Source organism: Sturnira hondurensis, unplaced genomic scaffold (genome assembly GCF_014824575.4).
Source record: "Sturnira hondurensis isolate 20B ecotype Veracruz unplaced genomic scaffold, ASM1482457v3 Scaffold0015596, whole genome shotgun sequence".
Lineage (NCBI taxonomy): Eukaryota > Metazoa > Chordata > Mammalia > Chiroptera > Phyllostomidae > Sturnira > Sturnira hondurensis.
In genome coordinates, this window is record NW_028088227.1 from 12,394,175 (window position 1) to 12,509,304 (window position 115,130).

Below are 115,130 nucleotides of genomic sequence, written 5' to 3' on the forward strand. Positions count from 1 at the left end.
TACTTATGTTATTAAACATTCTACCACATTTTTGCTTCAATTTCTTTTCCTATTACCCTCCTCTAAAACCTAGGTACATCTTACGGTCTGAAAAATACAGTATTTAATTCATTTATTTGAAATAGGTATTTGAAAATTATTCATAGGGGTAAATGTCTAATCTGGCAAATAGAAATGAAAAAGATTATTTGAACAATTGAGAACCTGAATTTTCTGCTTACTATGTTTTTAAAAAGTAAAAAGGACCAGCACTACCGAAACACATGTAACCACCCCAGGAAAGAGACTCTGGCCCTCAGACCACCACTTACCAACTGGCAGTAAAGAAATATTCACTTAATCTTTGAGATAATATATTTAGGGGGAAAAAAGAATTGACAGCAAAGGCAAGTCTGTGCTTGAGAAATCAGGTTCGAAGTCAGAAGAGACAGCAATGGGGACTCAGACTCTGCTCTCTGCCTAGTTCATAGGAGCAGAAGGAGATTTAAGGCTCCTATGAAAAGGACATTGAGTTGCAGCTCTTGATAGCCTCCTCCTAAACCCAGTGAGAGAATTTGGTGTGTCTCAGTTCCCAGAGACTAGGGTCAGTGGTTTTTATAAAACCCCAGCATGGCCTCTGCAAAGGCTGAGGAGGGGTGACTGAAATCTACAAGGTGGACAGAACGTTATCACCAGGTGAACAGGGTGAACATGAAAGAGATGAATTCAAGTCAAATGTAAGGTCCTACTTTCAACAGTAGGCTGCAAACTTAAGAATCTCATCAACCCCATCAAAATGGAAAATTTGTGTAACTTCCTTTCTAGGTTGATGAATTCATGGATTATTGACACATAATGAATTTTAGAGAAAAGTGAGGTACGCGGAGGATCATCTTCCAAATCCAAGTGAAGGCAGATGAGCATCCCCACTCTGTCAGACGCCAACGGGCAAAGAGCCTGGGTCTGGGCAGAGGAAGGCTGACTCCTCGTCCACCCTCGCATTAACCCATTAACGTGTCCCGGCCATGTGGCGGGCGCCAGGCTGCCTGAACCACAGAGGCAATGACCACGCCTGCCTCAAGCAGGCAACAGCCTGGTGGGAGACGGCGCCCGTAAAACGATAGACGTACTCCATTCTGTAAATATTTCCTCGTGTTCTTGATGAGGTTTTGCAGCCTATTTCCACCTTGTATTTACCCAGCTGAGAGTATAACAGCTACTTGCATTGAAAATGTCTTTCTTCAGGAATAGCTGAGGTTTGGATAAATCTTTGTAACTGTGAAAAAGCCTGAAATCCTTTAGTTCCAGCTCTTTGAGGAGGCTGTACCAGAACCGCACGACACTGCTGTCACTGCCGCTGACCTCAAACCCGGGCCAGTGGAGATGGATCTCGAAGATGAGCTGTCCAATCTGCTCAAGGACATCTTCCAGAATAAGATTTTCCAAAACTTTCCATTCTGCACTTTCCAGATCTGCTTTGAGAACATCAATCTGTAAAACAGTGATAGAATGAGATTAGCAGATTCAGTAACCATTGTTTAAAATGCCATCTGGGTACCAGGAGCATTGCTGTTTAACCACCACCCTGGAAAGCAGAGTTTTTCTTTTCCTTTCTTTCTTTTTTTCTAGATACTGATTTTTTAGAGAGAGAGAGAAGGAGAGAAACATTGATTCACTGTTCCACTTATTTAGGCATTCATTGGTTGATTCTTGTATGCGCCCTGACAAGAGATCAAACCCACAACCTTGGCATATGGGGACAACCCTGTAGCTAACTGACCTACCTGGGCAGGGCCAGCAGAATTTTTTGAATTTTATATTTAGAGGTCTTTATCAAGTGGCCACTTATGAATTTCCCACCTCACTCTGTACTGAATATTAATACACAAATGATGAAGTGCCAGTCAGTCGTAGTGGACCCTCTTTCTCTCTGCCCACTGGGAATGGATGCCCAAGAAGGAAATGCTGGAGTGTATCACAAAGCTCCACGTCCACAGCCCCCTGCCCCCCCTGGGAACCTACATGCTGCGCAGGGGAACCCGAGTGTGTCCAGACAGAATGGTGGTCTGCAGACAGGGACTGACAGAGGATCACTGCCTACAGGGACCGCCTCACTAACCATACCTGCTCCAACTTCACCAGGACCAGAAGCCAGGGAAAGAGTTCTCAGGTATCTGAATATTGGACTTGAAAAAAGATTATTATTCCATGATTTCTTTAAAAAGTATGTACAAGTACAACATTCTAAAATTAAAAAGGCAAAAATACCACTCTCTGTTCATTTAATGAATACAAGTTCACATTCTGGGTGAGACAGAATATAGAAAAAAGAGTAGGATGGGAAAGAGTTTAATTAAGTTATGAGAATCAGCTCCTTTTTGCTGGCTTTGTACAAAACCCATTAGAATAAAAGAACTCCAAATACCCCCAGAAAGCAATGAAAGCTAATTACTCACCAAGAGCCAATATGCACCTGGCATTATGCTAAGCATTTCATCTTGCAATATCCATTTACTCCCTTTAACAGTTCTGCAAGAGTGATTCCCTTAGCACCCCTCTTCAGAGTTTAGGAAACCAGCTCACGGTGCCCCATCCCACCACACTGCTGGAGAGGCAGTGGCAAAATGGGAACCGGGTCTGTGTACAGGCCCAGGTTCTCAACCACTACACGATGCTGACCCCTCATAAACCACAAAAGGAAAAACAGTAACTCAGAGTCCCTAAAAGGCTATTGGTTTGGAAAATAAGGTCTATTGGAGAGAGAATGGGGGTCTGTGAGTAGAAGTATTATTATTGGCATTACCATTTTACATTTCAGAGCACTTTCCAGCCCTAAACCATAATAATCTTAGTGAAACAGCCCTATCGGCAGACAAGGATTTGATAAAGATGACTTTCTGTTCCTAGGAATGGAGGGACAGTGGGAGTGGATAAGTAGACCACAGTGAGGCAGGTGACAGCACTCAGACCAAACTGGAATAATGAGCATGGAGGAAATTGCTGCGATAGAGCAAAGGCCAGCATCCCAAGACGTGACGGTGCACACAGCCCTAACCAGCTCCGCAGGAAGCAGCAGACCAAAGTCTCTGGTGTCCTTTCCATGCCAGTAAAACATCTCTGTCTGTGCAGAAGGATGAATAAGGAATCAGACCAACTCCGCCCCAGCCTCTCCTCCCCCAGCACATCTCTGTTGGGTAAGTTTCTCGGAGACAGCTGAGTCACGAGGCCCTCAGAGCAGTGATAACATTTCTTGTGGGATTTCACAGTGGGATGGAGAAGAGGCATTGAGTTTAGACATAATTGCTCCAAGAAAATGGTCTCTGCCCAGCGTCCTGAGGTCCTGAGGGACCCGCTTTCATTCTCTCGTCTTGGATGGCACCTGCTGGTCCATCAGGAGTAGAGTGACAATGATAACAGTCCTGAGGTTACAAAGAGGCTTAGAAAAGGCTAGATCTCTACAAACCAGCTGGTTGATGCAATGGCTCCGAAGTCAAAGGGGAAAACGTAAAACAAACACAAACAACTTTCATATCTGAAAGGAACAGAGCAAAGGCAGATTCCATGGGAACATACACAAGACTAAAATAATTCTTCTCAATTGGACACAACAGAACTAATTCACCCTTTTTTCATCTCTGCAGTTCTGACACTTACTTGGCTTTGTTTAATTTTTGAAATCTTAAGCAAAATATTCCTGAGCTAGGATAACTGAGCTGCCAAAAGAGATAATCAAAACTTCGCACCATTTTTCTAATTGGTATAGAAACTATCCAAAACCTAAAATCAACATTCGTGGGGACGGTTCACATTGCCAAGAATTTCTTGGGTTCCTTATAGATTTATTTTTTACTGTGGTTTTCTGTGAGTTTGCATAGTTGTATGATCAATAAAACATTAAAGGGACAGGTTAAAGTGAATCAGCCTAAAATTGTCCTAAAAACTATAACTATGAAGTGTACAAGAATATACTTAACATATTTTTCCAAACATTTGTTTTAAATAAGCTGTTAGTCAGAAGTTATGAGCAACTGGAAAAGTACTAAATTATTAGGCTAAATCGTAGCAAATGTATGCTTGCTTTGGAAATCCAATTTTCATCCACAAAATGCTAACCCATTCTAAAGAGCAAAAAGTACAGTCGAACACGACAACATCCCCACCGCCTTTCAACTTCAGTGATTGACAGTCCTCCCCGTCAGTCAGAACTGCACAGGCTGGTCCAAGTCCAACGCATGCAGCCCCAGCATCGCGTGGTACCGGGGAGTGCAGGCAGCCGAAGTGCCGCGAATGAGGCATGGTTTCCCCTTACAGTGTGTTTTTCTATTTCTTACATCTCAGAATATTCTATTACTGCTATTTTGCAAATGTAATTTCCATTATTATTGCATTATGCACCCAATATTATTATTATTATAGGCACTAAACATCTCTGAATAAGATATGCCAATTTTAATACTGTAGTAACTGTTTTCAACGATTACGGCACTAAAAATCATACAAATGACCATATTAGAACAGTCGAGTGCCAGTCCTAATACAGTTGGTTAAACCGAGGTTACTGAAAAAAGGAAACAGCTAAGTGTTAACCCTCTGTGAAGTCTGAAATGAAGACCTTCTTACATAGGAGGGTCTCAGAGAAGTTAAATGAAATGGCTTTTTAGTGTCATTATAGAGGCATTAGAAGCATCCTCCTGGCAAAAATTATCTCCTTTTCCTTATGCCTGAAATCCATATAAATCACCTTTCACAGACTTTATGAGAAGAAGGGAAATTTAATTTTAACTGGATTAAGTTGCAAGGCCATCAGGCAGTTTCCTCACTATGGGCACAAGTTTACCCCTGTGTTCATCCACCTGGATTCGAGAGCTGAGAGGAAAGAGGGTGTAGAGAAGGGGCACCAACACTTGTATTAGTTTGCTAGGGCTGCTGTGTAACAAAGTATCCCAAACTGTGTGGCTGCAACAACAGAAATGTAATGTCTGGGTTCTAGAAACTAGACATCTGGAACCAAAGTGTGGGCTTCTCTGGGGACTGTGAGGGAGGGTCTGCATCATGCCGCCTCCCAGCTCCTGGTGGTTTGCGGGCAAGCTTCAACATCCCCTGGCTTCTGCACGACTCTGATCTCTGTCTTCATGTCCACACTGTGTTATCCCTCTGTGTCCGTGTCCAAATTCACCCTTTTTAAAGGATACCAGTTATACTGGATTAGGGGTCCACTTTACACTAGGATGGCATCATTAACTAATTATACCACATTGATCCTCCAGTTAAGGTTACCTTCTGTGGTACTAAGGGTTAGGACTTCAACACAGGAATTTGGGGGGCACACATGACAGCCCACAACAGTGTCTGAGGCAGCTATCACTATTGAGCTTTGGCAAGACAGTATGAGTTTGGGAGCCAATTCCCCAGGGCAGTGCCTAGGGAAAGTGTGCTGAGCCAGAGAGCCGAGGGGCAGCAACCATGGGAAGCAGTTACGGACAACTTCCTGCCAGCTTCTACACCAGCCAACACTGAAAGCTCCAACCTTGCTAAGTGTCAAACCCAGAGTAGGTCAGCAAGCCACCAAGGCCAATTAAAGCCACCATCATGAAACCCCTGTGGTTCCATCTAGGCCACACAGCCAGGCCCAGCAAGTGCACCTTGTCTTTGGCACCTTCCATTCCTAGCTGCACCCCTCTCCCTCCTTCTGGAACTCCTTCAGGCACTCAGCAGCCTCGTGCCCACAGCTCCCCACCTGAGCCTGTTCCCCTTCAAGGGGGCTGTCATGCAGGATAGGAGACTTGTTACATGCCGGCTGGCTCTCAGGAGAGTAAAATGGAAGTGGCAACACCTGTAAAGGACTAGGTTAGGACTCACCAGCATCACTTCCATGGCATTCTATTGGAAAGCAAACCACAGGGCCAACCCAGATTCAAGGGGAGGTGAAACAGATTCTAGCCCTTGAGGGCAGGAATGATGAACACAGAAGAGATGAGATGAATTGTTCATAGCCATGTGTGCAGTTCATTGACCCCATGGGTTAAAAGCAATGTTAATTTACATACAAATCCATGAGTGAACTAAAGTTATTACAGTAGACATGAACCTTTACTGGACATAAGCAACAGTCCAGGAAAAATAAATAATAAAGCCTTTATTCATCAGAATATTATTAAAGAAGGGACATTAATTAAAACGTGGCATTCACTATTAGATCTGTCTTTTCTTGAAAGTTGAAAGAGAACCTAGATATCCAATGGACTAAGGATAACTAATAAAAAAATACTGAAAAGGACAAGTAAATATGTATGAGTCTTAGATAGTGTATTAGTCTACTAGGGATGCTGTAACAAAATGCCGCAAGTGGGTGACTTAAACAATGGAAATTTAGTTTCTCACAGTTTGGGAGGGTAAAAGCTCAAGATCGAGGTCTCAGTAGGTTTGGTTTCTCCCGAGGCCTCTCTTTGGCTCACTGATGGCTGCTTCCTCCCCGTGTCCTCACATGGCCTTTCTCCTGCATGTGACCACTCTTCACATGTCTTGTTCTTATGAGAACACCAGTCCTATTGGACTAGGTTCCCACTCCCATGACTTCATAACTTTAATTATATTGCTAAAGGCCCTGTCACCAAACCCAGTCACATTGGAGGGTTAGTGCTTCAACCTATGCATTTCAGAGGGGACATAATTCAGTCCATAACAGATATAAAACAGGTAGGTAGTCTTGCTATACTCTAACGAGAGACAACCAGTATCTCCCCACAGAGAGTTTTGAAATGCATGCCGGTTACTGTTACGGCAGCCTCGCTTCCCGAGGGCCAGCGCTTCCTCCTCTGCACTGAATGGCTAACTCTAGTTCTGGGTGGTAGAAAGTGTGAGCCGCCTCATTCACTGAAGGTGAGTCATAGAGCCTGTGGCAGATTTTATTTTTCCAAGGACAGCCTCACCATTAGCTCCCATCTCACAATATGGCCCTGACACACGTCCCATCAAGAGATGGGGCCGGTGTCCCCACCCTCAGAGATGGCTTCATAGGTGTGACCTGTGTAATCACACCAGGCCCTGCATTTAGAAGGCAACTTGATTTAATGCTCTGTTGTCCTTGACTTGAAATTCTTAATACATTTTGAAAAAGGGACCCTGCACTTCCATTATTCACTGGGCCCCACAAATTATTCATCTTGTCTGTGACCCTCCCTGAGTCTTGATGGGCTTGTGACTATTGACTGACTGAGTGTGAGAGCCGTGCCTCTAAGTAACATCCAAGTCTGGGCATAAGGGTGGTGCAGCTTTTGTTTTGTTCGTTGGCACACTCATTCTGGAAACATCAGCCGCCATGCAAGGTGCCTGCCTGTCTGCCCTGAGACCACCACACTGCAGGAGGTCTGAATGGGCCTTTGCAGGGAGACCGTGTAAAGACTCCCAGAATCAGTCTGAAGCGGGAGATGCCCAGACAACCCAGCTGCAGCCGACATTGTCTGACTGCAGTTGCGTGACAACATCTGAGCCAGACCGCCCGGCACATCCTGTCCCAGACACTGACCCCAGAAACTGAGACACGATAAAATGATCGGTTGTCGTTGTTTCCAGAAACTTAAGTTTTGGGAGTGAGTCGTTATGGAGTCATAGATAACTAGAACAGGCACCAAGTACTGTCTATGCAGATATTCTTTTTAAAAGCTAAGTTACTTGTACAGTATCACAGGCCATATATTTCAAAGCTGTGATTTCCAGAAATTAATATACAGGGTCCCGCAGAAGTAACACCATTGAGTGTGGTCAGTCGAGTAGATGAATGTCTCATGTGAGACGGACGGCAATTTGAACATTTCACCTAAAATGTCATCAATAAATATACACACTTGTGATTATACACATTTGTTTTTCTTTACTTATTAAATAATTATTAAATATTACACACATTTATTAGGGGTGTTATTTGTGCCAGGCCCTGTATATTTGACCAGAAGTATTTTCTTATTGAAAAGACAATACATGGTCATCATTTAAAAGTTAAACCTACAGACAGACAAGCAAAAAGAAAACGAATTAAAGTACCCATGATCTAGAGTGGAAAAACAGTTAATTCTTGAACACCTGGTATGCAAACTTTGTTTTTCTTTGCTGTAAACACACACAACACACACTGCAGCATGCACGGGCATCATTCAACACGCGTGCTGTTCGTATGATCAGAGTGTCACTGTGTTTTCAAGCCTGCTATTTATTTACTTTTTAAAGACAGGAGAAGGGAGGGAGAAAGAGAGGGAGAGAAACATCAGTGTGCAAGAGATACACTGATGAGTTGCCTCTTGCACTCCCCCAACTGGGGACTGGGCCCACAACTCAGGTATGTGCCCTGACTGGGAATCGAACCAGAGACTTTTTGGTTTGCAGGCCAGCATTCAATCCACTGAGCCACACCAGCCAGGGCCAAATCTGCTTTTTAAAGTAACAGATGTGAACATCTTTCCAGGCCAGTACATTTTCATATAATGTGTTCTCTCAAACATTGTTCCTCCAAACTCTCTCAAAAGACAAGACTCGCATCCCACAGGAGTGAGGGTCATGGGGATGAGGCCCCAGAGCGCTGCCTCCATCCAACAGGACAAACTTCACTTTTCTCTCTTTTTATATTTGGAATCTCTTGCAAGTTTTTGCTTGAAAAAGAACTTTCCTGCTTAACAAAGTTTGAAGGCCTCCACCTATAACCTGTTTTTTAAGACTACTTTTATCTTTTAAAATTAACTAATTAATTTATCCTCACCTGAGGATATGTTTATCGATTTTACAGACAGAGGAAGGTGAGAGAGAGAGAAGGAGAGAGAGGAGAAACCTTGGTGTGAGAGAGACATCAACCAGCTGCCACCTGTTCCCACCCCAACCGAGGATCGAACTCGCAACCTTTTGGTGCAGGGGGTGATGCTCCCTGGCCACCTGAGCCACCTGGCCAGGGCAGTAACTTTCATATTGCTAAAATTTACTTAACCCACCCCCCTTCTGATGGACACACAGTCTCTCTTCAATTGGATATTACAAACTGATAGGATCAGTAACTTGTAGCTAAATATTTAAGTGTGTTCTATTATTTTCTTAAAATAAGAAAGAATACCCCCAGAAGTGGAGGAGCAGGTTCAAAGGATAAGCATGGTTTACAACTTTTAATAATTTTACTAGCCTGCAACCCCTTCTTGTCCCTGCTCTTGCAAAACAAGACAAACAGGTTGTCCTAAGGGTGGCAGCCCTGTGCAGGTGCACAACAAGAGACTCCTACCCTGGCCGGTGCAGGTCAGTGGATTGGGCACCAGACTGTGAACCAAAAAGGTCACCGGTTCAATTCCCAGTCAGAGGAAATGTTTGGGTTGCAGGCCAGGTCCCCAATTGGGGGTGTGTAAGAGGCAACCAATTAATGTTTCTCTCCCTCTCTTTCTTTCTCCCTCCCCTCTCTCTAAAAATATATAAATACAATCTTCAAAAGAAAAAAAGACTCCTCTCATCATCAGCCCAGTCAGTACCCACTCGTCTGCTCACCCCAAAGGCATGTGACACTCTGGAACATCCCTAAACACGCCTGTGCCTTTATGTCTCAACAATTCACTAGACGAGACAAAATCCGAGTGCCACTTAAAGAGAAAACAAGACAAATCAATTTTAACTAACTACATGTTAAATCATCTTTCTATAACTTTTCATTTAAGACATTTTAATAAAAAGTGCTTTATCTATTGTTTTAAATTAAATCTATTGTTTTAAAGGGTATAGATTCTTTTCCACTCAGGAAATACATATTAAAACTTAAAACTGGCCATTACCATCTATTGTAACCATTATATTAATTTTAAAAACCCTGGCTAAGAGCCAAAGCTACACGAATTACACCAATAAAACGTCAGCATTCACCACCCAGCCTTTCTCTCCACTGACCTGCAAACACAGCTGCTCGCCCCTACAGCAGCTGTCTGTGTGCGGGCCAGAGTCAGGCCCTGCAGGGCATGTACAGACACAGCCCACGTTCTGTAAAAGATGGGTTCCTGAAAGGAGTGTGGAAATTGAGTTTCGTACTTGGGCTCATATTTCAGAAATTTTTATTTATTGAGCACTCGTCTAGTCATTTATGAACAGTTTTAAAAATTGTATTATGATCCGTTACTCCCAAAACATCAAGCTATATTCATTCTCCATATTCATTACAGCCTGGATCAACATTCAGTCATAATTTTAGACTTTCTGTTTTTTAGATTATGAAAAGTTTTTAATGATTAAAGTAAATCCAAGCTTTACATGTTAAATCTACTTAATGCAAGATATGTATATCTGCACCTATAAAACTAAAGCTGAACACATTAGGAAGAGGATCATGTTTTTGTAGAAAAAGAGAAGAAATTAATCTGTCTTAAATGAACAAGAGGATTAAAAGTCTCTTTAAGAGCCTTAGACTTTAAACACATTCAATGGGGCTCAATTATCACTGTTGGCAGCCAGAACTGTAACATGACAAGGTTTCTGCTACCACCAGGCAAAGGGAGATAAGACTCACCCTGCACATTATGAGAAATATTAAAGGCCACTCTAAGCTAATATATGACCAATTCTAAACTTAAAATAAAAGAAAACAAGTTTTATGAAGTGATCAGCTCTCAGAAATAACCCCTGCAGGGGAGCAACATTGGGCAAATGAATTAAAAAAAAAAACATTTCCAAAGACTTTTTTTTTTGCCAGATCTCCAGCTTGTTCCAAAGAATGCAACCTGAAGCTGCTGAGCACGACTCCTCTGGGGGTACGGGGGTCAGGGACAGGTAATTGGTAAGCTGGTGACAAGTCAAGAAGCCAGATGCCAGCAAGGCTGTGGATGATACACAACAGCAAGGAACCAAGTACTGCAAATTCAGGCAGGATTGAAGTGGCAGCAAGGGATGTGGCCAAGGGCAGAGGTGGCAGGACCAAGGACAGCGCCAGGCAATGGCTTCAATCTATTTATTTCTACCCTGCTTCCCTGGGCAGCTGAAAACAGCATGCTAGTCTCTGACTTCAGCTCGCAATCCTGTGCCTTAAAGCTATAGTACCTGGTTAATTTATTTTTCTGACCTAACTATATTCACGCAAGCATTTTCAAGTATTTACAGAAAGATGAGACACAAAACACAAACCTATATAAAGTATTTCTAAACAAATGGATGTGTAAACAAATATATGACCATGTAATCGCCCAAATAAAATGTTCTTCAGACAGAGATGTTCTTGAAGGTTTAATAGCAGGCCTTAGAAGTGGGACCAGGTCCATCCTGGAGCATGGCGAGGCCAGCGACATGGCTTCAGCTACTTAAAACATGATCCAAGTGCAACAAGCAAGCACTAATTTAGAGGGACACAAAATAAACCCACTGAGTTATGTCTGATTCCCTCTCCGCACTGGGCTAGGAATTCTTCCAGGGCAGGACCTAAGTCTTCCTGAGTATCAAGTTTCTATGAGAGTTCCTGCCAGGTACTCTGTGTAATAGCCTATCAGATCACAAGTCCTGTGCTATCAGCCTCTGCAACACCTTATACCTGGCCCCTTCGCCACCGTGATCACCTTACCTGAGACCCCACAGATTGAAAGGGAGGAGGAAGGAATCAAAGGTTGGAAGTCAGGAATGAGGGCAGCCATGGATTCCATCATTCCATTCAGCACAAACGGTGTCAGGGTCTTATCGACACTTTATGAACCCTACACTTTAGCCCAAGGCAATTCTTTGCTGTTCCTGAAAATGCCACGAAATGTTCTGCTTTGTTCATGCCACTTTCTCCATGTGGAACACCAAACAAAAGTTTCTGCTCATCCTCACCTCTCCCCTCCACCAGGGCCCCAGGGCTGTCCTTCAAGGGCAGGCTGAATATCATGTTCTTTAAGAAACTTCAGTTGGGGTTATTTAAAAAATCCTTCCCCTCTGGCTCTAGAGCAGAAACAATGACCTAAGGAGCTGTTAACCATAATTCTGAAAAGACTTGGAAATATATACAAATTGTCTTTCTCTTCTGGAATATTTCACTGGCATTGAACTGCAAGGCTCCCATCCCAAACATTTTCTACTTAAATGATCCCAACCCTGGGATGAGAAAATAGAGAACAGCAATACATAATTCTATATGTGGCGTTCATTCTTTTTGGTTGTGTTATGTTGTGGTTAATGCAGCAAATGGTCCAGATGTGAATGCACGAGAATGTTTAGGAATGCTATGGGGCAGAGCTGTGTTATCCTGCACAATAGCCACTCACCATGTGTGGCCATGTAAGTTTTACATTCATTAAAATCAAATAAAATTCAAACTTCACTTCCTCTGCCAAATTTCAAGTGCTGAATAGTCTTCTGTGCTAGTGTCTGCCATGCTGGACATCACAGCCAACAGACATTCCATCATCCCACAAAGTCCTACTGGACGGTGCTGCTCAGGGTGTCCCATGCACCAGCATCACCTGGAGGGCTCGTGAATATGCAGCTGCCAACTCGGTAGATCTGGAACGGGGCCTGAATATTTGCATTTCTACCAGAAGCCCAGATGGTGGTGAGGCTGCTGGTCCAAGGACCGCACTTCGAGAACCACTGGACTTGGCTGACACTCTGGTTGAGCTTTTCACGGTGTGTGTGCACGGGAGTCTCGGCCTCAGCACAGGCCAGGTTTTCCCCCTCATGAGCAGATGCAGAACGCATCTACACCCTGGTAATCTCAGGGAAGGTATACGATAGTTTTCCAGCACCAGCTGTTTTTTTTTAATGAGGATACAGTTAGGTCAGACTTCCCTAAATAAGCACCAAGGTGTCAGTGAGGCACATACTCCTTGGAACTGTAAGCAAAAACGTGTTTGTGGCTATGAGCACTTTTCTAAGAATATTGAAGTTACTGTGACCTTGGCTCTGAGACTGATGCCTCAACTGGGGCAGGCTGTTTAGTCTCTCAGGGACTTAGGAAAACAACAGGGCTATTCAAGATACCAAGGGCTACCTTGAGGTTAAAGGAGAAATGCACAGAAAGCACCAGGCACAGCATTTAAAACACTGTATGTGCCCCATCCTTGTTAGCTGTTACCCTTTTCACAAATTCACAGTGAGGTTCATAGCCACCCTTCCCAATTAAGATTGCCTTGTTTTAGCTAATAGTGAAATGTGCCTTCTTTGCACCATAGCAGCTGTGTTTTGGGAGGTGATTCAGGGGAAGAATTAAAACTTGGTTCAGGAAATATATAGAGGTATTTCAAACACAATAGCCGAGAACCATTTCTGTACGACACATTGGCAGGTGAAATAAAAAACAGAGCCTCCCCAACTGCATTTCCATCTGACACGAGAGGTACATTCCTTGTGTCCCAGGCTGGACTTAAGATCCATGAATGTTAATCAGTTATTTGTTTTTGAATCCTCAGCTTCTAGCACACTGCCAGGCACTATCAAAAAATAGTTGACAGCCCTGGATGGTGTGACTCAGCTGTTTGGGCATTGTCCCACAAACTGAAAGGTTGCCAGAGAGATTCCCAGTTAGAGCACATACCTGGGTTGTAGGTTTGGTCCCCAAGTGGGTCACATATAGGAGGCAACTGATCTCTTACATGGATATTTCTCTCCCCCTCTTTCTCCCTCCCTTACCCTCTCCCTAAAAAAAAAGTTGAGACTCCCATCGAGGTGGCAGCATCAGCAGACATGGATCACTACTTCACACAACCACATCAAAATTGCAAACAAAATATACACCAACCATCACTAAGAACCATCAGAAATCGAACTGAATGGAAGTCTGACAACTATGGAATTAATGAAAACACATCCATCCACACTTGTAGGAGAGGCGCAGGCAAGAAAGGGGCAGCTGGACCCTGTGTGGTGGATAAAAACTCAGGAAAGATATCTCAGCAGCAAGGAGTCCCGGCCCCACACCAGGCCCCCCCCACCCCACACCAGGCCCCCCAGCCCACCAGGGTTCCAGTGCCAGGAAGATAAATCCCCACAATTTGGGGGTACAAAAACCAATGGGGATTGAGTCAGTGGAAGAAACTTCTGGATCCCCAAGCAGTTTCTCTTAAAGAACCCACACATGGACTCATCTACTCAGACTCACTCCCTCTGAGCTCCAGGCCCCTGGATAGCAGTTTGAAAGGCAGCAGTGGCGTACAGGGAGAAACTTAAGGCAAGGCATCAAGGCAAGCAGAGGCCATTGTTCCTTTTCAATACCCTGCCCACACAGAACTGACAAGTTTGTGCCATATCTGAGACTCCAGCAACATTGTTAACACTGATTGACCTGCACTGGAGATCCCTAGAGACTCCACCCCGCCATTACCAGCCTACCCAGGAAGCTTGTCCATAAGAATGGCTACTCTTAGCTCATGCTTCACAACTTCCTAAATCCTCTCAAACCGCAACAGCTGGCTTCAGTGAGCCCCAGGCCCAGCACTAGCAGCAGCCAGCCCAGATTCACAGCCTGGCTTGCCCTGGAAATCTCCAAGCCCAAGACAAGTAGCAGCCATTTCAGGTTGCTTTCCAGCTTAGGGTGGCCCCAGCCAAAACACAGGTGGGGGCTGACCTTGGCCTGCACCACCTAGGAAACCCCAGGGGTTAGCACACCCAGTGGACAGCTATAGACCACATCAGAGCACCACCGCGCTGCCCCTGCACAGCTGATCCTCCACAGAGAGCAGAAGTTATTGGCAAATGGTCATAGCCAGTTCTTGCAGTTGACTGGCCTGGGTCAATCCCTCCCATTGATCTGCCAACAACAATCAAGGCTCAATTACAAGAGGAGGGTGTACCCCGCCCACACTAAAGGCACACCTCAAGAAGGACACATCTTGAGTACCCAGCTTGGATAACAGGGAGGACTGTGCCACTAGACCCTACAGGACACCTGCTATATTAGGCCATGCTGCCAAGGAAGGGAGTCACAGCAACTCTACTTAGTACATAGGAACAAACACAGGAAGGCTGCTGAAATGAGGAGACAAAGAAACATGGCCCAAATGAAAGAACAGATCAAAACTCCAGAAAAAGAACTAAACAAAATGGAGATAGGCAATCTATCAGGTGCATAGTTCAAAATATTGCTTATAAAGATGCTCAAAGAAATTAGTGAGGACCTCAGCAGCATAGAAAAGATTCAATCAGAATCAAAGGATACACTAATTGAAATAAATAACAATTTACAGGGAAACAACAGTAGAGTGGATGAAGCTGAGAATCAAATCAAAGATTTGAAACATAAGAAGCAAAAAAAACCCCACCAATCATAACAACAAGAAGAAAAAAGAATCCAGAAAAAAAATGAGGATAGTGTAAGCAGTCTCTGGGACAATTTCAAGATGTCCAACATTTGCATCATTGGGGCGCCAGAAAAAGAAGAGAAAGAACAAGAAATTGGAAATCTATTTGAAAAAATAGTGAAAGAAAACATCTCTAATTTGGTGAAGGAAATAGACACACAAGTCCAAGAAGCAGAGAGTCCCAAACAAGATGGATGCAAAGAGGCCTACTCCAAGACACATCATAATTAAAATGCCAAAGTTAAAAATAAAAAGAGAATCTTAAGAGCACCAAGAGAAAAGAAGTTATTTACCTACAAGTGAATTCCCATAAGACTTCCAGCTGATTTCTCAAAAGAAACTTTGAAGGCTAGAAGAGATTGGCAAGAAATATTCAGTCATGAATAGCAAGGACCTACAGCCAAGATTTCTTGACCCAGCAAAGCCATCATTTAGAATCGAAGGGCAGAAAAGAGCTCCCCAGACAACAAAAAATCAAAGGAGTTCATCACCAAACCATTGTTATATGAAATGTTAAAGGGATTTATTTAAGGAAAAGACCAAAACTATGAACAATAAAATGGTAATAAATATATATTTATCAACAACCGAATCTAATAAACAAACCAAGCAAAGAAGAAGAATAGAGACAGAATTTTGGATACAGAGAGCATTTTGATGGTTGCCAGATGGGACGGGGGTGGGAGAGGAATGGGTGAAGAGGTGAGGGGATTAAGAAATACAAATAGGTAGTTACTAAATAGCCATGGGGACGTAAAGTGCAGTACAGGAAATGGAGCAGCCAAAGAACTTATATGCATGACCCATGGGCATGAGCAATGGTGTGGGGATGGCCTGAGGGAGTGGGGAGTGCTGGGTGGAGGAGGGCAAGGTGGAAAAATTGGGATGACTATAATAGTATAATCAATAAAATACAAAATATAAATAAACAAACTCTTTTAGTGATTGACCTAAGGTTTACAATATACATTTTGCCCATTTTTAAAAATTGAGTTGTCCTATTAAATTATAAGGATTTTATCCATGCTAAATAAAAACTCTTTATAAAAAATAGTTGAGAGATGAATGGGTGGATGGACTGATAATGAGTGCTACCCCTATTGTAAAGTTAGTCAGAGCTTCGCCGTCTGTGAAGAGGCAGTTAGCGGCAGGGCAACAGACCAGCCATGTATTGGAAGTCACAGTCCCCACTTAGAAGCTTCCTGTTCCTACTCAGCACTTCCTGAGATGGTAAGCAACTTTCAAGTTCTGGGATTGCTACCCTTCCTCTGGACTCCCCACATACTTCCCTCTTGCCTCCTCTTTTTTGTTCGAGAACCTGGGCGATTCTTCTGCCAGAATTCTCGTGACCCCCTCGTTGCACTCTCCCTTTCTCTCTGAGCCCAGAAATTTACAAGGCATGCACCAAGTGGGTCCGCAAAATCATCTAGTTCCTTATTCTGAAAAAGGTAGGTTTAGGGCATCATGTTCGTGAAGTTGGCTCTCTTCTTCATCTATTGGATACATTTGAAATTCTAGTACATGCTTAAGAAGCCAGATATTGACATTATTTTCACCACTCAATGAATTCTACCTATCTGGGTATTTTTATTGAAAGCAAAGATGCTTTTTCTTGAAGACACAAGTCAAAACTCGGTCAGGCCTGAGGTGGGACAAGAAAATAAAGCTATCTTTAGTGTCATAATGCTCCCATAATAACAATTTTAAGTCGAATGTGTCACCTGAAAAAGAAATGTACTCTAACTGAGGCAGCTCCTGGCTTGGTGAAGCCTGAAGTGTGTTAAATTTGAGGGACTGCCTTAGAAAAAAGAATACAAAATTATAAAATACAGGATTAGGTAAAATTACTTCTGCTTACAATCAAGGCATACACATGTGCAGGTCCCGACCCAAGAGTAAAGAGAGGGTTAAGGAAAAGCCAGCTATAAACAGATGTATGGCTAAAAGCCAGAGAATAAGGAAAAAATAAATAAAATGAGATTTTTAAAAACCTACAAGAAAAAAATATAAGCAGTACCAGTTTTGAGCCTTTAAGTTTATATAGCCATGAAAATGAGAGGAGAAAGAAACTTTACACACAGAGAGATCAGTATTGATACCATGTATGGCTATCACCCATGCAATACTCAGAGAAATATGCAAAATATTCAGATAAGGTTATATCTAAAAACTTAAATCTTAGGGAATGTGCTAAGACAATGACTTATAGAAATCAGTATTCATTGGCTCTATCTATCACATAAAAGCCCCTAACATTGGCTTTAGATGTGCCATCGCTCAGAATATCTACCCTTTTTTTAATATTGTATCAACTGGTAGTTTAAAAACACTAGTAGCCAACTTTAATCTGGCACTCGCTGTGTGCCCAGCCAAGCAGCATGCTAAGCACTCTACATGCAATGCCCCAAGCCATCCCCAACAAACAAAGGAAATAAATCTTTCATTATCCTCATTTTTCAGATGGAGACACTCAGGCCAATGTAGGTCACACAGCTTGTGAGAGGTGAAGCCAAAACCAAATCCAAACAGTTTCCACAGAAACCTGAGATTGAGAAGTTAACCAACCAGCCCAGGTCATAGAGCTAGTGAGTGGTAAAATCAGGATTCTAATGGGGTCTGACTTCAAAACAGAACTTCTTAACACCATATTCTTAAACTCTCACAATATTAATGGATCCAAACACAAAATACGACATTGTCAAGGGTTTCTGGGTTTACAGTTCCTTTTGTAAAAATGATGGACCAGAGAAGAGTAAATGTGGAGTATTTATTCATTTAATAAGCTCTTTGTAATTTTATTTTTCAATTACAGTTTACATTCAATATTATTTTGTATTAGTTTCAGGGGTACCACATGGTGGTTAGAGCCGTAGATTCAGGGAATAGACTCATGGTTGCCAGAGAGACGGGGGCTGGGGGGCGGGCTGAGAAACACCGGGAGGGTTTAGTGAGCCTTTGCTGGGCTCCCCGCAGGTGGGAGGCCCACTTGCCGCCATCCTGGGAGCGAAAGACAGCATCAGGTCTGCCTTCAGACCAGGCATGCGCATTGTAGCAGCAGCAGCTTATTTTTTCCCATCACAACTAGTGCCCTCTCCCCTTTATTTCAGGTACTTTTTCTAGAATATTCATTTCATAGCTTCCCTATGACCAAAAGGCATAATTTGGGGCTGGGACATTTTCTTTGTCACTTCATGTTTTATCAAGTTACACACAAATTAATAAGAATGCATAAAACAAGAAAACCACCATTTGCATCTGTGTGGGCTAAAATAACTGCCACATACCCGCCCCCCCCCCCCACCGCCCCGTTCCTGCTCAAGAGTGGTTTCCGCCCACAGACTCTTCCCCGCCCCCACCCTATGAACCAAAAACGGGTTATGTATTCTGTTCAATTCCTAATTCCAGATTCAGGCCCAGCTGGGAGGGATCTGGTCTACAGCCAACACCATACCTCACGTTAAATTGTCAAAAGGAAAAAATATTTGAGACCTCAACAGCCCACCCCACCCCACCCCAGGCCTCTCCATTCTGTACAGGATGACAGCAGTTTGGAATGCTGTTTGTTTATTTCTGTTTATAAAAACAAGACTCAGAACTATGAAAAAAACGGGAAAGTACAAAAAAAGATACACAAAAGAAGGAAAAAATGTTCAAAATCAGTCCCAAGAGGACATGACTACTAACATTTTGGTTATATTCCTTTCAGAATTTTCTCCACCTTTAAAAATTACTAAGATCAAATGCTGCTGTATAGTTCTGAAATCCCTTCCTAGTGGGGTTTGTTGTTGCCATTGTTGTTTCGCTTTAAAAGGCCATCTGCTTAATACGCATGCACAGCTCCCTGACTGTTTAGGCAAAGATAATTGCAACATCTTGACTTGAGCATTCTACAGAAGTCTGCAAACAGCCCAGGCTTCTTTTAGGTGTAATTCAGTAGGCTGTCCTGGGACTTTTTAACCCCATGGTGTTGAGCATGTGTCCACTCAGTTTACCCTACATACAGCTACATGGCAAGATGACAGCTGACCTTCCTGAAAAATATGACCTCTCATTGTGCTTTCATGCTAATACGAATTTAGTGGTAAGTTTGTATTTTTTCATATTTTACAAGATCTACTGATTTACACCTGGCAATGTCTGAATTGCACAAGCAGGTGTGATTGCAAATCAGAAAAGAAAGGAAGGATGGAAGGAAGGGAGGGAGGAAAGAGAGAGAGAAAGAGAAAAAAGGGAAGGAAAGAAAGAAAAGGAAAGAGGAGAAAGAAAAGGAAAGGAAAAAAGAAAAGGGAGGAAGGAAGGAGCACAGCACATACGAAGGAGTGGAGGAGTCATTTAAACTTTATTGAGATAAAAGAGCCTCATTCATTTGAGGAGGAGGAGGAGGAGGGGAAGACCAGACTCAGCTTGTCCTCCGACGCTGCGCCCTCTGGAGGACTTCTGGTTGAGAAATCGCCTCTGCACCTGCCCTAACACCACCTTTCTTACTCCTCAGTCCCACAACAGGACCAGTCAAATGGCTGCCCAAAGCACCCGTCCTACTTGGTTTGATGTGAACCGACATAAGGGCGATCTGACAGATGATTATCTCTGAAAATCATTAAAATCCATGTACTTCTAAGTGAGTCAGAGAGATCAATACATATAATGGATTTTTTTAAGTCTCTGTGTTGGCCCAGAACAGAGATAGTGGAGGTAATCATGAAAATTTTATGGACTGTCAACCAGGGACTTCATCATCTTGCTTGATTTCGGTGGTGGGTGTTTTCGTAGTTTTTAAATTTCAATTCCCAGGATTTTCTGTCTTCCTCTTTAAAAGAATTGCTAGTGCCTGGGAGGCTGCCACCATGGGGACATTCAGTTTTACTGGAGCTGGAGGAGTTTTCCAGATGGCATTTTTTTTTCAGTTGAAATGATGGGTAGAAGGCAGTGTCCCCAACAGAGTGTTGTTAACCGATCACATGAACACCTTCCCTTGAGTGGGTGCTCCGTATCTGGGGAGTGGGCGGCTGCAGACAGACATCTGTCAGGCACCAAGGAAAGCTCTGAGTCCTGGGGCAGAATGAGAATCGTTATCTCACAGCCTATCTGTTTCTTCCCTGAAATGGAATAACATTTGAACTTCCTGGAAAGCCACACCTCTTACAAAACATCACTGTGGCAAGTTCAAGTTCCTTTGTTTATGAATGGTCCTCACATTGGTGTTTTTCATAAATGACTAAATGGAGAAAAACGTATTCTACTTATCTTATTTCTGATGAGGGGTGGAAAATTTGCAGCGTCTTGGTTCTTCTGAGGTGAGCTGCCAAATTGGATTGAGCTCCTCAGTAATAGGAGGTTTAACTAATGAATTCCTGTTGAAAACAGCTCTTAAAAGTGTATCTTCAGAGAAGAGCACACATTTCCAATGTGCTGTTTCCGTAGATCAGAATGTGAGGAACTAGACGATTTCAACTGTGAGCATCTTGATGCATGCTGGAAGCTGTCATCCAGACGCACATTTGAACTTGAAAAAATAGTGTACAGGGAGGGACCAACAAAAGAAGAGTCCATATTCCACGTAAAACATTTGGAAAGTCTGTTTTTTAAGTCAATTCTCAGTTACCATTGGGGTAATTGCCAAATCCACATTTATAAGCAGTTGTAAGTGTACAGTTCATAGCTAAGTATCAAATATTTATTTTGAGTTATCTACAATTTGGATTAACTAGATCCCTGGAGGAAAATAATAAATTGCTGATAGTGCAAAAACAGCTTTCCTCATTTGTGGAGAATGTGGCATATTTCTGGTTTTTTTCATAGACAAAAATCCCAGGTCAAATTTGTTTATAGCAAGCCCCAGAGGAACTTTAAAAGGTTTTAGTAATAAATATTTCCTTTCAAAATGAATTATTAAATAGAGCTTTAAAATGTGTTGTACTACAGCTTTAATTTTATTGCACTGGGATTTGACTTTCTTTCAAAAGTAAGTTTTATTAAAAAGTTGGTTATAAAAATGCAACTGAGAAAGAAATGTATAAAGCAAAGTATAGAAGTCTCCTATTCCTGCCCACATTGTTAAATTTCTGGCAGGGCTTAATAGCCATGATAGTTATTGCTAAAACACCGAGGCTGACTAATGCTGCCCTTGCCAATACCGGTTCTAACTGATCTTGTTAACACTCGCCCACTCAGTTTTTCATGAACCATGTCCGCTCTCAACAGATCTTAGCCTTAAATTGTCCACCTTCCACAATGTCCCCAGAATTATCTACTGCCGCCGCCCGCGGCAGCAAGGTGTTCATGAGGTGAGGCGATGGACTTAACTTAATTAAAAGAATGGAGAGGTCCAAGTGCTCTTACTGGCAAATGGTGAGTTTATTCAAGGAACTGCTGGCTTATATGCAGAACTACAGTGGCCTGAGAACAATGCTGTTTTACAAAAGTTTGTACATTCCCGAAGGCTATCAAGAGGGCAAGATGTTCTCACATCCTGAGAACATTAGCCCACAGATAACAGTGTCCTCAAGATTATCACTTCCTTGGAACATGACGCACATGCCAAGACCTTGTTCTTTCCTTCAAGGCTGAGAAGGAGAAGGTCCGGAAGATGTCAAGATACCCGCCGGCTCCAGGGACCAGAAACCAAGTCCCGCCACCGTTTTCACAGTGGGGGCTCTGTCCTTGGTTCCCTGCGGCCTGGTGGGCTCCCACAATCTACCCTATTTAAAACCTAGTTAGTTAAGGCCCTTGTTTCAGGGCCTCTGCAGGTGCAACTATGAAGTGAAATGCAAACCCCTTGACAGAGCTCCCCAGGCCCCTCACCACCTGGGCCCAACCCCCCTTAGTGCCCACCAAAATGCGGACCTGTTCTGGAATTTATAATTCACCTTCTCACCTCTATGCCCTTGCCTTTACTAGTCCCCTCCCTTCTGTCTCTGATAAACTCCCATTCAACTTTCAAAAGATGAAATGTCATCTCTTCTGTGCCACCTCCCTGACCACCCAAGAAAAAAGAGCTACTCCTCTCCTGTGTCTCCGTAAGGTTGCACTTAGTGCCTTACTGCAGAATTTCTGTACAAATGTTTGTCTCCCCCTATAGACCACGATGTCTGTGAGGGCAAGGGCCACATCATTCCTTCCTTGTCACTGGCAGAGTTCTGTTGAGTGAATACCTACAGCATCCAGCAAAACTAAACAACAAACAATAAAAATCCAGTCTCTCTTCATCTATAGCATGGACTATGGAACATTTGAGAGTAGTGTGTCCAGACCAAGTGTTAACACCCTGGGGCTGACCCACCGAAGGAGAGCACCCCGTGAACCTCTGTGGGTAGCCCCTCCATAGCCTCATCCCAATAGCAAAGAAGGTAGACCAGTGTTTCTCCTTCCTACCTGCCTTCTGTCTTCCACTTCCTGTGACTTCACACCCTCAGCATCCACTCTCAGACGCACTCTGGCTGGCCAAAGCTCTTTATTCTACCACTTAAACTGAGCCATACACAAAAATTTTCTCTTTTACCACCTCAACCAAATTCCTTTCCATCTGCCCATTATCACGTAACACCTGCTCAAAAAACAGCTAAGATTATATGATATATGCTCAGGCAAGAATAAGCTCAATCTTCCAGAGAGAACTATCTTTTTAAAAGATTAGATAATTAACTCAAGTGAACCCAACTGGCAGAATATACTGAAAAGTTATTATTTATTGGAAGGCCTCCAGAAGTCCCTTGGACTTTCTGGGTCAGCAGAGACCACTAGGCCCAAGATGGAAGAAGTGGTGTCAGCCACCAGAACCCCATTTTCTGAAAGGTTTCAGGAATTCCCCATTGTGCCTTCCTCAGAGAGTCAGTGCCCAGAAGATCACAATGTCTCAGGCTCTCCACTTTTGGCCTTGTGGAAAGAAATCATTAAAAAACACACACACAAGTAGAATCAGGACAAGGGGAGCAAGGAGAAAAAGGGAGAGAAAAGATGTGCCGATGTTGGGGGGACCACGGAGGGGATACAGTGCCTACATAGATGGCACTCGTCCCAAAAGCCAAATGGAAGAATCAGAAATGCACCCATACCAGTATTTTTTTCTTTTTAAAATGCTTTCCCACTAAAGAAGCTGTGTCCTATATTTTGTAAAAAAGAAAGAAAAAGAAAAAGAAAGAAAATTACAAAAGATTGAGTGAGTCGGAAAGCCCCAGAGCACTTTTCTTCCTGAAATTATGAAAGCCACTGAATCACTGAAAATGTCTCTGCACTTCCCTCGCTTCTGGTGATATTTGTTTCTATCTCCAATTTGATCTTATTTCCCAGCCAGCCATTCCTCTTATTGCTCCACATGCTGAGATGAAAGGATGAAGAGGCTGTTAACATGAGAGACTAATGTTACAGAGAGGAGAGTCGGAAAGGGCTCAGACCTCGTCATAGAAAAAAAATTCGAGGGACAAAAACCATTTTCAGAGGAAGCCAAAACCAAAAATAGTAGCAACTTTAAACTTCAATTTAGGAGCTTGAGGAATGTTGTACTCCTCCAGGAGGTTGCCTTAGGAATGGGATTCATTTATCCTATGCTATCCAATAATTTCTTGGAAATTGCAATTCTATATTATATCTATGATTGTTAAATTCTCCAAATTGAAAATCACCTCCAAAATTCGCTGTAAATGGGAAATCCCCTCAAACAGTGCAGTTTAGGGGGCAGGGGGGAAAACAGGGAAAAGAAGGGGAAGGGGGAAGCCAAGAACATGAAGGGAGGACTCCTGGGCTCAGACAGCAGGGTGGGGATTGACTGGGTCGGGGTGGAGGGTGGGGCAAGGGAGAGCAAGGAGGGAATGGGTGAAACAACTGTAACTAAACAACAATAGAAACGAGCACAGTTTAAGTTACAGTTGTGGCATCTTTGTCAGGAAAATGTCATAGAAAGCTAAAGCTCCTTTAGTATCTCTTGCTTTCCCAAACATCAGCATCCTTCCCCTTCAACGGGAGATTTTCTTATCCATAATATCTTAGGCTTCACTTTGATTACTGAACCGTGGAGTCTTCTTACCCCTAAGCATAAATAAAAGAGTATCTTTGATTACAAATGTGTAAGAAGCAAGAAGCATGATTTTTGGCCCTGGCTGGGTGGCCCAGTTAGAGCATCACCCTCTACACCAAAAGGTTGCAGGCTTGATCCTCAGGGCACATGACTAGGTTGCGGGTTCCATCCCCAGTTGGGGTGCTTGCAGGAGGCAACCAACAGATGGTTCTCTCTCACATCAATGTTTCTCTCTCTGCCCCCCCCCCTCCTCTCTCTCTAAAATCAATAACATCCTTGGGCCAGAATTTTTTTTAAAGAATGATTTTTGGCTCTCTGTACATAATAAATTTTCTTAGGTTCTTGCCTAATACAGGCCCAATCACGAGGATGAAGTTTGAGTAACTGTCACAGGGAGGCTCAGTGCAAGTGCCATCCGTGATGCTAGCACATTTCTTGTATAGAAAAGCAACACTGCTGGCCAGGTTCCTGTCCTTTCCACTTCCTGTAATTCTATCAGGCCAAAGTGATGACTTCACTGAAGGTGCTGAGTCTTCCGTTTTGGGTTCCCTTGTGTTGTCAGATGAATAAAGGGCATTCTGAGAGAGAGCTAACTCTCCAGTGGGTAGAATATTCCTTCTGCTTACGTTCCTTGCTAATGCTTTTGGCTTCTGTATGCATTAGCACTTTTCACAAGGGTCCTTGGCGAGGCTAAACTCTCCCTCTTCACTCTCCTCTTCGAAACAGCTTTTGTTTACATCTAGATCCGGGAAAGAAACAGACCAATGGCCGCAGAGGGTGTAATCATGTGATTTGGTGAGTTCAGTTTTCCATAAAATTTTAAAATCCTGGATATCCTGTGCCGAGATCAGAGACTCTGTAACTGGAACACGCGTCCTCTCGTAGAACCATCTATGAAATAATAGCTATCAGCCAAATAGCAAGATCTCAACCAACTGGGATTTAATCACAGGAGAAATATTCCTATAGTCAGAAGGCCCTGTCCTGGGCACTGTGCGGCTTAAAAATATGTCCCAATAATTTTTTTCTGCAGCTCAGTTTTAAAAGAGTTGAATGATAACAGAATAGATTCATATAAAAATTCTTATTTTAAAATAATTTAAAAATTTCTAGGAAAGTCCTAACATAAGTCCATACCCAGTTCGATCTTCTACAACTGCACCAACAGAATGAAGTTCGGAATGACTCTACAGGATTGCCAGTCTCCCACTTTGTCCCTGTCTCCTAATGAGGGACTGTCAGTGACTGTTTGGGGCTCCCGTGGAACACTGCATAGAGGTGTTTGAACACTGAAGTGCTGAAGTAGATTAAAGTTAAAAGCAAAGTCAACCAACATATTCTTATCAATTTCAGCTTTTAAATTAGTAATGTACATTTGTTACTTTATTCAAGAATGTACAATTCTGCTATAGAAAATGAGAAATCAAATGGAATAGGTGAAGCTTGTAAGATGTGATAAGTAACTTATGAGACCTTAGGCCTAAATAAAATAAGTAGTACAGACATGTGCTGAATAGAGGAATAGAACACAGAATTGTCACCCAACCCTAAGTATTCATGAGGTACAAAAGTCACTCAATATTTATGAGACCTTAAAAGGGCCACCCACTGGTTACCCCCATGCTGGTCCCACGGATCCTCTGCCACATAGACTCTGTGGCTCCTCAGAGACAAACTGGTGAGCTCACAGTTGTGGCCAGACCCACTCGTCCCTGTGTCCCTCCAACTGAGCCTTCTTGCTCCAAATCTCAGCTCTGCTCCTCTTAAACACACCACAAAGAGGGAAGGCTGACGAGAGAGCAGGAAGAGGGGGAAGAAGGAGAAGAAAAAGGAGTGGGGCAAACTGGGGGGAGGCGTAGGAGGGAGGGGGATGGAGACCGACCAGGACTCACCGTGCGTGTGGTCCTCCCACCTCACTTGTACCCCCCCTAAGTGCATAAACCTATTCTATCTCTTTCCCCTTGTTTCTCACTGTGTGTTTTAAATGGATTCAATAAACCATGTAATTCAAACATCTTAATTTGGGAATAGCCTGCCTGGTAGTTTAAATTGGGAGGCTACATTGCATCAAGGTAATTTCCCACATGACAAAACTCATCAGTGTTTCTTAGGCCTTCACACTATCTGCTAATTGTCTGCCACCAAGGGCCAACGGAAAAAAACTAAATGAAAAGTGGCAACTAGTTATTAAGGGAGAAACTGCAGTAGTCAATCCTGCTTAGTCCTGTAGCTTGGTCACATCTGATCTTTGTTGTGATTTTATATTATATACATATAAGTAGTCATGTTTCCTCCTAGTAAAATTATCTTTAAATCAAATCATTAAATTATAGATATTGGTATTTCATAATGTTCCCCAAAGAGTATAATGTCTATAAGGAGAGGTACGACCTCAAGATGCTCAGCCAGCTGAACAAGTTTCACCCCCATCATTTAGAAAGATGCTACCAACTACCTCACTCATTTCACTGCACCTGCATTTATTTACTACACATTTCAGATGGGCCAGGCACTGTGCTGTATGCTGTAGTGGAGAAAAGGTAATACATATTCCACTATTTTGGGAATTTCAGAGCGTACCATAGTGATCGTACACAGTATATTACAAAGATACACTAAGTACCCAGGTAATTGCAATACAGGGAGCTAGCTGCATTCCATAAAGATGCAGACAAGCCTTTATGGAAATTCAAAAACAGTCAGCAATCACATTTACTGAAAGAATCCCAGTTAAGCAAAATGATATAAACTCTCTTGAGGGTAATTTAGCAATGTGCATGAAAAGACTTAAGACTGCACATTTATGGTAGTCAAAAACTGGAAATAATCTACATGTCTAACACTTTGGGAGTGTTTACCTCCATTCACTAGGATATATGCAGCTCTTAAAAAGTACATTGTAGACAGTTATTTCATAAGATGTTATGGGAAAAGTATAAAATACACACAGTTAAAAAAAGTATTCAAAACCTTCAAAAGGACAATGAAATATTTCTCTCCCACGATGGGATCCCCAGTACCTTTACCCATAGATACCATTGTTTAAAAGTGCACACACCTCTATTTTTAGTCAAATAACCTCAATTTTTATTCAAATAACAGATATCATACTATATCTATCCACTGTTGGGCACTTTGGGGCCCTTACCAATTCATTTTGGTACTTTTTCCATATTAACAAAATATAGGTCTACAGCATCTTCTTACACAGTCAGGAAGTATGCAAGTGTATGGGTTTTTATTCAGTGCCCTATTAAAGAACAATTCTATTGTTTACAGAGTTTTGTTATGACAAACAATGTTGCAATGACTCTACATAAAGTGGTATCAATAATACATTAAAATGTTCAAGATATTTTAAATTTAAAAAAGGGCAGATGAACATCTGCTTTCCAATACCACACATAAGGAACTGAGAAGTTGCTACTCCATTCTCCAAGTAAAAAGTTAAACAGACTGAAAAATCAGCAATTCATCTTGGATCCGTATGAGGGGAGAGGACAGGGGTCACACTGCTGCCCCCAGGACCAGAAAGACAGGAAGCAGAGTCTGGCAGGGGAAACCCCCACCCTGGAAATGGCACTGGGGCAGGAAAACCAGGACTATCCTTGACAAATTGCTGGAGACACAATGTGGTCAAGTCCGAGAGTGAAAAGCTCCAGGGGGACCCAGTCATGGGGTATCCTCACAATACCGTGAGATGTACCTCAAGGAATTTGGCCATATTCCCACAGCAAATATCAGAAAAATCCCTCAGGCTCCCTGCAGAGAGAAGGGTAAAGGATGCATTTTGAAATATGCCATTGTACTCCGATTTTCCTAACAAGGCTTGCACGCCAGAGAAACTAGCCAACTGGGCCTAATCGGTTGGGGTACACTACAGCCTACCTGACCCAAGGGGAGGGAAGCATCCAACTCCAGCCTGCACTAGGGTTCCCGTTCCACTTGAAGAAGGCAGAAAAACCTATGAAACTTTTGTGACGTTTTCAGAGGTACAGGCTCACTAAAAATATGAGTCCTAACCATAGCGTTTCGGGACAGGGACCAGCCCAGTGTAGGTCTGCCTCAGGCCTGCCTTGGTGTATGGGTTCTTGACTTGGTGCAAGAAAAATCTCACAACATGAGTTCAGGTCATTTTAAGAGTATGTTTATTAAGGCTGGAGACAGTGAAACAAAGGAAGGACTCAGGGCAGGAGTGCAGGGGAGAGCCTAGGCGGTGCTCTGCTCTGGCTCCTAGAAATGTGATAGGAAGGACTGGGCCCAGGCAAGGCTGCTGTTAGCTCACTGGGGAGTCAGAGGAAAAGGGGCCGTGGGCACAGAACCAGGAGGTAAGCCCGGGATGAGCTGCCACTGCCCATTGCTCCACCTGGTTGCGAGGCTCAGGGACCCTTAGAGTCTGGGAGGAGATGAAAGGTCCAGGCCCGGGAAGGCACATGGGCAAGCTGTAGAGAGAGCCAGTGCTGAGTCTTTGTCCTGCAGGTGAAAATCTCAGGGGAGGGTTTCAGGACAATATTCATTAGCTCTCTAAATGCATTTTTAATATGCTGATGCATCAAAATGAGTGTATAGGGGAGTTTGGGATGATTCTTTGGTCTGCTTTACTGTTTTGATTTTATCTTGGGTCTGTTTGGCTCTAATTGGATTTTTGTTATTTGTTCCCCTAACTTTATCTGTCCTTGGGTTTAGCTGGCACAAATGGCATTAATTGGGTCTCGATTCTCTCTTTTCCCTGACTAGGGTGACTTAAGATATGTATTTTCTGGTTAGGGAGGACAGGTAAACCATTTGCTCTCAAGAGTCTTTGGTTAGGGGAGATAAGGTCTTGTGATTCACTAACTGGATGTAAGTTGTTTGAATTGTTTGGCCTTGTTTAATTTCCTTGTCTCAGTTTCCCTATTCCCCTTGCCCAGGACCTTCCCAGATTCTCACTATCCTGTCACAATAGGACTACAGAACACGGCCCGCCCCTACCCCGGCCACCTCCACCTTACTAGAGGTCTATTTACACCCCATTCCTTTTATGTGGTATACCAGGTCTGGTCTAGTCTGACCAGGTCTGAGAAAAATTACAAGGCAAAAAACACAATCTGAAGAGACGGACCAAGCATCAGAATTAAACATGGCAGGGATGTTGGAATTATCAGGCGGGGAATTTAAAACAACTATGATTAACAGGCCAAGGGCTCTAATGTGTAAAGTAGAGAGCATGCAAGAACAGATGGCAATGTCAACAGAGAGATGGAAATCCTGCGAAAGAACCAAAAAAGACGCTAGAGATCAAAAACACTGAAACTGAAATGAAGAATGCCCTTAATGGACTTAGGAGATTGGACACAGAGGAGAAAGACTGTCTGGGCTGGAGGAAATCTCAATAGAAACATCCAAATCTGAAAATCAAAGAAAACAAAGGCTGGGGCCAGGGGGAAGAACCAGAATCAAATATCAAAAAATTGCAGGGCAACTGCAAAAGGTATAATATATACATAATGGGAAAACCAGAAGAAGGAGAGAGAAAGAAATAGAAGAGGTATTTGAAATAATAATGACTGAGAATTTGTCCCAAATTAATGTTAGACAGAAAGCCACAGACAGGAGAGGCCTAGAAAACATCAGGCAGGATAAAAATAAAACAAACAAACAAATCTATCCCTAGGCATATCATTTTCAAACTATTAAAAATTAAAGATACAGAAAAAAATCCTGCAGAAGCCAGAGGACAAAAACACCTTCACTAAAGAGGAAGAAGGGTAAAAACTATATTCTTACCTTCAAACACCACGCAAGGAAGAAGAGAGTGGAGTGAAACATCCAACATGTTGAGAGACGAAGACCACTGACCTGCATTCTTTTTTCCCACCACCACCACTTCCACCTCCACCACACCCCTGACCTGGATTCTATACCCTGCAAAATTATCCCTCAAAACTGAAGGAGAGCCCTGGCTGGTGTGGCTCAGTTGGTTGGAGTGTTGTCCCATAAACCAAAAGATAGTGTGTTCGATTCCCGGTCAGGGCACAAACCTAGTTGCAGGTTGGGTTCTGGTCGGGGCGTGTACAGAAGACAACCAATTGATCCTTCTCTCCCACATCAGCGTTTCTCTCTTCCTCTCCCTCCCTTCTCCTCTCTCTAAAATCAATAAACATGTCTTCTGGTGACGATAATAAAAAAGTGAAGGAGAAATACAACTTTTCTAGACAAACAGAAGTTGAGGGAATATGTTGCCAATACACCTGGCTTGCAAGAAATGTTAAAAGAAGTTCCTTAGAGGGAATAAAAATAATATAGGTCAGAAACTTGATTAAATAAAGAAGAGTACTGAAGGAGAAATAAGTGAAAGTAGAACAAAAACTTATTTTTCTTATTCCTCTTTCTTTTTAATTGATCTAACAGATAAATGTCCAAGATAATAACAATGTACTTGATTATGCATACATATACCTATGTTTATATACATATTACATATGGATGCATTATACAGAACACAGTTAGCATGGACTTTGGGTGACTGGTGAGTCCATGCAGGTTCATCATTTGTAACGAGGTGCCACGCTGGTGGGGATGCTGTCAGTGGGGGAGGCTATGAATGTGTTGGGGGCAGGGGTGTATGGGAAATCTCTGCACCTTCCTCTCAGACTAGAACCTAAAAGTGCTCTAAAAAATAAAGCGAACAACAAAAAGGCAGATGATAAAATAGCATACCCAGGGCAATCCACTTTAATTTAGTTAAAATACATGTGCCACAGGGCAGAAGAGTCTGAAAGGAGAAACTATGTATATGAATTATGTATATTCCCCAGTAGGTATCTTAATGGTAGAATTTCAGGCACTCTTAATTTTCTTCCTTTTACTTTCTGGGTTCTCTATCATCTAAATTTTCTACAGTGAACATACATCATTTATGTAATTAAAAAATTAAAATAAATTGTTTAAGAACAGCTTTGTGGATGAGACATCCTTTGTAGCATCACTTGGAAGAAAGGTGAAATTTTGACTTGTTCAGATACAGAGAGAATGTTAGCAATGAAAAAAATTGTGACTAAACCTACAAGGAATGAGAAAGTTTAGGCAAGTTGGAAATAAAACTGCCTAGTTATGTTAGAACATAGAATATCTACAGGAAAGTGGTGGAAAAGAAAGAGGTTGGAAAACGGAATTGAGACCTTGCCCCTTGGAGGTGCTGACACCTGACACAGCAGGTACCCAGGGGAGGAACAGTGAGGGCGCAGGTGGGCAACTGCAGCTCCCTGACAGATAATTTAGTTATCCAGAACATTCCTAAGCATGTAGCAGTTAGTATTACATTTGACATGTCTCAAAAAAGAGTCAAAATTATCTTAGCAGGCAGTTTCAGAGAGAGGATACCCAACCTACAGGAAATACAGTGTCATAAGGCACATGTAGTGAAAAGCATAGAGAAACGTTGTTACATAAAATACCTTCAAAGGCATCACTACTCACCACACAGATGATTTCACAACAATGTACTTAGTAAGCCTGTGCGATGCTAAGGACCCACACCCATGAGATGGACATGGGAAAGGTAACTAAATTTCAAGATTTCTACCAATTCCATGAAGCAGGTAGACTACCTGAAATGCACACCAATTATAGCCGTGGTCGTCGCTGAAGAAAGACTGATCCCAAGGACATTGAAGGGATGTCTGGACATCAGGTTCGCACTGTTGCTTTGTAGACACTGCCAAAACCCACTCCAGAATAATACTGACTCTCTAACATTTTCTGGAGTAAATGGTTGACCTGTTGGAAATTTCCCACTATTACTAAGAAAGCAGAGAGCAATAAAATATGCCAAATGGTCCATACCTAAATATTGCACAGCAAGTATTAAAATACTGGCCTAAAACAATCCAAGCCAACCCAACCCAACAATTGATTAATAAACAGCATCCAAATGGGGAGCAACCTGCCAGGCACTGTGCTGGTTTCCTTACAGACCTCTCTGTCTTTAATCCCAACAGTCTTGCACAGACGGTGTTATTGCTCCCATTTTACAGAAAAATAAAATGTGGCTCAAAGGGCTTCATTCACCTGTGCTATTCACACCACTAACAGGAGATAAAGCTGGCACTAGGGTCTTGTTGGCTGAGAGCCCATGACCCTTCCACTGAGCAACAAAGCCTAATTTTGCCACCGACCCCTAAACAGCCTTCTGAAAACGTCATCATCACTGTTTTCTGTGCCAGTACCACAATCAGAGCAACTGGGAGAAACCCTCAAGACTCATTTCAGACACGTAAGTGGATCACTCCGGCTCATCAGAGTAATAATGCCATGGCGAACAGCCAAACCATTTCAAATTTCTAGGCAAAGAGTTGTGCCAAATAAAAGCAAAGAGCTGTGCAAAATCAAACACTGGACAGAATAATAATAATGTCTCTCGTTGGTTTGGGGGCAGGTAAACAGATTCCTTAAAAAAAAAAACAAAACAGAAACAAGACATTTAAGCCTCCGAATATAATGCTTATGCATTTTAAATATCTGAAAATCCTTCTAAAATCTCAAGAATGAAATTTTAATTTAAAATATCTATAAATAGCATAGAATGGAGCAAAATGTTACTGTTTGAGCCAAATGAGAAAGAAGCTCTTTTGCTATCTTTATAGAACAAAATTCTCCAGAAAATAGAGGCAGTGTTCTGAGAATAGAAAGGACATTTTCTGCCCGAATACCCACCACTCCCTAACATCACTACACTTTCATCTTACAGCCACAGGCAACTTTCTTTTTCTCTCCCCCAAAGAAAAGACAGAAACATAGCTGGTGGAACTATCTCAAGATCTCTGAATACTAGATGATATTCAGAACTAGGAAAAGAACATTACTGGGGAAATGTTTTCTGTAATCTCACCAGAGATCTATATAGGCAACCAAGGGAAAGCTAGTGACCTGTTAACAAATACTACCGCTGCTCTCCCAAGCCATCGTTGGAGAATGAAGGGCAGCTGAAAAGCAGGAAGGAAACCACAGAAAGCGGTCTAACCAGCAAGGGTCTGAATGGCTCACCCGCCCACCCACTAAACACCTACAGGATCCTCGCTATGGACCAGGCATCAAGAATGCAAAAATAAATGGCACGTGGGGTTGAATTTCTCTGTTAAACACTCCCATAGCACATGGTATTTCTTCTTTGTAGCACTCATTACAGAATCACATTTCTGTGTTTTTAGCAACATGTTAAATCTTAAGAGGCCTGTTTATGGGAATGTAGAAAAGTACAACCACTATGAAAAACTGCATGGGAGTTTCTAAAAAAAAAATAGAGTTACCATTGGATCTACCAATTTCATTTCTGGGTCTATACCCAAAAGGACTAAAAGCAGAATTTGGAAAACCATTTGCACCTCATCTCACAGCAGCATTACTCACAACAGACAAGAGGTAGAAGCAGCCCAGTTGTTCACTGATAGATGAATGGATAAATGTGGTCTATACCTACAGGGGAATATTATTCAGTCTTAAAAAGGAAGGGCATCATATCGCATGCTACAATATGAATGAGCTTTGAGAACCTTATGCTAAGTGAAATAAGCCTGATTGGTGAGGCTCAGTGGACTGAACACCAGCTTGCAATCTGGATGTCACTGGTTCAAATCCTGTTCAGGGCACATGCCTGAGTTGCAGGCTGGGTTCCCCAATTAGGGGCATGTGAGAGGCAACTGATGATTCTTTTACACATTGATCTTTCTCCCTCTCTCTTTCTCTTTCCCTTCTCCTCTCTCTAAAAATCAATAAATAAAATCTTTTTTGAAAAAAGAAAGAAGCCTGTGACAAAAAGACAAATACTACATGGTCTCAAATATATGAAGTACCTATGGTAGTCAAATTCACTAAAACAGAAACTGAAATGCAGTTGCCAACGGCTGGGGGGAAGAGAGGAATCAGTGTTTAATGTACATAGAGTTTCGGTTTTGCGAGAAGGAGATGTTCTAGACATCTGACGAACAGCAGTGTGACTACACATAACATTACTTAACTATATGCTTACAAATGGTTAAGAAAGCAGATTTTATATTATGTATATTTTGCCACAATTAAAATTTTTTCATTAAAAAGAAACTTGTTTATCTCTGTATCTTTATTATTTAAGCACAGGCCCTTGCATACAGAATATGCTTAGTAAATATTTATTGGATGGATAGATGGACGGATGGATGGACTGGCTGGACATACAGATGGGAATGTGAATGGAAGTGCAATATATAAACCAATAATTACTATGCCATGTGAACAAGAGAAAAGGGCCCTGTAATTTGAAGGAGAGTTATTTTTACAGTTGCTTTTGATACACTATTCATCACAGAGAATTACTTTGTTTTATCTACCAATACCACACAATATTTTTTCAGTTTCTGCACACTAACAACTTATTTTTATTTTTGGATATCACAAAATTCAATCAGAATACTTTAAAAGTATTCTGCATGCATTTAACAAATCCGACGAAGGACAAGCACCAGTTTACTTGTGTTATAGGTTCTTCGAATTCCGCTTCAGCCGCAGCTTCAGGAGCCTTCACTGTAGAGGGGCAGGGCGCCCTGAACACGCTTTGGTCTAGATCCTAGACCACATATCATTCAACTCCTTAGCAGTTAGGGAGTAGCTACATGTACACAGTCCTAAAGTTATTTCGGCCCCTTGAAGGCAACCGCAAGGCTGATGGGGCCCCTGGTGAAAATGAGTTCCACACTCCTGGTGGAAGGCCCTGCCCGTTCTGAAACACACATGGAATTGGAACACTGACGACCCGTATTGGCCTCAGGAGCACTGAGGAAGCCGCCCATCCTTTCAGACTTTCCTCCCTTTCACTATGGTCTCTTCCACCTGATAATCTCTAGTTCCATCCCATGCTTGGGCAGTGATTTGCGGCCATCAAACCACTGTCCGTCAAAGGTTTGAATACGATAATCCTCTGGATTCCTGAAGGACACAGAGGCCACACCAGCTGGGTGTCTATCAGAGAGAAGGAGCTTCCTACTGTGTCCAGACTCTGAACACTCTACTTGAAGATCTTCTCTGATCTCATTCAGCACCAATGGATCAGCCTCAAAATCCACAGGATGAAACAAATTTTTGATGATGACCACTCACTCACGGTGCATTCGGGATGGCCCATCCCTTCTCTCAGGTCTCCGATCCAAATGTTTTTGTTGCTGAGACAGCTTTTTCCTGTGGTCCTTGCAACCCTTCTTTCTCTTAAAGGCACCGTATTCCCCCTTCAGTTGAAACTTTGCTAACTCAACATGCAATCTGTAACCTCTAATTTCAACTTCATCCAAAAGTTTTAATATGAGATCCACAGATTCCATCTTCAAATAACAGCAAAGCCCGTCTCCTTTAAGATTCCCTTGATTATCTTTGTAAAGCTTGACCTTAAATTCTTCTGTTTGAGGACCTCTCATAATAATGCCAAACCTGGACCTGAGCTATATAAATTCATCCACTGTAATGTCTGAAGGCAAACCAGACACATACACATTTGTACTTTTGTCTTGTCCAATATGAAACCATCCTGATTCAGCCTTTGTCTTTGCCCCCTTCTTTTCGGGATCAGTGGGTTCAGGGACTTTTCCCTGTGGGGGCTCTTCTGCGGGCCTAGCACTAATATCTTGTACATTTGCAGTAGAGCTTGAGGCTCCATCATTAGAAAAGCCACAATTGGCCTGATGGGTAGCAGTGAAATCCTCAGTGATCGTGGGAAAACAAACCTTCTTGTCCAGGTCCCGTTCGTGACGGATGTCACATGGCAGCTGCCTGAAAGACTTGGTTTCCCTACAGGGATCTTTCTGGGTGTCTCCGTCCTTGGTGTCTCTATGCAATTCTCGCATTTGCAACTGCTCGTCACAGTCGTTGTTCCCATCCAAGTTGCTGTGGCTCACTTTGCCGATTTAGCCCACGGGTGGAGACTGGGTGTGCAGAAAGGCCGAGATGAAGCCAGCTCGCTCTCCTAACACCACAAAAATTGTAATGCAAATTTAGTTCTATCTAGTTGAATATTTTTTTCTTCTTATTTCTTTTCACTATAATATAGTCTGTCTTCTGACCTAGGTGATATTAACACAGAAAAATCTGGCACCTTTCCTCTTTCCAGCACCTCTTGTAATTCAAAAGGCTAATGTGAAATAAGGCTTACACTCAGCTTACCCTCAGCACTGCAGAAGATGAAAGCAGGTGATAAGTTGCTTGCCCACTGATTATTAATCAGCCGTCCTCCAGGCACGGCGTTAGGAAGCTGTGTCATGTAATAAACAGCAGGCAAAAAAGAATAATCTCCCTTTTCTGGGTCTGAAGTGCAGGCATGTGCTATAAAACTAAACTGACATCTGTTAGCAGGCTTGTCACATGGATGGTTTTTTTCCTGCAGAATCTGGAATACATTAAATCTTAAAATAAAACTTGGAACAGAGAGGCTGCTTTACATAATTCCCTCTAATGGTGTGCTGTGAACTCATCGCACTGAGTTCTTGTAAGAAATGTTGCGTTATCATTTTAGGTGCAAAACTGTTGAATGCTGAGCCATGCTAGGAAATTTGTGTTTTTTAAATGGTCCTTATATTTTTAACTAAAAAGTGGCAAGTGAAATTGTCCTTTCCTGATATTTTTACAGGGTGGAAAATAAATCAGGTTTTACCTCCCAATGAAAGTATGGCCGCCTTTGCCCCAGGCCCTGCGGTCTGTTCCATGGTGGTTTGTGATGCCTGGGCACCGTGGGGAGCTGGCGATGCACAGCAGAGCTCCCAAGGCTGCCAGGTGTGTTGGTATGACCTCGCAGCATCTGCTCAGGGGCACACTCCCTCAGGGGGTTCACGAATATGAAAGTGCGTTCTGAGGGCTTTTCCTGTCCAAAGGCATTAAGCACTTTTTAGCACACACTAAGGAACTTGCTGAGCTGCACGACCCCGCGAATCAGAGCAGCGAAGCACTGAACACAACATTCCTCTATGGACCACAGTGGCCTTTAGGAAAAGAAGCCACACAAAGGGGAACCTTCATGGGCACCTGAAGCTTATATCCCATCCGCTCCCTCAAGATTCACTTGGCTCTTAGTCCCCAAATTTTGTCAAAATGGCAAGATTCTCAGACAAATACACCCACCTCTGGTTCACAGTGAAGAAGAAAAACAAATGCCAGCTCTCTGGAGGCTAATTTCCTCCATATGTGTCATCTTCCTCTTTTTTAATAACACCAGGCCACTTTGAAAATCTCAAAGAAGCGCTTTTGGTCACACTCTTTTCTATAGATCCCAGTTCTTGTCTCATCAAAACTTCTCCTTCATTTCTCTCACTGACATGAGTCTATTTACTGGACAATCTTTTCAAATGGCAGATGTTACACGTCATATACTGTACAATAGCGGAGACCAAGGCAGGGAGGACACAGCAACTTGGGAAGGAGACACGGAGGGAGGCTGCAGAATTGGACCGCCAGGCTCTGGACCAACTTCTCATTTAAAGGGTTTTATGCACAGCAGGGGATGAGGGTTTGCAAATGGAAGGCTGAGCCACTGAAGTCCTCTCTGCACACTAAGGGTCATCAAAGGGCGACCTGCACATCACCTGGGTTGGAGTGGGGGCCGTTAAAAATGCTTGTTCCTGGGCTCCATGCAGACAGCTAGATCAGAATCCCCCAGGGTGGCCCTGGGTTTGACATTTGAATCAAGTTCCCTGCATGATTAGATTCCTTGCTCATGGCCTGATGCTGTTATTTTTCGGTCTGTTTTCCGGTGTTCCGAATTCTAACAGTAAAATTTGAGAACCACTCAGTTGCACAGGTAGGAGTGGGTCTCTGAATTCCGGAGCACTGTTCACATAAAACACCAGTCATGGCTTCCGCCCAAGGAAAACCTCGGGGAGAACACACCCAAGAGAACACAAACCGCTGCTAATTCCAGATGTACCTGGTTCATTCTCGAATGGACTTTATTGCTGATGGCATCTGCATGCCAGCTAAATACTGAATGGTGTGAAATTCATTAAGAAGAGCCCAGGCCTCTTGCTTCACAGCAACTCTCACCATTAGATAAGAGTGAAAAGGATAAAGAGCCAAACTCATTTCCTGAACATTGAGGGAGAAAGTTCTTGACTCACTTTTTCAAGATGGCTTGTCCTTGGGGCCCACTGCAGATTGATGGAGATGGGAAAGATGCCTCCGCATTTCAAATTGCAATTCAGGACCGTGAACGACTCACTACTCCTCAATTGCCACTAGCTTCTTTCACAGAAACACAGCACTGTGGTGATTTCAATTCTGCAAGATGAAGCTGCTTTCAAATACACAGAAAAATACCTCTCTTTGAAAAGGAATTTAAACAAATCCAAACAGAAGACTGTACTGGAAGCTAAAAGAGTCACCGAAGCTTCTCCCTTTACTGCAGCACATCCCCTTCCCGTGGAGTTTTCGACCCAAATGTTCTTCTGAAGCATCCCTGACTAAGGCCTCTGGATGCTCAAGTGGATGCTTACTAATTCTGGAACAGGTCGTATAAAAGATAAAGCGTTCCAACTTTGATACCCCGCACATTTTCTATAGGAAGGTACTGATGAGAAAGTCAGGTTGGCAAGTATCGCATATTTTCTGAGTCTTTCCCCAGCCAGTTGGATGAGATTCCACACAACCAAGGGTCTCTGCACCCTCCCTGGCAGGAACTCAGGCTGAGCCAGGAGGACATCAGGGGAGCACTCAGCAGCCCCATGCTGGGCCTCTGGAGGAACACCACCCAGCTTCAGGCCCCAGCACCGCCAGTTACTGTTAAATGTCCTCCTTGTTTCTCAGGATATGGTGCTGATCTTGCTACTCAGTGTACGGTCCCCAAATAGCAGCCACAGCACCATCTGGGAGCCTACTAGAAATGCAGAACCTGGGGCCTCACCCCAGACTCTCCAGAAGGTTCACATACACATTCAACGTGAGCAGTCTTGGTACAGAATATGAATTGGGGCACTATATATAAGAATTTAAAATCTTTCACTTTTAGAGGTTTTTAATATTTATTTAAAAACATAACTAGAACAGTTGACTCCTAAGTCCATGCATATTATTTCTCCAGAGAATTCTAAGTAAAAAAGACGAATCAAGCTGACTTAAAAGTACAAAGGCAAGATGCAGCCCTTGCCCCATGCCAGCACAAGGCAAAAAGGGGGAATTAAAAAGAGAGAGAGAAAACAAAAAGGACAAGGCAGGGCTCAAACACTAGATGATGGACAACTCTAAGAACCAGCACACCAAGCAGTAAGCAGCACCAAAGCCAGGACACACTGGGCTCCTGCCCTAAAGCAGGTGGCAGAGGTCCTAGGGGTACATGACCTACAGGGACCCGCAACTGGAAGTGCTCCCACGAGAGCAGCCGAATCACATTCATCCATTAAAATCAAGGGCTAGTGGAGTTTCCTGGGTCAGAAGGGGGCTTGAAACAAACTGCTGACAGCCACTGGCTGGGGCTGGGGCTTGAAGCCAACCACTAGCCTACAGAGATGGGAGGGAAGGGACACGCTAGCAAATAGCAAACGAGCCAGACCCTGGGCGGCCCAGGGACTGGATATGCCCAGTCACACAGGGAGGAGCAGATGCCCTCCAATGCTTATGTAAGACCAGGGCTTGAAGGTTACTGCAAAATCACGAGGAAAATAAAAAGCAAAACCAAACCAAAAGCCTCTCACTGAAAACGAGCCAGCAAAGGCAAATTCCAAAATACACACAGAAATCAACTGATGAGAAATAACCAACCAAAGCAATAATTGCGACATTATTTTATTTGGAGACTAAATTAATTTTGTTGAACAATCTGACAAAAGTTTAAAATAAGTATGTTTAGAATACTCAGAGCAATCACTAAGAATAATACCTACTTTCATAAACATTCAAGCAGTGGTAATATATTTTGAGATAAAAATATGTAAAACTAAAAAAGAACAGATGGACAGGAAAAACACCAATTCAAAATCTTGGAAGTAAAAAATATACTCATTGCAATTTCTAAAAATATCAATAAATGGTATAAACTCTAGCCTGGACATAGTTAAAAAGGAAATTAAAGATTGGAAGTAGTACTGAGGAAGTCATCCAAAAGTAGAATGGCGAATGACATTTTAAAATATGAAAAAGCAATTAAGAGACAAGGAGGATATACTGAGTGGTTCCAAAATATATCAAAAAGGAACTCCAGAAGTAGAAAATAAACAAAATGGAGGAGCAGCTACTGAAAATATTTTCATTTTTTAAATATCCACAAAATACAAAACTCAAAAGATACAGGAAGCACAGTCCCTTATTCAGCTAATCAATTCTTCTGCCTGAAGTCAATTGGTATCACAATATTCTTATGTATATGTTCAGAGAGATTCCATACGTATAAAAATAATTACATGAAACAGTAGAATGATAGAAATATATACACATTCTGCAGCTTGCTTTTATTGGGGTAGAATTTACATACAAAAAATTCATACACTTTAAGTATACGGGTCAGTGACTTTTGACATATGTATACACCCATGTACTCACCCCCAAATATTCCCTTGTGATCATTTCAATAAACCTCATATTCCATCACCCCTTCCCATATTTCAGGCTACCACTATCTGATTTCTAAAACTAGAATAGTTCTGCCTCTTCACATATGGAGAGAATCATAGAATACGTAGTCTTTTGTATCTGATTTCCTTCATTCAAGAGAAAGTCTGTTCATGTTGTATGTATCACTAAGGTTGTTTCTTTTTATCGCTGTGTGGTATGCAATCATACATGGACACAATGGTATATGGTATGTTGTATATGGTATATTCACACCGTAACTTCTCTACCCGTTAACCTGTTGATGGACACTGGGGTTGTTTGCCACTGGGGCTATTATGAATGAAGCTGCTACGAACGTTCAAGTACAAGCCTTCGTGTAGACAGGTTTTCAGCTCTCTTGGGTAAGTACCTAGGAGTGGTTTGCTGGGTCAATCTTTAGAAAATCTACATTTAACTAAATAAGAAATTGCCAAACTCTTTTCTAAAAAAGTTGCCTCACCATCCAGAAATGTTTGAGAGTTCCTGTTTCTCCACGTCATCATTGTTGCTCAGTGTAATCAATCTTTAGATCATTTCAGCCATTTTGGCATTTGTGAAGTGGTATTCCATTGTAGTTTTAACTTTCACTTCCATAATGATTAAGGCTATCGCATATCTTTTCACATGTGCTTTGCCATCTCTATATCTTCTTTGGTGAAGTGTTTGTTCAAATATTTTGCCCATTTTAAATTATAAATTTAGTAATTATATATGGGGTTATTTCCAAATTCTCTTTGTGCTCCACGGAGCTACAGGTCTGTCTATCAGTACAACATTCTCTGGAAGGCCATCACGTAAATTTAGTCTTGAAATCAAGTACTGCTCTAAATTTGTTCTTTTTCAAAATTGCTTAGCAATTGATTTGCATTGTAAATTCCTTTTCATAAAAATATATCTCAGAAATTGTTTCACATTACTATATAAAAATTTGCTTTTTCCTTTTCTTCATGGAGCATTGTAAATAATCCATTAAAAGATATACAGTCATTTATTCAAACATCTCCACGATGGTGGACATGTAGATAATTTTTATACTTTACTATTTCAATGGGGCAAACAATAACCTTCATACATCAGTTCACATGATCATATGGCATATTCATAGAAGTGGAACTGATGGATCAAAGGATATGTGCGTTTGCAATGTAACACATATTGCCAACTGCTTTGCATAAAAGACTGTACCAATTTACATTCATGCCACTTTCTATCTTTGATAATTTGATGGATAAAAACACTGTATCTAATTATAGTCTCGGACTTCTGGCCAAGACGGAGGCGTAGATAGACACACTATGCCTCGTCAGACAACTAAAATTAAGAACAACAAAAATTTAGAAACAAATAAACAACCAGAACTGACAGAAAATTGAACTGTATGGAAGTCTGACAACCATTCATCCAGACCGGTAAGAGGAGCGAAGTCCGAGGTCGGTAGAGAGGGTCACGGCAGAAAAAAGCAGTGGCTGGTGGACCCAGGTGCCCAGGCAGCGGCTTGGCCCACAGACCCCCGGTGCAGGGTGGCAACGAGCAAACCCAGTGAGGGCGCAAGGAGGCTGGCTGACCATGGTTCCACATTCGCGCACAGATAAACCAGGTGAAAATGGGCAGTGAGACAGACCGCGCAACCCAGGGCCCCAGGGCTGGAAAAGAAAGCCTAAAAGTACCACAAGTGATTGAAAACACTTGTGGGGGTTGAGGTGCCGGGAGAGACTCCCAGCCTCACAGGAAGGTTCGTTGGAGAGACCCACCGGGTCCTAGAATGCACACAAGCCCACTCGGGAATCAGCACCAGAAAGGCCCAGTTCACTTGAGGGAAGTAGCAGAAGGGACTGAGGTACAACAAAGAGTGGAGCAAAACGCCATTTTCCCCCCTCAGACCCCACCCCCACATACAGCATCACAGCCCAGCAACTTGGTTTGCCCTGCCCTGGTGAACACCTAAGGCTCTGCCCCTCAAACACAATAGGTGGGAACAGACCAAAACATTATGGCTCAAGCAGAAGAACAGCTCAAAGCCCCAGAGCCAATACCTCTAAGCGACCAAGAGATAGCCAACCTATTGGATGCACTGTTCAAAATACTGGTGATCAGGATACTCACAGAACTGGTTGATTTTAGTCACAAGTTAGAGGAACAAATGAAGGCTAAACTAAGTGAAATGAAGGGAAATGCACAGGGAACCAATTAGTGATGGGAAGGAAACTCAGACTCAGACAATGGAGTGGACCAGAAGGAAGAAAGAAACATTCAACAAGAACAAAATGAAGAAACAAGAATTCAAAAAAATGAGGAGAGGCTTAGGAACCTCCAGGACATCTTTAAACGTTCCAACATCCGAATTATAGGGGTACCAGAAGGGAAAAAGGAAGAGCGACAGACAAGTGAAAAACTTATTTGAACAAATAATAAAGTAGAACTTCCCCAATCTGGCAAAGGAAATAGACTTCCAGGAAGTCCAGGAACCTCAGAGAGTCCCAAATAAGGTGGAGCCAAGAAGGAACACACCAAGGCACATCATAATTACATTGCCCGAGATTAAAATGAAGGAGAGAATCCTAGAAGCAGCAAGAAATAAGGGAAAGTCACCTACAAAGAAGTTCCCATCAGACTGTCAACGGATTTTTCAAAAGAAACATTACAGGCAAGAAGGGGCTGGAAAGAGGTATTCCAAGTCATGAAAGGCAAGGACCTACATCCAAGATTGCTTTATCCAGCAAAGCTTTCATTTAGAATGGAAAGACAGATAAAGTGCTTCTCAGATAAGGCCAAATTCAAGGAGTTCATCATCACCAAGCCCTTATTATATGAAATGCTAAAGGGACTTATATAAGAAAAAGAAGATGAAAAATATGAGCAGTGAAAGGACAGCAAACTCACAGTTATTAACAACCACACCTAAAACAAAAGCAAACCAAGAGGACAGCTAGATCAGGAGCGGAACCATAGAAATGAAGAACACATGGAGGGTTAGCAACAGGGGAGTGGGAGGAGGAGAAGGGGGGAGAAGGTATAGAAAATAGCATAGACAGTAGGTAGAAAATAGATGGGGGGAGGGCAAGAATAGTGGGGGAAATATAGAATCTAAAGAACTTGAGACACGTGGTTATAAACTAAGGGGGGGAGAATGGTGGGGGAGGGAGTGTGTGGGTGGAGGGGAATGAAGGGGGGAATAGAACAACTGTAATGGTATAATCAATAAAATATATTTAAAAAAATAAAATAAATAACCTTTTGTCCACCTTGAAAAAAAAAGCAAACTAAACAAACAACTAGAACAGGAACAGAACCACAGAAATGGAGATCACATGGAGGGTTAGCAACAGGGGAATGGAAGGAGGAGAGGGGGGGAAAAGGTACAGAGAATAAGTAGAATAGGCAGTAGGTAGAAAATAGACAGGGGGGTGGCAAGAATAGTGTGGGAAATGTAGTAGCTAAAGAACTTGTGACACATGGACACAAACTAAACAGGGGAATGTGGGTGGAAGGGGGTGTGCAGGACGGAGGGGAATAAAGGGGGGAAATGGGACAACTGTAATGGCATAATCAATAAAATATATTTTTAACAGTATAGTCTCATTTGCATTTCTCTTAATATGAGCAATAAGAACATTTTTTCATATGAACCATCAGTATTTCTTTTTTCTATGAACTTTTTTTTCATTTTTATCCAATTTGGTATTAAGCAATAATCTTTTCTTTATTGATTTGTTGAAACTCTTTTCATACCAGTGAAATTAGCTCTCTGCTTATGAAATAAGTTGTAAATATTTCCCAGTTCATTATTTATCTTTTAATTTTGCTTTTGGTGTTTTTACCATGGAGAAATTTTATATTTATATGTAATCAAATTAATCATCCCTTCTCCCATCACTTCCTTATTCCAGGATTATTTTTTAATCCCCCATAGTTTTTTCTAGTAGCTTTATAGCACCAGCTTTTTAAAACATTTATTATTTGGTTTTATTTTCTTTGGTAGAAGACATCAAACAAAAATCAAAATTAATTTCTTTAACAAAAGCCTGCCCAGTTGTCCACATAACTGTTACTCAACTAAGCTTTGGCAAGAAGAGAAACAAGTACAGAAAACAAAAAGGCCCAACTTAAAAGAGTGAAAAAGAGTCCAAATATGCCAGTAGTTATAAGGACTATGAATACACCTGTTTAACGACAAGGGTTATCAGATTGAATTTAAAAACACAATCCAGGCATATAGTAAATATCACTCCTATACCCTACCTAAACTAAAACTATATAAAAAAATTAAAAATAAAGCAATCTAAAATGACATTTCGTGAAAATACCTATCTAAAAAACAAAGCCGGAATGGCAGAACAAAATAAACTTAAAGCAAAGAAGATTTCATTGCTTCTCGGCCTTTTAGCTAAGATCAAGTGTAAAGCCAAGACTTCTAGGCATTCAAAAGTGACATCATATATACACATGGTTGGAATTTTTTCCTGAAAGGGTCGATCATTTTCCGTTTCCAGAAGCAAAGCATGAGTGCTATCCCAAGCAAGCATTCCACTGTAGGGCAGTATCAATCTCTTGTTTCTATTTGCTGATTTGATAAGCAAAAAGAAAAAGGAATCTTTCTGTAGTTTAATTTCAAAGCCCATAATCTGCCCAATAGAGCAGGAACCACACAACAGAACTGATGTTTTGTGATCAATCAATGGGGAGCCCTCAGCCAGGGAAGCAGAAACTGCTTCTCCTATAAGGGCCCATGGGGACACTCAGCCACTGGGGCAGTGTCCAGAGAGAATAAGGAGCCCCCTCTTTCCTCATCACTGAGCTGGCAGGAAGTCCAGCTGCACCCGGGTTATCCCTCTTGGTCTACATCTGCTCTGTATTAACTCTCAGCAGCTTATTTCGTTTCTATGCAACACAGAATTTACTTTCTATACAGTCTCAGCAAAACTGTTCAGGAACCCGAGGCAGCAAACAATAATAGCTCCCAACAAGCAGCTGAAGGACCAACTGCCCTTCAGTTTCACACAAAACTTTCATTAAGAATTCTTGACTGGAATCAGGTGCAGTTAGCAACTTCCAGAAAAATCTCCAATGTATTTCCCTTAAAACAGAGCAAGAAAATGGTTTCTATGAAATTCAGTAGAAAATTTCCTGAAATTGATAATAAAAATCCTTTGACTTTAGGAACAAATGACTCATCCGTGCCAGGCACCTTGCTGGGACATTTCACAGTGTGTTTTCTGATCTAAGTCTCAAAAACAATCCCTTTGGGTAGTATCACTGACCCAGTTTCACAGACGGTCTAACTGAGCCCCAGAGAGTCATTTGCGACTCACCCAATTCCAAAGCCCAAAAACAGGACAATGCCTCAAACCTAGATTAGTGCATCTGCAGGTGAGCTCTGACACAGTCCTGTTATTCACATCATCAGCATGGTTGAGAGTGAAAAAACTAATTTATCATTAACCTGCCGGGATCATTTAGCATACTCAGTGTAATAAAGACCTTAGGAAAAAAAGCACACATTATGATTAATATGTGCAGAAATCTCAGATTCAATATTTCTAGTCATATTCTGGAAAATTCTAATGCGTAGTTAGAGCAACAAGCAATTCAGCAAAGACCGTTAATCATTTCCAATGGTGCTGGGTTCAGGTGATATTACTCCCTGACAGACTGGGCTTCTTGGTTCCCGAGCTTTTGCTGAGGCAGCTGCTCTCACTTGATGCTTTAGAAAGATTTTTTGATTTATAGTTTGAAGCTGAAATTACGAAAGAGTTTTAAAAGCAGTAAGAAAGCCATATGCATCTTCCCGTCATCATCTCAAAACACTTCCTTTCATTTTGCCTACATTTTTGCCTGAGTGGCTGGAATCACAAGGTCTGATAAAAAGAAGAAAAATAACAGCTTACCATGAAAAACATCACCAAACAACATGAGATGTTTTAAAATCATGAAGTGACAACAACACAACCCAAACCCCTTTGGTTTCTCTTCTCACTTCCAGAAAAATGAGTGAAGAAGGCAAGGCAAAGAGCACCACTGGGTGTGCGTGTGTGTGTGTGGGTGTGTGCACGAACACGCGAGCGTTTTATCTGCTTTCCCCGCCAGAGCCACGTCCTATCTACCAGCGCCTGTCCACACGCAGGAAAACGAAAACAGACCTTGCCTGCCATAGGCCAGAAACCAGGTTCCTTTTATCTGTCATCGCATAACTCCTAGAAACGTGTTCCTCAAGGAAGTCATCACTCACACTGATGGGTTTAGTTTTGTTTTTGTGAAGCATTCCCCCAAAAGAATCTCTAAAAAAGAACATCAGTCTCTTGTAAATTCTACAACAAAGGATTCTTTTTTTAAGCAGCAAAAACATACTTGGCAATTCTGAGCCAGATCACTTTCATTATCACTGGTTTTTTTTTCCTATTTTTTATTGTGGTAAAATACACATAAAACTACCATCTTAATGATTGTAAGTGACATTATTCAGGTGTTTAATATAAATAAGTAGAATAAATAATAAATAATATAAATAAGCTTTACAAGAAATTTAATATAAATAAGTAGAATACAAGAAATTTTCCAAAATATTTCTCCTTTCTAGGTATGTAAATGTGCCCGCTGTTTCGGGAGCAGTGAAGACTTCCTGCTTCATCCTCAGCAGAAAGGTCTGCCTACTTCAGCTCCCCAGGGGGTTAAACAAGCTCAAATCAAGTGGGAACCTGCCGTCTGAAAACGCGGTTCCCATAGGCAGTGTGACTTAGATAAATTACTTCCACAGATCGTCTTTCACAGTCTTATTTTATCCTCACATTTACCAAATCTCTTGCAAACATATTATTGAAAAAGGCAAAGTTGCCTTGAGTTTCACATCTATTCAGTGTTTTCTTTGAAGAGTGGGGGTGGGTAGACAGGGCTAAGGTGTAAAAAATATTGAGGAGGAGCAGGACAACGCTTAAATGAATACAAAGAATCAGTAGTTAGCTCTTTGAATAATCTAGAGTTGACATATGAGAGAATCAAGCCTGTAATTTTCAGCTGTAAAAAACAGGTCTATGAAGATAACAAGCAGCAAAAACAAGATAAAGTTCTGAAAAATGCTCTCACTTCTTTGGGTCCTGTTCACAGATTTTACCCCCAAAATCCTATAAATTTTTCATTAAGGCTCCTAATTATTAAATGCTAGTACTTTCAGCGGCAAAGCAAAATACAAATCAATAGTTAATCACATGTTAAAAGCACAGCAAATTCTTTGAAGAATTCTAAAGAAGTTCCTGCTGTTGAAATAAAGGCCGTGTTTTTTGAAGAAGAAAAAGAAGAAAGGGGGAGAGCAATGCAGAGGAAACGCCCTTTGATTAAAGATCAAGCAGTAAACTGAAGTTAAAATTGAGCTCCATGTACACTGTTTCTCAGAAATACCCATTCTGGCATGTTCTAAATTACCGGGCACCTCTGGCTGGGAATAATAGGCCAAGATAGGCCAAGCTCAGGAAGGGCTGGGGATCAAACATAAGTCAGCTACACTCAGGAGAATTTCCCTAGTATCTGCCTACAAAATACAATTAGCTCAGCTCTACACTAAAATTTGCCTTGAAGAACACAGTTCAAAGTTTGAGTCTCTTTTCTTGCTATCCATTTACAATAAAATATGTGTAGAGATTTGACATCCTTTGAACATAAGTATCTCAGTTGCAACACGCATCATGCCCATTCAACTTTACAAAGTACATTTTAATCAAAGCTACACGTATTTTCTGACTCTTAAGCGCCTGGAGACTTGAAGTAGTTGTTATAACACCGAGAAACATGATACGCAAGCGATCTGTTATCAAATGTAAGCCTGAGTCTGATTCCTTTTTGTATTTGAGGCTGACATAAGTAGTTTCCCCTGCCTGGAAATTTTCAAACAAGTGCCAATCGGAAATGGTGCTCTGGAGCCTATGCCAGAAGTAGGCTTCTTAGTCTTCCTGTCTGGGCTTAGCCAAAACCTTACTCAGCATTCCTCAGCTGTACCTAAATTTTTCAAAGCAATTTTAACATCTCTATCCTTGTCCAAACCTTTATGTCTACAGAGCTGACGCTATAAATAATGATGGGTGATGAGTTAGGTTGAAACTAGACCTTCTAGTTACAAAAAAGTACAGCATAGAGAATATGGCTAATAATATTGTGATATCCATGTATGGTGCTGGGGGGTACTAGGAATATGAGGGGGATCACTTTGTGAAATACACGATTGTCCAACCACTGTGCTGTATACCTGAAACTGGAACTCATACAAAATAATATTGAATATAAACTGTAACTGAAAAATAACATTTAAAAATACTGAACCATCAACTATCCACTTCTTGGTTTGCATTGTTCGCTTTATTAAATTATGAAATCAAATGACAAAAACCTCACCTTGTGATGCCCAAATTCATTCAGAATGGTTCCTAATTTTCTGGTGTTGCTGTGTAGTTTCTGGGCAGCAACAGCTGGATGGGGGTCGCGCCAGTTGACGGACAAGCGGTGATACCAAAGGTGCTGACTCTCCAGAACGTGAGCTGATTTGACACTAGGGTCAAACCGATGCACTTCACACCCATTGTGGGCCATGCTAACCTCGAAATGGGTATCATCGCTTCCCAGCCTGTAGAAAAAGAGGAGGATGGAAATCAACACACAGATGAAAAAAAAAACAACCCACATGTAGTAAAGCAAAAAAAGTGTTAGGTTGACAAAAATGACAGTTCCAAGGCCAAGTTTCTTAGTTGCAGCAAGACTACTATTTTAACATGTGGCTAACTATACATATTTACAAAAATTGTACACTAACTGCACACAAAAAGTGTTATAGCCAAAAGCTTCTGGATAAAAGGAGGGAAATTATCTGCTAAACAAACATGGACCAGAAAATCACATGTTCAAACATGTAGAAGAATATAAAAAATTTTCTAAGATGTAAACCACAGTAGCAGTGAAACAAAGACCATCCAGCTGTCTTCAGAGATTTCCTCATATATGTCGAAAACGTAAGCCCCAGGGCCAGTTCCCGTGGGGAGAGAGAGGTACCTTCTGCTAATGAGGTCATTTGTCTCCATTCTAATGGCCACAGTGCTGTGCATGCAGTTTGACTTACAGGCAGCCGCTGTTTTCTTAGAAACAGAGTGCATTTTAAAACATTTGCTAAAACGACAAATGCTCATGGTCCTACTGGACCTAGTACTCAAGAAGCAGAAGAGGCACCTCGCCTAAAATTCTCACCAACCGAAGAGAAGAATTTATACTTAAGTATCCAATAGATGGTACATTGTGTGGAAAATTCATATACTTACCAATTTTTAATTTGTTCAAAAACATTCCTTATTTAGTGATACATACAAGGTTCATGACTCTGATTAAAGCATCAATTTGAATGATGAAATTAACCAAGAGAAGATTATTTTTTAATGGTAATTATGCCTTCCCTGCCCCAAATTCCATAATGAGATGTGATTTAAGCTACCAATATCCCACGGAGGACCTATAAAACATCAAGTGAACCTGTACTCCATTCTCTTAGACTTGACTGTTTCAGAGGATTTCATCATTTAGAAATACGCTAGTTCTTTGGATAACAATCATTTACCTGGTTCTAGTTAACTATAAAGGAAGTTTTCGGCACGAGATCCTCCCCTTGGACATTCTTAGCGCCCTCACCTGCCTTGTCCTCTGCCCTCACTCGGTGCTGCTCCCTTCTCCACTGGATCTGCCACGTGCCAACTCTCTAATGCCCCTCCGTCCTAAGTCCCTCTGTCCTCCTGGCCAGGAAGGGATTCCGCACTCCGCCCACAAAACCTCCCACTCCTTTTATGCAAGAGATCCTGTGTCCTATTTTCAGCCTCCTACGGAACCCACACGATTCACAACACTGTCATCTCCACTAAGTTTCCCACGATCTAATCTGGTGTGGCAGAACGACTACCTGAGAGGAGAAGAGATGGACGTGGCCCTGTTTTAGGTCCTTTGGGAATATTTTAAAATATTCCTGAGAGCACTAAGGTGAGTGTCCTCTATGTTCCCCAGGAATTGAAAACTTGAAGCATAAATACATAAAGAGATGGTCAAGAACATTAGCCAACAGAGAGAAACAAATCAAAACGTCAGTGAGATACCACTTCCCACCCACTTCTGTATGTCCACTAGTGGCTCTAAGGTGGCTATCTTTTTTTTTTCAATTTTTTTTATTTAATTATTTTTCAAGTACAGTTTTCTGTCTACTACTCCCATCCTATCCCACCCCCCATCCTCCCCCCTCCCTCCCATTTCCACCCTTCTCAGTTGTTGTCCATGTATCCTTTATATAGGTTCCTCTAAATCCCTCCCTTATTTCCCCTGAAATTCCCTCCCCTCTCCCCTCTGGTCACTGTCAGCCTGTTCTCTATTTCAGTGTCTTTGGTTATATTTTGCTTGCTTGTTTGTTTTGTTGTTTAGCTTCCTGTTAGAGGTGAGATCATATGGTATTTGTCCTTCAACACCTGGCTTATTTCACTCAGCATAATGCTTTCCAGTTCCATCCATGTTGTTGCAAAAGGTAGGAGCTCCTTCTTTCTTTCTGCAGCCTAAAATTCCATTGTGTATATGTACCATAGTTTTTTGATTCATTCATTTACTGACGGGCACCTAGGTTGCTTCCAACTCTTGGTTATTGTAAATTGTGCTGCTATGAACATTGGGGTGCATAGGTTCTTTGGGATTGGTGTTTTAGGGTTCTTAGGATACAATCCCAGCAGTGGAATTGCTGGGTCAAAAGGCAAGTCCAATTTTAGTTTTCTGAGAAAATTCCATACTGTTTTCCATAATGGTTGTACCAGTCTGCAATCCCACCAACAGTGGACCAGAGTCCCCTTTTCCCCACACCCTCTCCAACATTTGTTGTTTATTGCTTTGTTTATGATAGCCATTCTCACCGGTGTAAAGTGGCATCTCATTGTAGTTTTAATTTGCATCTCTCTGATAGCTAGCGATATTGAGCATCTCTTCATGTGTCTCTGGATCTTCTGTATGTCCTCCTTGCAGAAGTGTCTGTTCAAGTCCTTTCCCCATTTTTTAATTGGGTTAGTTGTCTTCTTAGAGTGAAGTCCTGTGAGTTCTTTGTATATTTTGGAGATTAAACCTTTGTCTGAGGTATCATTGGCAAATATGTTTTCCCATACAGTTGGCTGTCTTTTTATTTTAATGCTGTTTTCTTTAGCTGCGCAGAAGCTTTTTATTTTGATGAGATCCCATTTGTTTATTCTTTCCTTTATAGTCCTTGCTCTAGGGGACATATCAGTAAAAATGTTGCTGCGTGAAATATCTGAGATTTTCCTGTCAATGTTCTCCTCTAGGACTTTAATGGTGTCATGGCTTATATTTAAGTCTTTTATCCACCTTGAATTTATTTTGGTGTATGATGTAACTTGGTGCTCGAGTTTCATTTTTTTGCATGTAGCTGTCCAGTTCTCCCAACACCATTTGTTGAAGAGGCTATCTTTACCCCATTTTATGATACTGAGGTGGCTATCTTTTTTAAGGCTAGAATCAAAAGGACCAATAATATCATGTCGGCAATGATGTGGAGAAGTTGCAACACTCATACATTGCTTGCAGGAATTTGAAATGGTATATATCCAAGAGAAATGGAAACAAATGTCCACACAAAAACTTACACATGCATTTTCATAGCAACATATTCACAAGAGCAAGAAAGTAGAAACAGCCTAAATGTCCATCAACTGATGAGTGAATAAATAAAATGCAGTATATCCACCCAATGGAATATGACTTGGCACTTAAAAGGAATGAGGTACTGATACGTGGTACAACATCAATGAACCTTACGAACATTATGCAAAACAAAAAAGCCAATCACAAAAGGCCATGTGTTCTATGCTTCCATTTTTATGAAATGTCCAGAACACACAAACCTTGGAGACAGAAAGCAGATTAGTGGTTGCCGAAGACTGAGAGGCGGAGGGGGAAGAGGGTTGGGAAGAAATTGAGCGCGCTACCACTGGTACAGGCTTTTCTTGGGGGAGTGATAAAAATGCTGTAAAAATTAGTACAGTGACCAAAAAACATAGAATTGCACACTTTAAATGAGAGAATTGTGAGGCATGTGGATTATAGCTCAACGAAGTTGTTAGAAAAACTAAAAAATAAAATCAGAGCAGCTATAGGGAAAGCTTTTAACCCACACCATTGAGGGCAGAAGGGTTGAAAGAAGTATGAAGATTAGCACTTTTCCTTGGCAGTTTCAGTAGTCCATTCTTCATCCCAGTGGGGACCAGAGAATATGGCAAATGATTATCTATCTTGATACAGATAATTAGATTATCTATTATCTAATTATTAAAGTGATTACAATTAGATCTATAAACAGCCAACTACTATCGGGAGGGAAATAGGTTTTCCAAGGCATAAATGACATGGAATAGTGAATAAAAATATTTTATAATTATTAAATTTTATTAAATAACATTGCATGAAATGCCAAGATTTATTTTTTTACATACATTCTCAACACGAATGCTCTTACCCATAAGGGGGCAAAAATTGATTTACGAGGGAAAAGATCTTCCTCTTCTTACATGTACAGCACAGATACATATGTCACATAAATAGATTATAGTGTACTCATGGTATTAAAATTTCACGGGACTGATTAGGAAATAAATGATCTAAAAACGTCCTTGGGCCCATGATTTTCCGATTCCTCATTCATATACACTATGATCGCCTGTGTTAATTAAACTATTATAAGATGGAAATTTTGGTCTCTAGAGTTCAGTCATTGCTCCTGAAATGAGGACTTCATGGCAACTGGAAGTCCAGGATTTCCTGTGTGAAATATTGGCTCTGGTTGCCTTACTGTGTGTCATCTATCAAATCTGCTGTCTGATGCTGAGAATTAATGTCCTGAAGCCAAATGGCGCAACCCTCCAAAGCACTAGAGAAGAGATGAGAAATATTTGCCTGTGTGTTACCCCATCTCCAGTTTTCCTTCCCACTCTCACTCCTACCCCCGAAACACAGTCTTTTGTATGAAGGATGAAATAGGAGATGTTCCCCACTTCACTGTAGGCACCTTCCTCAGCCCCCCACCCACACCTACCACCAGCCCCCACGGTCCAGGTGCACATAGGAAGACCGGCAGGCAGATTCTCGGGAGATGATACCATCCTCAGAACCCACAGCCCCTTGTCTCTCTTGTCGTTCCCCTTCTGCGTAACATAACGATCCTTTTCGGTGCCTTTCCTGTCTTCGTCTACATAGTGATCTGATTTTAATTTTGAACTGAATTTCACATACAGGTCACTTTCCCAGGGGAAAAATGTCTTTTACATTAACTATACAATAAAGAGTTTTGGCTCCTAGTCAAACATCAGAGAGAAGGTGGAGGTGACACCTGCTCCAGGTCTCGCGGGTGGAGGATGAGAAGGCAGGGAGCTCAGGGACCTCTGTGCAGCCGGACCCGTCATCCTTCATCCTCGGTTAGGATGGAGACGACTGGGCACAGCAGTGGTGCTGTCACCAGGGCCCTGGGGCTTGGAGCACAGACTGCCCCACCTGACTGCCCGCCACCTGCCCTCACACCTACCACATAACTCTCCCAAAACTCCCAGTGCTGGGAACCCATGCCCCTCATTTCTGGACCTCCACATCTGCCCTGGGTTTCTTCTTCCTTCAGCATGAATTGAGATGCTGTCAGCCTGCGATTTACCTGCCCCTCAAAAAGACAATTCACCTGAGAAAGGGGGATGCTTGTCTAGACCCTAAGTCCTGGGTAACGGTGTACCCAGCATATATATCCACAATCCCACGCATCCTCTTTTTGGGCATGAGAAATATTTAGTTCTCGGTTTTCAATTAAGCATGTTCAGGCTTTGAATCAAATGTTGGCCCTCATAATCTATGCATTTCTATTCCCAGTAGAATTCAACTGTTCTCATCTGCTCTTTACATTGATTTTGAATAGTGAACATTTAAATGAAAATAAGAAACTACCCTTTTGTATGAAATCATCTAAAATCTTACAGCAGAACTATTTTATCTAGTAGCTCAGAAGTATAAGGAAAGCAAAAAGAAATTTTAAAAATTTCTCCAAAAACAGCTTTCTCACTTTCATTTTACTCAATTATGTGCTTTAAATGAAATTATTCCAGGACGTTAAATATCAAGCTAGGTTACGGGTTCAATCCTCAGTCTGGGCATGTGGGTGTGTGGGTGGCAACTGATTGATGTTCCTCTCTCACACCAGTGTTTCTCTCTCTGCCTTTTTATCTCTCTCCCTTCCTTTCTTTCTAAAATCAATATACGTATCCTCGGGTGAGGATAAAAAATAACCTCTCTCCTCTCTTTTTTGAGACATATATAATTTGTGAGTTCAGAACCGTGTAACTTGAGTACTGGTGTATTTGGTGAAATACACCAAATACATTCATTACCTTATACTCACACGTTTACAAAAAGCTCACTAAATCCATTTGTACATTTAGGTAATTTAGGCTGAATTTGTACATTTAGGCTGAATAACTGAATATCAACATTCCCACGGTTTTGACAAAATCTCACCGTTTCATAAGAGGTTTCTTCTCTTTCTTTCTTTTTTTTTAAATGTAAAAGTATACACAGATTCACCATTGTCACAAAACATAAGAATCCAATAGCAGCCATTTGCTTTGGGCCACTCATTGTAACTTTGTATGAAATTTCTAATATCCTCACTGTTCTTCCTTGTTGCTAGGAGCATTCTTAATTATTTTCCCTCTTTAAAATCAGGATGCTCTAATTCTAGCTGGGTATCATTGAGTTCACCACGGGGATCATCATTATGCCTGAAAATTGAAGTTGCCACCTTCCCACCCACAGAACGAGAGAGATGATGGCCCTGGCTCCTCGGGCCATCAGCAAGTACCCCAGTGACATCACACACAGGTGAGTCCGATGATGGGGGCGGGGGGGAGGCACAGCACGGCGCCTGCTGTGCGCAGCATCCATTCATAGCTTTGTGTTGCCGAAAGACCTTGGCCACCTGCAGGAGTGTTTTTGTTTTCTTCTTCTATAAGACGCACTCACCCTAAAGAGTAGAGACGGCACTGCTTGTTGCGGATTTGATGAGCTAAGCCAAACCTGTCATCCAGACAAACCGACCAGGGCTTCTTTGCAGGGCTGGCGCGGGGGGCCGGGCTGTCTGTGCTCATGTGATCACACGCAATCTGTAGGGAGAGGACATCAATGGGAACAACTTAAAGCATTGGGTGATACATGGCAGGTAGGGACTTAACTGCTTCCCTGGTGCCTGAAAACCGTAATAGGAGAGTTATGTCCTTCCGCGCTGCTAACTACGCCCTCCCCCAGGGAAGCAGAGACGGCTGTAAAATGTGCAGAGGAATTCCAAGGGCCAGATGATAACCCCGTGGAGACTATAGGCAGGTTTTTGAAGGGACGTTAAGAGCAGCTATAGCCATCTGCACCAGGAGAGCAAAGCTGGGACACAGACGGCGGGGAAGAGGGAGGGGTCAGGAAAGGCTCTGCAGAGGTGTGTTAGTCTTGGAGGAAGAGCAGAAGCTGAGACCATGAAGGACAGTGCAGACATGAAGACCAGTGCTCCAAAAGCACAGAGGTCTGTCATCCCCTGTTCGTGCTAGAAGTTGTGAGAGGTCCAGGCACGGGTCTCGGAAGGGTAAAAGATTGTGGATTCCTTATCTCAGGCAGATAAGGGTGGATCCACCTCCAGCCAGGGGTAGCAAGTGTTACCCAAGGTAACAGCTGATAAGGGGTCCTGTGAAATTAATCCACAGTCCCTGCTAGGAGGGCAGTACGCTTGGTCATGTACTCTTCTAGTGCGTGTCTGCCTGGGGGAGAAGAGCAAGGGCCCCAGCCTGAAGAAGCTCTCCCTGAGCTAACTCGCCCCTCAACATTAGATAAGAAAAGCAAAGGGAACAAGCATCTAAGTCAAGTGGAAGCAAGGCTCTAGTTTCAAATGCACATGAAGTAAACATCCTTTTTAAGGAGTTTATGACTTGTGTTTGAGGCTGACACCGTGTGAACAGCTGAGGCTGCTGGAACCAAAGAAAACAAGTCTGGGGCCAAGTATTTATTTACCTTACTGAGCAAGCGGACTTCCCACTAATCCCTCAAAACTCTCGTGGTCATCACAAATCATGCAGCAGCCCTCAGTGCCACATCACAGACAGGCCACTCCAGATGGAAAAGGTGTTTTGAGGTTCACCACTTTAATTCATTGGAAAACATAACAGCAAAGCATTTTCTTCTTAAGAAGTCAGTCTAGGCTTGCCAACCCTTGTATTTAACTGATTTTCCAAAATTTTAATCTAAAAAGAGTTTATGTGGCACCTGTTCAACTAATACATCATCACCCTTATTCTTGTAATCTAGAGCTGGCCTGGCAAAATCACCCGAGCACTATTTATCAAGGACTCTGACTGAGTCTTCTAGGATTTGGACATTTTAGAGGGAAGTGAAACCCTATAGCCCTGGCTGGTGGTTGGAGTGTCGTTTTGTACACCAATGGTTGCAGGTTTGATCCCTGGTCAGGGCACATACGTAGGCTGCAAGTTCAATCCCTAGCTGGGACGCACATGGGTAGCAACTGATATATCTATCTATCTATCTATCTATCTTTAAAAGAAATAAAAATGTGAAACCCTATATATTTATATTATTTTCCCTCAACCCAGTATGTCTGTCTACAACCACCAATTAAAGGGGAAAAATAATAAATGGAATTGAATCTTCTCCCAAGCAACCAGTACAGAATACATTTATTAATTAGGTGTATCAACATATTCATTTGTATAATTCATTCCTATTATTATCCCACAGATAAATGGAAATTATTCTTCTGCTTGCCCACCTCCTAGTCTCTACCCACCCAATGGAGAAGTTGCTAATCTAGTCAGTCAGAGCCTGTGTTTCTTTGGGCCTCTTTTTGCCAGTGGGAAAAGTAACATGGATACTTCCACTGGCCCTGTGTCCATGCCCTCCCTCCCACAGCAGTTCTGAGGGTCCCCAAAGCATGCCTGGACCTCAAAGCTGAGACCTTCGCTCTAGGGCAGCTTCCTGGGGTATTTTCATTAAAGTGGCATGAGGATGCTTATCCGCTATCCTCCCTAGTGTATACCTCTCCCTACAAATTGCCATAGCGACAGATTAGGATAGGGCTGTTCACAGGTTCTGATTCATAATTCCCTCCTAACACCAGGAAAGCCAAACGCTGGTCTCCCCCACAGTGTTTCTCAAGGTGTGGTCCACCTTCATGGGGGAGGTAATTCAGAATGCAGATTCCTGGGTGCCACTCCAGATCTGTAAAATCAGAATCTTTGAGGATGACACATGCATCTTAACAAGCTCCCCACAGTAATTCTTATGCCAGTGGCCCTGTGAGTTTACTGGAAGCCCTCTGCACAGCCCCACCGAAATGTTCTACCTGGCTTCCCCTGTGCTTTAGCAAATTAGGGGAAGAGACTACTCTTAGGCTAGAGATGGGAACTCAAAACAGCAGTGCCTCCAACCCCACTCCTAGCCAAGCCGGAGCAGCAGTATCAACAAGTAGCCAGAGGCCTCTAAGAGTCAGGGAAGTATTAAGGGTCCAGATTCAGGGCTTTGGGGTTCAGCTGCTCCTCTTTTGCCAATGATGGGAGTAGAGTTTTATTCTATTAAAAAAAAACACTTTAAGCATTTCTTCTTCCACAGACTTCATCTTGCACAGATAGACCCCTTTTGGAGGCATTCTTTTCTATTCAATTTCTCTGCTAATGTTCCCCTTTCCGCTCCTAGTTCAAAAATAAAAGTTTTTTCACTTTAACCATTTACTAACCATCTCATTGATAAACATTAATTTTTGAAAATAACTAAGAGAACTTGGTAAAATTCAGCTCCTAAAATTAATTCAATACTGATTTTTCCAATTTCCTTGTTAAGATTTATGGCTAGGGCTTCCATAAATCCTACTGCAAGCAAAATAAGTGGAGGCGGTAACTCCAGGCTAAGCTTCAACTCCAATAATTATAGTCTCTCTCTCATTCTCTCTCCTAATTCCCTGTGTAATTTTTGGCCATATAAAATCAAATTAGGCCTAGACAAAGGAAAATAGACTCCAGGGGGAAAAATGTTTTCTAAAATGCTTTTTACTTCTTTAACTTAAAGGAATTGAATTTATTTTTATTTTACTTCATATTGCAAAAGCTTGCATCACTGTCCTGCCAATCCAGAAGTAGTAGAAGCTGGCGAAGGGAGCCCTGAAGACATGGAGACTTCTGGCAGGAATCATTTCACTGACTGAGTGTGGGTTTGTGTAATACCATTATTTCCAAAGGTAGAATCTCCAAACAGCTTTTGCTGTTTTTATCCCAATTTGTGTGTGTGATAATAAACACAATAAATTCTACTGTTATGAAGTTCTAAAGTCTGCCTCTCCAGAACCTAAGCTCTTATGATGTTCTGAAGAATAGGTATATGGATAGATGATTAGATAGGTAGGTAGATAGATAGATAAAGACATTTTATTTTTTTAAAACAGCAACTGTTGCTTAGATTAATTTTGTACTGCAAGGCATGCTTGCTGGGGGCATATGGTTTGGGGGTGGCCGTAAAATGCTAGCTCTGGAGCCTTTCCTTAGAACCAAGCACCATGTTTATGATTTAACTGTTAGTTAACAGCAGTGTATGGGCGACTTCAAAACTCAGAGATGTAACCATGGTCTTTCACATTAGAAAACAATACCTAATTAAACAAGCTTGGTGTTCCTTCTGTACACTTTACCCAAACACCGTGTCCTCTGATGTTTCATAAAAATAAAGGCAGGGTCCCCTGCCCTCACAGATGTGGCTCAGGGGGTGGGGTGTCCTTCTGCAAAGCAAAGGGTCAATGATTTGATTCCCCATCAGGACACATGCTTGGGTTGCAGGTTCGATCCTTGGTGGCGGCACATTCGAGAGGCAACCAATCAATGTTGTTCTTCCTCTCTCGCTCCCTCCCTTCCCCTGTCTCTAAAAATAAAGAAGTAAAACCCCTTTTACAGCCACAGGGCCTCAGTCATGCCCTCAGAATCACCACAACGCACAAGTTTAGGAGCGCCATCTCCATTTCAGCCTCACGCCGCACTGCCCCGTGCCCTGTGCTTCTGTCCCCGAGCTCCCTACTCTGCTAGAGCACACACAATCCCTGCCACCCTAGCTGTTTAGCAGTGGGCAGGGAGAGTTAGTTCAGGTTTGCTCTTCCAGCCCATGTCCAGCACGGTGCCAGCCACAAAGCAGGAGCTCAACAAATGTCTACTGAATTGAAGAAAGAATAAATCAATGGTGAACATATCACACACTGGGCCTTGCTGTGCACTTTTGAACACAGATTTGAGGAAGCAATTTTTTACTTTAAAATGCAGCAGAAGAGGATGGGGATAGAATTTGCTTTAGTACCTTCAGAGGTTTAATTTCTTTTCCTTGCCCATTATGACTCACTTCTGCTACCTGAAAATTTTAGCTAATAGTGACTCTAATATTCTGACAGTTTTATAAATTTTCATTTTCAAAATGAGTTCTAAATGAAGCCTAAGCTCCTGAAGCAGCTCAAAAGCTCTGCATTACATAGAAAGGGAGGAGAGCACCGGGTAGTAAATGATTCTACTTAATAACAAGTGAGCGTTATTCTGATGAGCTCCCACCTGCTGGTCCCTGAGTGACCCGGAAGTACATAAAAGCACAGGACTTAACTGGGTAAAATGACTCCTGATTACAAAACCACTGCGCAGTCTGGAACTTTATCTCATTCTTTCTTGAGGCCAATCAGCCTAGCCAGCTTCAGTAACCAAGTATCTATTACTGTACTCATCAAGCTGAATAATCATTGCACGTCCATGTCTCTCTCTTTCCAACTTGTTAGCCCCCCTGAGGCGGATATTATATCCCCAGGGCCAAAACGGTTCCTGGCACATAGTAGGTGCTCAAAAAATAACAATCCTACACTGCTCTCAGCACAGTGCAAGGTCACAGAACTGAGAGGGACCTCAGCAATAATTTAGTACTCTTCCTTTTTGAGATCAGAATAGTGAGAGACAGAAGCAAAATAAACTGCCTGGGGTCACAACATTGTAGCATGCTTTTCTTATATATAACTTTTCTTCTCTTAGTCTGTAAGTCATGGGGAAGATGTAGGAGGGCTTGAGACGACCTTGTCATGCCTCAAGAGCTTCTTCTAAGTAAACACTCCTTTTAGAAGTTACAGAACACTAACTTGCAACACATATTAAATGGAATGTAGGGGCTTTCATCTGGTCAATTATTTGGAAGGGTGGAGCCCATCGTTCTCAAATTCAAGTCATAAATTTAACATCCCTCATTTTCCTCAGGGGCCTTTAAGGGCTTCTTCAAGTCACAGGTAAGAGGTCCAGCTTCTTATTCTTCACATTAAACCAAACTGTAAAATTACAATCTTAGTACTTTAATTAAGTCTGTGTGAGTCCACCAAATTAATCTGTAGCAGCAAAATAAGATAAAAATTTATGGAAGCACAGAGACCAATTTGTCATCCCATTACTCATAATTAATTCAACGAGCTTTTACTTCCACATCTAGGTGACAAATACTAAAATCCCTGATTGACTGCATCATATTAGAAATGGGACTTTCTTCTATCCCTGAATTAGCCTTCTAAAGATCTAGAAATACGTTCTCTCCCATGGGTGAAAAATGGGCTTTGCTGCCAGTGCAATCTGGGAGGAAGAGTCAAGTGCCAAGAGCCAGTGGGCTGAAGGGACATCCGAAGAACTGGGGTCCCAGTACCACATCAGCCTTGCAGTGAAGTTCCCCCAGTCGGCCTCAGCCTCTGCCTCACGGGCAGCCTGAGTTGCTAATTTACTCGCACCTCTCAGTTCAGGCGGAGTTTCCCTCTGGCCTTCATTTCCTCTTCTGACACTCTCCCCAAGACAAGGCTACTTGAGAGTGGAACCTCCTGATTAACGTGTCAAGAGTCATAGACTCTCCTTAATGGACAAGCTCTCTGCCTGCTCGGGGCGCTGACTCAGCCTGCCGAGCCGGGTGGGAGCTGCCACGATGTGTTAAGTCACTAACACAGGCCAGCGCTCGGTAACGACCTAAAGTGCCCTACAGAATAGAAAGCCTCTGGATGCATAGGCTTCTCTTTGCACTGCCTGCAAAGTCTCCTGTGCTCTCTGGCCTGGCACGTCACTGTCCGTGGCAGGAAAGCAAAAAGGCGGACTCCTCCAGATACCAAATGAAGCCGGAACATCCAGATGAAGGTTTTGACACACTTGACTGCCTACTCATGGGTGCAAATCTGCCTTTTCAGATGTTTTTCCAAAGCAATTTTCTAACGTGGATCCTTAAAAACATATCGGGATGAATCATTAAGACATTTCAGGATGGAAGGGAGAGGATGCTGAAGCGAATGGAAGGCGTCCTTATCAAATGCCTCCAAGTGAGTGGGTAAGCTCAAGCAGCAAGGCCTCAGAAACCGTGTCCCTCTCAAGTCCCTATCATGCATCCCCAAATAACTCCCCACACCCTCAGTGACAACCCCTTCTTTAAAAGGGGCTATTAGTATCTTTTGCATCATCTCCAAACCCCTTTGTGCATGAAACACAACCTGGGTGGTGCTGATATATCTCAGGAACCTCAAGGCTTCTTCATCCAGGGACTGAGCAGGGCCTGCCCAAGGCTGGAGGTCTATGTGCCACCGGGGACCCTGTGGAAGAGAAAACACAGGTCGGTGGGTAAGGGGTGAGGAGTTTGAAGGTGGGGTTGGCAAGACCTAGCATGTGAGACAGGCAGCAAGGCTGCCCCAGCCACCTGTAAAACAAATTCATTTACGGGGTGGGGAATAGTAGTCTAGCAGCTGGTTTGGGGCTGCTGTCCTTAAGGCCACATCAATCACGGGGAGATAAAGGAGGCTGAGAAAGCCCAGCGATCAGGCTAAGCAGGAGATTGCAAAGACTTCCCTGGGGACGTCTGACTCTCCTGATCAAAGGCAAACTCCACTTGACCCCATTCGGCTCTCTGCCGCAGCTTTGTACTACACGGTGCTGCTCCCCTTCCAGAAGCAGCACCCCCTTATCGACTGTGGTTTCAAAAGCTCAGTGCTTCAGAGATACGCGCCTCCATGAGGGTGAGTTTTGTTCTCTCAGCACCATGATGCCTGAAACCCTAGGCACTTGGGCACCTTCCCCAGCACAGGGAGACAGATGGCCCTGCAGGAAGGCACGGTGGCGCCACCCAATGTCCCAGACAGACCCCCTGGCCTCTGAGACCTTGCACATGTGGACGAGGTGCCCAGAGCTGTCACCAGCAGGGCTAGCAAGGGTGGCCTTCCAGCACATGAGGTAGTCACCACCTTTCATCAGAGGACTTGTGGAGCTCCTATGAGCACAGTGGCAGAAACAGGCCCTAAGACCCCTTTTGTAGTAAGGGTGGGGTGGTGGATGAAGGGCTGAGGGAAGGCAGTGGGCTTGAAGAAACAAAAATGGGGATCCCTCCAGTCAACAGGAAGCAATAGTGATGAAGTCCCAGCTAGAGCTCCAAGTTCCCCACCTGCAGTTATTACCACCTGGAAACTTCCCAGAGGCTCACTGCGATTCCAGGGGGTGAGTCCAGCTCACAGTGAAGGGCAGGAAAGGGCTGGGGGCCGGAGAAGCTTGGCAACTGGCAGGGTGAAGGTCTAGTGTCAGGAAACACTTCAGGTGTCTTAGCACAGGGGTTCCTGCAAAGTGCTTGGATTGGTCCCCTAAACTCCCTTTCATGGTGAGAAAGGGAGCAGGGGACGGTTCCGGAAACAAGATAAAGGGACCGTTCGTGGGTGTTCATGTTCTTCAGTTAGGTATTGTCATGGGCTGAATGTCTGTGTCACCTCCCCAAATTCATATGTGAAATGCCAACGCCCAATGTGATATTAGGATGTGGGGCCTCTGGGGTGTCATTAGGTCTTGAGGGGAGCACTCATGAATGGGATCAGTGCTCTTACAAAAGAGACCCTACCAAGCCCCCTAGCCCCTTCCACCGTGTGAGGACACACACAGTAGTAGGCAGTCTACAGCCCCGAACCGAACCACGCAGGCACCCTCATCTGGGACTTCCAGCCTCCAGAACCATGAGCGACAAATTTCTGCGGTGTGTAAAACCACTCAGACTGCGGTGCTTTGTTATGGCGGCCTGGACAGACTAAAACAAGTATTATGGCAGGAACTGCCTCTCATCCAAAAAAGAAATATCTAAACAAGTTAGCCCTGGGGTGCTTTGGTACACCGATGGTTTGGTGCTCCTAGATGGGGGGGCCTAGGTGGCCTGGGGTTAAACTGAAAGCGAGGAGAAGTGGGGGAGCCAGCAGGTTAGTCAGCATGAGGACAGGTACGTGGGCTGGGGGAGAGGAGTGCACTCTGGACTGAGGGTCCGAGATAAATGCCCACTCTCCGTAAGTGGTGAGGGGTTGTCCAGGCCAGGCATTATTACTCATTGCACAGAGTCCTGAGGGCCCACAGCATCACTGTCCAGACAGAGCTGTACTGCCTTGCAGAGGCCGAGTCCCCCGTAGTCCCTCCAGACTTAAAGAACCCTCACTGACTCCCCCTGGGCTGCCCCTTTCTCGGGAGGCCTCTGGACGGGGCCGGTTTCAGGGGCTTGCAACCGGCTCCATCTCTGGAAGGCCAGTGCTCAGCTCCATGCTCTGCTGGCACTGACTTGAAATTCCTAATTTGGAACAAGAGGCCCCGCATTTCTATCTGGCATTGGGCCCCACAAACTACGTGCTCAGAGTGCCCTGAAGGGCACCTTTTCTGTAAAAACAGCCTTTTCTTATAGCTATTCATGTTCTATGAAGGTTGAACAGGCAGACATTCTATTCAGAGAGAGCCTGAGAACATTCACTCATATATCTTCCCAGTTAATGTATTCTACCCCTCCCTGTTTCTTTACCTTTCTTGTGAATTTATTTGGGGGGGACATAGGGGAGAGGTCAGGAAATTCCACTGCCCCACACTTCTTTTTTCCTTCTCTGGATTTGGTGTTGATTATCATTTCATCAAACAATATTCACAGAGCGCCAGCCACTCTGTGCCAGGCCTGGCCGACACAGACGTGAGCACAACCTGGACTCGCCCAGGAGGTGCGCACAGTCCGGCAGGGCGGTGCCTATGCACAACGTAACTCTGATAGGGAAATGCTGAAACACTAGGGAGAGCTGTTCTTTTCAGGAAACTATCTAATTATGGAATCACCAATGATAAGCACATTTAAATACAAACACCTCCTAGTTTTGCAGGGTTGCGTTCTTTTGCATCAGATGACAAGGAGCGACTTCCCAAGTTGCCTCATGCCAGCCTGTCTAGGCCTGGTGGTTAAAGCTTCCCGTGGCTTTGTCACGGGACCACTCACAGGTGCCCCAGCATCTGGCCCCAGAGACTCTTGATGACAATGGTAAAGTTCACCCATCAGGGTTTTCCTCTAAATGAGGCCATACAGCTTCTGTTGCAACTCTTCACCTCCGGTTGCAGCTCAAAAGCAGCCTTAGATGGAAAGTAAACAAGTAGTCATGGCTGTTTCCAATAAACTCCATTTACAACAACAGGCAGCAGGCTGGACTTGGCCCTCAAGACTATAGTTTGCTGACATCTGCTCTATTCGGTTATAATTTGGAGGTAGACCAGCCTGGAAGAGAGTGTTTATTTGAAATAAGGCAAAAGGGACAGATTATGATATCTAGATTATCACCAACTTTGGCATCTGGGTGACTTGGGCAAATACTAGTCAGGGTTGCTGTCAGATCAGCGGGCTCCTTCCAACTGGTTGCAAGGAATTTAATCAATTATTTACAAAGGTGCAGACAGGTTCTAAGGGAACCAAGAGAGAACAATGTATTAATATTTGTGGCAGGCAACACCAAAGAGCCCTTATAAACCATAAGCCTGAAGGAACAAGAAGGGGGAGGGGCTTTTGGAAGCCAACAGGAAAACTATATGGAGAAGGCATACGATAGAGGAACACGATAGATGACACCCCATCCTATTACATAACCCCCCTAACTGTCAAACCCAACAGGAAGGCAGAGGAGAGGGAGGCTGTGGTTGGTTGACATGGGTCAGTCTCCCAGGGTGCAGGGCAGGAGGACCAGGGAGCAGAGTGGATCTCGAGGGGCCGATGGAAGTTCTCCTTCACAGCATCCATTGGGGAGTCAATATGGTGGAACTATAGTGCTATCTCAAGGACCCATAAGCAGTATCCTTCTTGCAATCTGCTATTTCTTATTTCCAGCTGAGCATTGGCCACTGCACTGCAGCTGGAACAATGAATAATATAAGTTGAGAGACATAAGGTGGAGCTATCCGAAGTACTTTGGCTTAGTGCTTTGGTTGAGCTGTTTAAAAACCATTCCACATAAAGTAATGTTCTTATTGGAATCAGTCCGACAGTAATTCGTGATTATTTCCCCAAGGAAAATGCTAGCTTTTATCATCTCTTTCAATTATCATTCATCTTAGTTCTGTAGTGCACACATCAGTATTTGTCCTTTGAAAAAATCCCACAAACAGAATTCTCTGAGCACCTTAAAACACCAACGGCCAGTGTTTAATAGAACAAAGCAAAGTATATTTTTCTTTAAAAAATGTATCATTATGACTCTGATAGAGTAGGCAGTTGACAGGCAAGAGCAGAGCAGGAATGAATGACCAGGTCCAGAATGTCACCAGGGCAAAAAGTCCCTGGTGCCTAGCAACAGGCAAAACTGGAAAAGCAAGTATCATAGGCTAAGCCCTCAATTCCAGGGAGCCCTTTTCTCCCCCAGCATGCTGCTAGCCCTGTGGTTCCGACCCCTGCCCTTTCACATAGGTAGTCTTTCAGTTTAGACCCCTCCAAGAGGAGGAACGAGGGGGCTGGAGAATAGCCTCATCGTAAGATGCCCAGTCAAACTCTTGCATGGCCACTTCCATAACAACTTCCCTCAGGACAGTGAGGTTCTGATAGGCATCAGGTAATCTTAGGAACAAAGCCTCAGGTCTGCTAACCATACGGACAGAGTTTTGGTCAAATCAGGGATAACATCAAGGCCTCAGCTGTGTTTTAGCTCCATGCCCCAAAAAAGCAGCAAAACCAGACAAGTGAGGACTGCTGACAACCAGATCAGACGTAATGACTAATGTCCCCCTCCCCTAGCAGTAGAGACCAATCAGTAGGGACCATGAACCTGAAAAGGCACTCCTGGAAAGCTGATGAATATTCTATCAAGATCCTCTCTGAGATCTCCCCTAAAATTCCTGCCTTGGAAACAATATAAAAGCCCTTAAGGCTCCCTCTTCTTTCTCCGCCCCCCACTCCCAACCCTCCCCCTTCCTCTTCCTCTCCCCGCCCTCCAGCCTAGCATGCCAGCACCTTCCCCCACCGCCTTCTTTTCTCAGGGTACACTCTCTGGAGCACGCCCACCATTCCCCCACTTCTTCCCTCAGGCTGTTTGTTATCTTTGGTTTCTTTCTCCAAAGTTCCAAGGGCCCTTCTTTTGCCTTTGTAACTTGTTTCCTAAGTCCCTGCAGCCCATACAGCTTAGTTCTTCTACTTCTGTGACTCCCTAAATTAATTTCTTGGCTCTGAATTCTTTCTTAGCCAAACTCAAGGTCTGAGGTCTAACACGCTAACTCTGGGGCTAACAATTTTACCCCAAACAATCTTCTAAACTCCAGGGTACACTGTTATCCATGTACTCCACATATGGAATGGCCAGAATGATGCTTCACCCATCACTGCTGGGACGTAGGAACATGGATTCATAGTCCTGTCTGTGCCCCCACTTCCTCTTCAGATGATAAAGGAGCAGCTAATGCAGAAGGAAGTTAAAGGTACTGTCATTTGGGGCTGGTGTGTCTGTCCCCAGCAGGCTTGAGCTCAATTGTCAAATGTAGCATACACAATGAGTTATCACAGGGATGCCACGCCCCTGAGCTCCTGCAAAGATGGGGGGGGGGGTGCCTCAACTTGTTGGCAATCATTGGTCCTGCCCCCTAAACCACTCACACCAAGAAGTCCCTCCCCCAGTGTGAAACAGCTTCGCAAGGAGAGCTGGGTCCCAGGTTTCTGAGAAAAGGAAGCAGCCCACCTTATATTTGGGAAGGCTTTATCCAGGAAATGTGCATTGAAAAGTGAGCTGGTTTATTCTACCGAGGGGCAAATGTTTTGAGTATGTAGAAAATTTTTCCACAGAGTAAGGATGGCAAAAGATCCTAGACACACACAAGTGACTCATTATTTGGGGACTACTTTGCAGACATCCGAGATTCTGCTTCCTGAAGGGTAAGTAGTGATCACCGAGTCAGTCCAGCCAGTGGACAGAGATAACGGCTTGCCCCAAAAAGAACGCCAAAAGCAAAACCACAAGGCTTTGGGGTATTTTTATAATTTACTGTATGATTTCATCAGCAAACGTGTCTCTCAAAAAAAAGCAAATGACTCCTTTAAACCAAAGAAACTGAATTCCAAGATCTTACTATTAAAAGATTAAACAAAGAATAAAGCAATCTTCAAAAATACTCTTCTGCCTACCAGCCTACATTTATGCAACATAATAGAATTATATTAATTCAAGACCATAAACCCCACACAAAACTCATTGCATTAAAAAATTATAGAGTAAAGCAGACCCACCCGTGACCTAGAAAAGAGAGCATCAGTACTGCCTTCTGCAAAAGCTTGCTTTGTCTTCAAGTTTGGAATCGCGATCCCTTCTCCCCAGCAGTGTCTCCATGCCCTTGAATGGCCTCACGTGGCCCCTGCAGAAACTGTCAAACTAACAGCAGTACTGCCATCGATTACGCAAGCAAACCTTTCTTTCTCTCTTTTATTTTTGTATAAAAAACAAATATAAAACAAACCATAGGAAGGTTTGCAATGGTCCATTCTTCTGTGTTTTCAACACTACATTTCTTGAGGGTGAAACTGTATGAGGAATTATTTCAATGAGCAGATTCTTTATGGTGATAGATAATTACCAGAGTGTTTGGGATACTTTTATAAAGTTCCGGTATTCCCAAATGCACATTTCCACAGCCAATACGCTCCTGACAAGTTTGAGAACCAGCCGTCTCTGTTGGAGGCTAACAGTGGATCCCCTGCTTCACGGTTGTGCCCATGGAGGAGAACACGGTTGTGAGTTCTTGACACGCACTAAACAATCTGCTGAGCATGTGCGGGTGAGTTGATGTTGGGGAGGCCTCAGCTTCTGGGAGAAACAACTCCAAAACAAGCCAAACATATTTATTTTGCAATTTCGTGCTAATTAAGAGCATCTGTTAGTGGATAGGAAACAATGATTGAAGAAAATTGTTCATTCCTTTTTAGAAAAAGAAGGGGATTGGTGCCAGTTATTAGGGGAGGAGGAGGCACAAAATGGTGCCTGGACAGAACATGAATCTGGCCACAGCTGAGAATGTGTGAGCCTCCGCCCTTAGATCTCATGGCTGTTAGGCCTTTGTTGGAAAGTGACCAGGGGCTCTGGGAGGCTCTGGGGTGGCAGCTCACATGCCTTCCCCTGGGCATTCTCATGCAATCGGCCTTTCCTCAGAGGCAGCCTGCTGCAAAATAAGCAAGGGTCAGTCATGCATTTTGAGGTGATGTTTAAAATACAGGCACCCCATGCACAAACTTTATTTAATAAAAAAAGAGTCTCGGCTTCAGTTCTGGGTACAATGGGTAAGCGCACCTCCGCCCTATGTCTCCCACTGAACGCAGCAATAGAAGAATGCACAGAGCAATTTCTCGAGGAATCTGAAAAGTAAATACTAGCAGGCAGATTGGAGGAAAAGACTGGACTTCAAAGTGCCACTGGACAGGCGGTGAGGTCACCACTGTGTTTTCCTCCCAGTGTCCTGCCTCCTGCACCCACACAAGCAAAGCCACACCAGACACGGGCATCGGCACCGACCAAGAGCCCCCGCAGCAGCTCTCGTGTTCAGGCTCAAGGAGGGAAGAGGTCTCCTAATGCTGAGAGAGTGGGGGAAGTCCTCCCCGTTTTCCCCTCTCCTTTCTTTTTCTTCATTCTTTTACCCCAACTCCCAGGCAATCCCACAGTGGTCATGGAAGTCACGACAGCGGCCACAAGTACCTAGAACTCTGAGGCCAGGGAAGCTTCCTCTCTCATCTGAAGCCCAAGGCAGTGAGGTGAAGCCCCATGAGTTCACCCTGGACTTGAGCACAGTAACGGGAAGCGTGTGGCAAAGCACGGGGAAACTAAAGCCCAACGTTTCTGGCCAAATGTTCAGAAGATGCAGGAAACTGGACAATACAAACTGATACTGAAACCACAATCCACAGAAGCAGCTGGAATTTAAGGCCTGAACCCAACCAGGTCAACTGCGTGTTAGATCATATACATCAACTTTACCTACAGCATTTAAACACAACTCAGAGTCTCATAATATAATATTCAAAATGTCCAGCTGTAACTCAAAATTACTCAGCACTGAAACCCGAGACAAAGACTCGGGGGAATCCCAATCAGTGCGGGGAAAAGACAATCAGCAGACATCAATCCAGGCATGACACAGATGTTGGAATTATGTGGGGAAAAAAAACACTTAAAAGCAACAAATCTGAAAAATACTCCAAGTCAGGGCACATGCTCTTGAAACCAATGGAAAGATAGGAAGTCTCAGCAAAGAAATAGGAAGTATAAAAAGCCAAATGAACATTTTAGATCTGAAAAATACAAAAACCTAAATAAAAATCCCAGTGGGTGGACTCACACAAGGAAGAGTCAGTGAACTTGAACAGAGATCAACAGAAAGTATCCAATCTGAACAGCAAAGAGAAAAAATGACCTTGAGGGACAACAGCAAGAGGTCTAGCCCACGGCCATTGGCATTCCAGAGGAGGAAGAGAAAGAATACAGTACACACAAAAAAGAAAAAAAAATCAAACATGTAATGGCTGCAAGATTCCCAAGTTTGACCATAAACATAAACTTCAAGATCTAAGGAACTCAGCAAACCCCAAACAGAAAAAGTCAAAGAAATTCATCCTCATAAAGGTCACAATAAAACTGCTGAGAACTAAAGACAGTAGCAAAAAAGAGGTGAGTCTCTAGTAATCTGTGACAGACCTGCTCGTGGGCCAGGGTCAAAACGACTGGGTAGGAAAGGACAGAGCCAGCCCATCCCATAGGGGGCCTCTCACCCTGCGGTTCCCTCCCGGGTAAGGCCCGGTCCCACCTCCTCAAGTCCATCTGCTAACTGTCTCTGGCAGCAGACAGCACTCACGCTGACACCCGAATCCGGAGCAGCTTTCTGAATCCTCTCCCCATCAATCTGCCATCTCTGTATCATCAGAGTGTAGGCTGGTAGGCAAGGGACCAGAAATCAAATCAACTCCGACAAGAAAAAATGCACTATAATTCAAGCAGATAACTTTTATGAAGGAATAAAAAATGAAAGAAAAACAAAGTAGGGGGAGGAATAAATGCTCAGCTCTAGATTTATTCTCTAAGTCATCCCAGTAAGTTGGAAAGAAACGCCAAATGCATTGGCCTTGGGTTTTGTTCTTAAATCGACATCTTTAAATTCACTGTGTTTTCTGTGTGTGTCAAATTAGTCTGGGAGAATAACACAATGTATTTTAGGTTTTATCATAGACTGTAGAAAGGAAAGCTGAATTTCTGGAGCAGATCCCGTGAAATGCAGAGGTTTGCACTCGTTAACGTGACAAGGAAACTATATGGCATCTGCGTACATAGTAGGTGCTTACATGTCAAATCATGCATCTCACTGGGGTAACGTCACCTGGAAAAGGAGGAAGTCATTTAATTTGTCTTCTGAAATGAAGGTTATATAAGAATGCTTCCCTAGGAAAGCAAGTAGGAATTTAGAAACGGCATTAACCACATTGTGAAGTCTCTCTCTCCCTCCCTCTCTCTCTGTCCCTCTCTCTCTCACACACACACCCCTCCACATATTGCACACCCCATTCAAAACGTATAAGGTACCTAGATTTTCTGGGACTCAGAATCCCATAAGTTTAACATCATTTGAATTAACGTCAATCGTCAGAGTTCATGGACTTACTTCAGCCAGAAAACTCCAGCCGGTTAACACCCTCCCAAACATTTACCAGTTTCCAAAACATTAGCCCCTAGAGAAACAAGGCCTGCAGCACCCCTCTAAACCTATCTCAAGGCTCCTCCGATCCTGAAAGCTGCCAACGCCAAAGGAGAAGTGGAGTTAGCAGGGCGCAGAAAACAGAAAACCCACCAAGAGGGAGGCAGAGGAATGGAGAAGGGAAACGGGGATGGGGGCATGAGAAAAAAGAGGGGTAGCTCCACCAATACCTGTATAGCAATCTCCATGCTCCCCGCAAGTTCACCTGGACTCCGGTTGGCCATAGGGGTACCCAGGACATCTTTGGGGGCTCTCAGCGCACATCAGTCCCCAAACCTCATACCAAACCATGTTCCTCAAGGGCTCCCTCACTGTGATCCTCAGGCTGCTGGTCACATCTCTGCAGCTGCCTTTTATGGGTCTCTTGGCCTCAGAGCCTCTAATGAGCTTCTGTGGTGCAATGTCATGCAGAAAGCTTGTCAATAGTGAAGCTCGGCATTGCTGAGCAGTTTTACAGGGGAAATATTTGTTCTACAAATGGCTGCATACAGTTATGTGTGCGTGCATGCATGTAACTCTGTTTTAAGTATGCATGCATTCATTCACTATTAACGAACTCTTTCGCCATTTTCGCTTTGCCCTGTCCACGTTGCCGCTCTCTGGACTTTGGATTATTGTAGAGTATTTGGTAGCCTGAGTGAATCCTGCTGACAATTAGAGATAAGACTCTGGTTCTAGGACATTCCTCTCATGATTCTGTATTTATGGAACATTTTTCTGTCTGAGTGCACCATAAATGATAGGGCCTGACAGGTAGATGCGGTCCAATAAATGTTTCTGTTTCATCTGTGGGAAGCTGCCAGCTTCATAAAACAAGGCAGAGAGAGCCGGGTGGAAAACTCAGGACCCGAAAGCACTTAAGCCTCAAACCTAAATGGAAGGAAAGATCTACCATCTTTATCACTAAGTGGTCCTTTGCAGGAACGTGAAGAACTGCTGAAAGAAGCAGACCTTTCGGAGGTCAATTATTATTGGGTTTGCTGTGAATCTTCAAGGTTAGAAGTGGCGGCTGACCTTGCACAGTCTCCCTTCCCCATTTTAGACGGGAAATGACAAGAGTAAAGAGGACAGATGGTGCAAATAAATACAGCGGAGCCATGCTTATCAAAATTTTGACCGTCTTTTTTTTATTTGTGTTGATTCACACCCTTAATTTTAAATCTAAAATAGGTACTCATAGTTTGTGGCTAAGATGTCAAAAACTCACATCAGATTAGACTATATTTCTTAATTATATGAGAAAGGAGGGCTAACATTCCTCGCATTAAGGAAAAACCAACTTACTTCCTCCCACATGGAAAAACTTAAGCAGATTATAGTGCCCAGAATACACATGATTTCTAGCTTTAAATTTCACCCGTATTGTAGTTGTAGAGAATCACTGTATTCAAAGACACTTGAAGGACACTTTGTGTGGGTTTAATCTATACCAACTCCTTTATATTGAAGGGCGTGAAGCTCAGAGAGGTGAAAAGACAAACCCAAGTCTCACAAGTCGGAGGATCAGGGACGCGACCCAGACCCAGACCTCTAGACTGCTAGTCCTGCGCTTGCTCTGCCACTCCCTGATGCCTCCATCCTAGGCCCAGAGCTTCATCTTCCCCATACCTAGTTTTCCTTTTAATATAGACAGTGCATCCCCAATAGCAACCTCAGAAGGGATTCTGGGTAAAAGCCACAATGGCTGTCTTGCACTGATACATGGATACAGTTATCCATGCAATAAGTAATGCATGTATGAAATTCTTTATATAAAAGATACAGAATACACTAAAACGTTCACCAGTGGTACCCTGGCCAGGTGGCTCAATTGGTTGGGCACTGTCCCATACACCAAAAGGTTGCAGGCTTGATCCCATCAGGGCACATACCTAGGCTGTGGGTTCAATCCCCAGTCAGGGAGCATATGGGAGGCAACCAAACAATGTTCCTCTCTCACACTGATGTTTCTCTCTCTCTCTCTCTCCCCCTCCTTTTCTCTCACCCTCCCTCCCTCTTCCTCTCTAGAAATCAGTAAACACATCCTTGGGTGTGGATAAAAAAATGTTCACCAGTGGCTCTGAAAATGTCACAGATGATGAAATCCCAATGTGTTAGAAGGGAGGATTAGAACATGTCAGGGGAAGGATTCAGGCCTTTCGGATAAATGGCAATGGTATATCCCAGTTGACACAGGGTCAGCCTGCGTCCCTGAATAACAGCAAGAGATTGTTCCTGTTTCCAACCCCTACTGGATGTAGAAGTGGAAGAAATAAAAGTTTGTTATTTTAACCCACTAGAACTTTGAGGACGTTTGTCACTGCAGCATAACCCAGCCTATCCTGACTGATACAGGCACCTCGAAGGCACTGGGTAACAGATGGTGATCACTATCATGAACACACCCCCACAGAACCTTCCCACTGCCACAGCTTCCAAGACTAGAACAGACTGCTGGCCTGATGGAGACTCTCAGATAAGGAGAGAAGAGAGTAGTAACTGAAGACAGAGATGAGACTCAGAGAATTGAGGAAGTGCTCAGATAAAGACCAGAGGACACTTGGATGACAAAACAAACCCTGCTCCCTGGTCTACTTCCTCAGCGCCCCCTGCCCCTGACAGACGGAGCCAGGGCTTTTCCCTCCCACCCACAGCGCTCTCCCCCATTCACTAGTCAGTTCATACCCCACATTTTCTTCAGTGTGGTTTTCGTCCCACCTACTTCCCCCAAGAATCCTAACCACCAAGCCTCTACTACGTGCAAAATAAACTGTGCAAAGCAGGTGCCTCACAGTCCGTGCTTGTACTTCTCATGTTACACCCAAGCAAATGTTTGGTAAAATCTGTTTGCAGCGTGTCAATCTTGTTTCTCCAGGCAGACTACAAGCCTTGTGAGGACACCATGTGTTTTACTTGTTTTAAAGTCCCCCACAGAAATGACTCCAAGAGACATTTTTATATTGATTTAAATGTCAGGGAGGAAAGAACATGATATAATTCTTGGGATTCAGGACAATTTTTTTTATTACTCTGGCAGAAAGTAAGGAAATTTACTAACTAGGCTTTATAGTGATACTTTAATGTAGCTAAATATAAACACTCTTTATGTATTTAGGTGGAAATAAATTATCATAAACCCTAAACGTTTTGGATTCAGCTTTGTTCAAGTTAAAATAAAACCAGAGCTGACAAGCAGTTTAGCAGGAGCCCCAAGAGAGGCCGTAGGAAAGCACTGTTGAGAATTTCAAACATTTCATTTAAAATTAACATTTGTTTTGATAGATGAAAAAGTTAATAAGTACTTCCATACCAGTTATTAAATTTAAGCAAAATCTGTGCATATTCTATTCCTTGAAATTGTAAAGTTAGGTTTATCCAAATCCATTTGTGAAGAAGTGCACAGAGCATTTCTGTAAAATGAAAGTTTGTTTTCATAATTTCAAAGACTGTTGGCATGTAACCCTATAAATGTTTGTTCCTGTAAATTTTATTTGTTAAATGCAGAAAAACTAATTGCCCCTGGCTGGTGTGGCTCAGTGGATTGAGTGCCAACCCTCAAACCAAAGGGTTGCTGGTTTGATTCCCAGTCGGGGCACATGCCTGGGTTGCAGGCCAGGTCCCCAGTGCGGAGTGCGCAAGACGAGGCAAGTACACATTGATATTTCCCTCCCTCCCTTCCCCCTCTCTTCCCCTCTCTTGAGAAATAAAAGTAAATAAAAAAGAAAAACTAATTGTTCAGGTATGGGGGAAAACTGTGTTTCCACGGAAGGTTGACCCCAGAAGCCCGGCAGACCCAGCCCTTCTGATCACGGCTGCTCTGTTTTAGTCCATTCGCTCGGCCTGCACAAGGCCGTGGGGGCCGGACGGGCAAGCAGGGCCTTCCTCCTTGTGGGAAGTTACTTTACAAACAAAATTAAGTAACCCCACCGCACTTTAAAACATGGTGCACACTTTGGTGTTTCTTCGATGTGTATTAGAGTAGAAGCACTCTCAACCTGTCTCTACAAAACCAACTTGTCTGATTAACTGACATTTTCGCTACCCGTACGCGCCTCCTGCTACTGGGCTAGTTATATCTTCTCCAGGAGTCATTTAATTTGCTCCCAAACCAGTTTATATCAGTCATACAAGCTACTGAAATGATATAACTTAATTAAAATGTAGGTTCACTGATGAAATATATGCACAGAAAGCAAACAGTTTCTCTATTCTATACAAACCAAGTCTATTAAAAGGTAGGTGCTATTTTTAAATACTGTTGTGTTAGGTATCAGTGAAGTAACTGTAAAAGAGAAACACAAAATTGCAAAAATACAGAGGTGTTCTGCACTGGGATTACCTCATGAGTGTCAAGTTCTAGCTCCACTTTGAAGAAACCAAAACTCAAAGTGGCGGGTGACGCAGTCTGGCTGGGTTTTTTGAGAAAGGCCAGAACTCCAGTCAGGGGCCATACACACAACAAAAGATTAGCAAGCAAATGTACAAGCATTTGTTCTAAGTTAGAATAGACTGTGTGTGTACTTTCAGTGATTCACTCTCTTCACCATCTCTACATAACTGACCGATTGAGCTGGCGACTTTGGGTGGAGGCTTCTACCGAGCATGCTAACTACCCGGCTGTGGAGACGCCACATCTGCACAGTGAGAGTCGGTGCAGCTTTGTCAATCAACTCACATGCTAGACCAGCGTCGGCACCGAGCCGGAGAAACCCACACATACAGCGGGACTGTGGACAAGGTGGGAGACTAGAGGAGATAACCCATAACTTCCTTTATGTTTATTTTCACAAGAAGCTATACATTTTTCCACCTTTAAAGGTTTGGGGTTTTTTTTTTAAGCATTCAATATCTTCACAGCATAGAACAAGAACTTATTTACAAATGACATAGCGTAAAAATCAATGGCAGGGAGGAACCATTGGCTACTTCTCTGAAAACAAAACATGACTCTTCTTCAAGGTAAAGCTCAAGGAGACCCAGGGGAGAGGAATTGGCGGTCAGTTGAATTGCCTTTCTCTGCAGCACAGCCCAGCACCGGGCCAGCAGGCGGCGACCCCAACTCTCCAGGCTGCTGCCAGGCCTCTGAGTTCCACCTCCTGAGGGCCCAGCCCAGCAGCAGTGAGGTGATTCTGGGAGAGAAAGGCCATGACACTGGGCGGCTCTTAGATAAAAGTGAACACCTGTGTTTGCGGCATCTACCCCAAGTTTAGGCACCGACCTTCCCAACCACAACTGACAGGGAACCTCCCTGAGGGAGGGAAGGGTCCTTCACTGGGGCGGGGCGGGGGTGGGGGGGGAGCTGCAGTAGGTGAGGCTGAAGTATCTGTACTATGAAAACTCCCAAGAGTGACTCCGATCCACTCTTGGATTAAGAATTTAGGGTTCAAAACAAGCAAGCAAAATAAAAACAAAGACACTGAAATAGAGAACAAGGGGACAGCGACCAGAGGGGAAGAAATTTCAGGGGGAAAAGGGGAAGGATTTCAGGAACTAGTATAAAGGACACATGGACAACAACTAAGGGGGGTGGAAATGGGAGGGAGGTGGGGAGCACGGGGGGGGTTGGGCTGGGATGGAAGTAAAAGACAGAAAACTGAACTTGAACAATAATTAAATAAAAAAAAATTATTACCAAAAATAAAAAAGAATTTAGGGTTCACAAACTTCCCGAAATCAGCTGCCAATGAATGTGTCTGCAAACATGAGCCCGGTGTTCTGGAGTGCTTGCCCGTGGCTTCCTGCACATTGTTTCTATCAAATTTTCAGAAATCAGTAAATGCAAAGAACCACCGATCTGACAGCAGGGCAAGTCGTCGCAGCCCGGCCAGCCCCATAGGCCGGGGGAGGTCTGAGAAGGAGCTGGACACGAGCTTTCCCTGCAGAGCCTCCCATCACATTTCTCGTTCTCTCTCTGGCTTTCTCTACTCCTCAGCTCCAGTCTAGTCCTCTTTCTTCACTTCTACTTCTAAATTGAAAAAGTTTGGTTCCAGGATAACCATAATCGAAGAACTCCTCAGATAAAAGACACAGAAAATTAAGTTTTGCGTTCCCTTTCCCCACTGCTGCCATCCCTATCAAGTTTTATTACTTAAAAAAAAATTTTTTAACTTAACAGCACTTTTCATGTGCTTTTCCTATTAAATAAATGACTTGACCAAACATCTGTGCCTTTATTTTAATTATCAGCATCCTAACTTGCTTGTTTTTTTTAAATAGCAAATTATACATCAATATAGTAGTCTTGTTCCCCCCCCCCCGCCCCGTTCCTGTCTTAACACATCACCATCACAAGACAAGGACACAATGTGTTAAGTGGGCTCGAACCAGTGCTGGTGGTTCAGTGTTATAAATATGAGCATGCCTTGTCCAGGAGTGAGGCCCAGGCACTCCGATTTTCCAAAACAATTCTCAGTATCCAGGGCACCCAAACAAATTCAAGCACTTTGGTTTCGAAACGAATGTGCCGTCTGCTCCTGATTGGGGTTAATGTCCTCTAAGTGTACAACGAAGCCGTTTTTTTACTATTTCTGTACAAAATGAATATTCACGATTCAAAAGAACATTCCCTATCATAATTATATAATTGGTTCAAATTTGTTCTTAAGCAATGTAAGCCATGTTTGAAATTCCAACCTGACAAAACAGCTAAAATTAAGCTCTAAAATATATTAGTTGACTTGAAAAATATCTAAGATGGCCTTAATATCAAACCTAAAATCTAGAGTCATTGAAATATTTCTCCGAGATCCAGATTTCAGCAAAGAGAGAGCCAGAGCATAGAGCAGGGGGGAAAAAACAAACTAAATCTGACTTCAGCCGACCTGGGTTACAATCTGTTCACCTTGAACCAGTTATTTAACAGATTCCCTCTCGGCAGAATGGAAAAAACGCCAGTCTGACTCACTGGGTGGTTATGAGAACCTCCTGGGGTAGCAACAAACTCAGTCTCAGCAAGCTGGGAAGAGCTGTAGAAAAGCAAGGTATTGATATACGGACTGTTCTCTTTAACACAATTGCCCTCCAAAATGTACACAGTGCCCACATCCTTATGAATGAGGTGACATGAGTCACGTGGGTGAGAATGAAGACAAGAAAGAAGAGCGAAGGCAGTTGAAATCTAAGCAGAAGAACTCACTCGTACAAAAGGCACAACAGGCTGACAGGTGCACGGCCACACCTTTTGACAACCCCGTTTCTCTGTGCCAGTGCTCTGTGCAAAAAGCCAATACCCTAGGAGGCCAGCAAGCTCACAGTGACAGCAGCTCAAGGTTCTCACTCATCTGCTGAAGAGCAAGCCCCTGGGTTCCCAGTGCAGGGCTGCCCGTGTCCGCCTCAGCAGAGCAGCAGCCAGGCCTGAGAGGCTGTCGGGAGAGAGGGCACCCTGCAGCTCACCAGGTGAGCTACTCCTGAGGGGCCGGGCCAGGTGCTCCCTAGAGAAGCAGACATGCGGACTCCCCATTTCTGCTAAACATGTTCATCAGTCCAGGGCCCCAGGGCTCTGTCACAGTGGATTTATCTATATCTGAACAGAGCAAAGCATGTACTTTCACAATGGTCATCCATTCTACGGGCTTCTGAGAACTGTTTAACTGAGTTATAATTCACATACCATCAAATGTACTATCTCAAACAATCGGATGGCTTTTAATATATATGTAAATTATGCATTGATCACCACTGTCTAATTCCATAATATTTTCATCATCTCAGAAAAAAATCCCCATCCCAATAGCAGTCACTCCCTATCACTTCCCTCTCCCCTGCCCCTAGATATTTCATTAAAGTTGAGTGATGCAATATGTGGGTTTCATAACTGTTTTTCTTTCACTTGGCATGAGATTTTCAAGGTTCATCCATGGTGTAGCATGCACCAGGACTTCATTTCTTTTCATGGCTGAGTAATATTCCATCATGTGGATATACCACATTGGCATATCCATTCATCAGTTGATGAATGTCTGAGTTGCTTCCGACTTCTGGCTATCATAAATAGTGCTGCCATAATCACTTGGGTACAAGTCTTGTGTGAACATACACTTTCACTTCTGTTGGTTATAAACCTAGAGGTGCCATTGCTGGGTCATTTCCAGGCAGTCTTGAACCTAATGTTTACATTGGCACACTTGATGTGAATCATTCCTGTGATTCACACTGAGAATACAGGTCTGCAGGTCACAGATGAATACAGGTCACCAGGAACCCCAAAAGTCAAAGGAGTAAATGAAGACAAGAATGAAAGGAAAATGGGGTTCTGCATGACACAACATATTGCTGCTTCCAGAATGCCACTAATAAGATATTTCCCCTGTATCCTAGAACTGCAGTGCCACAGCTAGGGTGAGGGTCTAGGGTGTTGATCTCCTCATTAGGATTGCGCCAAGTAGATCTAAGTTGGCGCAATCCTAGTGATAAGATCCACACGTAATTAATGGTTTCTACCTCAAGGCACTGCACTAAGCACAGTATGTGAACTGTCTAACAGCCGAGAGGATGGGGGAAATATGATTTTTGAAAACAAACACTGATTGCAGCCAAGTGTGCCTTCCTACCAGAGCGGTATATTCCAGCTGTGGCCAGGTCAGTGGGAGAGGGGAACACAGGAAGCTAAACTGTCTGAGTAAGATAATGACACATATTTGGAATTTGTTTTTTGAAAGCTCAAGAGAGTAGTGTGGGCAGCAGGAGGTTGAAGGCTTGAAAATAGAAGAAAGGGGTTGATGTGCACATAAGAGAAGGCAGGATCAGTGGTTCAGCATCTAAGATACAAGCATTTCATATAATAAGGGCTTGGTGATGATGAACTCCTTGAACTTGACCTTATCTGAGAAGCACTTTATCTGCCCTTCCATTCTAAATGAAAGCTTTGCTGGAGAGAGTAATCTTGGATGTATGTCCTTGCCTTTCATGACTTCGTATACTTCTTTCCAGCCCCTTCTTGCCTGTAAGGTTTCTTTTGAGAAATCAGCTGGTAGCCTTATGGGAACTCATCACCAAGCCCTTACTATATGAAATGTTCAAAGGACTTACGTAAGACATAGAAGATCAAAAACTATGAACAGTAAAATGACAACAAACTCACAACTATCAACAATAAAACCTAAAAAACAAAAACTAAGCAAACAACTAAAACAGGAACAGAGTCACAGAAATGGAGATCACATGGAGGGCTATCAGTGGGGGGTGGGAAGAGGGAGAATGGGGGAAAAGGTACAGAGAATAAGAAGCATAAATGGTCAGTACAAAATAGACAGGGGGAGGTTAAGAATAGTATAGGAAATGGAGAAGCCAAAGAACTTACATGTACAACCCATGAACATGAATTGTGGGGAGTGGGGGGGGGATGCTGGAAAGTGGAGGCAGTGGTACAGGGAAAGGGGGATAAAGGGGAGAAAAAATGGGACAACTGTAATAGCACGATCAAGAAAATACAATTTTTTTAAAAAAGAAAGAAAACACAACCAGAATGAAATCATCAATGGCCAAGAAAACTTCAAGTAATCAATTTTCGGTTGATTTCTGTTTTGAACTGTGTTGACATGTCCCTCTATTACCCGGCACCCTTCAGTAAGGCACTCTGGCGGATAAAAGGAGTGGGCTGTGTTGAGCAGAGAGGAGGAGTCAGTGACCGGAGATGAAATGCTGAGCTGGGAGCTGGAATTCACTGGCAGAGGCCAGAAAACGGAAGCCCCAGACACTATCAGAACATCAGAGGGGAGGAAAGGCCCTGGGTCTCTCCACACAGCTCCAGCCATTTTAATGTAGCTGCTACGAGAAAGGGTGACTCAAAAAGCTGGAAGAGATGAGGTCAATCTACTCAGCAGCCCCATACCTGTGTTAGAAAAGGTAGGCAATAAGCAGAAGCATGCAGACACCAAGATTTAAACCACTTTAATGCTCCCTTCAGGGCAATGGCCTCGCAACAAAAACTTGAAGATTTCACGATACATCGCCCATGAAGGGTTAGAGTCCCAAACATTTTTTTCAGTGTCCCTGTTGGAAATTTAGGACCATTCTTTTCAGGCTGCAAGCGGGAAAACTCTAGCACAAGAATCTCACGGATTTGACTGGGTGCACAGCAGGTCATTGACCCCCGCCACTTGACAGTCACAGGTAGGTGGCCCTGAGGCCACTTCCACAGCAGGGGTTTGCAAATATTCTGTGTAATAGCCAGATAGTAAATATGTTAGATTTGATGAGCCAAGAGGCAAAGTCAAGGATAATAAATAGGTATTTATAATACCTATTATAATAATTTATAATAATTTATAATAATCATCGATATAACCAGAGAGAAGACAAGTTTCCACATTTTCAATGAACTCCAAGTAACTGCACACATTTTTTGTGATATAAGTCTACTGATAAGAATAAAAACAATTGGATGGTATTTTGCTTCATTGAGGTTCAAAGCGAGTGTTGCCTAACATCAAATCAATTGCCAATGTTCATCTATAGAATCCATTCTTAGCTTACGGACCACACAAAAATAGGCACACGCCAGATATGGCTCCAAATCTCTGCGGTATAGTTACCACCGTGGGCAGCAATGTGAACTCGGGGTGCTCTGTTCTGAGAGTCTGTAGTGTAATGATGCCCTCATTCAGAAGTTAGAGACCTGGAGGGGACTTGGGAATAGCTGTTGAAAGATTCAGATGTTCCTCAAACACATCAGTCTAGTAGTACCCAGTGACTGAAACCACCATTCTCTCAGCCAGTATTTGCTGAGCACCTACTACGTGTTGCTACTATCATAGGCAGTAGAGATATAGCGGCGAGCAGGACAGACGAGCTCCTTACCTTCAAAGGGGACAAGACTGCAAACCAGAATTTTAAAAATTTTAAATGTCAGCATGGGAAAGCCATAAGAGAAGGTATTAGGAGAGTGACCAGGATAAGAAATTACTTTGAATGAAGTAATTTAGTAAGAATTCCTTTCTCAACTATCATCCTTGTCAATCCTTGTTTTAGCAGACATTCTGCACTTTTTCCAGCATGAGGGGGAGGTATGAAACAGAGCGTTATGGTGTTTTGATCTGCCGCCCCCACCGCTTATCGCTAGGATGTATCTTCTCTCCCAGCGCTCATGCCCTCTCTTTCCACAGACACTTGTAGATAGAAAGATGGTCTTTCAGTTTTCCTCTTCTGTTCATTCCTCGTTAATTTTTGGTTTGTTTTTCTTTTCTGCTTTTCCTTACTCATAAAATTTTAGATATTAATAATCCTTTACTGGTGATAGCCACTGCAAACATCCTCTCCCAGCCTATGGCTTATCTTCTAACTTTGTGGTGTCTTTGTTCACAGGGAGATTTTAGCTTATCAATATCTGGTAACTAACCTACATTACGTGAGAACAGGTAACTGCCTGTCTTGATGGGCAAATTGGAAGAGTCATAGGTTTTGAGGTTAAACTTTCATTCCATCCCGTCGTCTGTCAGCTGTGTGTTGTCCAAATATATAATGTCTCAGAGCCTCGGCTTTCTCATTACGAAACGAGAACAATTTCTCCCTGGCAGATTCGTTGTGAGAATCACACAAAAGAACACATCAGTGCGGCTCCCCCAGCGCTGGGGCCCCCTCTCTCGTCCTCTTCTTGAAGGGCTTTCATTCCCCAGTGCTAAGTGCAGGGCCAGTACTTAGGTTTTGTTTATCGCGTCGGTTAAATTAAGTTTATTTTTAAAGTGCCTATGAAGTGCCAAGTATAATTATATGCACTTAATTGACTAAAATGTGGAAGACAGGACCAGAAAAACAGTTTAGCAAGATTAAACTGTTTTTCTGGCCTCCCTTGAACTAAAGAAGTAGCAGTTATAATAGTAAGTGGCACAGTTAATGAGATTTGTAAACATTCTTTTGAGTGAAAGTTATATTTTGAAAGCTTAGAAACACATTTATACAGTCAACTCTAACACAGACAAAAATTATCTAACAGCATGCTGTAAAAGATATTTGTAATTAGTTTTCAGGGGGAAAATCACAAACCAATGTGAACAGGTAAGACTCAACCATTTGGCAAAAAATGAGTTTTTGGGGAATACATTTATGGTGGAAATGTTAACAAAAATTTACTAGTTACTGCCAGCTTTTATTTAAGATTTTAGAAATGTATCTTCCAGCTCCTCTGATTGCTGAGCATATTATATACGTATGCTTTAAATTTCAAGAATAAAAAGGGAGCTACTAAAAATACCAATGGCTGTTGGGCTTTCTACCCCCCCAGACACACATACCTGTATCTTTCTGATGCCCAGGGGCCTGCATCCCAGCCAGCAACCCAGGGCTGAACAGAGAGAGACAACCTTCCCTTACTGCCCCGCCCCACAGGCCATGCACCTTCACCCGCACTCGCTTGTTTAACCTGCACAGCCGCCCTGTGAGCCAGGTACGCTGCTCTTCACAGAGGACGAACTGACATTCGGACAGGGCCCCACTTGTCCACATCCAGGAACCTGGGCAGCAGAATTTTAACTTGTGACCTCAGGTGTGAAACTATGACACCATCATACCCCCAGGAGAAAAAAATAAACTAAAAATACGTGTCGTGATAGTCACACAACGGCAAACACTCTACAGCACAAATGTGGCCGGATTCTGAAAACAGGCTGGAAAGTCTTTCGACTTGCTCCAGCTAAAACAAGTAAGTGATCGCCGTGCAGATGGACTTACACATGGAGTTCAAGTCACTTCATCAGAGGCCTTCGGCTCATTTACACTCACGGCTTTATTTATTCAAACAACTTGATCATCCTTTTCCCCCCTGAGGGGCGGGGGGCCGGGGGGACCTGCAGATCATCATCCCATCCCCACTCTGTGCGCAGACTCTCACATAAATCATGTCAACAAGAATCATTGTATTTAACAAACTGCAGGAAGTGTCACTGAGCTGTTTATGAGATGTAAATAGAGTCTTGTTTTATTTCACCATTCTGCTAAATTCAGATGTCTGCTTCATTTTAAATGGAGGCCCCTGAAAGAGCTTCCCATGCTTTATTGAATACTGTTGAATTGCATATTCAGCAAGGCATTCAAGACGGCAAACCTGAAATACAACCTAGATGGAGTCCATTTAGGTACAGATGATGGTGGCGATAAGCACTCACCAAATACTCCTAGCTCTCTGACTTCTGTCCTCTTGCACTGGGTAGGGCCCAGCAACCCGCTCTGGCCCTGGACTGTGAGCAGGAGTGCTGTGTGTGGCTTCCAGCCAGGGCATTTAATAACGCCAAGCAAGACCCCCCAGGACACTCACTCTTCTGTGGAGGTGACAGGCGATATTCCAGACAATGGCTGCACTGCCAACCCAGAGAGGGGTCCAGAGAGAGGACGATGACCACACAGAGCAGCACCCTGCCCCTGCCAACCGGTAATGGATACAGAGCATGAGCAAAAAATAAATCTTTGTTAGGGTGAGCCCTGAGACCGGAGGGTTGTTTGTGATCGCAGCATAAACCAGCCTCTTCTGCCCTTTCCCCCAAAACGGTACCACGGGAAAGGGCTTGATGTCTCTTATGATAAGTAAGCAGATTTGTGTAATTTAGTATCTGATGCAAAATGCTATTATCTTGTCAGGGAAAGGTCCCTAAGTCCATAGTTCACTTGGGCCCCAATCACCATGTCCCAAAATCTGAATTACATAGGCCAAGAAAAACTGAAGAGGGAAAGTTACGGTTGTAACCTTCCCAACTGCCAGTTCTAATTTATTGATCTGTCCAAGTTCTTAGTTGTAAACAATAGAAACCACTCTGGCTGGTTAAGTAGAAAACAGATTGATTAACGGTCTATTCACTTACAAAACTGTAAGCACAGAAACCCCCCTCTGTGTGCCAGGGCCAACTGCACTGCCCACCATTGGGCACGGACACAGGGGCTCCTCTTGCCCCCAGGCGCCTCTGCTAGAACCTTGACCCTCATGCCACTCTGTGGTCCTCACGCCCCTTGAATTTCCAAGGTGCAATCCAAATTCTCACATAGCTGTTTCTGAATGGTGAGGCCTAAAGTGCACAGGTACAAGGAAAGTTGGAAAAAAAATTTTTCTGGCTTTTTCTTAGGTAGGTAGAGAATTTCTCAAACAGAGGAAATAAATTCAAAGGTGTGGTCAAAAAGAATGATAAATACCCACCTCAACTGTGGGCATGGGTGCTATGGGTAACTAAGGTCTCCAGCGCTGATGTCAGCCCATAACAAAGCGCCCAGAGCCTTCCTGGTTTCCGCAGCTCATCCCCTCAGTTCTACCCCAGGACCCTTCCAAGGAATCCCTGTTTTCACCAGTTTCAGCTGGGTTCCATCTCTTGCAACCCAGGCAGTCCCCAAACAGAGGTAATCACACTTAAAGAATCCCAAACTAGCCAGTTGCAAACAGGGTTGTAAATATTCAGATGCTCTGAAGAATATTTTAGATCTCTGTGTGTGTGTGTGTGTGTGTGTGTGTGTGTGTGTGAAGTACTTTTCTGCACTTACAGAAAAAAAATCAAACAAAAAACACAAGACCCTAACTTTGGTTTGAGATTCCTGATTGGGATCACGGGCTGCACACTGACTGTATCTGCGTCCTCTACCCAAAGTCCTTACCCGCTTCTGTAAGCAGAGGCACACCTTCCTGAAGCAGTGATGGTACCAGTTATGTGAAATGTGTTTTAAAAAGTTGGTTCAGCGGGTAGCTTTCCTCTGTCAACTGTTTTGAAATAAAACCTCCTTAAGAGGCTGAAACTTTAAAAAAAGGCCTCGCAAATAACTTGTCCTCGACAAAACAAAACACCGCAGCCACATCCATCTCGTGCGCATATCACACCTGATTAAAAATATCAGAAGTATATACAAGGTGCCAACTTAGTGCTAAATGCTACTTGGAAATAAGGTTATCTGTAAGAACACATCTAGATAGAGAAATATTTAATCAGCAAAAAAATTCCCCCACACAGAAGCATGGATGCTGGGCTTGCATGTTATTAAAAACAAACCAATACAAAATAAAAACCTACAGTCTATTTCTGGGTGTTCCCATCCAAGATCCTATAACTGGACTCATTAAAATAATAAAATTAATATGAGAAAAGCAAAAATCTATGGGCAAAACTATGCAGTAATTATACTGAATAGTTAAGGAATGTCAAGAACTTGATTTCATGGGGTAACTCAGAAGTTTCCTCTTTCCCTAAAAATGGCTTCGAGGACAGGGGGTGGCTCTTGGGCTATGTATGGCTTGTGGCTTCAGCTGACTGGACTAGGGCGAGTATCTAAGAGATGGAGCTGGGAGTCGAGCGAGGGAGATGAGCCTTGTTACGGTAGCACTTTAGGGAGAAGGTTAGCGAAAGCTGGGCTTTCCAGAGCAGCCCTCCTGCTTCTCTCCAGCCCGACCACCGTGCCCTCACCAAATTCCCCTGACTCCAGACTCAGCCGTGAAGAAAACGGAAGACAGCAATACAGTTGTGTTCATTGTGGATGTCAAGGCCAACAAGCACCAGTGCACACAGGCTGCGAAGAGGCTCTAGGACATTGACAAGGCCAAGGTCAACGCCCTGCTCAGGCCTGAGAGGGAGAAGGAGGCACAGGTTTGACTGGTCCTGACTATGAGGCTTCGGGTGTTGCCAGCAAAATTGGGATCATCTAAACTGAGTCCAGCTGGCTAATTCTAAATATAAACATTTTTCACTGTAGAAAAGAAAATTTGTATAAATAGAAGTATTTTTAAATGGAGTCAGAGCTGCCACTCCAGAGGGAAGGCCTCACATGTCTTACTCCTTGACACTTTGGAATGTTTGACTTGAGCAACATGGGTTTTGGACTGAGTCAGGCCAACACTGTTTTACAAACTGTTCCTCAAGCTAACGGGCCGGCCAACCTCCCCTCACAAGGATTGATGCTTATGAACATCTTTGGCATCAGGAACCAGCTGTGTACAGCCAAAGAGTAACTTAGCTTGTTGACACCAATTGAAATCCCTTTCTTCTATTCATGTAATTATTTCCCTTACTTTTCTCAGAATAACCCCTTGCCTTCAGCCCATAACCAGAACACTCTTTGGGTGTCTGCCTGAATCTGCATTTTCCAAACAGCTACTCTTTGATCTCAAACACTTGTTGCCTTTCACTTTGGATTTTATTTTTAGGGTTAGGCTGGTAGATTCCAGCCTTAGTGTGTGTCTCGGGGTAGATGAAACAGGCTCTTGTTGCTTTCTATGAACCACAGAATAAAGAGCCAAACTACTTATAAGCACAAGGACTCCAAAGGTATCGCAGCACAGATGGAAAAACTCAAGTGCCTACCACCCTTGACGGCCTCCAGTTTAACTACACAGCTCCGATTCTCTTCACAGACTAAAAGGGAAATCCAATTCAAGGAAACTGATAAGGCTTTCTTTTCCGTGGGGAAAATGGACAGGGCAAATTGCCCTCAAAAACCTAAAAGTTCCACCGCCAATTGTTGAAAAACAATGGCGCCTCCGTCGCTGATCTTTCTGCCCACAGAACGCTCTCAGAGGAACCGCAGGGTTGGGAAGGAGTGCAGAGGCCTATTCCCCATCTCGGGCACATCAAAGTTTTAATCAAAACCTGCCTTTCTCTTTGTGAAACTAAGCAGCTGCTATTTCACACCCACGTATTGCTGGAGAGCGTTCAATTACCCTCAATGACTTTGTTTAAAATGAAAAGGCTTTGCCTCCTGAGGACAGTAGGAGAGGATTGATTAATGTTGAAGTGTAAGTACACAGAACAATCCTAAATACTGGAAGTTACAGCTGGGCCACACTTTACAAGCAACTCAAACCTAACTTCACGTTTTGGGCAAAGAATAAGGACTTTTAAGGCAATTGGATACATCGAGGGGCACACTGTGCCATTTTCTCCCCTCTTCCCTTCTGATGATAAACACGGAACTAGAAAACTAAGAGGAAGATGAGAGGTGATGAAGAAGGACCAAATTTTGCCATATGGTTTTTCAGGAGAAGAGGAAGCATTTTATTTTTCCTTCCGACACATTGTGCCAAAGGATCGTGACTAACAAACCAAGCCAGCACATTGCTGGGTTCTGTGGCTCTGTAACTCAGAAGTCACTTTTCTATCCAACATATTAAATGTCAAGGAAAATATCTCTGATAACAGAGAAGAGATTTCTTCAGGGAGTTTGGCCGCTGTACGAGTGCCTTCCCTGTGCAAATGAGCCACATATTTTGCTGCTGTCATTCAGGAGAGTTGCCAACCGTAAGGGAAACATCTACCCAAGACGACATAAAGAAGCATAAACCATGGAGAACCCTATCTTGGTCCTCTATAAATGCCCCCCCAAAAAACTTTACCCATGTATTCTTAGTACCACCTATTTAAGAAAAACAAAATCAGAAAAACACATACAAAAAAAAACAGAGAAAAAGGAAAATGAAGAAAAAAAATCACAGAGATATTTTGATGCATGCGTGGCATGAACCAGGAGACTGAGAGCTCTGGTGGAATGATTAATGCCTCTGCGACACACAGAAAGGTGTGGGCTACAATGCCCTGAGGTTAGGATCCCTGGTGTGAAAGAGGATTTCATACTTAGAGCACGTTCTTGCATGGCTTGGTGAAAGAAGGGGAAAAGAATTACCGGTGAGGGCTACACTTCACTTCTCTTTCTTATAATGATTATTTTCCTTCAGAAAAGCATAAACTATGATCAGTGTAGCAATATAATGGCTGATTTTTTGTTTTTCTATCACCTGCAAAGGAAGCACATTGGCAAGAAACAGCAAACCAATGATTTCATGCAGGTTTTCACCCACCCAGAAAGCCATGTTCAAAATAGATGGAACTTCTTCTCCTTTACCAACCAATCCCGTAGGGCCCACGGCAAGAACCCAAGAACCCAAACAACACTGTGTATCGTTATTCTCAACAGACCAAAGTTAAGTAAAATAAGATCCAAGGAGTTTATCACGTAACTTCCAAACTTCAACTACACCAGTTATTTAACATTTCAGCACATCTCGACGGGAGGCTAAGAAGGAATGCTATGGGCGCCCCAGGGACATGGAGCTCCGTTCCGAGAAGCGGGAGAGCAGATCAGATGACAGTGTTCTTGGAGGAACATTTTAATTCAGCTTTAAAAAGGTGGGCGGAGAATGAAGCAAATTCAAGGGCCCTGCTATCTAGGAATTTGGGAAAGTTAGGATGCATACCCTGAAAATAAGTAAGTAAATAAATAAATAAAGCTAACGAGAAGGAAATCCAGGGAATTTTCTTCCTTAGGAGGCTAAAAATTTAATATTTTGAAAATAACAATAAACTCACTTCTTTCTTATATTTTTTAACCAAAGAGATTTAGAGTTACGGACAACGGATTGCGATAGATCCTTCCCTTTCACACATCGGTGTTCAGGAGGAAACATTTACTAGACGTCACACGGAAAAACACCATCCTCTCCATTGGGAACAACTCTGGAGACAAAATAGTCTACGTGAAATGGATTACCAGGCCACAACACGTGCGAAGCAGTCACAAACTGGGAATGAATTTCTGTTGCCGTGTCAAACTGGGGGAAGATCAGCATGGAAGAAGAACCGAAATGGGGAGGTTTCCAGGCGACATCCTTGATCTGAATGTTCAAGGATGGGAAGGAAATAGGTTACAACAACAAATTATATACAGGAACGGCTGAGGCTAATGACTTGAGCAGATTAGTGAAAATTAAAGCTACCATTACTGAGTGCTTACAACATGCCACACTCCACACAGATGTCCCCTGTTGTTCTTTCTAAGGTCATTTTAACAGAGCTGAGTCTCAGGGCCCAGACTCAGATCTCTCACCTTTGTTGGCCCCTCTTGCTCCCTAGTTGATCCCTATGCTCTCGTGGCTTCAGTGGCCCTGCACTGATGACACCCACATTTCTGTCCGGACATTTCCTCCCGCTCCAGACCTGTAGGGCCAACTGCCTGTTGGACATTTCCACGTGGATGTTTAAAGAATATCTCAAACTCACTGCGTCTAAAACCAAACTCCTAATTTCCATCCATCCCCCCCCCAAAAAAACTAAACAATAATGACCACAGAAACTACTCTTCCCTCATCTACCTTCAGAATACATCCAGAAGCGCCCACTCCTCACACCTGCACTTCTGTCGCTGGCTCTGAGCCACCACCACCATCTCTAGCCTGAATCGCTGCAGCCTCCTAAAGGCGATGCGTGTTGACTTCCCCTCCAGTGGCCCTCAGAGTCTGTGCACTGCAGACTGTTCCACGTGGCATTGCCAAACTTTTACACACAAAGGACAGGCTCCAGCCACAGACACTGTTGTCTGAAGGGGAGACTAAGAGTGATTCTCGGCCAGGTGACAACAGAAACAACAGAGGTTGAGAGCGGAGGTGAAGGGGAGAGTGCAGGGCGGGGTTGAGGGCATCGAAAATGGGACATCTCAGAACACCCAGAGAGACAAAAGAACTGAACCGTAAGAAATATCAAGAACTGAATCTGAACTGTAAGAAATAGCAAGTCCTAGGTCAAATGCTCCCTCTCCATTAGCCTTTCTTGACTCTCCAGGTAGAGTTCAAGACCTTAATTATAGCATCAGTCACATTACGGGAGGCCCGTGCTGAGTGCCTCCCCAACTAGGATTTGAACTCATTTTGTAGCCCCAGCACCCGATGCAGCACCTGGGACCTGGCAAACCCTGAGATGAAGTGCACTGGGCGTGTAACCTGATGTCGTGGAACGTGCATGAGGAGCATGGAGAAGGAAGAGGCTGCATTCCTCTGCAAGACCAAGTTAACACTTTACATAGGAAGTGAGGCTATAGCGATAGAAAGAAGCATTTGGGTTTATCTAGGAAGATAAATAATGCTCATGGGACCACGGTGTGGTGTGGTGTGGAGAGACGAGGGCAAGGCTTGAGAGGACATGGAGGAAAGGAAAGCAGAAGAAATAATTGGGGCGTGGGGGTGGATGTGATATTGAAAAGTGGGTTAGAAGTAGGAAGCTAAAGAATGCAGCAGGGTCAAAGGAAGAGTTTCTCTCTCTACCCCAGAGAAGGGGCGGTGAGGAAGGGGGAGAGTGATGTTTAAAGGGAAAAAAAGGGAAAACCAAGCAACTAAGAGTACTCAGTCGGGGTTGATGGGTATAAGGACCAGGCCAGCTCATACCTGCAGTTCTGAATCTTTTCATTCCCAAGTACCAAGTAAATTTCTGAGCTCCAAAAGGAGGGTGGGAGGCCAGAGGCTCCATCATCTGAGATTAAAACTGGACTATTTAGTGAGGTGTGGCCAAGAGGTTAATGAGGTAGGAAGAGCAATATTGTGGAGTGTTGTAAGACAAACTCAAGTTACCACTTGTCTTCCAGGTTCCAACCTGGACTCCCCATTAAGTGGTGCTTGGGGCTCAACTTTTCACCCCGCACCAGACACTCTGCGGTCCGCGGGGTAATTCAAGGGAAATTTGTCTGGACAGTGGACCTTCCTCACCGCGATGAAGGCAGTATTAGAGTAATTCACAGTGGATGCCCACTCAGCTTTGTCCAGGCCTCGAGGAGAGGACTGGGAAGAACACAGGATACAAAAAAAAAAAATCCCTTCTTTTCTTTCAGTACCCATCACCCATACTCTCCCCTCACTCGACTGTAAGTAAGCTCGTGAGAGCAGGGCTTTGTCCTTCGCCGCTGCACGCCCGCGGAGCAGCGGGGCTGGCACAGAGTGGACGCTCAGCAAGTAGTGGTTGCATACCGAATGGACTCTGCTCAGTTCCACTTGGTTATATTGAAGGATGCCACCGGCGGAGCCGCCCAAGAGAGCGCAGGGTTTAAGACTATTCTGAGGGTCCCAGTGCAACGGCCTGAGAAGCCCATCGCGGACAGCTCTGCAGGGCGGTCGAGAAGGGGATTCGAATCTAGGGCCCAAGACTCCACGGTTTGCAACTGACCTTCCGGCGGGGACGTCCGAGCGGGGCGCAGCAGCCCGGCTCCGGCGTACCGCTCCCGCCGCCCCCCGGCGGCGCTCGGCGCCCGCTGCGCACGTAGGTCACCTGCCTCCAGCTGGCGCCGCGCGGCGGGCCAGGCGCGGGCCGCACGTGCGCCGCGGGCAGCGGGGATGCGGTATTCGGCGGGGCGCTGCGGGCTGGGGGTTGGGGTCCGGCGCGCCGCAGCTCCGCGCAGAGCCGCAGGCCTACTAGCAGCGCGGCGCCCAGCAGACACCGGCTCAGTGAGCTGCAGCCCCTCCCGGGCGACTTCTCCCGGGCCATGGCGGAGCAGACCCCAGGGCTGCGTTCGGCGGCCCTCGCGCAGCACCCGACCGGCAGCAGGACTGTGGCCCCGCTGTCCTGGGCTGCAAACTGTGGGAACACCCCCGGGAGCTAGGGCACGGACTCAGACCCGCCTCCCTCCTCCCGTCAAAGGAAGCCTCGGCGTAACCTTATCCTGCCCAAGCGCTCCCGGTCGCTGGAGGAGGCGAAGCGCCGAGGGCCAAGAGGGATCCCGGGGGGTGCGGGCGGATCCGTTGGGCAAGAACCTGAGCCTAGCATCATCTCGAAGGCCCCTAGGGAGCCTCCCTCCGCCCCGGCCTCCAGAGCCGGCGGAACTGAAAGCTACATTGCCGGGGCGGGGGGGGGGGGGGGGGGGAAGCATTCCTAACAGGAGGGATCCTGGGCCGAAACTTCATTTTCTAGTACTAGTGCTGTTGAAGAAACGCAGGATAGGTGGGCCGCCAGGTTTTGCTGCAAGGAGCAAGTTCTGATCGTCAAGCAGTTTGTGCCATTAAGCATAATATAAAAATACATTGCACTTATGCCCAGGTTTACAACTTCTCTCCCTCGAGAAAGAAGGGGCAGGAGAGAATAGCACTCGCTCAGTGCAGAATAATCAAATTAGAGTTATTCCATTTCTAAATTCTGCCTGAAGCCAATCCGTGCTTTCTCTCCGTGTTATGAAATGTGTGGGGGTGATGGAAGGGAGAGAAAAAGCCTGCGAAGATAACTGACAGCAGGGAGACAGAACAGAAAATACTGGCATGATGTAAATCAAATTAATTTAGCTACACACACACACACACACACACCTCCCTGCTGTCTTGCAGAGATACAGAGGGACAAATTTATCTTTCAGCAAAATGCTCCCCAGCTGGTATTTTCCTCGCCACCTTGACCTTAATTAGTCAGGCTGAACGCTCACAGCCTGAAGTCCAATGTTGGCTGTTCCATTTTCAATTGTTAATAAAATTCTTCCCCACAACCCTTTTGCGGTTTGGGTTTGGATTTGGGTTTGTGTTTTCTTTAGCGGTGGCCACATTTTTTTTTCATGCTTTACGCTTGCATTTTTCTTGTTTCTGTGTGGACTGCCCCTGCTGACCCACCCTCTCCACTTAAGAGCCTATAGAATAACAACAGAGATGAAATGTGGAACCCCCTCCACGACACCCCATTTGATTTTCGGAAATTTTCCATAGGGAGCCCTCCTCTCTAAAACCCCCCTGGCTTAAGAAAGACCCAATTTATTCTTTGTCAGTGTACAAAGCACTTGGCCTCTTTCTCTCCGTGTAACAAAACCCAATCTAGTCCATTCCCCGAGTACATCAGGTCCTCCGGCTCCTGAGTGTTTCCTGATGACTGACTCGTTTTTCCGTAGATGCAGCCTTCTAGCCACTGCAGATGGGCTCTGTTTTAAAGAATCCAAGCAAGTGCATTTTTCCTGACACAGGCTCTAAGAGAAAACTTCACACCCTGTGTCTATTTAAACAACATATGTGGCAATGTCAGCTATGAAATGTGTGCTGAGTGAAGATTCTGCCTCACAAAAGCTGTTAGACTTTGGACAAAGTACTTCAGCTCTCAGTTTTCGGCTGGATAAATAGACCTATTTATCTGGTAAGATTGCACAGATCACATAAAGTATTCTATGTTTAGTATCTAAGTAATACCTGCTCCACAGGTGGTAAGTAATAGCAATTATTTTTATTATTTACCATTAAAGAAAATTATGGATGTTGTCATGGAAAACAAAATTTAAGCATTGGTTCCAAGGGAGATGAATCTAACAAAGTATAAGGAGATTCATAAATGTCTTATACGGGCTTCTCCGGAGTTAGGAGGACCCAACAATGCATGAAACAGCCCTTAAGACTCAAGTTCCCACAAGTGCCCTCTATTAAGTTGTAATGGTATTTGAGGCACGATTTGTATTTACTTGATTAACTTGGATCTGATGCAGACTTCGGTAGAAGTTTTATTTTTTCATGCAACCTACACAGTGTCACTAACTAAAGAAGTAATCGTTTGAAGGTTATACCACTAAGTTATGCCCTCTGCTCATTTGCTGAGTTACTCTCCAGAAGGGAAAAATGAGGAGTTTCCTATGTTATTAAAATGGGGATGTTTAATAAGACTCTGGATTGGGGGGTGGAGAGAGAGACACATAGGACAGTGGAGCTCTTGAAGAGAATGGGCAAAATGACCTCATATTTTCCCTTCTGTCATGTCTCTGGTTCTCTAATAATGTTTCCATTATGAGGGGGAAATCTAAATAAAAATGCAATATTTAAATGCCCTTTTCCCTTTTGCAATGGTCTCTATGTGTGTATATTACTAATAAAAGGAACTGTTTACATGTACGTAGCATCATTAACTTTCTAGGAAGAAATCTCCCATTTTTAACCTCCACACAATATTTCCCTGTGTCGTGGATGATAATGAATAGTGAAATGGGTCAGTTAGTAGTCTGGAGAGGCAAATCCAATCACTGTCGTAGCTGAAAAGCAGTCTTTCATTCACGACCTTTGCTTTTCACATAGAGTTGAACTCGTCTTGGCCATTTCTGGATATGTTTCAAAAATGCAGATAATCATTAACCACTGAGTTGTACATGGGTTAATTAAACTTGCAGGTCAGTAAATCACAAAAGTAGCCTTCATTAGATCATAAATTACATCCTCCTTGAGGTTTCAGCCAACGAAATGAGTAAAACAGAACATTTTTACTGCTAATCTCCTAGACACCAGACATTGCAAATTGCATACATGCTGTAGCACACTGCTTCTCACACTGGGTTAATTTCGCCTCTCAGGGGCGTTTTGCAAATTTCTGAAGACATTTCTGGTTGTTACTATAGGAGATGGTGGAGAGAGGATGCTATGAGCATGCATGAGAGCAGGGAGGCTAAAAAACATCCTCTAATCCAAAAGATAGCTTTCTGCAAAGAATTATCAGTTCAAAATGACCAGAAAGCTGAAGTTGAGAAACCCTGTTGATAATTATACAACATAGATGTTAACGTGGTGACTTTTTAAAAGATTTTATTTTTTTTTAGTATTTTATTTATTTATTTTTTAGAGAGAGGGGAAGGGAAGGAGAAAGAGTAGGAGAGAAACATCAATGTGTGGTTGCCTCTCAAGTGCTCCCTACTGGAGACCTGGCCTGCAACCAGGCATGTGTGCTGACTGGGAATTGAACTGGCGACCCTTTGCTTCACAAGATCGTACTCAATCCACTGAGCTACACCAGCCAGGGCTGTTTATTATTTTTTTTTAAAGAGAGGGAAAGGGAGGGAGAAAGAGAGGAAGAGAAACATCAATGTCAATGTGCCAAAGAAGAATCTATCAGTTGCCTCTCGAACCCTCCAAACTGGGGACTCAGCCCGCAACCCAGGCGTGTTCTCTGACCCGGAATCAAACTGGCAACCTTTCAGTTTGCAGGACAGCATTCAACCCACTAGCCAACTTTTAATTACAAACTGCCCAGAGAGATAACAGGCTGACAGTCAAGGATCCTCACCTCCACTAAGTAGTTATTTCTGTTTCACAATGTGAAGTACTCAGCCTGAATTAAAGCAATCAAATTTAGAAAGGAATAGAACTAGAATTTCTGGCATTACTATCTGCCTTTGCCCCACCCATTCCCATCATTGTTTCTTCATGTAATGCATGTTCATTGTGGAAAATACACACAAGCAACAGAACGTATCAGCAGTCATTCATATAGCATGATTTAGAGACAGCTACCCTATTGGACTTTTTTCTATGCATATACATTGTTTACAAAAATGAGATTATATTCTTATGATGTCTAGAATTTGCTTTAAAAATCCAGGTGGGAGGTAAGAGATAATTTGCGGTGTAAATGAGGCAAGAATGGCTGAGTTTATAATTGTTACAGCTTTGTGATGGGGATCACAACTCTCTATTGTTGTGTTCGAAATATTTCATAATAAAAATGCCATTAAACAGTAGCTTATTGACCTACATTATTTTTTATTGCAGCAACATTAGTTTACAACATTATATAAATTTCAGGTGTACAATGTTATAATTTGACATCTGTATATTCCATATCATGCTCACCACCAAAAGTTGAGTTTCCATCCATTACTATGCAATTGACCCTCTTTACCCATTTTGCCCTCCCTCCATCCCCCTCTTCATCTGGTAACTACCAATCTATTGTCTGCCTCTCTGAGTTTGTTTTTGTTTGGTATTGTTTGTTCATTTGGGGTTTTTTCCACACATGAGTGAAATCATAGGGTCTTTGTCTTTCTCTGATTTATTTCGCTTGGCATAATACCCTGAAGATCCATTCATATTATTGCAAATGGCAAGATTTCATCCTTTTTTTGGCTAAGGAGTATTCCATTGTGTATACAAATATATTCCATATCTTCTTTATCCATTCACCTGTTGATGGACACTTGGGTTGTTTCCATGTCTTAGCTATTGTAAGTAGTGCTGCAATGAACTTGGGGGTGCACATAACTTTTCTAATTAGTGTTTAGATAAATACACAAAAATGGAATTACTAGATCATATATATTAGTTCTATTCTTTTTTTTTGAGAAACTTCCATACTGTTTTCCATACTGGCTATACTAATTTACAATCCCACCAACAGTGTGTGAGGGCTCCCTTTTCTTTGCATCCTTTCAACACTTATTATTTCTTTTTTTTATGACAGCCATTCTGGCAGGTGTGAAGTGATATCCCATCATGGTTTTGATGTTCATTTCCTTAATAACTAGTGATATTAACACCTTTTCATGTACCTTCTATAATATTTTAATGGCTACACTTACCATGATTTAACCAATCTTCCACTGTTAAATGGTTAGATCATTTCCAAGTTTCATTTTATAAACCATGCTGTGATGGAGATCTTTCAGCTCGACCTGATAGATCAGATGCGGACTGTGAGTGAAAGAAAGCAGTCGAGAATGATACCAAGGATTTTCCAGAGTATTGGAAGGGTGAAGTTGCTGTTAACTGAGAAGGAAAGGACTCAATTAAAAATGATTTGGGTGGAAAATTAAGAGCGATTTTGGTGGTCTTGTTAAGTTTGGGACTCCAAGCTTTAGAAGACGTCCAAGTGAAGATATTAAATAGGCAGTTGCATTGAAAAGACTGGAATTTGGCAGAGCAGTGAAGGCTGGAAATATGTATTTGGGTCATCAGCATATTGATGTTGAGTGAGGAAGGGGAGAAATATTTGAAGACTTAGCCCTGGGTCCCCAATATAAAGTCAGGAAGCTGAGGAGTAACTTCCCTTACTCTACTTCCTTTGCAGTCCCAGAAACCAAGTGAAGAAAGTGTTGAAGGGATTGAGAGATCTAATAAAATGTGTCCTGAAAATTGCCCATGAGGTTTGGTAATGCAATGTTTTGTTCATTACCTGTCCCTACTAGAACATAAATCCCATGAGGCCAGGGCTTTGTCTGCCTTGATTATTGCTGCAACCCCAGGTCCTGGAACAGTACTGGCATACAGTTTGTATTCTGTAAATGATTATTGAATTGAAGAGTGAAGAATGAATCAAATCTGCATGCATTCATTATTCCATTATGTTAAATTTTAAGAGTAGAATCACTAAGTTAAAGCGAAATTATAGGTCTTTCGATGTGAAGTGCTATTATTAATTTTTAATGCATAAAAAGGCTATATTATTTTCATTTAAAAACCATCAAATATTCCTTTGTTATTGGTGGGAAACCTCAAAGGATAGCTTGAGCCAGCCTCTGACAGATAAATGAGCAGTTTATTTTTAGTTCCCCCTACTCCTCCTTGTCACTACACTTGACCTCTCCTCAAATGCCCATCCCAAACTGTGTCCCACATGGGATTTGTGCTCACTTGACTGTTAATTCATTTCCTCCTCCCCACCCTGAGGATGTAGCTAAATATTAAGATGCTAGCTCAACATCACTTAAGGCCCTGTCAGAAATATCCATGTTAAAGGAAGAACTCGCCAAGATGAAAATTTTCAAGACCTAGAACAAAGTTATATTAGAATGACAGACACCGGACCCACTATTTGTGGCTGGGATCCCTGCCTAAAATCACACCGCTGCCTAGTCCACAACCTAATAAAGCTGCCTCTGGGCTAGTCTTGTGGAAAATGCCTGGGGAATGAATGGCTTCATGCCCTGGCCTGCTTGGGAAAGAGTGCTTGAGCCTTTCCTGCCTCTTTTGAATCCCTAACATGGAGTTCTTCATTGGTGACTAGCATTTGTGGACTTGCTTTATACTTCCTCTAAACAGACTGTTTTTCAAGCATAAGGATGGGGTCTTACTCACCTCTGGACCCCCTGCAATGCCTTAACGTGAATGGGCCTCTCTCACGTCTCTGGAACTGTGCGCAAGCCACAGATATCACATCCAATCCTGCTGAGATCAGACACCAGAGAGCATGTTTATTGCAGCAATCCTGTTGCTCATCCATCCTAACCAACAAAGAGCCATACTCATACCTGTGATGGCTCACAAGTAACATCTCCAACCTGGTCCATTTTTTCCCTCAAGGAACTGGTGAAGAATTGGAGAATGTTCCATACAAGCCACTGGGGCAAAGAACTAAGGTGAAAGAGGCAGGTGGGTATCAGGGGAGCACCTGCGGCAGCTGGAAGCTCCAGAAAGTTCAGAGAAGATGTGCCCCCCCCCTCTCTCTCTCTCTCACACACACACACACACACACACACACACACACACTTTCCTGGATTCTGAAAAGACCTCTGAGGTATTGTTAGATAGGCTTATTCACACACATTAACTCCCATGATGAGAAATTCTTGGGTTTTATGACAATAAAGCAGTTTAGGTTAAGAATGAGCAAAACACTGCCCGGCCCGTAGGGCCACCTGTGGAGCACCCCCATCCCTCCCACTCAGCACATCTGATCATTATGACACATGCCAGAAATAATCTCCCAGCTACAGGCCACTTTGAAGTCAAAGGCATTCCTGGTTGGAATGTTCCCAAAGTCAAGGGCTTAAAAACCCTTTTAAGGTCAGAAAAGATCACCAGGGAACTGACAGGATACAGTGCAGCACAGCACGCCCAAGGGCAGAAATCTCAAGGCGCTGTCATTTCAGCTTAGCTTGTGAATATATTAAAAATCCCGAGGTCAAAAGCCATTTTACTTTCTCATCACATCACTGCTCTCGCCCTAGGGAAAGCATAAGAACCACATTATTCTCAGATCATAACCAGGGGTTCTCAAGCTGAAGTGTGCGTGAGAACCACCTGGGGAGTTATGTAAATGTAGCCCCACCTCCAGAGATTAAGTCAGAGGTGAGTCCCAACTTGTAGAAGCCTTGGCCTAGAGGTGCCCCCGCCACAGTGATGGTTGGGGGGGCGGGGAATGTAGGCAGCGGTTATTACAGGGTGTTTGTGTATCCATCCATGGCTGCACACGTTCTCTCTCAATCCTCTAAATATAGTTGCTAGCAAAGTTTTAGACATGAACAAGGGGCCCTCATATTCAAAAAAGTGCAGGAGCCCCCTTGACACCCATGCTCTTCTTCCTCGTGACTCCTGATGGAAAGGTGAAGGGACTACAAAGAGAAGAGACTCCTTCCTCCCTCCCCCTCTAACCTTCCTCCCTTCCTTTCATCCTCCCTTCCTCCCTTCCCGTATTTGCTCTGGGACTTCCCAGAGCTCTTGAATGAAGAAGAAGGAAGCTGGGGTCACCCACAGGTATACTGTGCAGCCAGAGCTGTTCCATGTTTACTCTGAGTAAGGCCATAGTGATACACAGAGGTCTGATCAGATCACTGGGGAGGAGTAAGGAAGGGTCGTAGAAGGAGGTTGCCCAGGTAAAAGGTAAACGGTCTAGGACAAGATTGGCTCAGAAGCTAAATGCCTCCAGAGAGCATGGAATTATGGGTGAGAAGATCTGACGTGAAAGGAGGGCAGAGACTGGCTCTCAGCTCTCTGCCTTTTCCTTACAGATGCCTGGATGGCTGTGCTGCAGCTGCCTGAGGATGCTCTTCTGGATGGTAGAAGGAACTCTGGGCACAGCCTGAGACTGGGTTGGCCCGGCAGGGGATGGCAGGGTTATTCTTTGGGTGTTTTGGAGGCAACAGGCTCTGAGGCAGAAGCCTACCGTTCTTCCAAAATTGTGTAGCTTTTGTATTTTATGTTGTTTTAGTTTGTAAACGAAGAGTTTAGCCTCAATCGATAGGCTTAAGTGATTAAAGCTATAACTAAAGAGTTAAAGGTTTTAGCCTTAATTGATAGCCTTAGGTGACTAATGCAGGAGGAGAGCTGCTACTTCCAAAACGGTGTAGCTTTTGAACAAAGACTCCTTTCCTTTATCACCAAACCTCTGCCTTTGGAATTTTGCCTGGAGGGTGGTAGCGGTCAGCAGGACCCCACTTACTATTTGGTAGCAGCGACACCTTGAAATCTGCAACATCCTGTGTTGCCACCATTCAAGGCCAAGCAGGTCCATGGTATTCGTTCAGACGGAAAAACATTCATGGAGCCGTTGGGATGTCTGGCATGCCTTTATTTACGGGTGGGCGAGCCACGCACGCTGCAAGCTGCGTGTCTATCTGCATGTCTCATGTCGTGGCCCCTGCTCCCCGGAGTGGCAGCCATCATGGCTCTTGCACGCATCTCCCACCATCATCGCCACAGCAGGGGGTCCCTACCTGTTTAAGTACTAGAGGGGAACAGAGCCAGAAAACTGCCAGAACGTTACAGAATAACATAGTTCTGCACATGCGAGCCCACTTCATGTTATAGGCACTGTTTATTGGACCCAGTTTCAAGGCTAAGAGAACACTAACTAGTGTTCTCAAGCCCCTCCAAGGCTGTGGGAACACTGCTACCCTCGTCACCCAGACACCCGGGCGAGGAAGCCAGACTGCCTCCACTTACCGTACACATCCTCTCTGGGGGGCTATGCCCTTCCACTCACCGTGGGACCCCTGAGAGTTTGGGAGATGCAGACTCAGGAAAGCCGGCTAAGGAAACTAAGGCGAAAGGTCAGGCGAAACAGAAGACCCGAGTCTCAGCTTGGCCTCTCTTCATTCAACTGCTCACTAGCAGTGTGGCCTTCGCTGAGCTCTCTGTCCCTCAGTTTCCTCACGTATAAACTAGAGATGGTAATAACAGTTTTCTCATAGGGCTTTGGCGGTCACTGAAAGAGTTAATGTATTCAGAGAACTCGGTGTGGGTCTCAGTGCCGTTCTTCTGGCCCACAGCACGTGCTGCCACGGGTAATGTGCGGGCACTGCTGTGCACGTAAGAAAAGACGTTCGCTTCAGCTTTGCCCTGGTTTCTATTCCTCTTACCTTCAGGCTGAATCATCTGTTTAGGGTTTGGGCTTAGTGGGTCTTCACTCAACTGATGTAAGAGGGGAAATGAAAACCATGTCTTCACTTCGGTGTTGCTACTGAGCCCACAGTTTTTCCTTTAGAGCCATCGCGTGCCAGGCCTGTCTTCCTGCCGTTTCCACTGTTATTTCCAGGAGAGCACCTCGGTCTGCCTTAGCCAGCAGGGCTTTTTCTTGTCCCCTTCATTCAGCAGTATTCTGAACCATGCCCTTTCTCCCCTGTCATTCTGAGGTCTATGGTTTGAGTGCCATGTAGCCACACCACTTTCCTCCCGGTTACCTTTCTCAGCCTGTGTGCTCCACTCACGTTTGCACGTTGTCTTTAAAGCAACCTCAGCACACTGTGCTGGCTCCAGCCCCTGTGATTCCTTCAAACCCGCCCTTTAGAATAATAGCCACAGCCTGATCACTGGACTATGAATTTGCATCCTCAATGTTAGACACAAACCCAGACGCAGAGCACTCATCCCTAACCCCTCCAGGAATGTTCATTGTGCAGGAGAGTTTCCAGAGAGCAGACTCCTCCCAGAGGGGATAGAGGCCAGGAGTTCTCCCTCCTCACCCCCTTCCTCAGCAGCTCAGGGGGTTGCTCAGAGAGGGAGACGAATGCTGTCTTGAAGGAATGTGGCCGTTGCTAGGAGAGAAGCAGGAGAAATAGCTCCCTGTCACCAAGGGCGGAGGGGGGGGGGGGGGGGGGGGGGGGGGGAAGCGGCTCCAGGTCAGACGACAGAAGAGTGGGGCTGAGTTCTGGTGTCTGGCTGACACTTTGTAGCGGCCACAGGTACTTCGACTGAAAAGTATGAGATCACTGGAACAGGCTTTTAATAGCTGCAGTTCTTACTGTAATGCCTTTGTGGGCTTTTAATTCAGCCTTTAGCGTGGAGAAATTGTATGTAAAAATCAGGAAACAAATTCCCACTATTGACAGAACTTCCGCCGATCAGGTATCACAACACTTGACTGCCTCTGCAGTGGTTGTTCACCAGCTTGAGTCCCTCAGCAGTTACAGGGGTGGGGACATGGAGGGTGAAGCATTTATTTTTGGCTCCCGTGTGGTAACAAGTTTCTGGCAGGGAGAGGAGCTGGGGGAAAATGTGTGCCACCGAGGATTTCAAAAACCCTGCAATATTGGATTTGTATCTAGAGACCCAACCTTCGGGCACCCCACATTTCAGCCTGCCTCTCCACTGGCTATACCCCAAACACCACTGCACTCTCCTGCCTCTGGACCTTTGCTTCTGCTATTCCTCCCGCCTCAAAGGAGCAATACCACCCTGCTCTGGAGGTGAGAAGGTCCTGGGCAGGTTTGAAAAGAGCAAGCTGAGCAGTTTGGATTTTATTTGATGGCTAATGGGGAGTCACTGATGGGGTGGGGGTTTGAGCAGAAAACACTGGTATGGATTCAAGGTTGAACCTGCTCAAGACCTTTACAGACCTGGAGAATGCAGATTATGCCACTCCCCGACCCCTGCCTTACATACTTCAAAGTGAAAACAGTACCAAACAGTAAAACATAACACATCAGCTATATTGACATTGGAAAAGCTTGATTCCACATCTTCTGAATGTAAAATTCGGAAGGTAAAAAGAGGATTCTTTCCCAGGTCTCTCCCTCCTCCTCACCACTCAAGACTGACACAGATCTTCGTCTTTACTGTCAAACATTCTCCTGGAGATGGACACAATTTTATAAGGTTTGAACACAGAGACCCAACAAAATAAAGTGGCCACTACCCATCTATGCATTTACTTCCCCCCAAATTAGAGAAGGGTGTAGCGTCACTGTCTCAGGATAAACCCTCTCACTTTCGCTGTGGCCTCACAGAAGGCACTGAGAATAGCCTCATAGCGCTGCTTCGTTGCAGCTGAAGTGTCTTGAAACCTTTACAAGCTCCACTAATGAAATTTTAAGGGACTCTTCCTTTTGTATAGTGTGTTAGATTAGAGGCCCTCTGAGTATGGGAGACAATAATGAAAACAGTTTGCAAGGCACACAATCGTGTTCAGATTTGATTTCAACATGGGGGGAAATGGTGAGCACCGGACACTACACAGGACGAAATTCTTCACCCTGCCTGTCAATTTCACAAAGAGTCCTTTAACAAAAACAATTAAGTTAAATAAGTGTGTCGTGGACAAGAAATAAAAATCAGAACTAAATCCCCAATCTGTCCCAATCAGAGAAGCCCTCGCTGACCCAAGGTCTTCATCTTTGTGTTGACCGCCGTGCTGCCGTGAAACACAACTTTTTCTCCCCAGCCCGTTTCAGATCCCAGGTGAAACGAAGAGGAGAAGTTCCATTATTTGTCAGACTTTAAATTCTCAGGATAAATTGGCTGTGCATCTATTATTTATCTGCCATTGTTAGAAATTAAGTCTTTGTTACTGAAAGGGGTAAAACTTAGCTGGCTGGGAAGATCAATAGAATTATTTCTCTTCTCAGACAATAGAGGGTAGGAATATAATGATTAGCAATGTCTTTAAATTTTTTTTCCTTTCACTAGGATTTCATGATTCAGAAGAGGCTTTTTGAATTTCCAAAAAAAAAAAAAAGACAGCTCCTAAGGTTTAACAGCTTTGTATATTGGAGAGATTTTCTGCAACCCTGAAACCTACCTACCAAAAAAAATGTAAAAGCATATTCTCTGCACAGTCTGCTCTCAGATCCACGGGAAAGCCTTCATAATTAATGCTCTTTGACTCAGTGGAGGGCAATGCTACACGCTGCATCACTGAGTCCAAGGCCATCGGTAGCTGTAAGATCTGAAGAGAGAGGGAAATTGCGACCCCAGACACTGCCCCAGCCCTGGGAGCGGCCGCTCGGCTCCGAGGAGGCAGGCTGCTCTGACTGGCTTCACGCTTTGGCCCCACGTGGGTTTTTTGGAAACCACTTGTCACGAAATTTTATCATCTGTTAAAAAAAAGTGTAAGAACATTCCTTCTTACCTACCTTACAAGGACGTTGGAAAGACTAAAATTAGACAGTTGTGAAATGTTTCAAATTCTCCTAAGAAAGCCTGCAGAACGGCTTTGTGGGTGAACGTGTGCACTGGAACTTTACAATGGTGAGAATGCTCCCATCTCACAGCCTTCTCCCGTCAAAAGCCCAGGATTCTGCTGACCAAGCAGTCAGTTCCCTCGCCTCTGAACAGCTCTTTAAAATCGTTTTACTTGAAGCCTCAAAGTATTTCCTACATGGGTGACAAAAAGAAGAAAAAGAACTGCACCGCCTAGCCAAACCCTTCCTGGATTCGTCAGAGAGAAATTCCAGCAGCCGTGCCTTGTCTAGGAGAGGAAATATTTCCATTACCCCCTCCCTTTCTATCCTCAAAACACATTTTCCTTTGTCTCCTTCCAAATGTAAGAACTAGCAAATGCACTGCCTACTGTTTACAATCAGGGCATATCACCATACTCTGTTCTCCAATGGGAAAAGCATGACCCACCCTCAGCAAAACTGTGTCTTAATACCGCTGTGTTCTGCACATCAAACCTCAGCAACAAACACTTCCACCTCCAATGGAGACGCAATATATGTGTGTTTCCCAAACATTCCCACCTTTTACTCCACCACCCTGCTCATCCCCAGTGCTACATTATCAAAATCAACTTTCAACTAAGACCTGCTACACATTCACTTTAAGTTGTAAGTCACTAGTATCTGCTGAAGCAGGTACAACCTCCTAAATATTTTTACTTCATATGCCTCTCCTTTTCGGACTCTGATATACCTTTTCTTCCCACACCCTATCCACAGTGAGCAGAACAGAAGGGAAATTTCATTACTGTTTTTTTTTTAATCTGTATGTTCATCAAACTAAAAAGTTTCTGCAAGGCTGGAGAAAACACCAACAAAATGGAAAGGGAACCAACTGTATGGGAAAACATATTTGTCAATAATACCTGGGACAAGGGTTTGATCTCCAAAATATGTAAAGAAGTCACACAACTCAACACCAGGAAGACAAACAGTCCAATTAAAAAATGGGCAAAGGACCTGAACAGGCACTTCTCCAAGGAGGACATACAGAAGGCCCATAGACACATGAAAAACATCACTATCCATTAGAGAGATGCAAATTAAAACCACAATGAGATACCACTTCACACTGGTCAGAATGACCATCATTAATAAATCAACAAACAATAAGTGCTGGTGAGGATGTGGAGAAAAGGGGACCCTAGTGCACTGTTGGTGGGAAGGCAGACTGGTGCAGCCACTGAGGAAAACAGTATGGAATTTTCTCAAAAAACTAAAAAGGGAACTGCCTTTTGACCTGGCAGTTCCACAGCTGGGATTATACCCTAAGAACCCTGAAACACCAATCCAAAAGAACCTTTGCACCACAATGTTCATAGAAGTGTTATTTACATTAACCAAGTGCTGCAAACAGCTTAAGTACCCACCGGTAAATGAGTTAATCAAAAAACTGTGGTACATTTACACAATGGAATTCTATGCAGCAGAAAATACAGAAGGAGCTCCTACCCTTCACAACAGCATGGGTGGAATTGGAGAGCATCGTGCTAAGTGAAATAAGCCAGGTGGTAAAAGACAAATACCATGTGATCTCACCTGTGAGAGGAGTATAATCAACAAAACAAACAAATGAGCAAAATAGAACCAGAGGCTTGGAAATAAAGAACAAACTGACAGTGACCAGAGGGGAGAAGGGAGGGTGATAACAGGAGAAAGAAGAGGAAGGGACAAGCAATGGAACATGAATAGAGGACTCAAGGGCACAGACAAAGGAGGAGAATGACTGTGGGAGTAGGGAATATGGGTTGGGGTGAGCAGGGGGGAAAAAGGTGAGACAACTGTAACTGAACAACAATAAATTTTAATATATATAAAATTTTTCAAATGTGTATATAATAACAGAGGTGTGATGCACATAGGAACAGTTTGGAGGAGGAAAAATAAAAGGCCTTGAGTTAAAGAAAGGAAACCCTAAGAGTGGAATTTCAGGTGAAGTTTGAAGGCAGGGAACCCAGGGAACAGAGGGCATCCCCTGATGCCGCTCGATTTGGGCGCTGCCTATTCTACCCTCAGGCTCCCCTAACCCCGATCACAGTGCTGCATGGTGCCAGGCACTGGGAGCTGCATTGTGGAGATGATGGTGAGCGCTTCTCCGGTACCTGGTATGGTTGGTTTGTAGCATTCAGTTGCAGATAACAGATGCTACCTTTTAAGTTAATGTAAGCTGAAAGGTACTTATTTCCCAGTGTTATGTGGCTGCCCAAATCATGGAAGAGTAGAGGAAGAGGTAGGTGCTGACTGAGCGAGTGTTGGGAAAGCAGCTGCCACTGCTCTCAGATGCAGCAGGTGTGGAGCTACAAGGTGTTGCCACCACCAACACCCACGTGTGGGTGGAGGTTTCTGGCCCTGCCTCTTCCACACTTTACGCGGTTTCAAGTCCATGCTTCATGCAAATGCATTGGTCCAAAGGAGCCTAAGCCACATGTGGAACCCTAGCTGTAAGAGACTCTAGGAAATATAGTTTTTGCTTTTCAAGACTCTGCAGTGCATGCAGAAAGGCACATTGTAAAGAGAAATGTGCTGAGCAATTCACAGAACCTACTCTTGTATTCCTAATGAGGGAAGTTCCAATAAAACTGAAGACCAATCTGAAAGTAAAATACCTTTATTATAACTATTCTATGAAACATTTTTGTGTGTTTTCCAGTTTTTCTAGCCTCTGTTTAAAAAAAGCTAAATGCAATTTACTTTTTCTCAATGACCCCAAATTATGACCATAAACATTAATTACTGTGCAGCAAAGGGCAGCATAAGCACAGTATATACACACATATATACTCATATGTGTGTATACGTACATAAAATGCACTCATAACAAAATAAGGAGGAATGCAGTCCTTGTTCCTATAACCAGTCACAAGGTCAAAACTGGTGTTAATAACTACCTTCTTCCACTGCCTACACCGTGCTCCCTCTGCCTTCAGCAGGCACCGCGGCTGGTCACGGTTCTTACCTGGTGGGGTAAAATAAACCTCATTCCTGAAGGGTCTGGGCGTTAGTAGTTTTGTAGTTGGGGTTGCAGTTTTCCATTGGCCTTATTCACAAGGCATGGTAATACCAGGAGACACCCTAAGGGACCTCCTGTTTTCCAGACATACTCTTCCTTACCTCCTTGTGGAGCAGAAGTCCAATTTCCCCTTGGTAGTCAGGATCAGCCACCCCAGCCAGCATGCTAACTCCCTTCCTTGTCTATTGATTCAGAGGCATGAGGAGCCCAAAGTGGCGATAGTCTTTACCCCCAGTTCAAAGGAACCATTTTTGTGTTTCTTCGTAGAAGCATTTTTCCTTCTGGAACTAAGACCTCTAGGCCAGCGAAGTATGTGGTTGTGGGATAGGCATGCAAAATTTTGCTAGTAGATCACTAGGTGTAATAGTGAGTGATGCCACTCCCATTTTTACCCCTTGCTGCCTGGACCCACGAGCTCTGGCTGGCAGAGAGAGGGCATCATATATTGGATATGGACTCAGCACAGACAGCCTTCTGGAGAACCTTGCCCCAGTTCTGCAAGGTACCTAGCTGGCTCTACACCTGAATTTTCAAAAGAATGTTCCACCACTCTATCACACCAGCTGCTTCGGGATGGTGAACAACATGGTGAGAACAGTGAGTTCCCTGAGCACAGGCCCGTCATCATACTTCTTTTGCTGTAAAGTGAGTTCCTTGATCAGAAGCAATGCTGTGTGGAATATTGTGATGGTGGATAAAGCGTTCTGTAAGTCCACAGATGGTAGTTTTGGCAGAAGTACTGGGTGCAGAGCAGGCAAATCCATACCCAGAATGAGTGTCTGTTCCAAGAAGAACAAGTGCCCCTTTTGTGATAGAAGTGGTCCGTTGTAATCAGCCTGCCACCTGGTGGCAGGCGGATCACCGCAGGCAGTGGTGCTACATCAGGGACTCGGGGTTGGTCTCTGCTGCTGGCAAACCGGGCTTTTCGCAGAGGCCACAGTCGGGCTGGCCTTGGTGAGTGGAAGTCCACATTGCTGACCACGTGCATAACCTCCATCCCTGCCACCAAAGCCACTTCGTTCATGAGCCCATTGGGCAATGACAGGGGTGGCTAAGGAAAGAGACTGACTGTATCCACAGACGGGGTCATCCTGTCAACTCAGTTATTAAAGTCCTCCTCTGCTGAGGTCGCCCCTGGGTAAGCATCCCCATGGCACACCAGTGTCTTCACATTCTGTGCCCATTCAGAGAGTTCGAGCCACATGCCTCTTCCCCGGAGTTCTTTGTCACCAGTTTCCAATCATGTTCCTTGCAAGTCCCTGGCCATTTAGCCAAACCATTAGCCATCACCCATGAATCAGTATGTAGTCACACATCTGGCCATTTCTCCTTCCAAGCAGGTTCATTGCTTGAAGTTCTGCCCACTGGGATGATTTTCCTTCACTACTGTCTATCAGGTAAGTCCCAGGAAGGGACTCTAGGGCTGTGCCTGTCCACCTTCCACTGGTGCCTGCGTTTCGTGCAGAACCACGTGTAAAGCAGGCCTAAGCCTTCTCTTCTGCTAATCACAGTACTGCCCCAGGAGGCCACAGGTGAGGGCTGGGGACGAGAAGGCAGCGTAGCATTCAGGCCATGCTTCATGTAACTCACTTGTGCCTTCAGGACCTGCTTGGACCTAATCACTTATATTCCACTTCTATCTGATGATAGAATGTTGCTGTGCACACTCAACGCCACAGCTCGGTGGTTCAGATAACACTCAGGTCCCACCGAGCAGCTCAGGCCACATGGTGACGTGGTGGCCCATGATCTTCATTCTCTGCTGAGACCCTGTAGCCAACCAAGAGCTGCCTCTCCAGAGGAAAGTAGTTATCTGCAGAGGATGGCAGGGCTTTGCTCCAAAATCCTAAGGGCCTGTGCTGTGATTCACCCACAGGCGCCTGCCAAAGGCTCCAAACAGCCTCCCTGTCTGCCACGGCCACTTCAGGCACCCATGGATCTGCTGGGTCACGTGGCCCAAGTGGCAGAGCAGCTTGCCCAGCAGCCTGGACCTGCCGTAGAACCTTTTTTTGCTCTGGAACCCACTCAAAACTAGCAGCGTTCAGGTCACTCAGTTAATGGGCTGGAGTAACACACCCAGATGAAGAATGTGTTGCTTCCAAAACCCAAAGAGGCCCACGAGGCATTGTGCCTCTTCATTGTAAGAGGGGCCAGATGCAATACATCCTTCAACCAGAAGGAATATCCCGGTATGCCCCACACTGCTGGACCCCTGAGAATTTCACTAAGAGAGAAGTCCCCTGAATTTTTGTCGGGTTTACCCCACCCTCTGACATGTAAATGTCTTGCTAATAAATCTAGAGCACTTCCTGCTTCTTGATCACGAGGTCCGATCAGCATGGGGTCATCAATGTAGTGGACCAGCTCGATACCGTGTGGAAGGGAGAGGTGACCAGAACCCCTTCAAACTAAACGATACCACAGGGCTAGAGAGCTGGTACACTGCTGAGTAGGACAGTGGGAACAGGGCCAGGGGTTAGTTTAAAGGACTGAAGCCGATGGTGTCGGTTCCAGCTCCACTTCTCATGAGGTCTGACTAGATAGTCAATTCCATATTCCTCAGAAACCTTACTTTTTAAAAAAGTTTTTGTAAAAATTAATTTTAAATGAAAATTATTATATTGAGAAAAGAAATGCAATGGGGGCCCTGCCCAAGTAGTTCAGTTGGTTAGAGCATTGTCCCCACATGCCAAGGTTGTGGGTTCAATCCCCAGTCAGGGCACATAAAAGGAGCCACCCATAAATGCATAAACAAATGGAACAAGAAATCAATCTCTCTCTCTCTCTCTCTCTTCCCCCACCCCCTCTTCCTTCCTTCTTTCTCTCTAAGATCAATAAGTAATTTTTAAAAAGGAAAGGCAATGGGAAATGGGAAGTTTCAGACTCCCTCCAAAAGTTATTTTTCCGGTAGTAATTTCAATAATAAGGATACTTTTTATAGCTGTAAGTAAAATCTAAATGCCATGGAACAAAGTCAGCATTTAGTGACTTCTAGCTTTTAATTTAACATCTTGTCCTTTCTTTCTAGCAACTGGAGACATTTTATGTATCACTAACTCCTTTACCATTATTTGCCAATTGTTCGGGTGCGCAAAGTCAAAACTTCCCAAGCAAAGCTCTTGTGTTGCTCAGGCAACAGTTGTTCTTACGTTGGAGCTATCTCCCGAATATAGCCAGTTCCTGGCCAAGATCTTGTTGCAACCAAAGGCGTCCTTAGTAACGCAGATTATGTTCTTTAATTAATAGAATGGACCTACGGCCAATTTGTATGGCAAAACCTTACACCGTAAGAGCAATACCTGTATTTAATTTCCTGTCCCTGGATTCCATCACAACATATTTTATTGTAATTTTCATTTCCCTTGAGCACATTTAAGTAGATTCTCTCCTTTCAACCCAAAACCCTTATCCACCTTAAAAACAAGTGGATCCTGCCCTGGCCAGGTGGCTCATTTAGTTGGTGCATCATCCCGTACATGAAAAAGTCATGTGTTCGATCCCCAGTCAAGACACATACTTAGGTTGTTGGTTGGATCCCCAGTCAGGACGTACTGGGGGCAATCAGTCAGTGTTTCTCTGTTACATCAGTGTTTCTCCCTCCCTCTCTCTCTGTCTCCCCCACCCTCTTTCTCTAAAATCAATTAACATATCCTCAGGTGAGGATCTGAAAACACAAGTGGATCTTTGTGATGGGAAAACATTTGAACCATTCACTAGACAAGGGGTCTGCAAACTGCTTCTGTAAAGGGCCTGCGAGTAAATACTCCAGGCTTTTCGGGCCACACTGTCTTTCAGCTCTGCCACTGCAGCCTGAGAGCAGTGAGACAACATGTACACAAAAGTTCCAATAAAAAGTTTATTTACAAAAAGAGGCAGAAGGTGGAGTTTAGCCTGAGGGCTGTAATTTGCTTTGCACTAAATTATAAGTTCCATGTGGGCAAGGACATGCCTGATTTCACACTTTGTGTCCAAAGACTGGCACCCCCCAAAATACCAAGCCTGGTATTAAAAAAAATCGTTGAATGACTGGCTGAGTAAATTATCAATGCCACATCAATGAACAGATTACCCCATCTTAAATTTGAAAAAACTAGTAAGTCTTATTCAATACGCTCTCTTTTTGGCTTGCTGGTTGATTTTCCTCAAAACTGCAAACATCTATTTCCTGATAAAATCTCACGGTTTGAGTATACCAGAAAGCGTACATTTGTGGCCTGGATTCTCAGGCAGTTGAGTTATCTAAACAGGTAGTAGGAATAAGAACAAAAAGTTTCCTTAGGAGCAAAGCTAGTGTGTGTACACCCCCCACCCACGCCTGCACACCTCACTGACAATAAACACCCTGCTGGGACCTTGCAGGAGCTAACGCCGCCCTCTGGCAAGGGAGCTGCTGAAAGCTGGGTCTCGTCCCAGACTTGTGTCAGGAAACCTTCTGGTGAGAAAGGTCTCTGGTGAGCTTGGTGCCTTGTCTCAGGGCGGCCCTTCCCACACTGCCCTTTGCTCCTGCTGTTCACTCAGCCCACCCATCGCACTTTCAATGTGTCTGGTCTCCCAGGGCTTGCCCTACCTTTGCACCCACTCAGACATGAGTTAACCTCCTACAACAAAATCCTATCGGACTGTCTGGACCAGAGGCCTTTGACCCCAACTGTGCATGGGAGTCATCTGCAGAGCAAAACAAAACAAAGACCCACCCCCAGACCAAAAGAATTTGAATGTCTTGGATGGGGACAGTAGGCATCAGTATTTTTAAAAAGCTCCCCCCAACCCTCACCTCAGTAATTCTACTGTGGATCTGGGATTGAGACACACTGATCCTGATTTTTTGCATCAGAATTATCTGGGGAGCTTTTTTAAAATACGGATTTTAAACCTAATAAATCAGAGCCTCGGGGGGTGGTCAGACCGGAATTCTCTGCTTCTCCCTGCCTCCTCTTTCTTGCCTGACTTCCTCTGTGTAACCTGAAAAACCGGGACCATCAGCCGGGGCCTTCACGTATCCAGAGCCTGCCATTACTAGGAAATGGAATCCCTTAGTGCAAATCCTTAAGACTCTGACTGACTTAACCCGATTTATAATTTGATACTCTTAGCAGAGCCTGCTAAAACTTTGAACTTTGCCTTGTCAGCAAGCCAAAAGACTACATTCCCAGTTTCCCTTGAACCTCAGTGTAGTCCTGAGACTAAATCTTATGCAATGAGATATAAGCAACTGTGCTATGTGAGTCTTCTAGGAAGTTTTCCTGGAGGTGGATGTGATGACGTGATGGCTGGAGCTCCTACTGCCATCTTGGAGCCAAGCGTACAAAAGACACATCTTTGAGAGAGTGGAATGTGAGCAGGAATAGCCCGGGTCACTGATGAAGACCTGACACCAGCCCGGGACTGCCTACATCTTTTACATGAGAGAAAAATACATGCCCATTTTTTTAAAACCTCATGCAAAGACATGTTTATTGGTTTGAGAGAGAGAGAAACATCAACTGGTTGCCTCTCATATGCACCCCAACAGGGGATCTTAACCCACAACCCAGTTATGTGCCCTGATTGAGGATCCAACCTGGAACTTCTTGGTGTATGGGGCGATGCTCCAACCAGGAGCCACCCTGGTTTAGCCACCCAGCCAGGCCCACACCCATTTTAAAGCAACTGTTTGGGGGTGTTTCTGCTACTTGAAACTGAACCAAAACCTTACTGATAGTTTCCTATTATCCAATAAGCTGTGACCAGAGAGGCAGGGCAAGGAGACACTGACCAGGTAATAAATCTCCAGGCCAGAGCATATTTCCCAGGAAAGGGGGCCTGCAGAGTAGAAAAAACATAGGGTGCATCCACCACAGTTCCCGAGTTGCATTGCCAGACAACTTGGGTCTGTATAGAAGGGAAATGCTAGAATGCATGGAAATCTTTGGCATGGGCTGCTGCCATGGAACATGCACCAGGGTAAAATTGCAGTTCAAGGGAAATGGATTCTGTAAGGGGGATTGTGGGGACCGTGGCTGCAGGCCAGGACAGCAGGTGCCCGGAGCAGATGGAAGTCAGTTGCTCTGCTAATGACTGAAGAAACATTGGTTACATTTTTTCAGGGATCTGGTTAACTCATTTCCTTTGGCTGCTTAGGGCTGTGATTTATAGGCCGCAAAGCCAGTTGGGATAATAAAGGCCCCAGGCCTCGTGGCAAACTGCGGAGATTTGTCAAGAAGAAAGAGACCGCTCAAACATCTCAATCGGCTTTTCCTGAGCGAATGATACCCAGGGAAAACAGGTTTCTGATGTGTCCCCATCACTCACAACCCCAAGAAGAAAGATGAGAGGAGTCAAGAAACATCGCTAGGCTATGATAAAAAAAATGAAGTGTTGCATTCACTGCAAATATCTGACATGTTTTGAGAGTCCTGGAACAGGGTTCCCAGAATTGCAGCTCCCAGCGGACACAGGTCCCATCATTGTTTTTTCCCGTTTCTTTAAAAGCTCTTAATAGGTTAAGAAAAATTAGTTCAATGATCAATTGGTTTGAATGATTCTATTCAATAAGAGGAAGACTATAATATAATTATATATTATACTTCATTGATCGTGCTATTACAGTTGTTCTGATT

The 115,130-nt window shown here is 43.7% G+C and overlaps 1 protein-coding gene and 1 pseudogene across 1 annotated transcript; both read right to left on the bottom strand.

Moving 5' to 3' along the window:
• Positions 1 to 342: 342 nt before the first annotated feature.
• METTL24 (methyltransferase like 24) lies at positions 343 to 93,305 on the bottom strand. The gene is made up of 5 exons (XM_037065040.1): positions 92,819 to 93,305; positions 62,429 to 62,527; positions 55,882 to 56,021; positions 49,204 to 49,432; positions 343 to 1,470 (listed from the first exon to the last, which is right to left on the bottom strand). The coding sequence occupies exons 1-5, from the start codon at positions 93,134 to 93,136 to the stop codon at positions 1,156 to 1,158; spliced, it is 1,101 nt and encodes a 366-aa protein (XP_036920935.1). The 5' UTR covers positions 93,137 to 93,305; the 3' UTR covers positions 343 to 1,155.
• LOC119000330 (HIV Tat-specific factor 1 homolog) lies at positions 34,956 to 36,164 on the bottom strand (annotated as a pseudogene).
• Positions 93,306 to 115,130: the final 21,825 nt, after the last annotated feature.

What these genes read in the sequence shown, in the direction of transcription:
- METTL24 (XM_037065040.1), bottom strand. Translation starts at nt 93,136, where the DNA reads ATGGCCCGGGAGAAGTCGCCCGGGAGGGGCTGCAGCTCACTGAGCCGG. An exon ending in TGCCGTCTCTACTCTTTAGG is followed by an intron (nt 49,433 to 55,881) that starts GTGAGTGCGTCT and finishes CTTTTTCTACAG; the next exon opens with GCTGGGAAGCGATGATACCC. An exon ending in ATGAATTTGGGCATCACAAG is followed by an intron (nt 1,471 to 49,203) that starts GTGAGGTTTTTG and finishes ACTGTTTTACAG; the next exon opens with ATTGATGTTCTCAAAGCAGA.